This window comes from Mobula hypostoma, chromosome 5 (genome assembly GCF_963921235.1).
Source record: "Mobula hypostoma chromosome 5, sMobHyp1.1, whole genome shotgun sequence".
NCBI classification, from domain to species: domain Eukaryota; kingdom Metazoa; phylum Chordata; class Chondrichthyes; order Myliobatiformes; family Myliobatidae; genus Mobula; species Mobula hypostoma.
Genome location: NC_086101.1, coordinates 138,011,337 through 138,129,975, shown reverse-complemented (window position 1 = coordinate 138,129,975; position 118,639 = coordinate 138,011,337). Strand labels below are relative to the sequence as shown.

The 118,639-nt window shown below is 40.0% G+C and overlaps 2 protein-coding genes and 1 long non-coding RNA gene across 4 annotated transcripts; 1 reads left to right on the top strand and 2 right to left on the bottom strand.

The window, feature by feature from the left end:
• Window positions 1–12,386: 12,386 nt before the first annotated feature.
• elp1 (elongator acetyltransferase complex subunit 1) lies at window positions 12,387–110,330 on the top strand. Of its 2 annotated transcripts, none has more exons than XM_063049014.1 (37): window positions 12,387–12,441; window positions 13,654–13,811; window positions 16,541–16,693; window positions 19,081–19,162; window positions 34,719–34,799; window positions 35,731–35,816; window positions 46,164–46,263; window positions 49,920–50,010; window positions 52,697–52,820; window positions 55,467–55,569; window positions 57,517–57,738; window positions 60,750–60,920; window positions 62,372–62,471; window positions 64,274–64,450; window positions 65,016–65,122; window positions 66,104–66,213; window positions 66,872–66,925; window positions 67,021–67,126; window positions 69,172–69,287; window positions 69,465–69,538; window positions 73,220–73,298; window positions 75,434–75,513; window positions 76,847–76,978; window positions 77,872–77,957; window positions 78,895–79,043; window positions 79,705–79,828; window positions 87,056–87,153; window positions 88,871–89,072; window positions 89,723–89,784; window positions 92,800–92,862; window positions 93,477–93,537; window positions 94,348–94,461; window positions 94,562–94,673; window positions 96,364–96,491; window positions 102,592–102,746; window positions 105,427–105,505; window positions 108,492–110,329. In XM_063049014.1, the coding sequence occupies exons 2-37, from the start codon at window positions 13,662–13,664 to the stop codon at window positions 108,554–108,556; spliced, it is 3,996 nt and encodes a 1,331-aa protein (XP_062905084.1). In that variant the 5' UTR covers window positions 12,387–12,441; window positions 13,654–13,661; the 3' UTR covers window positions 108,557–110,329. The 2 variants fall into 2 exon arrangements, with proteins under 2 accessions (XP_062905084.1, XP_062905085.1); XM_063049015.1 differs by lacking the exon at window positions 12,387–12,441 and adding an exon at window positions 13,297–13,435 and having other exon boundaries at window positions 108,492–110,330.
• Window positions 29,022–35,692, bottom strand: LOC134347026 (uncharacterized). The gene is made up of 3 exons (XR_010018063.1): window positions 35,379–35,692; window positions 31,007–31,151; window positions 29,022–29,138 (listed from the first exon to the last, which is right to left on the bottom strand). It is a non-coding gene; the product is annotated as an uncharacterized LOC134347026 (long non-coding RNA).
• A 1,576-nt stretch (window positions 110,331–111,906) lies between the features above and the next one.
• Window positions 111,907–113,965, bottom strand: LOC134347024 (actin-3-like). The gene has a single exon (XM_063049013.1). The coding sequence runs from the start codon at window positions 113,698–113,700 to the stop codon at window positions 112,462–112,464; it is 1,239 nt and encodes a 412-aa protein (XP_062905083.1). The 5' UTR covers window positions 113,701–113,965; the 3' UTR covers window positions 111,907–112,461.
• Window positions 113,966–118,639: the final 4,674 nt, after the last annotated feature.

The following is a 118,639-nucleotide window of genomic DNA, read 5'->3' as shown; positions in this document are numbered from 1 at the left end:
ACAACCTCCGCCACCTTCAATAGGTTCCTATCACCAAAAGCATCTTTATCTCCCCCCCCTCAACACTCTCCACTTCGCTCCCTCCATGATTCCCTTGTCCATTTGTCCTTTCTGGCCCTTATCCATGCAAGTGCAAGTGGCAGATGTCATAAGGGGGGCACTTGTGGCAGACCCAAATGCAAGACACAGACACTGAAGTACAAGGAACAGGACTGGGATGAGAGTTAAGCAAGCAAGGGAAGTGGGGAAGAAAGGACACTGAACATTGACACAGGCCCTGGACGAGACTAGGATGCAGGGCCAGGGCTAGGACATGGACAAGAAGCACAGAGCCCGGACAAGTAACTAGGAACAAGGAGTCTGGACTAGTGACACGGAACTCCAGAACCAGAGCCTGGACAAGGACCTAGAACCTGGGTCTTGGTTGGGACTCGGAACCTGGGTCTTGACTCAGAACCAGAACCCGGGTCGAGGCTAGGACTCGGGACTAGGATCTTGGCAAGGACAGGACGTGGCTACAGAACAGGACATGGAACTCCTGGACAGGACTAGGTACATGGACAGGATGAGGCCTTGACTTGGACAGGACGAGGTTCTTGGACGTGGCTTGGACAGCACGAGGTACTCCTGGGCTGGGCGAGGCACAAGGACAGGATGAGATCCTGAAGTCTTGACTTGGTCTTGAGAGACAGGAACGCAGAACACAGAGCCTCGGTCTTGAGAGACAGGAACGCAGAACACAGAGCCTCGGTCTTGGGAGACAGGAACGCAGAACACAGAGCCTCGGTCTTGGGAGACAGGAACGCAGAACACAGAGCCGGGACCCCTCCTTGGGAACAGGACGTAGGGCCAGAACTCATACACAGAACACAGAGAGACAGTTCCCAACACAAGGTAGCGGCAAACAGCCAGACCTACCTAGCAAAGACATGGACACAGAGGCAGTTCTCAACACAAGGTAGCGGCAAACGGTCAGACCTACCTAGTGAAGGCATGGACACAGAGACAGTTCCAAACAATGATAGACAGTTCCTCACCTAGACACAGCAAGGCTCCGGTCTTGCTCCGGCAATAGAACTTGACAGCGATACAGGCAAGGACGCAGGCAAGGTTATGGGCAAGGCTTCAGGAGGAAGGAGCAGGGAACAGTCCAGCAAATGAAGCTGAACCCAGGAGCTATGTATGTAGCCAGCCCAAAATCAGAATCATGTGCCTCAATTAAGGCACACAACAGGACAAGGGAAAACCAGGAAACCTGGAATACGGATTGATGGACCGGACTATGAAGTGGAATGCGAACTTCACGGACCAGACCATGACAGCAGAAGTGCTACACTGGCTCGTTTACCTCCTCATTCACCTCAATTCAGAGCCCCAAACATTTCTTCTAGATGAGGCAACACTTCATCAGCAAGTCTGTTGGGGTAGTCGACTGTATCTGGAGCCTACATCCTCTACATTGGTAACATATGACATAGATCGGGGACCACTTTGTCGAGCATCTTCACTCCATCTGCCAAAATCAGAATTTCCCGGTGGCCAACCAAGCAATTCCCATCCCCATTCCTGTTCCGGCATATCAGTCCATGGCCTCCTCTTCTGCCATGAGGATGCCACTCTCAGTTTGGAGGAGCAACACCTCTTATTTTGTCTAAGAAGCCTCCAACCTGATGGCATGAACATGGATTTCTGCAACTTACAGTAATTTTCTCCTCGCCCCCTTCCCCTTCCCTTTACTTCAAATCCCCACTCTGGCCTCTTACCTCTTTTCGTCACCTGCCTATCACCGGCCCCTGTACCCCCTCCCACTTCCCTTTCTGCCATAGTGCACTCTCCTCTACAATGAGATTCCTTCTTCTCCACCCTTTGCTTTTTCCACCCATCACCTCCCAGCTTCTTACTTCATCTTCCCCCCCCCCCACACACACCTGGCTTCAACAATCACCTTCTAGCTTGTCCTCCTTCCCCTCCCCCACATTGTTATTCTGGCATCTCCACTCCCCCCTCCCAGTCCTGATGAACCTGAAACATTGTTTATTCATTTCCGTAAATGCTGCCTGACCCGCTGAGTTCCTCCAGCATTTTGTGTGTGTTGCTCTGGTTTAAATGATCCCTTAACACTATTTCAAAGGAGATCAGTGGAATTTTTCCTGAAAACCTGTTGAACATTTACCACTTAGTAATACTAAGGTGCAGAAAATCAGAATTATTTTTATATTTCTATTTGTGGGATCTCGCTATGCTCAAATTAGCTGCCACATTTCCTACAGCAGTAACTTCAAACGTGGTTCATTAACCTAAGATACGGTACTTAGTTGCAGAACTACAAAGTTTTTTGATGGTGTAGTTGTAATGTTTGCATGAGATATAAGACAAAAAGTGTTTGTGCAAAGTACAATTGACCAAATAGGATTGCAGTTTGCATGAACAGTGTAATTTAATTTAATGTGATTTAAGGCACAACACACAGCTAAATGTTAATCTAAGGAAACACTATTCTACCAGCAGAGGAAATGCTCTTCTATTTTTTTTAAGCAATGAAACCCTTTTTTACTGGGCGTCTCTAGAGATGCGGCTTGTTAGCCCCTCGCTAACAGCCACTGGACTCAGCGGTGAGAAAATCACCTTTCTCAAACTCCGTACATCTAGGGTCGATATGACTTGTGTCCCACCAAACCCTAGAGGTGCGATGTCTCGCCTACCCAAACCCCGATCTGTGTGAATACTGTGTAACTTACTGTCCCCATGCAAGTACCCGTCAGCAAGAACTAACAGACCGTACACTGCATACAACTAGAAAGAAAGCATATTTACAAAAGTCGGCTTTATCGAACGGTTAGTAGGAAAAAGAAAAGGGAAAAAAAGGGCCCATTACAGTTAACCCAGTCCAAATGTACACATAAGTTGGAGCTCATCTTGAAGCTGTCGTTAACTTACGCGATGGACTCATAATCTGCGTGAAAGGACACACCACCGTCCGAAGGTCGCTCAAAATCCACTGGAACAAACGGCTCCCCTCACGGGAGTATTGGTCCTTCCTCCTTGAAGCCATTCATCTGCACAAAGCACCTTGTACAACAGGAATGGCAGCCTCAGCCATTGTCCCTCCTCCTGCCAAAAAAGACCTCTAACCACACCAGCCTCTGTCACCTAAAACCTCTTTGCCCCACGTTCTCTCAACCCTTCTCCCAATTCCACTATCCTCATTGGCTGACAAAACATTCCTAAATTGAACAGCATAGCTCCTTTCCTTTAGCTCAAACCCAAGCAGTTTGAAAACAAGAGACTGCTCTTACAGGACATTCCAGAGTGGGAGGGTGAACAGCCAGTGGTCGTGGTGCACATAGGTACCAACGATATAGGTAAAAAATGGGATGAGGTCCTACAAGGTGAATTTAGGGAGTTAGCAGATAAACTAAAAAGTAGGACCACAAAGGTAATAATCTATGGATTACTACCAGTGCTAGTCAGAGTAGAAGTAGGAGGATATTTCAGATGAATACGTGGCTTGAAAAATGGTGCAAGGGGGAGGGATTCAAATTTCCGGGGCATTGGAACCAGTTCTGGAGGAGGTGGGACCGGTACAAACAGGACGGTCTGCACCTGGGCTAGACTGGAACCAATGTTTGCGTTTGCTACTGTTGTTCAGGAGGATTTAAACTAATGTGGCAGGGGGATGGGAACAAGTGCAGAGAGACAGAGGGGTGTAAAATGAGGGTAGAAGCAAAAAGTAGTAAGGTGAAAAGTAAAAGTGGCAGGCCGGCAAATCTAGGGCAAAAATCAGAAAGGGCCACTTTTCAACATAATTGTATAAGGGCTAAGAGTTTTGTAAAAGCAAGCCTGAAGGCTTTGTGTGTCAATGCAAGGAGCATTCATAACAAGGTGGATGAATTGAATGTGCAGATAGCTATTAATGAATATGATATAGTTGGGATCGCAGAGACATGGCTCCGAGGTGACCAAGGATGGGAGCTCAACATTCAGGAATATTCAATATTCAGGAGGGATAGACATGAAAGAAAAGGAGGTGGGGTGGCATTGCTGGTTAGAGAGGAGATTAATGCAATAGAAAGGAAGGACATTAGCCACGAGGATGTGGAATTGATATGGGTAGAGCTGCATAACACTAAGGGGCAGAAAATGCTGGTGGGAGTTGTGTACAGGCCACCTAACAGTAGTAGTGAGGTTGGGGATGGCATTAAACAGGAAATTAGAAATGCGTGCAATAAAGGAACAGCAGTTATAATGGGTGACTTCAATCTACATATAGATTGGGTGAACCAAATTGGTAAGGGTGCTGAGGAAGAGGATTTCTTGGAATGTATGCAAGATAGTTTTCTGAACCAACATGTCGAGGAACCAACTAGACAGCAGGCCATTCTAGACTGGGTATTGAGCAATGAGGAAGGGATAGTTAGCAATCTTGTTGTGCAAGGCCCCTTGGGTAAGAGTGACCATAATGTGGTGGAATTCTTCATTAAGATGGAGAGTGATATAGTTAATTCAGTAACAAAGGTTCTGAACTTAAAGAAGGGTAACTTTGAAGGTATAAAATGTGAATTAGCTAAGATAGACTGGCAAAAGATACTTAAAGGGTTGACGGTGGATATGCAATGGCAAGCATTTAAAGATCGCATGGATGAACTACAACAGTTGTTCATCCCAGTTTGGCAAAAGAATAAACCAGGGAAGGTAGTGCACCCATGGCTGACAAGGGAAATTAGGGATAGTATCAATTCCAAAGAAGAAACATACAAATTAGCCAGAAAAAGCAGCACACCTGAGGACTGGGAGAAATTCAGAGTCCAGCAGAGGAGGACAAAGGGCTTAATTAGGAAAGGGAAAAAAGATTATGAGAGAAAGCTGGCAGGGAACATAAAAACTGACTGTAAAAGCTTTTACAGATATGTGAAAAGAAAAAGATTGGTTAAGACAAATGTAGGTCCCTTACAGTCAGAAACAGGTGAATTGATCATGGGGAACAAGGACATGGCAGACCAATTGAATAACTACTTTGCAACACACATAAAAGTTGCTGGTGAACGCAGCAGGCCAGGCAGCATCTGTAGGAAGAGGTGCAGTCGACGTTTCAGGCCGAGACCCTTCATCTGCAGAATTCCTGTTGTTTGCGAATAACTACTTTGGTTCTGTCTTCACTAAGGAGGACATAAACAATCTTCCGGAAATAGTAGGGGACCGAGAGTCTAGTGAGATGGAGGAACTGAGGGAAATACATGTTAGTAGGGAAGTGGTGTTAGGTAAATTGAAGGGATTAAAGGCAGATAGATCCCCAGGGCCAGATGGTCTGCATCCCAGAGTGCTTAAGGAAGTAGCCCAAGAAATAGTGGCTGCAGTAGTGATAATTTTTCAAAACTCTTTAGATTCTGGACTAGTTCCTGAGGATTGGAGGGTGGCGAATGTAACCCCGCTTTTTAAAAAAGGAGGGAGAGAGAAACTGGGGAATTATAGACCGGTTAGCCTGACATCGGTGGTGGGGAAAATGCTAGAGTCAGTTATCAAAGATGTGATAACAGCACATTTGGAAAGCAGTGAAATCATCGGACAAAGTCAGCATGGATTCGTGAAAGGAAAATCATGTCTGACGAATCTCATAGAATTTTTTGTAACTAGTAGAGTGGTTCGGGGAGAACCAGTGGATGTAGTATATTTGCATTTTCAAAAGGCTTTTGACAAGGTCCCACACAGGAGATTAGTGTGCAAACTTAAAGCACACGGTATTGGGGGTATGGTATTGATGTGGATAGGGAATTGGTTGGCAGACAGGAAGCAAAGAGTGGGAATAAACGGGACCTTTTCAGAATGGCAAGCAGTGACTAGTGGGGTACCGCAAGGCTCAGTGTTGGGACCCCAGTTGTTTACAATATATATTAATGACTTAGACGAGGGAATTAAATGCAGCATCTCCAAGTTTGCGGATAACACGAAGCTGGGCGGCAGTGTTAGCTGTGAGGAGGATGCTAGGAGGATGCAGGGTGACTTGGATAGGTTAGGTGAGTGGGCAAATTCATGGCAGATGTAACTTAATGTGGATAAATGTGAGGTTATCCACTTTGGTGGCAAGAACAGGAAAACAGATTATTATCTGAATGGTGACCGATTAGGAAAAGGGGAGGTGCAACGAGACCTGGGTGTCATTGTACACCAGTCATTGAAAGTGGGCATGCAGGTACAGCAGGCAGTGAAAAAGGCAAATGGTATGCTGGCATTCATAGCAAGAGGATTCGAGTACAGGAGCAGGGAGGTACTACTGCAGTTGTACAAGGCCTTGGTGAGACCACACCTGGAGTATTGTGTGCAGTTTTGGTCCCCTAATCTGAGGAAAGACATCCTTGCCATAGAGGGAGTACGAAGAAGGTTCACCAGATTGATTCCTGGGATGGCAGGACTTTCATATGAAGAAAGACAGGATCGACTAGGCTTATACTCTCTGGAATTTAGAAGATTGAGGGGGGATCTGATTGAAACGTATAAAATTCTAAAGGGATTGGACAGGCTAGATGCAGGAAGATTGTTCCTGATGTTGGGGAAGTCCAGAACGAGGGGTCACAGTTTGAGGATAAAAGGGAAGCCTTTTAGGACCGAGATGAGGAAAAACTTCTTCACACAGAGAGTGGTGAATTTGTGGAATTCTCTGCCACAGGAAACAGTTGAGGCCAGTTCATTGGCTATATTTAAGAGGGAGTTAGATATGGCCCTTGTGGCTAAAAGGATCAGGGGGTACAGAGAGAAGGCAGGTACAGGGTTCTGAGTTGGATGATCAGCCATGATAGTACTGAATGGCGGTGCAGGCTCGAAGGGCCGAATAGCCTACTCCTGCACCTATTTTCTATGTTTCTATGTTTCTAATTGCCAAAATGAAATACCTACAGCATAGCGGCAAAAATCTTAACCAGGGCGTTACACAAGTTTTACTGTAATCCTCAAAGAATAATGATGTCATTTTTACATTGCACTAATGCAACTAGGACTCACAAGAATGGCTGTTGCATTTTTGTTTTCACCATAAGTGTAAAATAATTGAAACTGGACCCTTGAAAATCCACTCTGTTTATAAATACAGTGGATTACCATTAATTGGGACACATAGGGACCAGTACATTTTGGATCCAATTAAGCAGCTGACCAAATTAGCCGAAGACCCATGGAAATAGATAAAAAGGTATGAAAAAGACAAACTGAGTAAGCATTTATGTACTTAAATGAAATACGGAATAAATTAGAACACTATCAAAAGTAGAGTGCTATAAAACTGTGTACTTGTTCCTAATAGTTACCAACAAAGAATTCATCCAGTGTATGTAAGGAACAAAATCAGTGCAGACACGGGTGCAGATAATGAACTGCCTTCATAAATGCTATAGACAATTGCATCTTCCAAATCATCATTTACATTGTAACAGTCAATATGACTGTCAAGATCTTCACATTCTTCGTGGTTCCTAACTCGTTGAAGTAGTGAAATCGTTTCACTTTGAATCTCAGCTGTTTCTGGCATCTCCAAGCTTGAATGCTTGGAGCTCCTGTGAGCTAAACAGTTCTGAATTGTCTTACTGCTTATTTCTCATCAACTATCATTGACAAAATCACTGCTTTTTGAACATATACGTACACAAATATTGCTATTTAAAACTGTTCGCTCTAAGCAGGGTGTAGCGTCTAATAGCCACACAAGTGCACGTGACTGATGCTAGTTAGAAATTGTTGGGCAAGTCTCCTGGTCCAATTAAGCGACATAGTGTACCAAATAAATGAAGGGAATCCTGGCAATTTTCCCGATTAGCTTTTGGCTGCCCTGACTGATCAATTAAATGGAATCCACCCACGTGGCTTCATCTATCACTTTCCAGCTAGCCACCTTCTCCTCTCCCCATTGTTTTGTATGGTGTCGTCCCCATTCCTTCCTAGTCCCGAAGAAGGGAGGGTCTCAGCCTGAAACGTTGGCTGTTTATTCCTTTCTATACATGCTGCCTGACCTGCTGAGCTCCTCCAGCTTTTTGTGTGTGCTGCTTTGGATTTCCGCTGTATTGTCTTCCTGCTGTTCGTAAATACCCAGCAGTTTTAATTTAGCATGTAGTCAGCTACGCACGAACTGAAAGTGGAACACTTGAAAAAAACATCAACAGTTCCTAACGTAGAAGCCTCAGGCACCTTAATAATAATGCTGTGCTTTATTGTTAAAAAGAAACATAACTATATCCTGCAACTATGGAGAAAAAAACATATAAGAATATAAGGAAATAGAAGCAGGAGTAAGCAACCTGGGCCTTTCTCTCCCTTTCTCTTCACCATTTACACCTCGGACTTCAACTACTGCACAGAGTCTTGTCATCTTCAGAAGTTTTCGGATGACTCTGCCATAGTTGGATGCATCAGCAAGGGAGATGAGGCTGAGTTCAGGGCTACGGTAGGAAACTTTGTCACATGGTGTGAGCAGAATTATCTGCAGCTTAATGTGAAAAAGACTAAAGAGCTGGTGGTAGACCTGAGGAGAGCTAAGGTACCGGTGACCCCTGTTTCCATCCAAGGGGTCAGTGTGGACATGGTGGAGGATTACAAATACCTGGGGATACGAATTGACAATAAACTGGACTGGTAAAAGAACACTGAGGCTGTCTACAAGAAGGGTCAGAGCCGCCTCTATTTCCTGAGGAGACTGAGGTCCTTTAATATCTGCCAGACGATGCTGAGGATTTTCCACGAGTCTGTGGGGGCCAGTGCGATCATGTTTGCCGTTGTGTGCTGGGGCAGCAGGCTGAGGGTAGCAGACACCAACAGAATCAACGAACTCATTCGTAAGGCCAGTGATGTTGTGGGGATGGAACTGGACTCTCTCACGGTGGTGTCTGAAAAGAGGATGCTGTCCAAGTTGCATGCCATCTTGGACAATGTCTCCCATCCACTACATAATGTACTGGTTGGGCACAGGAGTACATTCAGCCAGAGACTTATTCCACCGAGATGCAACACAGAGCGTCATAGGAAGTCATTCCAGCCTGTGGCCATCAAACTTTACAACTCCTCCCTTGGAGGGTCAGACACCCTGAGCCAATAGGCTGGTCCTGGACTTATTTCCTGGCATAATTTACATATTACTATTTAATTATTTATGGTGCAACTGTAATGAAAACCAATTTCCCCCGGGATCAATAAAGTATGACTATGACTATGACTATTTAAGCCATTCAACATGATTATGGCTGATCAATGCTCTCCTCAAGTCCTGTTCTGTGCTCGTTTCCCATAACTATCAAATCCTCAATCTTTAAAATATTTATTTATATCCACCTTAAATACAGTACACCTAATGATCTGCCTCTACCATCTTTGGAGGCAGAGGTACCGTTGCAGTATACCGTTTTAGACTATTTAAGGAAGAATATACAGTACTTGGATTGCAGGCAGTGCAAAGAAGGTTCACAGGCCTTATCTCGATGGTGAAGAATTTGAGGTATGGAGAAAGATTAAGCGCTCTGGTCTTCCACTCAGTGGAATTTATATAAAAATGAGAGGCAGTATTATTGAAACATACAAGAATCTGCAGAGGATTGATGAGGTGGATGGCAAAAGGAAGAGTGTACAGTGAGTAAAACTGCTTTCTCACGGTAAGTCTAACCCCGAGTGCTCTCCGAGTGGATTCATGTGTTATCCCTGTAACTGCGAGGGTTTTCTTCAGCTGCTCCAGTTTCTCCCACATCCCGGCTGGTAAACCAAGTGGCTGCTGCAAATTTCGACAAACATGTGGACAAGCAGCAAAATCTGCAGAGAAGGTGGGGACAATAAGATGAAGGCAGGATTAGTATAAATGTGTACTTGGTTCTCAGTACAGATTTCATGGGCCGAAAGGGCTATCAAAGTTCAAAGTAAATTTTATTACCAAAGTGCATATATGTCACCATATACAACCCTAAGATTCATTTTCTTGTGGGCACACTCAACAAATCTATAGAATAGTAGCTAAAACAGAATTAATGAACGCCCACTCAGCTAGGGCCTTCAACCAGAGCGCAGGAGACAACAAATTGTGCAAATGCAAAAAGAAGAAACAATATTATAAATAAATAAGCAATAAATATCGAGAACATGAGATGAGGAGTCCTTGAAAGTGAGTCCATTGGTTGTGGGAACATTTCAATGATGGGGCAATGGAAGTTAAGTGAAGTTTTCCCCTTCGTCCAAGAGCCTGATGGTTGAGGGGTGGTAGCTTTTCCTAAACCTGGTGGGTTGAGTCCTAAGGCTCTTGTACCTTCTTCCTAATGGCAACATGTTGTATTACTCAATAACTATGATGTTTCCGCTGCTTGGCACAGCTTCAGAATAAGGACTTGTTCCAAGAAAAGGGATTTGACTCTTCAAAGGTGGAATCGTTTAATAAATTAAATGCAATCATTTAATTGTATTTAATAAATCGTTTAAAAAATCATCCAGGTGATTTTTATAAATGACCTGGATGAGGAAGTGGAGGGATGGATTAGTAAGTTTGCTGATGACACAAAGATTGGGGGTCTTGTGGATAGTGTGGAGGGCTGTCAGAGGTTACAGCGGGACATTGATAGGATGGAAAACTGGGCTGAGAAGTGGCAGATGGAGTTCAACCCAGATAAGTGTGAAGTGGTTCATTTTGGGAGGTCAAATATGATGGCAGAATATAGTATTAATGGTAAGACTCTTGGCAGTGTGGAGGTCAGAGGGATCTTGGGGTCCGAGTCCATAGGACGCTCAAAGCAGCTGAGCAGGTTGACTCTGTGGTTAAGAAGGCGTACAGTGTATTGGCCTTCATCAATCGTGGAATGGAATTTAGGAGCCGAGAGGTAATGTTGCAGCTATATAGGACCCTGGTCACACCCCACTTGCTCCATTCTGGTCGCCTCACTACAGGAAGGATGTGGAAGCCATAGAAAGGGTGCAGAGGAGATTTACAAGGATGTTGCCTGGATTGGGGAGCATGCCTTATGAGAATAGGTTGAGTGAACTCGGCCTTTTCTCCTTGGAGCGACGGAGGATGAGAGGTAACCTGATTGAGGTGTATAAGATGATGAGAGGCATTGATCGTGTGGATAGTTAGAGGCTTTATCCCAGGGCTGAAATGATTGCCACAAGAGGACACAGGTTTAAGCTGCTGGGGAGTAGGTACAGAGGAGATGTCAGGGGTAAGTTTTTTTACTCAGAGAGTGGCGAGTGCGTGGAATGGACTGCCGGCAATGGTGGTGGAGGCGGAAACCACAGGATTTTTTAAGAGACATTTAGATAGGTACATGGAGCTTAGTTAAATAGAGGGCTATAGGTAATTAATGGCTCCGTCTGTCTAAGTAGACAATGGATGTGCCCTTTGGGGCACAGAGTTGGGTGATGAATTTGGAGATCCTGGGCTACCCAGACATCAAGCTCCCCCTCTCGGCCTCGCGGATGTGGGCCAAAGGAATACGAAGTAGTACATTTGGCATCAGCTTCGCCGCAGGTGCTGCCGGGACGTGACATGATACATCACCCAACCGCCTTAGGGCCTCCACTCCGGATTTGTGTAGGGTTTACTCCTTAGCCTTCTGTTCTCCCTAAGATACCCACAAGGCAGTGGGATCTGTAACCCTGGATAGGGGCCCAAACCGGCTACTGTCAGCCGGAGCCAACTGAGCCCAGGACTCATGTAAGGCAGGGTCATCATGCCCTGTAGTAGAGACATATGGAGCCACTACCCACTACCCTTAGGTATAGGTAAGCCTAGTAATTTCTAAGGTAGGGACATGTTCGGCACAACTTTGTGGGCCGAAGGGCCTGTATTGTGCTGTAGGTTTTCTATGTTTTTTAAGGTGAAGACTGTCAAATATTTGACTATATAGAAGTCAAGAGGTATGAGGACAGAACAACAAAGTGTTGTTGATTGGGTAGACTCAGCTGTGAACCACCACCAGTTTCATCCTGCTGTTATAATTCTCTTGAATGGAACTCCTAGTCTATAAAGATGAACTCTTGATCTCCCAATCCACCTAGTAATTGCTCTTGCACTTTACTTGCTTACCTACACAGAATTCCCTCTGCAATTCTCTCTGTTACTATTTTCCCTTGGTTCTACCCCCATGTTCGGCATGGACTAGAAGGGCCGAAGGACCTGTTTCTGTGCTGTGCTGTACTTTACTATGACTATGTATTGCTGTATGGATGGCATGACGTGCAAAACCTTTTCACAGAATATCAGAATAGGTGACAATATTAAACCAATTATCAAACAACGATCCTCAAGCAACCGCGGCCCCACCTGCGTTGGCTTCCTAGACCGGGTCAGCGCCTACAGCGGACAGGGACTGACTGCCCGAGAGGAATGAGGCGCCGGGTCCTCCGGGCGCCAGGGGGCGCCGGACGGCCGCTCAGCGGTCAGAGGTCACGCCGATTCACGTGTGGCTGAGGGCCGGTGGCCGATCGGACGAGGTGTGCGTAGATGGCTGTTGTTGGCAGCGGGAGGACGGGAGGGATGGGATGGCTGAGGGGAGAGCTGTCGATCGGTTGTCTTTGCATGTCGGTGCCGTCTGGTTTGTGGGCCTGGAACCGTGTGCGGTGGGTGGACAGCAGACCTCCGGTCCTGGATCTCCTCCTCTGGCCCTGGATGCCACTTCGCCCCCCACCAACGGCCCTGGTTCTTCCCCTCCCTTCCGGCCGTGGATCTCCTCCACTGTCCCCCTCTCCCCGCTTTCTAGCCCTAAAAACCCCCCTTCTGTAGTTCCATCCACACAGCTCTACTCGTCCTCCGTATAACTATTTGTGTTCCTCTATCCAGTCAGCCTGCTTCTGCAACACTGGCTGTCCTTGTCGCGGTTCTGTTCCTCCAAGTACCAAAGCGCGGTTCCAGTCATTTGAGCCCCCCCCCCTCCCCAATATAATCATCCTCCTCCCTCTCCGGCAACAAGCCGCATCAGCATCATTCCATCATTCCCTGATACCCAGGCCAACCTGGGGACAGTTCGTTCAGGGAAGTTGGTGGAGCAGTTTAAAATTGTGCTGCTGATTTAGGGCAGGAGTTATAGAAGCAGCACCAAGTCATCTTGCACAAACTTAAGCTCTTGAATCGGCCTATATGTTTCATTTCACTCTCATCTGCCCAAGGTGTTGCCTTCCGTGTCCCTAATATTGCTGGAGTCCCTTTAAAAGTTTCAGCAGACAAGTTGGTTATCAAGTGGCCCATTACATCAGTGAGATATAAGACCACACCTGCAGCAAGAAGGAGGCTCCTCTTCCTTAACATGTTTTATCTACCAAGTATATATTCCTTTTGACAAGCACGAGCCCATGAATTGGATGTGGCAAGATCCTAAACTACACGGTCCATGAGAGTTGAGTCAGATTCATTGGGAAATTCTCATTCAGAAATTGGATAAATACTTGAAGAGGAAGTTTGCTGTGCTGTGGGGAAATGGGATACGCTTTGGTCAGTTTTTCTTAAGAGACAGAAAACACGCAATTCTGTGCTTCAGAATTCTTTAAAGAAAATTTAGTTAAAGTTGGCCATTTATTCTATAATGCCTGTGCTGCCTCTTTAATAGTTGTGCTGCTTGCTTAGATATGATTCTGGTTTGTTTGCTCACTGGATAGTGATTGCATTGATCAATTAACATTTTCCCTGTTTGTTTTGTGATGCCTTCATAGCATCTGCTATGCGTAATCTGAAATTACTGCAAAGCCTGCACTGCAGCAAATGGCAGGGCTTGGGAATTCCTCAGTGTCTGACCATTCGTACGGATACAGGAATAGTGCTGGTGGGATCGAACTTGGGAATCACAGAACTTGACCCACACACAGAACAGGTATAAATTAGTTTTAATGCTTATAGATTCTAGTTCAGCAATTCGCTCCCTTTTAGTACCCATTCTTAACAGAAAAAATGCATTTAGGATGCTGTATTGATGGTGATAACTGTTTCTCAGATCCAGACATACCTTCAATAGGTACAAGTTAATGAACTGATGTTAATTTAGTTATTTATAAGTCCAGCAAGTTAATGATAAGCAATGTTAACAATAATAAGGAAATCTAAAACCTGCTTTGTATGGTCTTGCATTTATAAACTGCATTTCATAATCTCAAGCTTTTTAAACCATGATTATGGCTGAACTATGGTCACTGTTGTAACATGGGTAACACAATAACCGGCTTCCATAGTAATTGCTCCCAAACAGCTGCAAGATATAGAACCAGACTGTCTGTTTTCCAGTGATGTTTACATGATAAATTTTTGTCACAATGAGTCATTCTTTGAAGTGTACACTAATCTTTAACACTGGTCTGAGAGGGTGTTAATTAGTTTAATGTTTCGCCTAAAATATTAGTTCCAACAATGCAACATCCATTGGTACAGAATTGGATTAAATGTTAAGGTTTGAAATGGGAGTCAAAACCACCCCCCCCCCCAAGTTAAGGTGTTACTTCTGAACCAGATCTGAATGAACTTAGAAGGTGTTTTCTTATTATTGGACACATCCAAAAAAAGATCATTGTCTCAGCTATGGTTCAATGGTTGTACTCTTACATGAATCAATGAATTTCAGGTTCCAGTCCTATTTTAGAGCCTTACTGACCATCTCTCCCACAATCTCGGTTGATAATCTAATACTAAAGTATTGGAGGTGCCACATTCATGTGAAATTTAATTTTAATGAGATATTTTTCCTGCTTTCCTAACCTAGCTTAGTTTTTGCTAAATATGGAGTTTCCAATAAAAAAGAAATAAACTGCATTATGATTTCTTAGCACTACTTTGAAGAAGTTCTCCCTGATGTCTTGAGAATATTTATCCCTCATTAGCACTGTGGAAAAAAAACTTCTAGCAGTTATCACGTTGCTTATTGTGGAATCTTGATCTGTACTTATTGATTATGATGTTTCCAATAGTACAGTTTTTAAGTACAGTGGATTCTGGTTAATTGGCCTATCAGTTAATTGAGGCAGCTGCTTATTTGGGCCAAATCTTAAAGAACAAAAATGAAATGAGAAAATAGCCAGGATTCCCTTCATATTTGGGACTCTTTGCCACTCAATTAGGGCAGGAGAGTGTTGCCAAACAGTTTCTAAGTAACATCAGACACGTGAACTTTGTGGTCAATTAGACACTGCACCGTGCTTGGAGTGAACAGTGTTTAAATAGCATCAGTTGCATGTGTTTGTGTTAAAAATGAGTGATTTTTGTCACTGATATAGGGCAAGAAATAAGCAGCAAAACAAGTCAGAACTGTTTTGCTCACTGCAGTTTCAAGCATTCAGGCTTGGCGATGCCAGAAATGACTGCGATTGAAAATGAAATTATTTCACTACTTCAACAAGTTCAGAACTATGAAGAATGTGCAATTATCAACAGTCATCTTGAATGTTACAGTGAAAGTGAAGATTTGAAGGATGAAATCATCAAATGGATTGTTTGAGGCTGCCTCATGAAGCAGGCATGAGATGCCAGCTCTAGGTGTCTGTTGATTTTGTTTAGTTACAGCCAATCAAATGCACATGGCAGCACAATTGCTTCATTGATGATTATTAGGAAGTATTACACAGTTTTATGGTACTGTAGTAGTATTGATAGGGTTCTAATTTATTCTGTATTTTGTTTAAATACATAACTTGTTACTCAGTTTGCCTTTTTTAAATGCCTTTTTAACTATTTCCATGACATTCTCTAATTGGGACAGCTGCTTAATTCGGCCAAAATGTACTAGTCCCCATGTGTCCCAACTAATGGGAATCCACTGTATTTATAAAGTGTAATATGAGCAAAAAAAAGGCACGTGGAGTTTAAATTGGCCAAATGTGAGATGTACGTTGGGAGATCAGACGTGATGGGATAGTACATTGTTAATGGCAAGACCGTCAACATTGTTGATTCTTAGAGGGATCTTAGGGTCCAAGTCCATAGCTCCCTGAAAGTGGCTGCACAAATTGATACAGTTGTAAAGAAAATGTATGACATGCTTCTCGTTATTACTCAAGGTACTGAGTTCAAGAATCTGTAAGTTAATTTTGCAACTTTAAAAAAACTCTAGTTCAACCTCATCTGGAATATAGCATTCAATTATTGTTGCTACATTTATTGAAAGGAAGCAGAGAGAGAGCAGAAGAGGTTTATCAAGATGCTGCCTGAATTCGTTCAAAGTAAATTTATTATCTAAGTACAACTCTGAGACTCATTTTCTTGCAGGCATACTCAGTAAGTCCAAGAATCATACGATAGTTAATGAAAGACTATTACACGTGCTGGCAGGTATACTCTAGAAAATAAATATTAGTATTTCTCGCTTCTGGAACTATAGGGGTTTCTCTGCTGTGGCACGGAGCTTCATATTCTTCTGATTTATTTTATATTAAATCATACATAGCACTACCTTTTGATAAATAAGGACTCCTGCAAAAGAGGAACATCTGCTGCCCTCCTAGTGTCCAATTTATAGATTTCAGTGCATGGTGTTTGGCTCTCAGTAACTGAACCATTTTAATCCAGTTTGTCTTTGATAAGGTTATTCACAGATTGTTGTATGATGTTCTTTTCCAGGTGGTCAATAAGGTGTCTTTGGTTGAAGAAGCATATCTCCCTGAAGATGGCTCTGGGTGTGTTGTTGGTATTGAGGATCTGCCAGATCAGGAATTGGTGTGTGTTGCCACTGCATCTGGAGATGTTATACTTTATAATTCAAGCACAAATCAGGTAAAACATGAAGTATGATATTTTTGTTTTAAGTGGAGGGAGTAGTAGTTTTCCCTTGGCATGTACTGTACTTACTAAATGCACTTTTTGCATGCACTCAGAAATCTCATTCTCATTAGTTGATTACATCCTCTGAGGTATTGTAATTGGGGGCAAAAACTGCTTCCTCAGCAGGAAACAGCTAACACAGGATACAGGTTTCCCCCGCCATCTGAAGGCAGAGTGTTCCTATGAAATGGTTCGTAAGCCGAAATGTTGTAAAGCGAAGAAGCAATTACTATTTATTTATATGGGAAATTTTTGTGAGCGTTCGCAGACCCAAAAGTAACCTACCAAATCATGCCAAATAACACATAAAACCTAAAATAACAGTAACATATAGTAAAAGCAGGAATGATATGATAAATACACAGCCTATATAAAGTAGAAATACTTTTCCACAATCATTACTGCACTGTTCTCCATAGCGAAAATCTCACGCAAGCGCCGTCGGCAGAAAATCTTACGCCAGCACTGTTGGCAAAATCACGGCGCAATCGCTCTCCAGTAACCTTTAAGCTATGAAGCTGCCAAATCATACCAAATAACACGTAAAAATACACAGCCGATATAAAGTAGAAATAATGTATGTACAGTGTAGTTTTACTTACTGGAATTGGAACAGCGCCGAGCACACTGATGATGGTGTGTTAGACTGAGTCGTCGCAGGTTGAGGCAGTGTAGTGGCCCCCACCCTCCGGGCCGCCAACCGATACCGATCCGCGAAGCATGTAAGGGTGCAGCGGTAGCCGGGAGGCATACAGCACATCTTTAGGAAAAAAGCCGAAACAAACATGCTAATTAATTAGGTGCTGCCTGGCACGTAATTGTCGGCCCAGATCAGTGCCGACTTCCAATCACGTCATCCCTGATCTGGGCCGACAATTACGTGTCGGGCGGCACCTAATTAATTAGCATGTCTATTTCGGCTTTTTTTTAAAGATGTGCTGTGTGCCTCCCAGCTACCGCTGCATTCTCTGCGAATCGGTATCTGTCTGTGGCCTGGGGGTTGGGGTGGTGGGACACTGGGGTGTCATCTTGTCATCGTCTGTTTCCATTAGGGCAGGCAGGTCATCTTCTATCTCTGCCCGCCTCGATGTCAAAGGTCAAAGTTTGTCATCTGCTGCGGCTGATGTGGAAGGCTTGCTTGACTGCTGAGCCTCGCGCATTTTTCTATCACACAGTTCTTTGTAAGGATTCAAACCATCTTGCAAATATCCCCTAAACCTACGTACCCTTTCAAAATTAAAGTCATACTTTATCATTGCAGCGAAAATCTCATGCAGTTGCTTCATGTTCATTTCGCTACTGCATTGGGTTTCGATTGTTATCCTTTTTTCTTCCAATTGCATCAGCTCTTCATCTATCAGATCTTGGTCATGGGATGCCAAAACCTCTTCAACATCATGTTCGTCAGCTTCCACAAGCCAAACTCACTTTGTCCTTACTTCATTCACCACGATCGAAACAGTTAATTATGTCTAGTTTTACGCTAAGTGTAAAACACTTACGAGCTCTTTTAGGCTTTTCCGATACCATAGAACTTATCTTGCAAACGAACGACTGCTCACAGGCATGTGTTAAAGCAATGCCGTCGAGATTGCAGTTCCGAATCTGGGAAGAGCGGCTGCTCGGGGCGCGCGCTGCCTTTTATCGTGCGCTGCTTTTTTTCGTAACAGTGAAAACACCTTCTGAAAGTGAAAACAGGGTACTAATGTAGGTCTTTCGTAACAGGTTTCGTAAAGCGAACGTTTGAAAAGCAGGGGACACCTTTAATGCCTTGCATTTTATACGCGTTTTCAATGTACAACTTGCTTCAACCAAGCAGTACCAGACAAAATTTGACACTGAACCAAAGTAAAATTAGTAAGGGAGCATTAGAATGGTTAATGGTTTTAAATAGTACCCCAGAGGAGGAGGAAAGAATGAAAAGAACTGTTGAGTGAAATAGATTTCATTTTAAGGAGTGGATGTTGCATCTGCTATTAGTGGATGAAAATGTAAGATGCTTGCGAAGCCAGAATTAGCAGATGTAAACATACCAGAGGATAATAGTTTGAGGAGATTAGAAACATGAGAACAGGCAAGTGGGTATATAGTGTGGGTGTATTCTAAGATGAGAGTAGCACACAAAATGATAATGGAAGTCTGTGAACTTCAGGAAATTGGAAGAGAATAACAAGCTTTGAGCTCATAAAGAGTCCAGTAACAAGAAGTTAGCTTGTGATGCTCCTGATTTTGGATTAGTGTGGATCTTAAAGAGGAGAAACATAAGGAATACAGATGTGGCTTGCATGTATTAACAAAACTGTTTTTCCTTAATTTTGAGTTTCTGTAAATTTTTCTAGCTGGAATGCGTTGGCAGTGTCGACAGCGGACTAAGTGGGATGAGCTGGAGTCCAGACCAGGAATTGGTTGTACTTACCACACGTACGTGCAGGTCAATTTTTTAAAAATTTAACATTTAATAAAGAGCAGGCAATCTCACTGACTATCCTGCTAGGTCAATATATGTGTCTTGTGTTTCTGTGATATCATACTGGAGGAACATTGTATCATTTCTTAATGCATGCATTACTAAGTGACAATAAAAGAGGACTGCGTGTCCCCATAATCTAATCTAATCTATTATGTCTTCAAAAGCCTGTTTGTAGAACCTAAGCAATGCAATAACTTTGTAGAATATAGCAAAATTTTCTATTAAACAACAAGAGATAATTAAGCAAAATTTGATTTTCAATTATGTTTTCTATTAGGACATGTGTCCCAAAGCTTAGTCAAAGCAATAGTTTTTAGCAGTGATGGTAGAGTACTGAGAATTAGAAATGAGTGAGAGGCCACCATTGGAACAGTATGGGCATCTTAGACATTGCAAGGCTGTGAAAGGAATGTGACAGGATCAAAGTCAGTCAAATTTATTGTTTAAGTGCACAAGTATATGTATGCAAAGGGTCAAAGAAAACTACTTGCAGCAGCTTTACAGGCACATGGCATCATATATGCATCTTTCATAAACAACATATAAATTTATCATCAGTTTTCACCAGAAAACACAATTGGAACAAAAAAGCATTAGGGTATAATGGTCATAGTGTTGCTAAACTATAGCAATTAGCAATATGTTAATTTGTTTAAACATTGAATTGTTGAAGGGAATTGTTCTTAAACTTGATGGTATGGGACTTCAGGCATCTGTACTTCCAGCCACGTGCCGTGGGAATTATGCAGTGAACACACAGACACAAAAGGCTTCACCTGTCCTGATTTAGTGGCATGGAGTAGTGGCAAAGTTTGGAGATTTTAATTTCTCAAAGAAGATGCATAAATGATAGAATATACCAATTCATTTGTTTTCTTTTATGAGTTGTTTTGGTAGTTAACAATCCTTATTAAAAAAACAACGCTATATTGGATAAGCTAATGAAATTAAGGACGGGAACCAGAACCCAGTGGCCAATGTTCAACAGTTTTAATGGAAGTGGTTGCAGTGATTATAGGCACATAATGCTATTACAGTGCCAGCAACCCATGTTTGATTCCACCACTTTCTATAAGGAGTCTGTATGTTCTGTCCGTGACCACGTGTTTCCTCCAAGGGCTCCAGCTTCCTTCAACGTTCCAAAGACATATGGCTTTGTAGGTTAGTTGGTCACCTGAGTGTAATTGAGCAACATGGTTTGTTCACCCAGAAGACCCTGTTACAGAGTTGTATCTATAAAAAAAAACATAATTGGTTGTAGTTTTCAGAGCTCACCAAATTGCAGGAAAGTTCCAATAGATTGGAAAATGACAAGCATGAAACCCTTATTCAAGACGGGGGAGTAAAAAGGTGGGAAGCTGCAGGCAGTTATCTTAACATCTCCACAACTTCCACCATCTTCAACGGGATCCCTCCCCACTCATCTCCTTCCTGGCACTTGCCCTGGAGGTGGGACAAGTGCTACACCTGCTGGTTCACTTCCTCCCTCACCTCCATTCGCTCTGTCTGCAACAAGCAGTATTTCCTGGAGGTCAATTATTTTAATTCCTTTCCCCATTCCTGTTCTGACCTGTTAGTCCATGGCCTCCTGTTCTGCCGTGATGATGACATTCTTAGGTTGGAGGAGCAACACCTTATATTCCAAACGAGAAAATCTGCAGATGCTAGAAATCCAAGCAACACATATAAAACGCTGGAGGAACTCAGCACGTCAGGCAGCATCTATGGAAAAGAGTACAGTTGATGTTTTGGACTGAGACCCTTCATTAGAAACTCGTACTCCATCTGGGTAGCCTCTAGCCCGATGTCATGAACACTGATTTCTCTAACTTCCGTTAATTTCCATTCCTTCTCCCCTGTTCCCTCTTCCATTCTCCATTCTAGCTTCCTTCTCACCTCTTCTCCTCACCTGTCAATCACCTCCCCCAATAACCCCTCCTTCCCTTTTCTCCCATGGTCCATTCTCCTATCAAATTACTTCTTCAGCCCTTTACCTCTTCCACCTATTACCTCCCCGCTTCCCACTTCAGTCCCCCACCCCACCCACCTACCTTTCTATTCACCTAGTTTCACCTATCACTCTCTTTGTTCTCCTTCCTCTCCCCCCCCCCACCATTTTACTATTCTGTCTTCTTCTCCCTTCCTTTCCAGTCCTGATAAAGGGTCTTAGCTCAAAACATCAGCTGTTTCTTCCTTTCCATAGGTGATGCCTGACCTACTGAGTTCCTCCAGCATTTTATATGTGTTATCTTAACATCTGTTGTTGAGAAAATGCTTGGTTCTACAATCAAAGAAGAAATAGCTAGTCATTGAGAAAAGCTCAATGCAAGCAAACCAAGTCTGTGGTTTTTTTGACAAAATTGATGAATGACTTTGAGGATATAACATGCAGAGTTATACAAGTCAGGTTATCATATAAAAGGCAGTCAGAATAAATTGAACAGTTTCAATCTGGAAGGACACTTGTCACAAGATCAGTCCTTGGCAGTCAGTTATTTTAATGACTTGGAGGAGGGGCCAGCATGCGAGGTATCTAAGTTTGTTGATGCCATTAAAAATAGATGGGAAAACTCTGATGAGAAGGTTTAGACTTTGCAACAGGATATAGGTAGGTCAGGTGTTTGAGGGAAAACATATTTAATGTTGGTAAAGGTCATGCAATGTACTCGGTAGAATCAAGGGGGAGACCATTTCTAAATGAAGGAACACTGCATCTAGGTGAAATGCTTTTTTTTTCATTTAAAAAAAAAACAAATTTGACCTGTAGATGCAACAAGTTATTAAAGTAAATGGCATATTTGTTTTTTCTTGGTAGTTAGAGTTTAAAAATCAAATATTTTTGCAGTTGAACAGAATGTTGGTGAAATCAAGCACCTGGGATGAGAGGATTGTCCTATCGCAAAAACCTAAAATATTACTATTGTTCCGTTTGGCATATAGAATAAAACATAGAATGATACAGCACAGTTCAGGCCCTTGTTCTGCTGATCTTTTAACCTACTCAAAGATCAGTGTAGCCCAGTGTTTCCCAAACTTTTTTTAGGATACTGGCCTCTTGGTTCCTAGATCACATCCCCAGCACCTCCTCTCTCTTTCCAGCAATTGGATAAAAACTATACAAATGTTTGATTTACAAGCACACTGAAAAAATAGGAATTGCAAATTCAATGACAAATTTGCAGTGACAAATAATTGCAAAAATTATTGAAATATATATAAAGTTACAAATAAATTAAATTTATTTTTTTATTTAATTACAGTAAAAACTACTTTCATGAACAACTTTAGACCATATGTACATTGGTTCATCTGTTATGTGTTGTGTTGTACGTTGTGGGCGATCATGGTCTTTCCATGACCATGATTGTTCTTGGCAATTTTTTCTATAGACGTGGTATGCCATTGCCTTCTTCTGGACAGGGTCTTTACTAGGTGGGTGACCCCAACCATTATCAGTACTTGTTAGAGATTGTCTCCTTGGCATCAGTGGTCACATAACCAGGACTTGTGATTATACACCAGCTGCTCATACAACCATCCACCACCTGCTCTCATGGCTTCACGTGACCCTGATCGGGAGTGGGCAGGGTAAGCATCTGCTACATCTTGCCCAAGGCCCTGATGGTGGAGTTTGTTATAGAAATGTCCGTTATAACCGACACTTGTACCCGGCTGGAACTCGAGAAGAGTTTATTCATTACTTCATTGCTTCTTCACCTTTCAATGAGATGAATGGGCTTGGTGCAGTGATATCAGCTTCTCAACATCAGGCTGAATGTCATTCAGGAGTCTCAGATCCCACATTCAGTAATTTACAGTCTGTTGCTTTGAAAGAAGTTGGGTGACTGAACTGAAACTGCAGTTCACTAAATACGTATGATGATGGAAAGGACATTTTGAACTTTTTCCACAGTGCAGAATAGCATTCAGAGGCTTCTTTCTGCAACCAGAAGTCTTGATGTGATTTTTTTTTTGAAACATTAGATTCAACTCGAAGTCATTTTGTAGCAAAATCAGTTCGTCCTTCATCCTTCCTGTTAATTTCTCATTATAAGTGTTCAGGAATGGATTTATTACCCAATCTGAGATTTGGAGTGAGAGAAGATCCTGAAATCACTCTTTACATTTCTTTTTGCAGCTCTTCCAGGTATTTCATCTAGTATTTTTTCTTTCTCTTCCAACTCAGGCTTGGAAATTGGAAAAGATCGAAACAGCCAATGTTGCACTTAAATAGGGTTAACTTGGACAGAAAAATACGGAGATGACTGATTTGATTTTGATAAAATTCACTTCATTTCCTTGCAATTGAAGATTTGTTTCATTAAACTTTGCAAATAATTCTGACAAAGAAGCAGTGTCATGCCTAATATTCTTGAGTTGACTACTAAATGAAGTATTTGAGTCTTCAAAGAATATGATCACAGTTTCTCGGGCAATTTCCTTTTAAGAGCCATCTGACTTCTGTGTGCAAAAGCAAGCATTCAAACTTCATCATTCTCAATACAAAACTCTTGAAAAAGCTGAGAATTGAGGATTGTGGAACTTGATTTTATTTACACTGTGATACAGTAATGATTTGTACAAAGATCATTTTGACTTATTGCAACAAGATGTTATCTGTGGATTACACAGTGAATGGTTAATATGTTAGGTACAGCTTTGTCAAGAAAGTATTAAACCCATATTGGCATCCTGTCATTAATAGTGCCCCATCTGTTGGTGAGTGGAATGTCCTTCTTTTTGAAAATCGCTCAACATCCTGAAATATTGACTTCCCCTCTGTACCTTTTTCTAGTCTCCCTGCAAATATCAACTCTTCAACTGTGCTTTTATCTTTTATGAAATGAATATAACCAAGAAGCAAAGATTTGTTGACTGGCAAAGTTGACTTATCCAACTTTAGAGCAAGTTCTGTTGTCCTAAGTATGTTGCACAGTGTGTCTTCCACATTCTCAAGATATTTCATTGATTTGTCTTTGAACAGAGTTGTAGCTGAGTGAAATCACTTTAATTATTTGGTGTAGTGAGTTGTGCAAAACTGTACTTAGAACTTCCCTTGCCACTGGCAGAATCAGTCCTTCTCCAATTGTATGGGGCTTTCCAGATTTGGCAATGAGCAATGAAGCATGCAAATTATCACTGTTTTGTGAAATGCTGACAAATATGCTTTGAAGTGTTTTCTGTTTCTGAAAGTTTTCATGAAGTGACTGAAAGTAAGCCTAATTCTTATTTGTCTTATCAGAGTGTATTCTCCTCAAATGTTCAAGGAGCTTGTATGGTTTTATTGCCTCATTTGCGGGGAAAAATTTCACACAACAGACATATTGGTTGCTTGGTGCTGATATAATTCCATATTTCAGATACTCCAGAGACTCCATTTTGCAGCGAATGGAGTGAGATGTGTTTTTCACCGTGACTCTACTTTTTATATCTTACATTCCACTGACAGATCCTTTTTAAGTTGAAGATTCACTATTTTTGTTGAAGGATTTATGATTTAACTACGATGGCAGGAAGTTGATCCGGTATTGAATTGAGAGACGGCAAGATCCTTCCCGAAACGGAACAATGGGAACAAACAAGGAAATCGGAGGAACTTTCTACTTTAGAAAGAATATTCTCTTCAATACAAGATAGGAAACTTGAATTTGGATTGCTTAATACTAAGATTGATAAACTGATGGATGCTGATGGAAAGCTTGAAAAATCCATCTTTACTGTTCAAGAATCTTTGAAGAATTTGGATTTTCAATTTCAGACGCTTGAACAGACTGCTCATCAAATTGAGAGGGAACAGAAGTCATTCAGGCAAACTATTAACGAGCAGGAATTGAAGATGTCATCTGTGGAAAAGAAACTTAATGAAGTTACTTTGGAATTATCAAGAACGAAGGAAAAAAACGATTGATTTAGATAGCAGAATGCGCAGGAGGAACTTGTGTATATTGGGCTTGCCTGAAAATACTGAAACCGGTGACCTGTTAAAGTTCTTTTCGGATATGCTGTATTCACTTTTTAATGAGATTCTTGAAGCGAACCCTGTACTCGATACAGCTTTTCGAATCCCACGATCTAAGCCCTCACCCGAGCTACGTCCACGACCACTGGTACTAACCCTGCATTATTTTACAACCAAAGAAGCTATACTCCGAGAGGCAAGAAAAAGGGGTAAGCTAATCTACAATTCAACAGAAATTCGTATAGTGGAGGATTTTGCCCCGGAAATCTTTGCCAAAAGACGGAAATACCGGGGACTGATGGCTGAATTATATAAAATGAAATGTCGTCCGTTGCTTCGTTATCTGGCACATTTGATAATTTTTCCGCCTGACTCTCAGCCACAAAAGATTAACTCTCCAGAAGAAGGTTGGGAATTTATCAAGGGGCTTAAGTCTATGTTGAATGCAACTTAAATAGACAATTCTGAGCTGGGAGATGTTCATAGATGCCTTGAGGAAAGTCTGTTCTACGTTTTATGGATGTCCGTACAGGATTTGGCTGATTTTATTTTATTTTATTATTTGTTAACAGTTAGTATATATCTATAGTTGCTTTGAAGAAAGTCTGTTTCATATTTGATGGATGTCCGCACAGGACCAGGTTGATTTAATTTTTTTTCTTGTTTGCCTTAATATAGCTCTGGGTTTGAGATTTTTTTGTGATTTGTAAGTTTTTTTTAAAAACTTCAGTTGTAATATATTATTTGCTTGGATTTATCCTTTTCTGAATACCTGATTAATATACTTTGGATGAATTTAAGACAGCCATCGCCAACTACTTTTTAACTATTGTTAGACATAACATTACAATATTTGAAATTTGTTCATTTCTTTTATTATGTCTACAATCGGTGGAGTAAACATATAACTTTGTTAATATAGCTGCAAAATGGAGATTGGGGTTAGGGTCATAAGTCAGCATGCGATCTTACTATTGGATCGCTTATCGGGCTTTGGGGAGAGGGGTGGGGCTATTAGAGTAGTTTTTTTCTCGTCTGGGCAGTTCTGAGAGGTTACATCTTGTATCAATCATGTCGTCACTTCTGGTCAAGTCAGTGCTTTTTTTTCTTTTGGATCTAGTTTGCGCTTGCGCAATAGCTTTCTTTATAAAATTTTTAATTAAATCTTAAACATGGATGTTAATAAAATTAATATAATTTCTTGGAATTTGAATGGCATGAATCATCCTATTAAGCGCAAAAAGATTTTTAAGAAATTAAAAACACTTCATGCGGATGTTATTTTCACGCAAGAAACTCGTATAGAGACAGGATGAAAGTCGCTTTTTTAAATTCTGGAAGGGACCTTTATATCATTCTTTATCAATAAATAAATCTAGAGGAGTATCTTTTTAACTCTTTAAAATCCCTTTTGTACATTTTAATACTGATTTGATTGGAAGATATTTAATCGTCACTGGTTTGCTATGTGGTCAAAAGGTGGATTTGGTGTGTGTTTACGCACCCAATTCAAACAGTCCTGAATTTTTTAAGAAACTTATTTTCCGCGCTCTCAAATCTACATGAATGTAAGTTGGTTATGGGTGGTGACTTCAACTGTTGTCTCAACCCGTCGATTGACAGGTCATCAACCAATCCATTGCTTCCTAATAAAGCGGCGACTTGTGTTAATTCTTTTCTATTAGAATATGGCTTGGTCGATATTTGGAGATATAGGAAGCCTAATGAGAAAGATTTTTCTTTTTTTTTTCACATGTACATCATAAATATTCAAGAATTGATTATTTTTTTCTAGATACATGATTGTTGTATTCCGTTGCCGACTGTGCGTATGACGTCATTGCATTGTCGGACCACGCACCCATGAAATTAACTTTGAGGCTTTCTGATAATATTTTGAAAATGTCACAGTGGAGACTGAATCCCATATTGTTACAAGACCCAACTTTTGTTAGTTTTATCAAGGGGCAAATTTCTTTATTTTTTGAACTTAATACAACAGAAGGTATGTCAAATTTGGTTATATGGGATACGATGAAGTCTTAGGGACAGATAATTTCATATTCAGCAAGTTTAAGAAGAAAAACCATATTCAGCAAGTTTAAGAAGAAAAACCAAAGCGGAACTTTTAGTGATTACTAATAAAATTAAAGAGATAGATAAAGCGTATTCAGTAAGACCTAGTGAAGATCTACATAAGGAAAGGGTTGAACTCCAAACACAGCATGATCTGCTTTTGACCTTCCCCATTGAGCAGCAACTTTTAAAATCCAGAAGTCAATTTTATATACATGGTGATAAATCAGGTAAATTGCTGGCTGGTCAGCTGAAGGCAAATATGGTCAGAAGACAGATTTTGAAAATATGTAGACCAGATAGAACTGAAACATTAGACCCTCATGAAATTAATAAGATATTTGTGGATTTCTATTCTAATCTTTATAAATCTGAATTTTCTGATAATACTATCTTTATGAATAGATATTTGCAAAAATTAAATATACCTAAAATTTCTATTCACGATATTAACACATTAGATGCACCTATTAAACAAGAGGATATAGTTAGGGCTATATCCTCTATGCAACTAGGGAAAGCTCCGGGACCATATGGATATACAGTGGAATTTTATAAGACTTTTACTGAAATGCTTACATCACATCTATGTCAAACTTTCACTGATTCTATATCCTCTGGGAACCTCCTAAAAACTTTTTATGAGGCATCAATCTTATTGATCCGTAAAAAAGGGAAATATCTATCTGAATGTGCCTCCTATAGACCAATTTCTTTATTGAATGTGGACTTTAAAATTCTCTCTAAGATTCTGGCTAATAGGCTTGAGAATATTTTACCTACTGTTATTTCAAATGATCAAACTGGATTTATTAAAAGGTACTCACATTTTAATATTCGAAGATTGTTAAATATTGTTTATTCTCCCTCAGTTAAACAATCTGAATGTATTGTCTCTCTCGATGCAGAGAAAGCCTTTGATAGGGTGGAATGGCGCTATTTATTTCAGGTTTTGGAGAGATTTAATTTTGGTCCGGAATTTATCTCCTGGATCTATTTGATCTATCAAGCCCCAATGGCTGCGGTTATAACTAACAACCAAAAATCTCCTTATTTTAGGTTGTATAGAGGAACCCGTCAGGGTTGTCTTCTTAAGTTTATTATTTTTATTTGGCTTTAGAACCGCTTGCAATTGCTCTTAGGGATTCCAACTCTGTTTAGGGTATTAAGAGAGGGGATAAAGTACAAAAGGTTTCGTTGTATGCAGATGATATATTAGTTTACATTTCAGGCCCTAGGAAATCTATCCCTTCTATGTTATCCATATTTACTGAATTTAGTACTTTCTCTGCATGTAAGTTAACTTTACATAAAAGTGAATTATTTCCTATTAATAACTATTTGGATCAATATGATCTAATACCTTTTAATATTGCTAAAAATTATCTTACCTATCTTGGTATTAAAATTACTAAAAATTTTAAAGATTTATATATCTATATCTATCTATATATATATATAATTTTCTTCCTTTAATTGAATATACACAACAAATGCTTTCCAAATGGTCGCCTATGACGTTGTCATTAATTAGTCGAATAAATGCGATAAAAATGACAATTTTATCGAAATTCTTATACACGTTTCAAGCTGTTCCATTCTTTGTCCCAAAAACGTTTTTGATAGAATAAATTCTATGATCTTATCATATATCTGAAATAATAAAAGCTCCAGAGTGAGAAAACCTTTATTGCAAAAATTTAAAAAAGCTGGTGACTTGGCCTTACCAAACTTTAGACCCTATTACTGGGCAAGCAATATTGGTTATATTACTTCTTGGATTCACTGTATAGATAACCAGGGCTGTCCTTCATGGGTGGACTTGGAGGAGAACTCGGTAAAGGGGTTCTCCTGAGCTTCTTTGCTGGGAGCTCCTCTTCTCTTTTTGTTTTCTAAGATTGGTAGAAAAGATCTTAGTCCCATGTTAGACATACATTAAAAATTTAGTTTCAGTTTCGCAGATCTTTTGACTTAAATAACTTTGTTCTTTCTAGTAGTATCCATTTTAATTATTTTTTTAAACCATCAATTTTAGACGAGGCCTTTTTAACATGGAAAACTAAGGGAATAATAACTTCTCTAGATTTGTTTTTAGTGGATTGTTTAATGTCTTTTTCTCAGCAATGGACAAATATGATTTATCTAATGCACAATTTTTTAAGATATTTACAAGTTAGGAATTTTTTTACGTGATTTGTTACCGAATTACCCGTTTGCTCATTTACTGAATATAATAGATGTTATCTTTCAGCTTAAACCATTCCAAAAAGGATTGATAGCCATCGTATATAAACGGCTATTGAATTTACGAATGATGTCTAATAATAAGGTTAAACATGCTTGGGAATTGGAACTTCAAGAACCATTTTCAGATAATCAATGGAATAAAATTTGTCATTCAGTTAATAATTCATCTATTTATGCCCATCACCCCTTGATTCACTTCAAGGTAGTGCACAGGGTGCATATGTCAAAAGATAAACTAGCACATATTTTTTCTAATATAAATCCGACTTGTGATAGATGCAACACTGAGGTGGCCACTTTAACTCACATGTTTTGGTCCTGCATAAAGTTAAATAACTTTTGGAGAGATGTTTTTAGAACGTTATCAAAAGTCATAGGTCTAGACCTACAGCCTAATTCACTTACGGCAATCTTTAGGGTTATTCCAATGGAAGCAGGAAACGTTCCTGCTTCCGCTCAACGCATGATAGCTTTCTCAACTTTATTGGCTAGGAGAGCTATTATACTGGAAGGATCCCAACCCACCTGCTGTATTTTTTTTGGCTCTCCTCCACTATGTCTTGTTTAAGTTTGGAGAAAATAGGAAGTCGGATGTTTGATACATCTTTTAAATTTGAGCAAACTGGGCGACCTTTTATTCAATATTTTCATATCTAATTCTTATTACTTTTATAGTTAATTATTCTTCTTTTCTCCACGAATTTTGAGATTTGATCAGAAAGATTTTCCCTTTTTTTTAAACTGTATCCTCAAAATGGACTGCCCAGTCCTCTTTTTTTTGTTTTAGGTTAGCTTAGTGGGTTTTTTTTTACCTCTCTCAATAATAGAAAACTTTGAATTTTTTTTTCCATGAACTGTTAAGAGGCGAGGTGGTCCTCTTCTTTTTAAATTAGCTTAATACTATACATGATTTTGACAGCGTATACTCCTTTGTATTATTATTGAAATATGTATTTGAGATAACCTCTCTGATTTGTATTTACCCTTATTCTTTTAAATCAATAAAAAAGATTGAAAGTCAGATACTCCACACTATACTGTCTACACAAACAAGAGAAAATCTACAGATGCTGGAAATCAAAACTACAGACACAAAATGCTGGAGAAACTCAGCAGGCCAGTCAGCATATATGGAAAAGAGTAAACAGTCGACGATTTGGGCCGAAACCCTTCATCAAAACTTGATACTGTCTACATTTTTTCATTTGGTCTGCTTCTGCCAATTTGATTGTCTATTAACGGCCACAGTCAATAACCTGTTATTTAAGTTCAACCTCAAGTGCTGTAGTCAATAAAAGGGAAAGTTATGATGTCAGCATTGCTCAGGCAAAACCTGATTGTCTGCCTGAAGGGGCATAAAGTGGGACAGTGATATTTTGATTGAGCTGTGCAGTAGAGAAATGCAGTCAAGACCATTTGCAAGGGCAGCCTCTGAACTTTACCACATTTAATGCCCTATTCTAATTCACAGGAGTTACATCACTACGTGATTAGAGTATGGGAATTGTATTACCTGACATTGTACCACTGCGAATGTCAATAATGCGAGGGCAGGGCCTGGAAATAATGTAATTTCTTCAATCCAGATTTCTCATGATACGCCAAATACAGAAGTTCCATATTGCTTTTCAACAATTATAATGCACTTCGAGCAAAATCTAAAAGGAAGGTGGGTTAGCAAGAGATGAGGTGATTACATGATCATTGTAATCAATTACGTGGCACTGAAGATCAAATGCTTTGAATAAGTAATTAAGCATGTAAGCCCTCAGCTGCTTCCTTTGCAACCGAGTGACCCCCACTGCCCTCTTTATCTTCATTTCCTCCCTTCCCCCACCCCCAAAACTCCCACTGCCCCCAGCCAATGATCTCTTCCACTTTGGGAACCACTGATCTAACCCTTTCCTCCACATCATCCTCCATTTTTTTTCAACATGTGCATATCTTAGAGTCATTAAAAATATCGCTAATATATCTTCCTCTACCACCATACCTGGTAGTGCATTCCAACCTCTTACTACTCTTTGTGGTTTAAAAAAAAGACCTGTCACATCCTCCCCCCTATATTTTCATCCCGTTACCTTAAAGACATTAGGCATTGTCGCCCTGGTTAAAAGGTGCTAGCTGTTCACTGTTTATACCTCTTATCATCTTATGCACCTCTATCAAGTCTCTTCTTATTCTCTTTTCCAAAGTGTAAAGCCTTAGATCACTCATCCTATCCTCATATGACATACTCTATAATCCAGGCAGCATTCTTTGCACTCACTTGAAAGCCTCCACGTCCTTCCTATAACGAGGCAACCACAACCGAACACAATATTCCAAGTGTGATCTAACCAGAATTTTATAGAGCTGCAACAATACCTCACTGCTCTTGAACTGAATCCCCCGACTAATAAAGGCCAACGCATCACACGCCTTCTTAACAACCCTATCAATTTGTGTGTAAATTATGAGGAATCTATGGACTCGTACCCCAAGATTCCAGTTCTTCTACACTTTTGAGAGTCCTACCATTAACTTTGTATTCTGCCAACAAGTTCGATTGTCTGAAGTTTTTCACTTAACATTTTTCCAGATTGAACTAGATATGCCACTTCTCAGCCCAGTTCTGCATCCTATCAACCTGGGACAAACTTCTACTCTATCCACAACACTACCAACCTTCATGTCATTTACAAATTTACTAATCCACCCTGTCACTTCCTCATCTAAGTCACTTATAAAAATTGCAAAGAGCAGGGCCCCAAGAGCAGATCCATGCGGAACACACCTAGTTATGGGCCTCCAGGTAGAATGTGCTCCATCTGCTACCACCCACTGCCTTCTGTGAGCACGCAGCCAAGTTTCCTGGATCCCATGCTTCCTGACTTTATGAATGAGCATGCAATGGAGATCCTTGTCTGATACCTCACTAAAATCCAGATTCGCCATGTGTCTACCTTCATCAATTTGTTTTATCACTTCTTGAAAACATCATTCAGGCTCTTAGCTGCGACTCACAAGCCATACAGACTATCTCTATATAGACTTCTCCAAATGTTCATAAAGCCTGTCCAAATATCCTCTCCAATATTTTGTCCACCACTGACACTCAGTAAGGAATGATTCTGAACTGTTCTGCTGAACATTAGATTATGAGGACACTCAGTCCTCAATTATTGTCATTTAGAAATGCAGGAACATTCTGGGTATGCTGTGTGTGCGCCAGAATGTGAGGCGACACTCGTGCGCTGCCCCCAGCACGTGCTCAGCTTGTGTTGGTGTTAACACAAATGATGCTTGTTTTGATATACATCTGATATAGGAATCTGAATCTGAACTAGTGCCACCAACCTTGTGCTCATTCCCAGTGTTTGGATTACACATAGCAAAGCTGCAGATGCACTAGCTACAATCATTGACTTTATCCTACTTAGGGCCAGGATTAACACCATTTCAGGGATGTTATCAGTCCCATGATCTTTCATCTGAAAAGTGAGAGTGAGCACATTGACTGAAGATACAACTGGTCTTGGTTACATGCCTCCCACCCTCTGTGGAAAGAGAAATAGTTTAAGTTAAATGACTGTCTGAACTTTTAATCAGTATGTTACTACCACATTTAGCTGTATGCACTACAACAATGAGGGCGCCAAAGGAACAGGGATTGGAATCTTACTCCTGCGTGGAGAGCACAGGAGGGAGAGAATTATGAGGATGAATCTTATTTGATATATAGATGCTAATGTTTTTTTAAACTAACAGAAAATACAATGCAAATGAAACATTAAGTTTGTTTCTCTCTTGGGTAACACTGACCTGCTAGAAATTCTAGCATTTTAGACCATAAGACATGGGCGCAGAATTAGACCATTCGGCTGATCGAGTCTGCTCCACATCATGGTTGATTTATTATCCCTCTCAACCCCATTCTACTTCCTTCTCTCCATAACCTTTGACATCCTTACTAATGAAGAACGTGTCAATCTCCACTTAAATATACTCAGTGACTTGGTCTCCACAGGATGTGGCAATGAATTCCACAGATTCACTACCCTCTGGATAGTGATTTTTATTTATTACAGATTCTATGGTATTCAGCTTTTATACTAACTCAGCAAAACAAAGCATCATTTGGCACTATAATTATCAATACTTTTAAGTTCAAAAGTTCAAAGTAATAATTATTATAAGAGTACATACTTGGCACTACATTCAACCCTGAGATTCTTTTTCTGCAGGCATACTTAGCAAAGTCATAGAACAGTAACTGTAAACAGAGTCAATGGACAACGGACTGTGCAAATGCAGATATAAATAAATAGCAGTAAATAACAAGCATGAAAAAACAAGATAAACGAGTCCGTAAATAAGTGTAGTTATCTCATTTTGTTCAAGGGCCGGATGGTTGACAGGTAGTAAGTGATCTTGAAGCTGAGGCTCTTGTACCTTCTACCTGATGGCAGCAGCAAGAAAAGAGCATGTCTTCTGGGATAGTGACACCCAGGAATGTGAAGTTTCTGACCCTCTCCACCTCTGATCCTCTGATGATTACTGGGTCATGGACCTCTGGTTTCCCTCTTCTGAAGTGTAAACTCAGTCATTGGTTGTATTGACATTGAGTGAGAGGTGGTTGTTATTATGGCGTTCAGCCAAATTTCCAATCTCCCTCCGGTATGCTGATTCATCATCCATCGTTGATGCTGCCCACAACAGTGGTGTCATCAGCAAACTTGTATATGGTGTTGGAGCTGTACTTACCCATGCAGTCATAGGTGTAAAGCAGGTAGAACAGGGGGCGAAGTACACACCCCTGTGGTGCTCCTCTGCTGATTGAGATTGTGGAGGAAATGCTTTTAACATAATTAGCAGTGCTTTTCAGTTGAAGTACCACTATATGTATTGTGATGGCAGTTATAATGTGTTCCACCATGAATTCAATGGTAGCAGACATTCCAAGAGCATTTGGCAGAATTTGGTCAAAGCTAAAATTTAACCTTAAATGTAATTGATTGTATATTTTTGCTATGAAACAACAAACCAATTTGCATTTGAGAGCAACATGCTGATTAAAATTTAGGTTATCAATCTGAAATTTCAGCAGTTTTCTAGGGTTGCTCAGACCTTTTGAAAACTGCCAGTATTTTCTGTTTTTTGTGAAACTGGATCAGCATTTTAACTATTCTGCTATCTTCTTTTACTAAAAGGCATACTGAATGACGTAAAATATTGCTTTGCAGGACAAGAGACAATTATAATGATGACTAAGGATTTTGAGCCAGTCACTGAAGTCAAAATTCACCAGGATGAGTTTGGTGAAGGTCAGTGATTTTTAAAAATAAATTTGAATAACACTTTTCACTGTCCTTGTATAGACTGTCAGCTATTTGTGAATACTCTTCTAACCTTTAATAAAGAGTGAACCATAGCATAGTTCTTTCAGAATAATATAAAACTACTTTGTTTAGAAGATGGTTTCAATCAACTTGTCCAGAATATAATTATTTTCTATGAGAAACCTACTCTAAATTATAAAATATTCTCACATCATTAATTTGGAGTTGCATGCACACACGATGGTATTACATTATAAAATTTTCTCTATATTCAGTTCCTAATCTCCCTGTTATATACTCTGAGTGGACAAATGTTATTAGGACAATAACAATCAGCAGCCCATGTATCACTACTTAGTGGACCATCCTCATACCGATTCCTTAGCTCTTCCTCCCTAACCTCATAGATTTCTCTGTGTTATACATACAGTCCCAATTCTTCTTGACCCTAATACTTAAAAACAATTTACCTATTTGTGTTTTCTAAATGCCCTTAATTTTAAAGAAATGAATCACATCCTTTAAGTCTGATACTCCGTCAAATCAACTGGAGAACACTTGTACCTTCTTAGTGTTGCCAATATGAACATGATGATCTGAATGGTCATTTTCTTTTCTGTTTCCATGATATTTCAGTGAACTTGTGTCTGGAATTCCCCCGTTCCACTTCTTCATATCTCTTCGACAGTCAAAAACCACCTAAACATTGTCAAAACTACATGTGGTACTTGGTAATGTCATTCCATACTCTCCCTTCTACAAAATATGCTCCCTGGAAAAAGATGCCAAAAGAAGATAATAGACTGAGAGTTTTAATTACTTTGCAAATATATTTTACAAAAGGAAGAATAAAGTTATTTACTTGCAGCAAGCTGTTTGTTGTGTTGTACACTTGTCACTTCCTTACTTGCTTCAGGAAAATTCATCACTGTTGGTTGGGGGAGAAAGGAGACCCAATTCCATGGAACTGAAGGTAAAGAAGCAGCTCGTCGTAAGTTAGTGGTGAGTATTATGACAAAGAATTCACCATTGTTTATCCTTCTTCTGTTGCTTGTTCATTGATGATGTTTCAAAGGTACATTTAATATCTGAGAAATGTATACAATATACATCCTGAAATGCTTTTTCTTCACAACCATCCATGAAAAACAGAGGAGTGCCCCCAAAGAATGAATGACAGTTAAATGTTAGAACCCCAAAGTCCCTCCCCCCAGCTCCCCCCCTGCGCATAAGTGGCAGCAAGCAACGATCCTCCCCCCCCCCCCACCAGCAAAAAAGGCATTGGCACCCACCACTGAGCACTCAAGTGCGGGCAAAACAACAGCAAGGACACAGACTTGCAGTACTCCAAAGACTGCTTGTTCACTCGGTGTTCGACATACCACAGGCTCTCTCTCTCCCTAATAAGAGAGAAAGAAATGTCTCCATTTCACAGCGAGAGGGGGGACATAACAAACAACTTGCTGGTTTACAATGTTTAAAGTCTGTTGCATCGCTTTTTCTGAGTTTTGTGCCCAAAGATCTCGGGTCTCTGGGCACACAGCCTTAGTCTTTCATCTCCCACGACACACCGATCTACACGGGCACCGACCTTCAATCCACCCGTCTCCAGAGCCACAACATCTCGGCCCTCCAAAGGCGAGCTGAGCTCTTAGGCTGCACCCTTAGCATGCCAAATAACGGCCATCCGTGAAACCCTGAGAGCGGATCCCATTCCTGCAAGAAACTGTAGTCAGCATGTAACACCAAGTCATGGTCTTCAAAAGAACACTGAAAGGGAAAAATGGAGATATTAACGATTGAAATACACCTGTTTCCGAAGATGCAAGCGAAGGAGTTGTCGTTAGGCGCCATTAATCCTCCTAAGCTCCTCAGGATGTGAGCTATTTCTTTTACGTTGTCTAGATCTAAATTGGTTTCACTGTATGGACAAGTTCTTTCCTTTTTAAATCTTTTTATTGAATAAGTATACAAAAAAGGTAAGCCATATAAACATTAATACAATGTTAAAGTATAATAAAATTCCAAGAGGTATCAATACCAAAAAAAAACTACAAACAATGTAATTTAAACATAAGAAACCAAGATAACATAATAGTATACTAAATTTTATATATATCAATGGAAAAAAAAGAAAAAAAACCCCCCAAAAAAAACCCACCGTGCAACTAACTAAAAGCAAAGCAAAGCAATGGGCTAACTTGAAACCAAACAGAGTTAAACTTAAAATCACGTCCTCAATCCCGACCTCCATTAAAAACAGTGAAAAAAAACAAGAAGGGTAAATATTACATTAAATGAAAATATCGAATAAAAGGTCCCCAAATCTGTTCAAATTTAAATGAAGAATCATAAAGGTTACTTCTAATTTTCTCCAAATTCAAACATAAAATCGTCTGAGAAAACCAAAAAAAGGTAGTTGGAGCATTAAGCTCTTTCCAATGTTGTAAAATACATCCTTTCGCCATTAAAGTAAGAAATACAATCATTCCACGGGCTGAAGGGGAAAGATTACTAGAAATTTTAGGTAGTCCAAAGATAGCAGTAATAGGGTGAGGAGATATATCTATATTTAATACCTTAGAAATAATATTAAAAATATCTCTCCAAAAAGTTTCCAAAGTAGGGCAAGACCAAAACATATGAGTTAAAGAGGCTATCTGCCCCGAACATCTATCACAGAAAGGATTAATATGCGAGTAAAAACGCGCTAACTTATCTTTGGACATATGTGCTCTATGAACCACTTTAAATTGAATTAGGGAATGTTTAGCACAAATAGAGGAAGTATTAACTAATTGTAAAATCTGCCCCCAATCATCCACAGAAATGGTAAGCCCCAATTCCTGTTCCCAATCTACCCTAATCTTATCAAATGGAGCTTTCCTAAGTTTCATAATAATATTATAAATCATAGCCGATGCACCTTTCTGACATGGATTGAGGTTAATTATCGAATCTAAAATATATGTAGGAGGAAGCATTGGAAAGGAAGAAAGTATAGTACTTAGGAAATTTCTAACTTGTAAATATCTAAAAATATGTATTCTTGATAAGTTATATTTATTAGATAATTGTTCAAAAGACATAAGGGAACCATCTAAAAATAAATCCAAAAACCGTAAAATACCCTTAGTCTTCCAAGTTTGAAAAGCGCGATCCGTAAAAGAGGGAGGAAAAAATATGTTACCTAAAATAGGAATCGCTAACCCGAATTGATTAAGATCAAAAAATTTTCTGAATTGAAACCAAATGCGCAAAGCATATTTAACTATCGGGTTAGAGACCTGCTTAAGGCGTTTCGAATCAAAAGGGAGAGAGGAGCCTAAAATAGAGCCAAGTGTATAACCCTGAACAGATTGTAGTTCCAATGCTACCCATTTAGGAATAGATAGTATGTCCTGATCAAGTAACCAAAATTTCATATGTCGAATATTAATAGCCCAATAATAGAATCTAAAGTTAGGTAATGCTAAACCTCCATCTCTCTTAGCTTTCTGTAAATGTATTTTACCCAGTCTCGGATTCTTATTCTGCCAAATAAATGAAGAAATTTTAGAGTCAACTTTATCAAAGAAAGATTTTGGAACGAAAATTGGTAATGCCTGAAACACATATAAAAATTTTGGCAAAAAAAACATCTTAACTGCATTAATACGACCAATCAAAGTTAAATATAAGGGAAACCATTTAGATGAAAGTTGAGTAATATGGTCTATTAATGGTAAAAAGTTAGTCTTAAATAAATCTTTGTATTTACAAGTAATTTTAATCCCAAGATATGAAAAATAATTATTAATCAATTTAAATGGAAATTTATAATATAAGGGAAGATGTTTATTAATCGGAAAAAGTTCACTCTTACTAAGATTTAATTTATAACCTGAAAAAAAACCAAATTGTGCTAATAACTCTAAAACAGCAGGAATGGATTTCTCAGGATTAGAAATATATAAAAGTAAATCATCAGCATAGAGTGATAATTTATGGGACTTTAATCCCCGAGTTATCCCAGTAATATTTGAAGATTCTCGAATAGCAATTGCAAGAGGTTCTAATGCAATATCAAATAATAGGGGACTAAGAGGACAGCCTTGTCGAGTACCTCGAAAGAGAGGAAAAAAGGTGAGTTTAAAGAGTTAGTACGAACCGAGGCTACAGGGGAATGATATAACAGTTTAATCCAGGATATAAATTTCAAGCTAAAATTAAACATTTCAAGCACCTTAAATAAATAAGGCCATTCTACTCTATCAAACGCTTTCTCGGCATCTAAAGAAATAACACACTCAGGAACATTTTGTGAGGGAGTATAAACGATATTTAACAATGTACGAATATTATAAAAAGAGTAACGACCTTTAATAAAACCCGTTTGGTCTTCCGAAATAATAGAAGGAAGTACTTTTTCTAGTCTATTTGCTAATAACTTAGAAAAAACTTTAGAATCAACATTTAATAAAGATATTGGTCTATAAGATGCACATTGAGCAGGGTCTTTATCCTTCTTTAGTATTAGAGAAATTGATGCTCTATTAAAAGATTCAGGAAGTTTACCAAGTTTCAGAGAAGCCTCAAAAACCCTACAGAGCCAAGGGATCAATAAAGAGGCAAAACATTTATAAAATTCAACGGTAAACCCATCCGGGCCAGGAGCTTTCCCCAGATTCATAGAAAAAATAACATTCTTAATCTCATCCATTGTAATGGAAGTATCTAATAAAGAAGACATATCCTGTGAAATCTGAGGGAAGTCTAACTTATCTAAAAAATCATTCATATATTTAGAATCTCGAGGAGACTCTGATTGATATAAAGAAGAATAAAAATCACAAAAGGTTTGATTAATCCCCACATGATCCAGTATCAATCGATCATTTTGGTTATAAATCTGATTGATTTGAAATTTAACATAATTAGATTTCAATTGATTAGCCAGCAGCTTGCCAATTTTGTCACTGTGAACATAAAAGTCACTTCTTGTTTTCTTTAATTGGTTTACAATCGAGGACGAGAGTAGTAAACTGTGTTCCATTTGAAGTTCAGTTCTTTGTTTGTATAACTCCTCGGAAGGAGCCATAACATATTTCTTATCAATTTCTTTAATCTTGTCCACAATTGCCATCTCCTCCTGCTTCTGTTTCTTCCTCAAAGCAGCAGAATACGAAATAATCTGACCCCGAATATAGGCTTTAAAAGTGTCCCAAAGAGTGTTAACCGAAATATCCTCTGTATGGTTAATTGTAAAAAAAAGCTCAATCTGTTCACTCATAAAGTTAACAAAGTCCGAGTCCTGAAGCAACAGCGAATTAAAACGCCATTGTCTATTATTTGGTATATTGGCCATAATTTTAATAGAAAGCTTAAGTGGAGCATGATCCGAAATGGTTATAGAATCATAATCACATTTAATCACTGAAGGAATAAGACGAGAATCAATAAAAAAAATAATCAATTCTTGAATAGGAATGATGAACATGTGAAAAGAAGGAAAAATCTTTTTCCTGAGGATGCAGAAAACGCCAAATGTCCGTCGACCCAGAATCAGAAAGGAAAAAATTAATCAAATTTGCAGATTTATTAGGTAAGGTCCGTAAAGGAGCCGAACGGTCCAAAGCTGGAGACAAACAGGTATTAAGATCTCCGCCCCAGATCAATGAAAACTCGTTCAAATTCGGAAACTGATTAAACAATGATTTATAAAATTCCGGACAATCCATATTAGGAGCATAAACATTAACCAAAACTACTTTTTTATTAAATAGTAAACCACTAACCAATAAAAATCTACCATTCGGATCAGAAATAATATCCTGTTGTATAAAAGTAACTGAGGAATCTATAAAAATAGAGACGCCTCGAATCTTAGCATTGGAGTTCGAATGAAATTGTTGCCCCTTCCAGAATTTAAAAAAACGTAGTCTGTCCCCCCTCCGTACATGGGTCTCTTGTAAAAATAAAATTTGTGCTTTAAGTCTCCGGAACACTTTAAAAACTTTTTTCCTTTTAATAGGATGATTAAGACCGTTAGTATTCCAGGAGACAAAATTAATAATAGACTCCATAGATCCTAAAGTCAACCCACAACAAGGAGGATTGACAATAGGCTCGACCCACGAACCCGGAGAGGAAACAGAACATACGAAAGATACCGGGAAAAAGGACGCAACCAGTACTTCAATAATGTATATAGCCCAAAGAGAAAAAAACTAAAACGTGAAGCCCCTCCCACCACCCCCCGCCCCAAGACCCCAAGGCAAAATCTAAAGCAGACCCGCCCGAAAGAAGCAAGCACTAAAACTACCCCCATGACTTCCGGTATACGCTCCCTAAAAAAAAAGGTATAAATATGAAAAAGATCAGCTAATTGTAAAACAGTAAAAAAGTAAAAAAAAGGTAACTCAATTAAAATACACACACAACAGAACAAAAGCCAGAAAATATATATTAAAAAAAAACCACAATAAACCCCAAACCCATGAATAAACACAACAAGAAAAAATAAGATTATTGACATAAAGTGGTTATAAAAAGCAAAACAGAATAAAATTTTAAAAAAACTACAAAATTTAAGGCCACACAGGAAATACGTAAGATGACAAAAAGGAAGTAACCACCCAGAATCCCCTGGGAAAAGAAAGAAATGACGCAGTTGAAAAGAAAGTTTAGCAACCATATTAAGAAATCAAAAATAAACTTTTCTGCCCAAATAGGGCACGAAAAAGTTAAAACCAGCCAATTCACAGCCTCCGATCAACGGAGATAATTAAAAAAATAGCAATTAAGATGTTGAAGGTGAAAGTTGATCCAGATAACTCTGGGCATCCGATGGAGAATCAAAAAAACGAAGGACTCCATTTGACATGCGAATCCTTAGACGTGCAGGGTACAGCAACGCTGGTCTTAAATCCATCTTATAGAATTCCGACATCACAGATCTGTAGCGAACCCGTTGGTCCCGGATTGGTTTACTGAAATCTTCCACAAATCGGAACCTAAGATCCGAAAAATCAATGAAACCTTTAGATCGAGCGAATCGAAACAGTCTCTCCTCGTCTTGAAAGTAATGAAAACGTAAGATAACATGCCTAGGTCTATCTGACCTAGACGAGTATGATGGGATTCTGTGAACACGATCCAGTAGCGGTGGTTGGTCAGGAAATACAGTAGGGAATGCATCTTTTAAAAGTTGAGAAAAATACTTCATGGGGTTGTTAGATTCCACAGCTTCACGCACCCCAATCATTCGTAAATTCTGCCGTCGCATTCTAGATTCCAAGTCAGAGTTTTTAAAAGTCAGAAAGTCAAGTTTCTTCTTCATTACATTAATTGTTTCTTCGATTTTCCCCATCTTAAGCTCACTTTGTTGCGCGAATTTTTGAAGATCAGATATAGCCGACTGATGTTCCGCAATAAATGTTTGCATCTTATCAATTGAATCGGCAATTTTCTGGAGATTAATTGAGATTTCCGTATGAATCAGGTCTTTAACAGAGTCTGCAATTTCCGTACGAATCATCTCCCTAACAGAGGTTGAAATTTCCCTCTGAATTAACTCCAATATAGCTTTCAAAGTCACCGGTGATTCAGTCGGGGGGAGATCCATACCTTTCGGTTTAACCAGAGGTTTACCATCCTTGCCGTTTTTCCCGTTCTTAGACATAGCAGATCTAAGTTCCATCCAGTTGTCGGAGAATTCAGTTTAATTCAAAGTATTGTAAGAGTTGATGCCTTAATGGTTAATTAAAGTATAGCTGACCATAGAGAAAAAAAACTCAGAGGTAATGGAGCGAGTCAAGAACGCGACTTCACTCCATGAGCGCTACCGGAAGTCCCTGGACAAGTTCTGAAGGGAATCTAATTTTGGTCTTTGAGTCAGATTGATTCCAAATATTAGCCATTTTCCTATGTCCCTTAATAAATTGGCCTAATAAAATCTTTTAATCTTCTATATAAAATCAACACTAGATCTACTCTCAAGTACCTTCTATGAAACAAGTTCTAAACTTTTAATACCTAATTCCACTCACTTTTAAACTGGAACCATTATTGTATTGTACTCTACTTGCTGCATTTTCCATTTTAACTGAAACAAATATCAAGGCTGGGAAATGTAGAGATTTTCATATGATTTAGTAATTCAGAATGTAAAGCAGTTTTCATTCCTTGGCTTTTGTCCAGAATTCTGCTGTGTAAATGCCATAGTTCAACATGGGCAAGGCTTGGTGGTGGTGGTGGTGGTGGTGGATGTGTGTGTGTGTGTGTGTGTGTGTGTGTGTGTGTGTAGAGTTTGGTTATGTTCCCATGTCACAGACGCTGTAAATATGAATTCAGTATGTTGAGTTTTTTGAGTTGCATAAATTGCAGGTAGAGATCTATAGTGATGATTTAAAGATTTGGGTTAAAATTACAGTGAAACTCTGGTGGTTTTGGAAAGGAACCATTGAGCACATCTACAAGGAACACTGCCACAAGAAAGTAGCAACCATCATCAAGGTCCTCCACCATCCGGGCCATGCTGTCTTCTGTCATTGGGAAGGAGGCTGAGGAGCTTTAGGTCCCATATCACCAAGTTCAGGAACAGTTATTACCCTTTGACCATTAGGCTTCTGAATCAGGGTGAATAACTTCAGTCAGCTCAAATAACTTCTCTCACCTCAACACCAAACTTATCACTGAACACAACCAATAGGCTCACTTTTCAAAGACTCTACAGCTCTTGTTCTCAGTATGATTTATACATTTATTTATTTATTTATGATTTAGGTTTTATTTTTGTATTTGCACTGTTTGTCTTTTACATATTGGTTGCTTGTCAGTTTTTGTGTGTATTTTTTCATTGATTCTATTGTGTTTTCTTTGTTCTACTGTAATTGTCTGAAGAAAATGAATCTCAGGGTAGTATATGGTGACATAATAAATTTACTTTGAACCTTGAGGTGGATATGCAGAAGCATACACTTGCGATGTCCAAATTGGGATCTAAAGCTGAATTCAGGAGCACTTCATTTAGAAAGTGGGAATATTGTGGCACTTGCTGTGCCTGAAGTGATACCTTTTCTGGAGCAGCTAAATTAGTAAATGAGGGAGAAAGGAATAGGACAATATTAAAATCAAGAAGCTTGGTGTTTCACTGGCATTTTTCATGATGTCTCAGTTCACTTTACTGCTGATTAAATACAAGAACGATGATATACAGATTTGCTTGGATGAAGCAGAAGAAAAGTGGCTTAACACTGCCACAAATCATTGGGCTAAATGGTCTTTTTCTTTGTAATACATGATATGTAAGGTAATCCTTCCATTTTTAAGAGCCATGTTTGAATCCAGTGAAACTTATTTTTTACATCTTATGTGAAATAAACTGAGAATGTGTTTGAGAGCTTAACTTAGCAATTACTCAAAAAGGATCAAAACTTTTTAGGATGAAAGTTAATTCAATATCATTTAGTTGCTTTTGACAATACAGTGGATCCTGTTTAATTGGGCCACTGATTAATTAGGGCAGCCATTTATTTGGGACAACTGTTAAACAAGAATAATTGAGAAAATAGCTGGGATTCCCTTCATTTATTTGGACACTATGCCACTTAATTGGGACAGGAGACTGTTGCTGAACAGTTTGTAACTAGTGTCAGTAATGTGCAGTTGTGTGGCCATTAGATATTATGCCATGCTTAGAGCAAGCAGATTTTAAATAGCATCAATTGCATGTATTTGAAGTGAAAATGAAATAATTTCACTACTGCAACAATTTAGGAACCATGAAAAATTGATAACCATCTTGAATGATACAATGAAAATGAAGATTTGGAGGACATAATCATTGAAAACATTGTATGTAGGCAGTCCATTATCTGCACTAGGTGTCTGCGCTTATTTTGTTCATTTAGAGTCAATCAAAAGAACACGACAGGGTACAGTAGATGAATTCTTCCATTGATAACTATTAGCAGCTGCTTAAATGGGCCAAGATGTACTAATCCCGATGTGTCCCAACTAAACTGAATCCATTGTATAAGTAGCAAAGCTGACTGGACAGCTCTTCAGTCGGTAGACATGCCAATGTTATTGGCCCAATCTGAGTTCTGCATGACACAAATTCCTAACCATGATGAGAAACTGTACTGAACTCCTTGTCTGTGTTCCCATTTTACTAATTTAATTCTGTACCCCTTAATATTTCACCTTTTTCCTGTATTCTGCCTTGTCAAAATATTTCTGAATATTCTATCAACTAAATTTGGCCTATCAATACCAGCGGATCTGCCAACTTCGTTACAAGCCATCATCTTTTCTGAAGGAACCTCTTCATATGATGCTGTTCAACTAATCTGCTCATTTTTATTAAAATATAAGGATCAAATGTTTTCCCCACCACAGATATTTTACAGTAGATAGCTAGAGCCTGAGGAGAATTAATGTACAGAGTGATTTTGGAGTGCAAGTCCATAGCTCCCTGAAAGTGGCAACACAAACAGAGTGGTAAAGAAGCTGTAGAGCATGCTTGCCTTCATTGGTCAGTGCAGTGTGCATAAAAATCAGAATACCTATGCGGTTCTTTGCTAGGCCACATTTGGTGCAGAGTGTTTAGTTCTGGTCATCACATTGTAGGAAGAATGTTGAGATTTTGGCGTTATTGGAAGGTGCAGGAGAGGTTCACCTGGATATTGCCTGGATTAGAGAACATTAGCCATAAGGAGAGATTCAGCAAACTTGGATTGTTTCTCTGGGGCATCGAATACTGAGAGAAGATTTGACATTCGAATATAAAATGATGAGACTTAAAGATTGGGTAGATATTCATTGTCTTTTTTCCCCAGAGTGGAAATAGCAAAATCTAGAGCGTGCAGGTGTAAGATGAGAGGGTGAAAATGTAAATGAGATTTGTGAAGCACTTACTTTATACTTTATTGTCGCCAAACAATTGATACTAGAACGTACAATCATCACAGCGATATTTGATTTTGTGCTTCGCGTTCCCTGGAGTACAAATCGATAGTAAATATTAAAAATTTAAATTATACATCATAAATAGAAAATAGAAAAGGGAAAGTAAAGTAGTGCAAAAAAAAGAACCAAGAGGCAGGTCCGGATATTTGGACAGTACGGCCCAGATCCGGGTTAGGATCTGTTCGGCAGTCTTATCACAGTTGGAAAGAAGCTGTTCCTAAATCTGGCTGTACGAGTCTTCAAGCTCCTGAGCCTTCTCCCGGAGGGAAGAGGGACGAAAAGTGTGTTGGCTGGGTGGGTCGTGTCCTTGATTATCCTGGCAGCACTGCCGTGATCAAAAGAAGGAAAATGCAGCCAGGTTGCCTGATCTAACACATTTCTTAATTGGTACGATAGGAAGTTGAGCCAGCCCTTCCATGGGATGATCATAAGTTCCGTGTGACTTGGCGAGGTGATGGACAGCTGTTTGCAGTGAGTGCCATTTGTCCATTGACAGGTATGTATCTGATATCTACTTTAATAGATAAATATTTTTCTAAAGGCTAGTTTTACCTATATTTTTATGGCTAAAAATCAATTTTGCACGCTATTACGGTTTAGCACTTGGATATATCTCTTTCTGTTACTTGTTTATGGAGCAGTAATTAATGCTACTGTTTATCAGTTCCATCATTCAGTCTTGACCTCAGGTGCTGTTTGTGTTGCGATTACAAATTGTTCCAGTGACAATTTGTGCCAGCTCTGATTTTGTTCTCTGGCCCAAAGACAATCAGCCACTTAATTTACCTCTTAGTGTAGGTAAGTGGCAACAAAATCAAAGGAGTGAAAGGCAGGGATTTATTGATGGACGTATGAGAGGGAAGTGAAGGTAGGAGAATCGACTGATGGGATTTCTCTATTGAGAACTTCCATAAATCCAATAGACCTGATAGCCTTCTTTATCATAATAATGTTTATTTTCTACAGTAGATGGGCTATTTTCCAGGGATTTTGTGAGATTCAGGATCAACTCTGAGGTAGATTATTTTAATCAATTCATGGTATGTAGACAGTGTTGGCATGCAGTATAATTACCTATCCCCAGTTGTCCTTGAGAAGGTAATGGCGTGTCACCACCTCGAACTTGTGTGGTGAAGGAGGCCCCACTGTGCCCTTAGATGGAGTTCCAGGATTTAGATGAAACAGGAATAAAATGGCAGTGTATTTCCAAGTCAACAAGATTTACTGTAATGCTGATTGGAGTGTGGTGGTGTTAATATGCTGTTGCTGCTCTTGTCCTGTGTGGCAGAGGTTATAGGTTTGGAGGTGAATTGAAGCAACTTTAAGAAGTTCCTATGGTGTATATTTACAAATGGTTTAAAAGTGTTGGAAAAAGGAGCAACTAGTTAAGGTGATAATTGGACAACTAATGAATCAGATTTATTTACTGAAAGGGGCAGTGACTGCAAGTAGAGTTCCCTGGGGGGCCTAAAGTGGGTGTTCCGATCAAAATCCCTTTCATGGGAAACTAAATTATTACATTAATGAGCCGGTCCATGGCAATGAACTGGAATATCCAGAACATCAGGAATCCTGTTGTCATGCAGTATTCCATTATTGACCTTCCTACAGTGCTGAAAGAATTCATCTGTAAATAATGAAACTGACACCCACGTGGATATCTGGCTAGTGTAATCTAAACATTTGACAGATACTCCTACATGTATTGCTATTGTGCATCTGAAATAAAACCATCATGCAGTGCGATGTAATGCCATGTTGTGACAGTGTGCATACATTTAACGGAGACTTTCACAGGTGAGAAACTTCTGATAACTGCTATTCATTTAGTGTGGTCTCAAACCTTCAATGGGGGCACACTTTTGCCTATCCTGCCTTTGATGAATTGGATGCAAGAATGTGCAATTGATGTTGGAAGTTTGGAATAAAATCGACACAGTTTAGCAGATGTGTTGATCCAAACACTGATGCAGGAAGGTGGGCAATGCCTTTCATAATTTGCTGGCTGGTCTGACTTACTGATGGATGCTAAGAGTGTCAGTCTATTACTGACGGCTGGAATTTTGCTCCTTGCAGATCTAGATTATTCAATACAAACTGTATTGGATGCAATGCTCTTTAATTCAGCTGTGAGCTAATTTGTTTAAACACTTATTCACCCACTAGAGAATGGGTAAAGGTAGTGCAAAGGCAAACAGTTCAAGCTACCACCACACAACTCCAGAAATGCTTTGTTTGATCCTGTCCTTGCATGCTGTCGGTGTGAAACTTACACTTTCTTCCTGTTAGCACATGGTGATTCAGTTTCCAACCACAGACATACTGGTAGGTTAAGTGGCTTCTATAAATAAGTGTATGTGGATGATAGGAGAAGCTGAAGTTGAAGGCCGTGAGCAAGTAGTGTACTGTGAAATAAGTGAGGGAATAGGATTGATGGGAATACTCTGCGAGCCAAGATGTACTCATTGGGTTAAATGTTACAAGAAATGTGTATCTTAGCCAACCCATGTTAAAGCATTTTGAAAATGGGAGAGGACAGATTCAGTAATGGCTAAGTGGAAAGCTTGCAGTAAGCAATTTAAATTGATTAACATGATTGATTTCTTTGGTTGAGTTATTCTCTGGTCTTGGCAATTTCCTTGCAAATGTTTTGTCACCACGTGAGGAGACAATCATCGATGTGCTGTTGATTGTGGTGTGTCCTCTGAAAACTTGGCCTTTATTGAACATCATTTTGGAAATTCATTTGTGATGTGGGAAGGAAATCTCGTCGCTGATTGCTTGTGTGGCAAACTTCGTGCTTTGTGGTCTGGAATTTGGCCTGCAACATCATAAATAGGATCAAGGTCAACATATTTGTTTACAGAATTGTTCATGGAAAACTACGCTTCTAGGAATTCCCTTGCGTGTTGTGTGTTCACTTGCACCATGACGTTCATTGATGCCCAGTCAAATTTGTGCCCCCCTCAATCTTCATGGGGAGAGACTAGAGAGTTGGTCATGGTGCCGCTTTACAGCCAATTGATGTTCATGGATCCTTGTGGATAGTTTTCTTCCATTTGGCTATTGTAATATTTGCTGCTGTCCCTGCTTTGGATTTTGTACACCACAAGCATTCACAGGACACACCACAGTCAACAGCATACTGATATTGTCTCCTCGCATGGTGACAAAACGTTTGCAAGTAAATTGCCAAGACTGGAGAACAACTCAACCCAACCATCAACCACCTGAGCTACACATCTTCCAAACTGTTTCCATGATTGACTCTGTGTAAACAGGGCATTTTTCTCAAACAAAATTTAACATTTGAAAGTGGTTTCTATAACAGAGTAGCTAATAATTTGCACTGTGCAATTCAGTGCACTTATTTAGTAGTCATTACCCCCAAATTTCATAGAGTCACTTTGTAGAAGTAATTGTGGTGAAACTGAACAAACTTATTTATGCTGTTTTTATAAGGAGATAGGGGAAAATTAATTTTAAATGAACCTATTTAAGTTTTTATTATGCTGTGTTTCGCTCTGAAACTCAGTGCCTAAAACTATAAGGGATGAAGATTCATTGATACTTTTAAAAGCCAGATGAAAACCTATTTATTTAATCTGGCTTTTAACTAAATCTTTTTGTCTTTTATTTTCACGATTGTTCTTTATCCTATTGAAAAGCACTTTGAACTACATCATTTGCATGAAACATACTCTATAAATACTTTATTAATATTATTAGTCCATTGTCCTTCTGAATGCTGACAGCAAAGCTATTTTGCATTGGACATCTTTCATCTTTTAATAATTTTGTCACCCATTGGTCTTGGTATTTTTGGAATTTAAACATAGTTTTGTCCAATTTAAACTGTAATTCATTACACAGGAGCAGCACATGAAGGCACTGGAGGAACTCTGGGTCAGGCAGTATCTATTGAGAGAAATGAACAGTCAATGTTTTGGATTGATATCCTTCATCAGGACTGCTTTGACAAGGATTCCCCAACCACCACTAAGCAGTATTAATGAAGGTCTTAACCCAAATCATCATCTTTCCATTTTGCTTCATAGATCATGCCTCACCTGCTGAGTTCCTCCAGTTCCTTTATGTGTTGCTGCAGTTTTTCAGTATCTGTAGTCTCTTGTATCTCCATCCTTTTCTCAGGATCTAGAAAGCTGAGGATATGGAATAGAGAATGTGTGCTCCAATCAACCAGTGAACTTGTTAATGGTCTTGAGTCTGCCCTGTGCTGGAAGTGAGTAATATAAATTAAATCATATCCTTCTGTGTTCTTTGGAAATTTGCATAGTAGTTGAGAGGGTAACTTACCATCAAAATTGACATTTTAGAGGAGGTTTTTCTCTTTTCATATGGTGCTGCTGGTTTTAAATTGACAAGCATATTATCAATGTTCACAATTGTATGTGTGCTTTAAGAGGTACTGTATATATTTCCATATTTTTACTTCTGTCGCATTTGGTGTCATTAACTATTGTCCTTGATTTGGAAATGTTTTGGTAACAGGCAGATAGAGAATGTGCAAAATAAAATCTTGAGTCATTTGACTTCCCTTTTTCTTCTCTTCTCCCATTCACCATCATCCTAAAATCTGGTTAAACATGCATACTCACCTGATACTTTATTGTCAACTACGGTTCAAGTAATATGGAGGCCCCATGTGTAACATTAATTATATCCAACTGTAATTTTGTAAATGAAAAGCAGTTGAATGTTAAGTTGAAGCCAAATTTTATTTGCTGAAACTTGATTTCTCAAAAAGCTTAAAAAAGATTATCTCAATGAAATATTAAAGAGAGTTGCAATTTGAAGGGCCTGTGAATTAAAATAACCATCAGGGATTATTCATTTCAAATCTTCCAATTTTATAAATCAAATTGGTTGTAATGATAAAAACTTAACCACAAAAATCAAGGCCAGTGCTTCGAGTTTAGCCCAGAGGAAATTCTGCTTTGTCAGTTGAGCTTATGTATGAGATGTTTTCTTCATTCTGATGTAGAAAATAACATTACTACTGTTTTTGGAAAAATAGTTCTCCCCATTATGCTGATCAATAGTTAGTCCTCAACCAACATCATTAAAGCAAGTAATCTGATCATTATCCCTTCATAGTTTAGGAGACCATGATATAGTGAAACTTAGAAGTGCCTATTTCTTAGTTATAAAAATACTTCCTTTTTTAGTGGTAAAGCACTTACCGTGCTGGGGTTAAGAAAAGTAGCCCATGAGGAGAGTAACTAGCCTTTTGCAAAGATAGCCTTACAATTAAGTCAAGTCAAATCAAGTTTATTGTTACGTGCATAAGTACAAAGAGGTATAGTACTTCATTGTACATATGCACATGACAGTAACTTTGATTTGGTTGTTAATCAAAATCAAGAAAATGAAAAATTGTTAAAGTGAAAATATTGCTTGCAGCAGCATCACAGGTACCTAGGTTAAGGCAACACAGCATTTAACACGCCATTCAGCCATTTGGATTCATACCAAGTCCAAAGAGAGTAATCTGATCAATCCCATTCCTCCCTGTTCATTATCCTATAATTCTGCAACTTGTTCTTTCTCGTGCATGCCAGTCAACTCCTCTTTGACTCTATTTTGCCATTAGAGTTAATGTACTATAATGAACCAACCAGCAAATCTTTAGGATGTGGGAAGAAACTAGAACATTCTTGAAGAGATTCACATTGTCACAGAGAAAATCTGCAAATTCATACAGACCTGAGGTCAAGATTGCACCTGGGTCCCTGCAGCTGTAGGGTAGCAGTACCAGCTGTGTTACCACCGTACCAACCCTCAAGATTGTTTCATGTCTTTTTCAGCACACAAGGATAAAGAAAAACAAAGTAGTTGTTACTCAAGATCTGATGCAGCATACAAAAAACAAATAATAGTAAGAAAAACACAATAATGAGAAAAAGATTAATACATAAGATAGCTTAGATACCTAGATTGATTGTGTTACATAAAGTGACGCTAGGTGCAGGAGTGTCTCTTCATAAAGTGACTCTGCCAGGAAATGATAAAGTAGTTGTGGTGGGGTGGGTTAGTGGGTAGAAGTGTTAATCAGCCTTACTGTTTGGGGAAAGTAACTGTTTTTGAGTCTGTTGGCCCTGGTAGTCTCCTCCCTGATAGGAGTGGGATAGACCGTCCATGAACAAAGTGAGTGGGATCCTTCATTATATTGCTGGCCTATTTCTGATACCTTTCTGTACATATGTCCTTGGTAACGGGTAGGCTGATAATGTGATGTGTTGGGCAGTTTTGGCTACCCTTTGATAAAACCTTCCTATCCGCCACATTGCAGTTTCCATACCATGCAGTGATGCAGCATGTTAGGATGCTTGCTACTGCGCATCTGTAGAAGGCCATGAGTATTGATTTGCATGGTCTCGCTCTCTTCAGCCTCCTTAGAAAGTGGAGGCATTGATGAGCTTTCTTTGGATTGAGTAAGATGTCTTCTGGGACCGTGAGAGGATTGCGAGGTGTGCACTCCTGTGGAGTTTTAATAAATTGACTGCAACCTACCTCTAGCCACAGTGACTCCAGAGCACTGCACCATCATTGTACTTCGCAATGCTTTTGTTCAGTTTTGAAGTGAAATATGTATGCTACTGTTGAATTACATACAAAGTTTTGCCATTCTCACTTACAGGTATGACTCTGGCTGACCAGTGGCAGTCGGATGCTTCTGGTGTGGTATTATAAACATTAGTTTCTTGTCGTCATTTAGCTGTTGACCCGAATCACATAGGCTTTGTACTTGACGCTGCACCATAATAACATAGTTTAGATTGTTTATTCATACTATGAATAGAAATGAATTTTGACTATGTGTAATATGCCCTTTTTATGGTTATGACATTAAAACAGAATATGTGAGGTACCATTGTAATCTTTTTTGCATTACGCTTCTTCCCTAGACCATCGGGCAGTTTAATTGCATCTACACAGCGAAAGCCTAATAAGCATAATGTTGTATTCTTCGAACAGAATGGTTTACTGCATGGGGAATTTTCACTTCCTTTTGACAAAGACCAAGTTAAGGCAAGTACAAGATGGTATTTCATTCTCTTCCCACCAACCCCCACTTCTGCTTCCAGTTACAAGACCACATTCTTGTTCTTTATATTTGACCCCTGACAGCATGAGTGAAGCGAAAGCTGTATTTGCCTGCATTGTGAGAGTGAGTACTATTAAGTGAATACTAATCAATGTTTCATTCTTTAATCCAGAGACACTAATCCCATTGTTTACTTATTCAGGTTAGCTAATTAACTATAAAATGCTTGTTGATATCACTACACCATTTAATATGCAGGAGGCAACCAGGACTTGCAGCAAACAGAATCTTATTTATACAATGGACCACAACAAATAGAGTGTGGGGTCTAACTTCTTTAACAAAAAAGTCTCCACAAGTTATAGCAAGTATAACTAGTCAGAACTATAGCAGCATTTCCTACTAAGAGTAGTGTTTCTTTATCAAAATGAGTGGTGAACAATTAAATTGATCCACATAAAATAAATCCCTGCAATTTACAGCAGTGAAGTCATGCAGATAATTGACTGGAGAATTATCCAATAATCTCTGCTCTGGACAAGAGCTGAACATGCAGCTAACCAAGCGTAGGTAACAACTGAACATGTCACCACACAGTGGAATTGTACACAGCCCCATGCCTGTGTTTTGATCTGCTTTGAATTCAGAGCACTTCAGATACCCTGTATGATTTATAACATTCAAAGATTTGAGACACCAAATCGTCAATGGTTAATTAATTCACAAGCCTGTTCGAACAAATTTCAAATTATTGTTCCATTTGATACATTATTTGTGATTTTTTTAAAGTTCTTTGAGAAAAAAGGATTTTGAAAATAAAATATAGCTTAAATTTAATTTTCAACTGTTTTTCATTTACACAGTTGTAGTTGGTATGTAATTTATGTTTTTCACATGAGCGATACAGTGATAAGGGATTAGAGGGGCAGAATTTAAGTGTTTTCTCTGAAAAAGTTTTCTCAAGCAATGCATTGTGTAGATTGCCCTACTAGAAAGGAGGTCATGCCTAACCTTTTCTTGGGAAAAATGAGGCTGGGGAAGTGACTGAAGTGACAGTCAGGGAGCACTTTGGGACCAGTGACCACAATTTGATAATTTTGAAATAGTAGTAGAAAAATTAGGATAGGTCCAAGTTAAAATTCGAAATTGGGTAAGGCTAATTTTTATGGCATTAAGAGGAACTTGCAAAGGTTGATTGGCAGAAGGTTTTCAGTGGTGAGATAAGAAGCTATTAGGTGTAACATGTTCCTGTTTGCGTGAAGGGCAAGATTAGAAAGAATTGGGAAACCCTGCCTGCTGAGGAATTTTGAGGCTCTGGTATAGGCAGCTGGGATAAAGCAAATCCCTTAAGTAAAAGGGACATAGTACACTTAAGAAGGAAATCAGGGGGGTGAAAAGTGGACTTGAGGTATATCCTGGGTAGACAAGCTACAGCAGAATCTTAATAGAGACTATCCAGTTGGTTAATGATTTGTTCAAGATTTTTAGAACATCTAGACAGATCTAAGGAAGCAAACTTAATAATCATTAAATATACGCCAGTTAACTAATCTGTAATGAGTATAAGGCAGTCCTGCTCATGTCTAGAACTCGAAAAAGTAAGGTTGTTTTTGATCTATATAGAACTATAGTTAGGCAACAAATTGTTCTGTGCACAATTCGCATTTCCACGTTGTAAGGGGGATTTTAGCAGCCCTGGAAAACATACAAAAGGATTTGTAAGATTCTTGCAGAATTATCAGGGGAGACTGGAGCAAATTGAGCTCTTTTCTCTCGAGAGGTGTGAACTGAGAGAGGAACTCTTTAAAGTAATGAAGGGATTTGAAATGTGGTAAGAATAAAAACAAAATTATTGGGAATACTCGGCAGGCAGAAGACTTCTTTGGAGAGAGGAGCAGAGTTAACTTTTGAGGTTGGCACCCTGTCATCAGGATTTAGTAAAATTTTTAAAAATTGCTTTGTGATTCTCATTGAAAGCTATTGCCGTGAAATATTGACTCTTTCCAGCATTTTCTGCTCTTATTTCAGATTTCCACTATATTTCAGCTTTTAGTTTCTTGACATAGTAAAGACATTTCCTTTTGCAAGCAAATTCAGAATTAAGTATCATAACTTCATATTAGGCATCAATATTAGTCAGCAGCTGGTGAGATTGTGGAACCTATCTGGCTTAACTACTTCCTGAAATATGTTTATGGGGAAGCTGATTCTTGAGGAAGAAGACAATAGAAGCTAGTGTGAAAACAAAGAAAATAAAGAGGGTTCATTGAAAATATAATGGGTCTGTCGCTGTGCTGCAGATTCTGTATAACGTTCAGCCACTGAATCTTAAAAAGAAATGTTTAGATATTTTATTTGAAATATTTGATCTATCTTAGCCTTAGCTTATGTATGGAGATGACTATACAATGAAGAAACAGCATGTAGAATGATCTTTGTATGAAAGATTGTTTTGCTAACAGTTGGCATATTTATCCAACCTGTCTTTGGTTTCCAATGGGATCGAATCATGTACTTAGTGCTGTATTGAAAGTATAGGTCTTTGCAAGCTGATAACTTCATACATTATGTTTAATGTGTGTTGTCTATAGTATTCAGTACTTTGTTAACTGTGTGGGTGTTGATTATAGGTAAATGAGCTGCTCTGGAACAGTGAATCTACTGTACTGGCAGTTTGGCTGGAGGATTTAAAATCCGATAAAGAAGACTATGAAGGCCAAAGGAATACATACGGTAATAAGTTATCTCTATATCATTTTTTTTTTGTTTTCTTCCCAAATTATGAAAATCATGTGGCCAAAAAAACTAGCCCAACTTTAATGTTTTTATTTGCACTTATAAATGATACTGAGTTTCAACCAGTTCGTAAAGTGAAGGGATTTCAACCCAAGATATTAACTGTTTCTATGTTTCAACAGATTCTGCTGATCTGCCAACTGTTTCAGCATTTTCTGCGTTTGTTTCATTTCCCAGCATCTGTAATTTTTGATTGCTCGGACTGTGGAGCTTGTGCATAAAATAGAAATGTGGTTTAGAATCTCATTATGTGGGAAGAGATCATTCAGCTTGCATTTTGTAAGGTATATCCAAATAATGTCAACACCCCCACCCCCCACTTGCTTTCTCTATAGCCCCACATAATTACTTTCTTCTCTTGAATGTTACTATTAGGTCTGTTTCCAAGAAGGGATGTAAAGAATGAAATAAGAAAGAGAAAGTGGGAACATGAGAAAAGGCTGGTAGCAGACAAAAGGGGAGAAGAGTCTGTATTATACATAGATCAAAAAGGAATCTGTGCAGAGGGCATAACTGAGGAATTAGTTGAGTATTTTAAATCATTCTTTACCAAAAATGCTATTGGCTTTAATCTCAGTAAAGGAGGATGTGGTTGAAATGCTTAATGGGTTAAAATGGGTAATGTACTAGAGAGCCTAGCTGTACTTGGTAGATAAATTTCCTACTCCTGATGTGATGTAACCCAGAGTGCTGAGGAAAGTGAGGGAGGAAATTATATAGGCCCTGGCTATAATCTGCCAACTGTCTCATTGAACTAGTTTTTAGCTGAAGTAACAGGCAAGGTTTCCCAGGAATCTGGTTAATATGGTATACGACCTTCCAGAAAAAAATTGATAAGGCTGTGGTATAATCAATTTCTGATTGGCTAGGTTGCTCAAACATTAACCCAGCACTTCAATCAATTGCAGAGCTCTGAAATGCAGATGATTTGTAGGAGGCTAGTCGGTAGGTACGCAAGTGATTTAGAGTGTTAACAGAACACTATCATTTGTTGGTAGAGAGGTTATGCTTCAGTTATATCAGAGCATTCATCTTTATTGTTGTGTACAGTATTTTAAAAAAGGAGGTTGATGTGTTGGCACTCTTCAGACAAGGTTTAGTAGACCACCTAGAATTGATAGGTTGTCCATAAGGAACGGTTGGATAGGTTAAGATTTTATCACTGGAGAATGGAGGAATAATAGTGGGGCTTGAATAAAATACACATGGAGAAAATGACTCCTCTTGTGGAAAATCTAGAACTGGGGACACTAAGTAAAACATCTGTACATGTTTTAAGACTTAAATGAAGCAAAAAAAATAATATTGAAGCATCATGAGTCTTTGGAAAGCTTTTTCTCAAGGCATATTGGAAGTACAGTCTGAATACTTTTTTTTAAAAACAGATCTAAAGGGGCAAAGGGATGAAAGTTTACTGATAATAGCAGAGGATGCAGAACTGATGATGCAGTCATGTCAGCCATGAATATATCAAATTCAAAGACCCTAGAGTGTACTTTCACTCCCACTTACGCACATAGAGCTGGCCTCCGTCCCTGATGTAACAATTCAGCAATTCTGCTTCTTATTACCCTTTCAGGCAGTCCATCCTGGATCACAAAAAATTGCTGCACTTAAAAACCAAACGCTTCTCTCTTCAATTATAAGTAACTGTTGAAATATGTACTCTAGTTATCCCTGTTGTTTACTCCACCTGACTTGTGAGACTGTATTTGATACAATATCACTGTATTCTTTTCAGCTCCCTGTCTTTAGAGTACTGTGTTGCTAAGGCATCACTGAAGGACTTGAGACCGGTGTCACACTTTCTGAATGGAAATGACTATACTTATCGCCATGATCACAGCAGTTAAAAATATTTTCTGGTTTTTTTTAATCTTATAGTTCAGTTGTGGACTGTAGAAAACTACCATTGGTACCTGAAGCAGAGTCTACATTTTGGTTGTGAATGCATTGTGTCCCTAATGTGGGATCCCGAGAGCGCCTATCAACTCCATGTTCTCTGCAGTGGGTGGTGTTACTACTCCTATAACTGGCATTGGACCACAGATAGAAGCAAAGGCGATGACAGCAATGATTTTGCTAACGTAGCTGTGATTAATGGAGGTAAAATATTTTGTTTGTATTTGAGGCTTGATGGTTTACGTTGTTTCATTTTTATTAGTTTTTCATGTTTTATAGAGTCATAGTGAAATACAATACAGACACAGGCCCTTTAGCCCAACGAATACTTAACACCATCTGCATGAAGAAGTTGCCCCTCAGGTCTCTTTTAAATTTTTTCTCTCTCACTCTAAATCTATGTCCCTTGGTTTTGGACTTCCATACCCTGGGTGGGGGGAAACTCTTACAATCCACCATATTTATGCCCCTCATAACTTTAAACATTTCAATAAGGACACCCTTCATTCTCCTATATTCCAGCAAATAAAGAACTCACCTGGCCAACCTTTCCTTTTAAGTCAGACCCTCTAGTCCTGGCAAAATCCTGAAATCCTTGTAAATCCTTTATGCACTCTTTTTTATAACTTGGTAACCAGAACAGTGCACAGTACTCCCTAGTGCAGTCTTATGCAACTGCAGTATAATGTCCCAAACGCTTATTCAGTGCCCTGACTGATGAAGACCAGCGTGCTAAACACTTTTTTCACCACCTTGTCTACTTGTGATGCAGTTTCCAACCCACTGTGTTTTTGTAAGAGCTCTCCAATTAGTCCCACTTTCCTTGAAGGACCACAATTGTTTATCCAACTGCTCTTGTACCACATTATCTAATCAGTTTGTTTCCTACTTTAAGGCCTTGTGTTATAGATGATAAAAGCCTACTGCATAAATTAATTTATCTTTCATTCCTACTAGTTGGTTTCCAAAAATGATTCTTTGATGAGAATCCAGGTTTACTCTTCTGTGTTACAGAATGAGTTCTGATCTGTGTAAAAGCATCATTTGCCTCCACTGAAAAACAGAAAATGCTGGGAAGTCTTAACTCCAGGCTTGATATGACAGAGACAGAAACTGGGGTGATGAATGGAATGAATACAGAAAGCATAGAGAGAGGTGCTGATGTCTTTATAATGTCTTACTTCCTTTAACAAGGCTTCCCCTGTACTTCCTTTAATGGTGCTCTCAATCTTTCTCCTCCCAACCAGGGTAGTGTTTGCATTGGCCTGACCGCCACCTGGTGTGATGGAATCTCCATTCAACAAATCACCCACAGCAATTCCTGCCTCCTTCAATGAGATTCCACCACTAGTCATATCTTTCCTTTCAACATTCTGAAGGGATGATCCTTCTGTGACTACCTTAATCAACAGCTCCCCTTTTCATTTTCCATTCAACCACAGGAGATGCACCATCTATCCTTTTACCTCTTACCATCCAGAAACACAAGCAGTCCCTGTCGGTGAAACAGCCATTCAGTTGCATACCTTTCATATGTGAAACGTCTTTCAATTTCACATATTACATTGATGCTCTTGATGTTGCAGTCAGTGCATTGGGGAAAACAAATACAGATCGTTTGCGATCACTTCGTAGAACATGGCAACCCTGAGCTTCTTGTCATCTGTTCCTTTAGTTCCCTGTCTTCTGCTCCCAGCATTTCGCTAGCAGTCCCCAGTATTAGCTCAGGGCAGCATCTCTTCATACATCTGGATGTGATGTAGTCCTCAAGGCTTAATTTAACAGTTTGGGGTAACAATCCCACCTCTCTGTGCATAGATATAGCTGTACACTTTTAGTTTCTATTTCTCTTCTGATTTATAAATTATTATTGCCTTGATGGTTTTGTTCTGCACCTTATCACATATATTCCCTTTAATCTCCACCCTTCCTTTCTCTGTAGCTTAACACCTACTCCAATTATGATGAAGAGTTGGTATTCAGAAATGTGACTCTGTGTATCTCAGCACTGGTGCTATTGGACTTGCTGACTGTTTCCAGTTTTTTTGGTTTTTGTTAAGAATTTACAGCATCTGCAGTTTTTTTTCTCTCCAGTTACTACTTGTCTCCTGGACCAGGAAAAAATTAAATCTGGGCATGTTTCCACCTTCTCTTTGGTCACCAGTAAAAGTTTACAACAAAGATGAAAGTCGTCTGGAGCATCGCAAGCACAATACATTGCACTTACAAATTGTCAGAACAAACACAAGCTGATTCTCAAGCAAAGCTAAAGTTACACGAATTAATGCAGCGAATGTTATGCAAGCAGCATGTGCTAGGCTTCATGTTCTGCTGAGAATGTTATCCGCACCACCTTTCTTCTCCAGCTTCTATGTTCTGAATTCTGAAATGACCTGCTCTACTTTCTTCTTTTCCTGCTGGCCAAGCCTCTGAACACTGTTTAAGATCAGACAGAAATTTACTTGAACTTCTTACAATGTATTGTATTTCACTTAATTCTCACGATGTGGTTTCCTCCACATAGGAAGATCAAGCAAAGGCTAGGTAATCTGCAGAACGTCTAGAGAGTTCTGAAGAGGTGACCCCAAGTTTCCAGTTGCCTGTCACTTTAATTCTCCATTCCACTTCTACTCTAGCAGCTGTGTCTTCAGTTCCCTATAATGTTTTGGTGAGCCAGTACATAGTGAATAGCATCTCATTTTCTGATTGGATTCATTTTACATTTGAGTTGGCAAGATATATTCAATGGTTTCATATAAAATCATATTTTCAGAATGCAGAGTAATTTTACCACCTTTCTGGTAATTTGAGATTTTTTTATTCTTGCTGGATTTATACCTTCTCCATATCCACTTCCTTTTACTATCACTCCAGCCATTTCCACTGCCACATTTGTTATTTGTAGTCACTTGGTCTGTACCCTATCACAGAACTTTCATGTTGGTCTTTATACAACCCCACCCAAATACTCACTGCAATTTAAAACTTTTTTTTATTTTTCCTAATTTGTTTGAAAAATTATTTTTCTGAGACATCAGTTCTGATTTTTCTCTCCACAGATTCAGCTTGACCTGAGTATTTCCAGCATTTTCTGTTTTCAGATTTGGTTTCAGTTCAAATTGAAGTTAATTTTTCTGTTCAACAAAATTTTAAAATCTAGTACTTTTTATTACATTTTTTGACTTGAGTACGATCTGTGTTTTTGTCAATGACAGATAAGGTAGATGTCACGCCGTTTCGCCAGGCAATCATTCCGCCTCCAATGTGCGCTTATCAATTGCAGTTATCCTGCCCAGTTAATCAGATTATCTTCTCCTCGGATCCACAAAGGAGCAATGATTTAGCCGTCTTAACAGCTGATAACCGGGTTTCAATCTACCAATCTGGTGAGTGTGTGCTTGGTGATTCAATGTCTGATTAAAATAATTTTTAAGAGTGAAAAGCATGTTGAGGTTTTATGCTGAAATCCTATTGTGTATAAAAACACACCTGTTACTCATTGAAGTACTGTAATGTACATCTTCATCTTGGACCATGATAGATTCTGAGGAATAGTTCTCCTATTTTTGACATATTTTCATGAACCACTGCATATGATGTCAGATTCCCACTCTCAGTGCTTTCTGGTTATGACATTCCTTCTGTAAGTTTCAAGTGGTTTATATTTATAGACTGTAGTGTTCTCGTGCAGTGTGTTGAAACTCTGACTAAACACCAAGTTAAACCGGAGCCAATGAAGACAGAGTTGTAGTAAGGTTAACCATTTACTATTCACTCTTCCACATTAACATCGTGTGGTGAAAACTGTATACAAACATATACAGCGTCTGTTTCATTCTGGAGACCACGCGCGGTCTCTTTTAGCGAGTGGCTCCAAGCCGCCCCGAGTAGCGGGCGAGGGGTCCTGTCAAACCACCACTGGGCCCGAGCCCACTCCGCGTTTGAAATTGAAAAGCCGACACGTGCACCACCCCAACCGCTGCTTCCTTAACAGAAACCGCGTTAAAATTTTTACTTCAAATACATTCTTGTGAAGTTACGGCATTGCTTCTATAATGTTTCTTTGTGGGTAGAAACGGAGCTCTTCACGATCATTCTGCACGCATGGCACCCACCTTTACACCTTCTCTGAACTGGAAGCTATGCATAACATGCGGCAAAACCAGAGGTGACGTCATCACATGCCACGATATACCATAGACAATGAATTTACCTTTGTTAACTGTAACATAATTATCAACCTTTAACTTTAACTAGAGGATAGTTACAAATAAATCATCTAAAGTGTAGACCCAACAAAGTCAAATAAATGCCTTAAGGGCAACACATAGACGTTAGTTTTAATTTCCACTGAAAAGAGAAACTGCATCTGCGCATCTGTCCTATCAAACTGATCCATAATTTCTTCACAATTTTAAATATGCTCTCTGTCTAATAAATAGAACTCTTGCCTATATACTCTAAATGGTCTAAGCTATACTCCTATTGCAGAAATGTGTGCGCATTGTTGGTGGTAGTGTCCTTTTAGTTGAGATGTAAGACCAAGAGTTGCTGCTCATGTAGAAATCACAAATTTCCATGGCGTTTCTCAAAGAAGTGCAAGGAGATTCATCTGTCTGTCTTGGTTATCATTCTTCTGACTATCAGTAAAATCGATCATCTGGTCATATTCATATTCCTGCGCATAAATCGCCTTTTTGGGCTTCCTCTGCTTCCGTGTGATGGAATTCAGAAATACCTCATTAGCTGAAAGTGGTTTGATGCATTCTGAAGCTGTACTGATTTAATTGTGAGAGATTATTAGAAAATTAACTATGTATTTTCACATCCTGGACAGATGATGGTGCAAATCAAGATTGCCCCACTAATACAGAAGCTGTTGGAGGAAGAGGAATGATAAAGCACTTGACAACTCCCAAACTGGTCAAAATATGCAGGTTAGCTTATTTTACCTACTCTTTTATGAAATCCTCACATCATACTTAATGCATGCTGTCTCCACAGTGCTGAATCTGCGATTGGACATGGGCCCAAACCGAAGGGTACAAGTGCCATGAAAATTACCTTTTGCGGCAGCAGTAGCACAGTACGAGGACAAACATAAATTAACAGAAAACTCAGATTAACATAAATTATGTATAACTCACACGTGCAGAAATAAATAACATAAACAGAATGACACTAGTGCAAGATTAAAGATAAGCTTTACATGGAAACTTTGAGATAGACAGTGAAAATCGTCATTTGCGTCAACAACCGACATAGTCCGAGGCTGTGCTGGAGGCAGCCTGCAAGTGTTGCCATGCTTCTTGATCCAACATAGCTTGCCCATAGCTTACTAATCCTAACCGGTCCGTCATTGGAATGTGGGAGGAAACCAGAGCACCCGGAGGAAACCCATGCATTTGTGGAGAGAACATACTTTACATACTCCTTACAGGCCGTGGTGAGAATTGAATCATATCACTGGCACTGTAAAGCATCACTCTAACCACTACGCTTCTGCCTCGAGAGAGGGAGAAAAGCAATATAGCCTGAAGTAGTGTTAGAGTTTTTCAGACCAGTTCAAGAACCTGATGGCATTGAAGAAGAAGCTGTTCTTGACATTCAGGCTCCTGTACCTACTGTCTGGCTACAGCATCAAAAAGAAAACTAACCCAGATGGTGGCAGTCCGTGATGTTGGATATTGCCTTCCTGAGACATTGCCCCTTGGAGATGTTCCCAATGGTGAGGAGAGCTGTACCAGTAGCAAAACTGGCTTAGCCCACCATTCTCTGTTGCCTCTAAGGTTTCAGTATATTGGAGTTTCCACAGCAGGCCATGATGCAGTACACTTTCCACTGTACATCTGTAGAAGTTTGTCAGAGTCTTCAATGACTTGCTGAATCTCCTTTAAGTTTTTTTTTAGAAAGTGATGATAATTGTACACCTTTGTAGTTATGTGTGTATGTGTGCTGGGCCCAGGATTGGTTCTCCAAGATGATGACACTCAAGAACTTGAGCTCCTCATTCTTTCCACTGCTGGCCCTTCAATGAGGACTGGTGTATGTTCGTCTGACTTCCCCTTCCTAAAGTCCACAATCAGTTCCTTGGTCTTGCTGACATTGAAAGCAAAGTTGTTGTTAAGATACCACTCAACAAGCTGATCAACCTCAATCCTATACAACTTCTCATCACCTTCTCCGCTACTAACAAGAATAGTGGTGTGATCGGTAAATTTGAGCGGTGCTTAGTCACATCCAGGCTTGTATTCCAATGATTATTGGTGATTGAGGAGTAAGCAAGATGACATACTTAGGACAATCGAAGGAATTATTTAACTATACCAACATATCCACTGATTTGTCCTTTGATGGTCCACAATCCAAGCTAGAGGCAAGAATTAGTCAGTTTCTTTTGTCACATTGAAATATGTGCACTGAAAATTGCATGGTCTGGAAACAGTGTATTTTTTTAATAGAAACTGAAAGGAATTGATGTTCAAAGGAATCTGCATAGCTTTCTACATACCACAGAAAGAGTAAGTGAATTAGACGTTGGCCTTTATTACCTAAAGATTTGAGTATAAAAGTAAATTTGTCTTGCAACAATTGAAAAATGCTCCGGTGAGCTCCACGTACTCTGAGCCTTACAAACTCAAAATATGAAGTTCATATTGATTGCTTTGTTAAATTATTACATTAAGCTATATTTGTCCTACCTTTGTTCTTCCTTTCTGTTTTATTTTGGAAATGTCAGAATTAATTTTGAAGAAGAACATAGTGACTGTCTGAGGCCTTTGAAGTTACGCTTTATAACCTGGATAAGCAAAAATAAGTTTCTAAGTGTGTTTCAAGGTCTGACCACGTCCCAGTCTGTTGTGTGTCAGTTGGTAACTTCATCAGAGGATAATCAAGAGGGAACACTATGGATCAGGTAAGACCTCATAACTCTGCAAATAAAAAGAATGAAAATTCAAATCGTCATCATAATTATACTAGAATTGTCCCTGCTTAGAGCTCATACTCTTACACCATATTATGCACATAGCTCATTTTTTAATTCATCCATGTAAACATCCTTTGAAAGATGATGGTCAGTTATGACTTGACAAAGTATATTTCATGGAAAGGATAAAGATTTTAATAGAAGTTTCAGCCTCGGTGTTTGGAACAATGCAACTATTTTTATAAGCATTAATGATTATTATTAAAATAAAGTATACATAAATATAAGAGCATTATAATTGCTTAGACTCCATTGTTCTGCTGACTTTCTACATAGATCTTTTCCTAGTAAGTCAATGTACTTTAAATCTATAATGTGTCAATTATATGGCTGACAAATCTCCACAGTTTATATCTACACTGGTATTAACAAGCCTGTGTTTTATGTTTGTGCAGTGTTATATTGTGCAGATTTCTAGTTTCTAATCTTGAGCTTGATGATGCCTTTGCATTATGTTATTGCTTTACTATTTTGGGGTTCATACTTATTTCAGGACTCCCATATCTGTTGATGGGCAGATTATCAACCTCTGCTACAACCATAAGACACAGACTGTGGCCTTGGAGCTCTCTAATGGACAGATCCTAAGATACATGTGGGGTTAGTATATTTCTATTCAAGTATTTGAATGGAACTTTGCTAGTGCTTTATTATTCTGCAGCAAATTCTTTAGAACGTGGGGTTCTGGCAGGGAATCATCTCTTCTGAGGAGTATATGTGAGGAAGTTGTGGCTTTGCTCCATGTCAGTTTCCACAATTCTCACAGAGAGATCAGCCACAAATTTCCTAATGTGGGTTTCTACAGGGTGAGACAGTCCACCATTAGTAGAGAAATTTCAAGAGTTAGCTTGTCAGGAAATACTGAGGACCTTGGGCCTCTTTTGTCATGAAAAGAGAAGGCCTGAAGATGATTTTTGTTGTAGACCTTTAAACAAGGAGGGTTTGTGAGAATACGCAGAGAGAAAATGCTTTCACTAGTGGGGAAGAATACAACCAGAGCCTGTCAATCTAAAAGAATTGCCAACAAATTCAGAAGAACCTTGAGTGGTGAGAATGCAGAAAGCAGTGTGGGGTTGAGTTACATAATATAGAGGTTTGAAAGGAAAGGCTAAATAAGTATATGATGGGGGAGGGGTTTAGAGAATTTTGCCGATGAGTGTTTGGACATAAAAGAAGCATTAAACTAAGTGGTAAATGCATTAAAATAAGAGTCTCCAGTAACTATATTAATTAGTTGTTGAGTTATTGAAGTAATGAGCAATTCATGATACATGCTTTTTCATGAATTGCAGAACTGAAGGTTTAGGAGGAAAGTAAGTGATGCTAAAAACCTACAGCTATGTAGTGAGTGAAAAGGAGGTTTGCTGTGTATAACTGATGGCAACTTTGCCCCAAGGCATAGATTTTTCTGCCTTCTCTTTTCTATTTAAGATGTCTTTTAAAATTTGCATTTTTTAACCAGAATGCTTTTAGTTACTTTCTTAACATTTGATTGCATAATTTGGGATGCTTTACTAGTTAAAGGTGCTAGAAAAATTCAGGTTTTAGTTGTTTGAAAAAAATCCAGTGTTCCTGTTTCAGCTACTGAGTCCTCTGAGCCATGTGTCAAACCGTGGAGGTCAGCTGATGGATGTCTGGTGCGATTTTCTCAGCCTTGTGTACAGACAGCTCTATGTAAAATTGAAGGGGAGGTTAGTAAATCGATCCTCTTCCTCTATTTTTCTCTTCCCATCCTCCTTCAAACAGTATCTCTCTCCGGGAGTGCATTTCATTAGCACTAGATACAAGGTATAGTCTTGTGCTGAAAGTCATTCATTATGCCTGGATACTGAGAGTCAGGTCTGATCTCTGTCTACTATTACATATGCTTTTAGTCAGGACTATTGAACGACTTCGGTAGAGTTGAACATTGGCCAGATTACATTTCTTTTAGACTAGAGGAGTCATACAGTATGGAAACAGGCTCTTCAGCTTACTCAGTCTGTGCCAACCAATACTCACAGTATTCCTGCACTAATCCTATTTCTTCACCCCACATTCCAATCAATATCCCCACCCAGATTTCACCACTCACCAGCACAACAGGGACAATTTTCAGTGACCATTTAACCTTCCGACCCACTTAACTTTGGCATGTGGAGTGAACCAGAGCACCCAGAGGAAACCTACTTGATCATATGGAAACTCCATTCTTCTGCCCACATGGAGTGCTCCACTTGCTATTGTTCATCAAGGAATGAGTCAACAAACTTTGTTTTTATAACTATCTACTGATTTTACTAACCAGTGGAGGCATTGGGTGGGTTAGTTTGATCATTTAAAAATTTTCACTTTTTCTGTTTCCTCCAGGAAGTGGTATTGGGTCTGACAGAAAAATCTCGTTTTTTTGTTAATGTGTCAGAGGTAAGCATTCCATTATATTTTAAGGTAATTTTTTTTGACACATTGATATCAGTGAATGTTGTTAATTTTATTGTGGCTGTTTCTGTTCTGTACAGATAGCGTCCAATGTTAATTCATTTATAGTACACGATGAGTTCCTGCTATTCACCACCCATTCTCACACTTGTCGCTGTCTCAATCTTAGGACTACTTCATTAAAAGGTGAGTTTATAAACTGTACACTATAACTTGTGTAACCTGGATTTGGATATTCAAAGTTCAATATTTTTACACATAGTCCTTGAAGCCATGGTATCTGTTACAAGAAGGAAAAATGAAACAAACTCAACTAATTCTTCCTCTCCCAAAGTTTATTCTGAGACCTTTCTTTGGATTTGGCAGATCTGTGCAAAGAGTGCTTGAGTTTACGTGATGTTTTTTGGGCAACACACACAAAGTGCTGGAGGCACTCAACATGCCTGCATTGTGTGTGTGTGTGTGTGTTGCTTGGATTTCCAGCATCTGCAGATTTTCTGTTGTTTATGATGCCTTTTGGCACTGGTGGGGGGGAAAAACAAATTGATTAATTGGGGAAAAGAAAAGTCAGCATTGAGTGTCAGATTGAACCAAAATGGGTCCATAGGGTGAGTTTTGAGGAGATTTTTAAAGGAGAAGGATGTGCTAAGGTTTAAACAGCGAATAATGACCTCTGTTAGGTAGAGAACGTGCAAGATACTTGGTCTGTTTTCAAGGGTTATAGGGCTGAAAGAATTTTAAAAAGGTAAAACTAGAAATAAGTTTAGAATCAGAATCGGGTTTATTATCACTAACATATAGCATAAAATTAGTTTTGCTGCAGCAGTACAGTGCAAGTTGTAGAAATTGCTATAAGCAACAAAAAAGGTATAAAAGAGAAATAGCGAGGTAGTATTCATGGCCCTTTCAGAAATCTTATGGTGGAGGGGAAGAAGCTGTCTCTAAAACATTAATTGTGGGTCTTCAGACTCCTAAACCTGCTTCTCAATGGTAGTAATGGGAAAGGGTATGTCCCAGATGGTGAGGGTCCTTAATGATGAATGCAGCCGCCATGAGGCGCCACCTTGTGAAGAAGTCTTCAATGTTGGGGAGGGTTGTGCTCACGTTGGAGCTGGCTAAGTCTACAGCCCTCTGCGGCCTCTTTCAGTCCTTCACATTGGAGCCTGCATACCAGGTCGTGATACAACCGGTCAGTTTGCTCTTCACCGTATATCTATAGAAATTTGCTTGTCTTTGGTGACGTACCAAGTCTCCACAAATTAAATACAGCCAGTGGTATGGCTTTTTCATGATCGCGTCAACTCCTAAAAGAGGAATCATTCATACTTTTAAAAGAAAACCCACAAAAGATAAAATTGAAAGCAACAACCTGGGAGGGTGATGCATGATTTTAAAATCAGATAGACAATGAAAATGAAGTCTTGGGAGACCAGGAGCCAATATAAGTGAGTGATAATAAATATGAGCATGATTGGAGCTGAGCTTTACCAGTACTGAAGCTTTTGTGCCCATCCAGCAGAATATTGAGACTAGAAGTGACAGGGAACATTGAAGGATTTAATCAGCTAATGAACTGAGGAAGAAGTGAAAATATGTGATCTCTACACTTCAGAGTAGATGGTCACTATATTGGGGTAGAGCTATTGTCAAAAATAATCTAGTAGGCCGTATGATTCTTTCAGAGACAATAGCAAGGAATGATATGGTAAAGTTTAAAACGGAGATGCCGAGAAATTTCTTCAGCCAGAGGGTGGTGAATTTGTGACCATAGACAGCTGTGGAGGCCAGGTCATTGGGTGTATTTAAGGCAGAGATTGATAGGTTCTTGATTGGACATGGCATCAAAGGCTACGGGGAGAAGGCTGGGAAATGGGGTTGAGGAGGTGGGGGAGAAGGATCTGCCACGACTGAATGGCAGAGCAGACTCGATGGGCCAAATGGCCTAATTCTGTTCCTATGTCTTATGGTTTTGTGGTTTATTAAGAATGAGCAGATGTAGTCGTCTCACTGTACACATTTTAAAACAGTGGCTGTAGAGTAGTCATGCGCTTCTTGACCATAAATATATTTAAAACTGCATGAGAAAAATTCAACAAGCACCTTATCCAACACAAATGCTAAGCGGCCCTTATTCTTAACCATGAATTTATAGATTTCTGTCGTATGGTTTATTTAATTGTAGTTTAACTGTCATACAATCTACTGATTGACTTTATTTCCTTCATAAACAGCTTTGCTGCATCTTTCAATCAGCGATTCCCAGCCAAATGATGAAACAGTTCGCAGAGTGGAAAGGGGATCTCATATAGTGACTGTGGTACTTCACGATGCCAAACTCATTTTACAGGTTAGAAATGGGATTACTAAAATGAGAAGTAAGGGATCTGCAGAAACTATAAGCCCAATCTGCAGAAGGAACAGTACCATTAGTAGTAAAATAAAAATTGTTAAGGGGTTAGAATTGAAAGTGCAGAGATTTTGGAGCATTGTTTGGAATGAATTATGTGTTTTCCATTCACTGCAGATGCCACGAGGAAATCTGGAAGTTATTCATCACAGAGCGTTAATACTTGCCCAGCTCAGAAAATACCTGGACAGGTTTGTGCACTAACAAAACTCATTACAGATTTGAAAGCTACTTTTGTATGCTACTGCTGCTATTTATAGACCTTTCTTACAAGCTGGAATTGTCCCATTTAGAGCCCAGAAGATTGAGTTTTAATAGAGGTGATCAACACTTTTTTTTAGATTATGAAGACATGCAGCCCTCTTTTATTGTCATTTAGTAATGCATGCATTAAGAAATGATACAATATTTCCTCCGGTGTAATATCGCAAAACACAAGACAGAAAAAACTTAACAAAACCACATAATTATAACATATAGTTACAACAGTGCAACAATACCATAACTTGATGAAGAAGTCCATGAGCACAGTAAAAAGTTCAAAGTCTGTCAAATATCCCACATCTCACGCAGACGGGAGAAGGAAGAAAAACTCTCCCTGCTATGCCGGACCACAGTCCGACTCTGAGTCATCTGAAAACTTCGAGCCTCCGATCAGCTCTCCGACACCGAGTATTGAGCGCCATCTTTATCCGAACGATTCGACCTCAATCTTGGTCGCCAACTGCAGGCAAAGCCGGGGATTTTGAGGCCTTCCCTCCGAAAGATTCCTGATCGCGCAGTAACAACAGCAGCGTACTGGCATTTCAGAAATTTCTCCAGATGTTCCTCTGTGCTTTCACGTCTACCTCCATCAAATCAGAATTGTCCACGGCCCCTATTTAACGGATACAATATCATTTTTCACCCGAGGGCTGCGCACGCGGGGCGCACTGCTCTCTCTCCTCCCACTTTTAAGCATTTGATAGAGCAAATTAGGATGTTTGCACTGCCGAAAGGTGTTGTCCACACAATATAGACAAGTGACAGTTCTGGACTAAACTTGAATCAATGAAGGATGCTCGACAGTTGTGGCAGGGCTTGAACACTATCATCTCTTACGTAGAAAAATCAAGTGACATAGGCGACAATGTTCCACATGAACCCAATGCCTTCTATGCCCGCTTTGACTGTCAAAAAATGGAGATACCATTACAAACTCCTACAGCCCTGAAGACCCCGTGTTTTCGGTCTCTGAGGCCAATGTATGAGCAGGTTTCAGAAGGATGATCCCACGAAAAGTATCCAGCCCAGATGGGGTGCCCGGCCAAGTACTAAAGACCTGTGCTGATCAGTTGGCTGGAGTGTTCACTGAGACCTTTAACCTCTCGCTTTGGCAGTCTGAGTTACCCACTTGCTTCAAGCAGGCTTCAATTATGTCAGAGTCTAAGAAGAACGTAGTAACTTCTCTCATTGACTATCGGCTAGTAACACTTACATCCACAGTGGTGAAGTGTTTTTGAGAGGTTGGTGGTGAAAATATGAACTCCTACTTGGATCTCCTCCTATTTGCCAACCAGTGCAAGAGGTCTTCAGCGGATGCCATCTCATTGGCTCTTCACTCAACCCTGGAACGTGTGAACAGCGAGGATACATACATCAGAATGCTCTTTTATCAACCACAGCACAGCATTCAATACCATTGTCCCCTCATTTGCAGACCTCAACATCACCTCCACAATTTCCGTCAGCACAGGTGCACCACAAGACTCTGCTTAGTCCCCTGCTCTACTTGCTTTATACTTATGACTGTGTGGCTTAGCATTCTCAAATGCCATATTCAAGTTTGCTGACGACACCACTGTCATTGGCCAAATCAAAGGTGGTGATGAATCAGCATATAGAAGGGAGATTAAAAATCTGGCTGGGTGCTGCCACAATAACAGCCTCTTACTCAATAGCAAGACTAAGGAACTGATTATTGGCTGCAGGAGGAAGAAATCAGAGGTCCATGAGTGGATCCTCATTGGAGGATCAGAGATAGAGAGGGTCAGCAACTTTAAATTCCTTTGCGTTATCATTTCAGAGGACCCATCCTGGGCCCAGCACATAAATGCAATTACGAAGAAAGCACGGCAGCGCCACTACTTCCTTGGGAGCTTGCGAAGATTTGGCATGACGTCTAAAACTTCGACAAACTTCTATAGATGTGTAGTGGAGAGTATATTGACTGGCTGCTTCACAGTCTGATATGGAAATACCAATACCTTCAACAGGAAATCCCACAAGAAGTAGCGAATATTGCACAGTTCATCACAGGTAAAGCCCTCCGCACCACTGAGCACATCTACACAGAACGTTATCGCAGAAAGGCAGTATCCGTCATCAAAGGCCCCTCGTGCTCTCTTCTCGCTGCTGCCATCAAGATGAAGCTACTCACACCACCAGGATCAGGAACAGTTATTACTTCTCAACCATCAGGCTCTTAAACCAAAGGGAATAACTTCACTTGCCCCATCACTGAAATGTTCCCACAACCAGTGGGCTCACTTTAAAGCACTCTTCGTCTCACGTTCTCGATACTTATTGCCTACTTATTGTTATTATTATTATTATTATTTCTTTTGCATTTGTGCAGTTTGTTGTCTTTTGTACACTGGTTCAGCGCCCCAGCTAGTGCGGTCTTTCATCTATTCTGTTATGGATTTATTGAGTATGCCTGCAAAAAGTGAATCTCAGGGTTGTATGTGGTGACGTAAATTTACATTGAACTTCGAATATGAATTTAAGATCATTGACTGAGGATACTAACAGAGATGAGATTTTTGTGATCTGGAATAAATGGGTTAGAAGAAACAGATAACTACTTTGCAAAGAATTGATCTTTATCTGAATAGGAAAGCTTACGGCGCTATGCAGAAAGAGCAGTAGAGTTGAAGGCTCTTTCACAAGTGCTACAGGCATGATAGACTGGATAGGCTTGTATTGATCTATGATTACAATAATAAGTGATCGAGTAAAGGGTCATTGCTGAGTGTTGAAGGTCTTCATTGTGGAATCATTTGTAAGAAAGTTGGAAATACCAGAGAGTATTTAAAAATCCTAAGATTTGCAATATCTTCTTAATCTATTACTGTATTACAAGAGTAAACAAACTAGAGAGAGAGAGAGCAAGAGTCACTGAAAGCATCTTCTCCTGGATTGAATGCCAGTAACAAGCAACCTGGAATAATTTCATGGGGACAGGGTCTCTATAACACATTGAATGGAAAATTAAGCAGCTGATATAGTGAAACATGTCAATTGCAAATACTAGACACTGATGTCAACAGTTTGTTTTAGTTTTGGAGGTGTTCTTATTTTAAAAGTGGTTGTCTTTTGCACTGCAGGAAAAAAAAAATCTGGTCTTCTTATCCAGCATTCATAAGTTCAGACAAACTTGCTATAGGATTGGGAAAAAAGCGAAAAGAGGCTTGTGAGTAACGAGGTCCCCACTGCAGAAGTTTTTCTTTTCTACAAAGCCCATTCCTACCTTCATTAATTGGCATACACTGTCCTTGAAGCTTGGGATGGAAATGTACCAGTTTCCAAGAATAGCCAGTTAAACTGACTTTGTTAAAAGTTCTAACTATCCCTGCCTTTGCTGCTTGCTGTTCTAAATGTTAAAAGAACCTTGGTTGTTGAAAGCGGTTCATAGTTTGTATCTTGGAATTGTCCAGAAATTGAATGCCTCAAGTATTCCGTTACCATTTGCATATTTCAATATAATTCGTTCTTTACAGGTGACTTGGCTTTCGGACTACATAGGTTTCACTGTATTTATGCAGGACAAACAATAGAGATTTTCTTGGACCAGTGATTCCATTGTCAATCTTCTCGTTCCTTCTGTGTAGGCTAAAGTTCAAGGAGGCCTTTGAATGTATGAGAAAACTGAGAATAAACCTTAATCTTATCTACGATCACAATCCAAAGGTGAGAACTTCTGACAGATCTTTATAAATATCTGAATTTCTATCCTGTTTACCTTAATCTCATATCTTCCACTGATCTTTTATCAAGATCAGACTGTCCATCTTGTTTATATTAATCCTATGTCTTCTACTTTCAACATACTAGTTTTTACAAAGTAACTGGTTAAAATTGAAGTTCACTTCTTTATTCAACTTCTTGCCTTCAGAAGGCAATTTGTCTCATGAAAATTAATCTGAATAAATGCTCTAGCATGGTAACTCCTCATTGAAATTAACATATGGAAAGAGGATACTGGGGGGTATGTACAAAACAAAAGCTACTTTGTGATCACAAACAACTTGGATGGTGATTGAAGTTTAGAACAAAATGGCAGTAGAGCTGATAGAGTTCAGGTTTGTGAAGGCATCATCCAGTTTGATCCCTAGGGTTGGAATTGGGGGACAGGGGTCAAATTGACCTCTGAGGAGATGGTATGCCGACTGTGCTGCACTTTGAGTTTAGAAGAATGATATCTGATCACGTTGAAACATTTTCTTACGTTGCTTGATATAGTGGATGAAGTTTCCCCATCTGAGTTGTTTAGAACTATGGTCACAATCTCAACTGTTATACTTTGCACTGGACTCAGCTAAAAAGTGAAAGTAAATTTCTTCACTCAGAGTAGTGAATCTTCTAAATTCTTCACACAAGAAGTTTTTGGAGGCTGTGTATATACAAAGTGGAGACAGATAAATTTCTTCGAATATTTCGGGTGTCAAGGGATGTGATGAGTATGGGAGAACATTGTGAAGTTGAAGATCTGCCATGGTCCTAGTGATCTGTAGAGTTGTAGCTTATTCATGCTTTTATTCTTTTAAATAATAAAAAATAACTACAGTTGCTGACAAGTCACTAACCTAGGGACATAGATCTCAAATTATTAATAACGATGGAATCTCATTCAAGTGGGCTGCTTTGTCCTGGGTGGTGCTAAAGCCTCTCGGATATTATTGGAGCTCTGTCCTTTCAGGTAGTGGAAAATATGCTATCACATGCCTGACGTGATTTCTGGATGGTGTAAAAGGTTTGAGATGGAGAAAGGAATGTTTTTCTACAGAATATATAGCCTGCATTATTTGTGCTTGATCTAAGGATACAGATGGTCAGCAGTTCAGAGATGATGACTCCAGTAAATGTGAAGAAGTGGTTAGCATTTTTTCATACTGCTGGTGGTCTTTTCTGCTGCTTCGCAGCCCATATCTGAAAGTTGTCCATATTTTGCTATGTGTTGATACAGACTCTTTTTGATTAGCTGTGATTGCAGGTAAATTGTGTCAATTAATTAACAACAGACCCAAGTTCAGAAACCTTTGAGGGGAAAGTCTTTTATGGTGCAACTACATCAGAACTGATGGAGGGTCAGCAATTAAAGACATAGAACAGCACAGTATAGGCCCCTTTCAACCTACTCCAAGATTAACCCTTCCCTCCCACATAGCCCTCCATTTTTCTTTCATCTATGTGCCTTTGTAAGAGTCTCTTAAATGTCCCTAGTGTATCTACTTCTGCCACCACCCCTAGCAGTGTGCTCCACACACTTACCACACTCTGTGTAAAAAAAAAACCTATCTCTGACCTTTATTGGCCATTAATCACACTGTACTCCAGTCCTGCTCCCCTCCATCTAACAATTTGGCAAGATGTCTTACTTCCTTAAATATCACCCTGATGCTATCCCATATTCCGTAATTCGTACCTTCAGTGTTCTCTCTCTACAGATATTACCAAACTTAAGAACTCTAAACATCTTTAAATTTGGTATTTCAAGCATTTCCAACATTTAGATAAATATGAAGATGACGATGTTATCCACATAACTGTTGCAGTTGATCAATGATTGGTTGAAGACCTGGTGTTGTCAGCCACAATAAACCATCTTCATAATGTGAAAATAGAGTCCAGATGACTGAATGTCAGTTCATTATTGAGAAAAATTCAATTGATCCAGGGTCTGGTTTAAGTGTCTGACCTAGAACTGATTTACATAAAGCTAAAGATGAAATGTTGTAAATGGTGTACATTGTTTGAGAGTTAGATTAGGATTTCATCTATTTGTTGCCCAAGTATAATTTTACAAATATATCTATTTATTTCAGGTCTTTTTAGAAAATCTGGAGAACTTCTTGCAACAGATCACTTCCATAAGTTACATCAACTTGTTTCTGACTGAACTGAAGTAAGTGGTCTTCGTGGTAAAAACAAATAAAGAATCTTCCTTGGTATTGAAATTTGACAACTTTCAGTGTATCTGAAACATAATCATGTAGGCAATGTAATATCCATACAAAAGGAAGTGTGATAAACACAGAAGATTCTGAAATGTGATCGATCAAATTAATTTTGTTAGTGATTTTACAGAAAAAGCATTGGCCTAGAACACTGGAGAAAACTGTGCCCTCCTTTGAAAAACTATAATAGATAGTTCATTGCCTTATTTAACTTACGATTGCCTTCACTACTTCCACTTTGCTGCTGAATAGGCTTACTGAGACTTCTTCCCTCCTCTCACAGTTCGAGGAATATCAACACAGATTTTATGCTTAGGTATAATGTACAATGCCTCTGCCGTCAAATAATGTTGTCAGAAGCATTACTCTCCTAAATTTCAGACTTGAAACATGTGCTTGTCAAAAGTAGCAGAGCTTAATCAAGGGTATTTGTAAAACCGGTCTGACAATGTGGGCTTTTGTTGACCATTACTTGTACTGTACTCCAGCCCTGCTTCTCTCCACACCTTTAATGTCTCCTCTTTCCTCAGAAATTTATAAGGATGTTGCTGTGACTTGAGGACCTAAGTTATAGGGAAAGGTTGGGTGGGTTAGGACTTTATTCTTTGGAGCATAGGAGAATGAGTTGAGATTTGTTAGAGGTATATAAAATTATAAGTGGTATAGACAAGGTAAATGTAAGCAGGCTTTTTCCACTGTGGTTCAGTGAGACTAGAGTTAGAGGTCATGGGTTAAGGGTGCAAGGTGAAATGTTTAAGCGGAACATGAGGGGATCTTCACTCGGATGATACTGAGAGTGTGGAATGAGCTACCAGCAGGTAGCTGCAGGTTTGATTTCAGCACTTAAGAGAAACTTGGTTCACTACATGGATGGGAGGGGTATGGAGAGCTTATAGTACAGGTGCAGGTCGATGAGGCTAGAAAGAATAATAGTTCAGCATGGACTAGATGGACTGAATGGGCTGTGTCTGAGCTGTAGTGCTCTGATGCTATGACTCGCTATCTCCCTGATCTTATCCCCATATATTCCAACCCTGAATGCTCTCCCCAGCCAAAACACATTTTCCCTAGGACAAATTCTGTCCTGAGATGTCAAGCATTCCCTGATATCACAAGAGGACATACTTCAAGTAGATCTCTTTCTGAACGATTTTATTTGTTCCTGACTATAAATTGTTTAAGTGTAAACTAATATCTTATAACTTTTTTTCAACATCTAAATCAAACTCAGGTTATCTTTAAATCTGATGATGGTTTATTGATGTACGTGCTCTTTTCCAGAGAGGAAGATGTCACAAAAACGATGTACCCATATGTCTCAAACTCATCTACTTCTGCACCTGAGAGTGGGAGTAAAGTGGACACAATCTGTGATGCATTGCGAACTGCAATGGAGAGAATAAACCCTCACAAGTGAGCAAGCATTTTGTGGCATCTTTTCAAATCGCTGGACATGCTCCTCCCACTGTCGAAAGGTTTACTGGTTGATAGGTTAATTGGTCATTGTAAATTGTCCCACGATTAGTCTAGGATTAAATTGGGAGATTGCTGGGTGGTGTGGCTCGAAGGGCTAGAAGGGCTTATTCCACACTGTATCTCAATAAATAAATAAAGCACTTAGGATAAATGAAATTCCTGAAGTACTTGCGCCATGGTAATGTAGCATTAAATTTATGTACAACAAAGTCCAACCAATTCCTTTTTTCTTACTATTTTCATTGAGGGATTAGATTTGGCCTAGACACATTGAAGAACTTTGCTGCTGTCATGTCCACTTCTGAAGTGGGTAGCATGCACAGGATAAGAACTGGGTTATTTAGGGAGTGAATCTTGATTTACTGAATACTCACTGCTTTCTAGAAGACTCAGTGGTGAGTCTTTAACAAAGTGATGAAACAACAGTCTAAATTGTGTGTGTGTTTGTCTCATAAATCTATGACCTTACTCCTGAGTGGAAACTTCCACCTGTGAGCCATTGGAATATTCAGCAGGTCAGGGAGCACTCTCAAAAAGAGAAACAGCTAACATTTCATGGACCCTCCATTAACACAGCCGGTTTTGATGCTGTCTGACCTGCTAAGTATTTACACCATTTTCTGTTTTTATATTAGATTTTAGCATCTGTTTGCCTTTCAAATTTGTCTGTTGAGCTGCAGCAGACATTGGAATGATAAAAGCCATTAGCTGATACATTTTAATTTCCACAGGTTATCCACATTTCCATGTTCTTACATACTTCAGAGTCACCTCTTCTTCAAAAAGAATTCCTATCTAAATTTACTTTCACTTTCTATTATTTTGTACAGGTACTGTTTGCCTATACTGACCTGCCATGTACGAAAGAGTGCTCCAGAACTGGAAACTGCTCTCCAGAAAGTCCATGAGCTCAGGGGTAATATATATGTCCTTCACTGAAATTGATAATCTCACTGTGTTGGAAGATGTCAACCACAACAGAAGGACCATTGTTTTTTCACATAGGAATAGGCTCAAGAGGCTAACTGACTTGCTTCCTTTTCTCTTTCTTCTCAACTCTTGTTACTTTGTAAAGAACATGCCCTTGAAGTGTGAAGAAATATAATATGACCGACCCGAGCTGCAGCAAAAAAATTCTTAGAGTAAAATCTGGATAATATATGCAGAGAAATGTAATTAATGAAAGATAGTTGCATAATTAGTTAAGGGCATACTGTCAGTCAGTGAGCTAAACCAGATTATCAGTCAATTACGCTCTCCCTCATTCAGAAAACACACTGTAACCTCGGAACCTGTGCTGATAACATATACACTTGTTCTTCCCAAATAATAAGCCAAAACTGGGAGTTACCCTAGCGGAAAGTGTCTCTGATTTGCTAACAAAATAATATTAACACTTGTTATTCTTAATTTCCACAATAAAAACAGATGTTTAGAGCTGACTATTCCATTTAAATGTGTCGTCCTTCAACCCTTGTACAAATCCAACTTCCCCCTAAATATTAGTCCAGGTTAATCAGCTGAACAGTGTTACAGAGTTTCACATAATGACTATTCTTTGGGTTAAAATGTTTTCCCTGCAGTCCCATTGGTTTGTTAATTCCATATTATATTGGTAGCCAAGTTGATGCTACGATAACATCACAAGCATTCCACTTTCTCTTTGTTGAGGGGGACGTTCTCTCATGCTATTACTATTAATACCAGAACAAAAGCCGTATCATTCTTCAGTAAGTGCACAGCATCTCTTGACAAATAGCAGGATACACCAAAGAGAACTCACTGTTAAATTAAAATGAAGATGCTCTTTTGTTCTTGCTGTAAGCATTGTTTTTAATTTTTATACATTGCAGTGAATCCTCCAAGTGACCCTGAGGCAGTCAGTACTGAGGAAGCCCTGAAATATCTCCTCTTCCTAGTAGATGTTAATGAACTATATGACCATGCACTGGGTACTTATGACTTCGAACTGGTGATGATGGTAGCAGAAAAATCACAAAAGGTTTGCAATTTTCTCCCATTTTTGTGCAGAATTTAATTTTTTAACTAAGCTTTGCCAGTTGCTGTAGAGCAAAGTACAACCATAGTCAATGAAACAGAAAGTAAAGCAAAACTGAATGAAATAATATTTTTAAATAAAGCTAAAATTGGAAAATCTGTAGATTGGAGATTTTATTGTGAAGTGGGAAGAATGGTCGAAATCCATAAAAAGATTCACTGGAGTCAAGTAGTTGGATGGTTTTTGATAAAGACCCAGTTCTTTAGTGGAATTTTGCGGACATGGTTATTTCTCTGCTTCCTCAAAGTGGAGAATCGTTGATGTCAGCTGATTCCTCAACTTGAAACAGAGAGAGTACCACTGAAGGAATGGCTCTTTTATTTTCCTGACTTTGCTGAAGACTGGGCAGTAGCAACTTCAGCATTATTATTATTGGATAAGTGAGCCTGGTGGCTCAGGAGAAGAGAGTGGTTGGATGGATAAAGGAATGTGGCAACTTGGGGAAAGGGCAAGAGGAGAAGTAAAGAAATGAGGTGACTAGGAGAAAGTGGGCTAGAAGATGGCTGGTTTTAAAAAAAAATGTTACATTAGCATCAGATTGGATTAGATTTTGAAATTGATTTTACATGTTCATCATTGTGCACTTGTTACTTTATTGTTTTAGGATCCAAAGGAATATCTACCATTTTTGAACAAATTAAAGAAAATGGAGGCTAATTACCAGCGATATACCATTGATAAATGTTTGAAGCGTTACAAAAAAGCTGTCAAGCACCTAAGTAAATGTGGTAAGTTTGGTTCCAGAAGTGCTTTGAGATTTGAGGGGAAGGCCATTCATTCCAGAAGTTATACATCCAAAGGACAAAAGGTGCATGTTATACAGGCTTGTGTGCAAGGAATTTATCAATGTGTATTATTTGTGCTTGTGTCCATGCTTATGTATGTAATGCAGGTGGAAGAGATGACTGATTTGCAAAACCTCCAGGTTTTCTGTTCCATGGGAATTTTTAAAATTTTTTTTAGGGACTCCTTTGGAAATGTGATCTCAGCACTCCTCCAGTTCTGACATGTTGCATCTCTAGACAAAATCATTCTTAACAACTCATAGCTTGCTTTTTGTTCACCAAAATATTGTAACTATTTTCTTAATTTCAATAAGGTACAAGGTTGCATGTTTGCAGTATTGTGAATCACTGTCAGGCCAGTTAATGTATTGTGTTGTGTGCAGTTATCTTGGTAACTGGCACTGACTTACATTCTTTATTGTTCAGTCGTGGTAATTTGCATTTAATGTCCCCCTTTAATGAGTGGAATGTCCCAAAAAGTTCCGCATTTTCATTTCAAGTCATGCAAGGAGATATTAGGATAAGGTCAGAGTAAGGATACGTCCACACTATGCCGGATAATTTTGAAAACGAAGCTTTTTCTCTTCGTTTTGACCTTCTGTCCACACTGAAATGGCGTTTTCATCCCCCGAAAACGGAGATTTTCAGAAACGGTCTCCAGAGTGAATAAATGTGAAAATGCCTAATATCCGTTGTAGTGTATACGGGGTAAACGGAGAGATTTTAAAACGCTGTCATGACAACACCAGGACAACAATGCTTTTTCTGCTTCTGCTTGGTACTGCGCAAGCTGTTATAACGCGCAGTCGGTGTGAACGGTGTGAGAGTTAAATTGTAAAGTGAGCTTTTTTGACTATTCAAAAACGCTGTCATGACGTGCCGGAACAGATGTTCATTGTTTTCTTGAATGCAACCACCTAACAATTTCAGAACCGATGGCAACGAGACTGAAGCCAGAAGGGGTAGAAATGTACTCACCAAATACTTTGACCCATAGCTTACTGAATAAATAAGTATACTCACTTTGCCCTGTTTTCTGTCCTTGCTTGTATGAAGGTGGTTCACCTACTTTTGCAGGTACTTCTCTGACAATAGATGTGTAACAGCCTAATGTAACATTGTATGGAAATACAAGATAACACTGATGCAGACGTTTTATACATTTAACAAGGTGCTTTATTAATGCAACAGAGTTAGTCAGTTTTTCAATGTTCGTCGTCAGCTGGGTCATACTGTCTGTGAACTCCCTGTCGGTTGCCTCCATACGCTCCAGTATTTGGTTTTTTTTAGTTTTAAGTCCTCCTGCGCGAGAGCCAAGAGCAATTCCTTTGAAGTTTTTCTAGTCTGTAACTGGACAAACATGCACCAAGTATACCGTTTCCTCTTCGCTTGTTTTCTGTGTGTCCTGCGCATGCCCAGTAGGAGGAGATTCGCCCAAATATCCGTCTATTGTGGACAGAGATATTTTGAAAAACACTTAGTGTGGACGTCTGTCGTTTTTACTCGAAACCGGCGTTTTCGGAATTATCCGGCGTGGTGTGAACGTAGCCTAATGCGTGTCATGAAAGCCATAGTTTTAATGAGCATCATAAGTCATAAATTGACTGAGACATTGGGGGGGAACTCTCTAGCTCCAGTCCTTCATGGTTGAGGAGGTTTTAAGTGATGGAGTGATTTAAGTTTGAGATGAGCGAGAAGTCTCAGGGAACAGCACAGGCCTTGGCAGGTTTTTGAGCCAGGTGGTCACAGATATGGAGAAACTATTCTGACTTTGGAAGAAAATACAGAAGCCTCAGTACCCACACCATCAGGTTCAGGAACAATTTCTCCTTAACCATCAGGCTCTTAAACTAGAGGAGCTAACTTTACTCAACCCATCACTGAATTCTTCCCACAACCTATGGACTCACTTTCAAGGAATCTTTATCTCATGTCCTCAATATTTATTGTTTTTTTTCTCTTTTGTATTTGAAGTTTATTGTCCTTTGCACATTGGTTGTTTGTCTGTCCTGCTGGTTGCAGTCTTTCGTTTTCTTGCCTGCCTACACAGTAAACCCAAGAAACACAATATAATCAATGAATCTAGGATGACATATGTATATTGATAATACATTTTCTTTGAACCTTGAACTTTGAAATGATAAGAATTTTAGAATTGGCAAACAATGCTGTATGTAGGTCAGTGAGCTCAGGGGTATTGTTTGTAGAATTAGTGTCCATTACGATGCAGCCTAAAAAGTTTTGGATAAACTCAGGTTTATGGAGGTTGGGGAGGCTGGCCAACTGAGCAAAGATGTAGTCAAGTGTAGAGGCAACTAGAGATGAAGTGAGGGCATGGGGGGCGGCAGTGGGCAACACTACCAAGCTGGAAATTAGTGTTCTTTTGGTTGGGAAAATATGGGATCAGACACTACTGAATTTCACCCAGGATACCATGTTTAGAAACGGCCTGGTTGAGCATCAGGCAGTGCCTAGTGAGAGGGATGTTTTAACAGCTAGAGAAGAAAGTTTGTGCAGTGACCCTGAAGATACATTTTATCTTCTCAATATATGCTGAAAAAAGTTTCTGCTCTTGCCATACTGTAGTTCAGGAAATTAGAGATGGTGGGCCACCAGCAGAGATGAAAGTGGGATAGAATCAGGTTTTGCCAGGGCTCATGGAAAACCTGGCATTTCTGTGTGCTGTCCCTGAGGAAGAGAATATAAATGCTAAATAGAAGGGAAAGAAAATCATAGGACCATAAGACAAAGGAGCAGAAGTCGGCCATTCAGCCCATCGAGTCTGCTCCGCCATTTTATCATGAGCTGATCCATTCTCCCATTTAGTCCCACTCCCCCGCCTTCTCACCATAACCTTTGATGCCCTGGCTACTCAGATACCTATCAATCTCTGCCTTAAATACACCTAATGACTTGGCCTCCACTGCTGCCCATGGCAACAAATTCCATAGATTCACCACCCTCTGACTAAAAAAATTTCTTCGCATTTCTGTTCTGAATGGGCGCCCTTCAATCCTTAAGTCATGCCCTCTCCTACTAGACTCCCCCATCATGGGAAACAACTTTGCCACATCCACTTTGTCCATGCCTTTCAACATTCGAAATGTTTTTATGAGGTCTCCCCTCATTCTTCTAAACTCCAAGGAACACAGTCCAAGAGCAGACAAATGTTCCTCATATGTTAACCCTCTCATTCCCGGAATCATTCTAGTGAATCTTCTCTGTACCCTGTCCAACGTCAGCACATCCTTTCTTAAATAAGGAGACCAAAACTGCCCACAGTACTCCAAGTGAGGTCTCACCAGCGCCTTATAGAGCCTCAACATCACATCCCTGCTCCTATACTCTATTCCTCTAGAAATGAATGCCGACATTGCATTCGCCTTCTTCACTACTGACTCAACCTGGAGGTTAACGTTAGGGGTATCTTGTACGAGGACTCCCAAGTCCCGTTGCATCTCAGAATTTTGAATTCTCTCCCCATTCAAATAATAGTCTGCCCATTTATTTCTTCTGCCAAAGCGCATAACCATACACTTTCCAACATTGTATTTCATTTGCCACTTCTTTGCCCATTCTTCCAATCTATCCAAGTCTCTCTGCAGACTCTCCGTTTCCTCAGCACAACTGACCCCTCCACCTATCTTCGTATCGTCAGCAAACTTAGCCACAAAGCCATCTATTCCATAATCCAAATCGTTGATGTACAATGTAAAAAGAAGCAGCCCCAACACGGACCCCTGTGGAACACCACTAGTAACTGGCAGCCAACCAGAATGGGATCCCTTTATTCCCACTCTCTGTTTCCTGCCAATCAGCCAATGCTCTATCCACGTATGTAACTTCCCTGTAATTCCATGGGCTCTTATCTTGTTTAGCAGCCTCATGTGCAGCACCTTGTCAAAGGCCTTCTGAAAATCCAAATACACAACATCCACTGCATCTCCCTTGTCTAGCCAACTTGTAATTTCCTCCAAAAATTGTAATAGGATAGATCCCTGACTGTTAGTGTTGACTAGATGGGAATGGAAGGGTCTAGATCAGGGGTCCCCAAACCTTTTTGCACCACGGACAGGTTTAATATTGACAATATTCTTGCAGACCAGCCGGCAGGGGTGGGGGTGTTAATCACGACCGGAATATAGGTGATTAGTCAACTATAAGTCACTTATGAGTGGCTAATACACTCAGTTTCATTTCTAAAAGGGTTTATCTAACAAATTTAATATTAAACACACAGCGCATATTTTTCTCGCATGAATATAGCGATAAGTCAATTATTAGTCACTTATAAGTCGATAGCATCATATCATTTTAAGTAACATTTGGTTATTGAACACACCGCACATTTTCCTCATATGAACATATAAAATCATTAAAACACACCAATATCGCTGAATCAGTGGGAGCCCTGGGCTTGTTTCCCGGCAACAAGACGGTCCCATCGAGGGGTGATGGGAGACAGCGATACACGAAGGGCGTTCCTTATGTCCAGTCTATTCCGCAATTTAGTTTTCATTGCGTTCATTGCAGAAAACCCTGCTTCGCAGAGATAAGATGTTGGAAATGGAAGCAATGTTTTCAGTGCTTTTGTGGCTATCTCAGGATATTCAGCCTTGACTTTGATCCAGAATGCCAGCAGAGATATTATGTCAAACATACTTTTCAGCCCACCGTCACTTGCAAGCTTGAGGAGTTGATCTTCTTCCTGCGCTGACATGGATGATTCACCGGGGACATTCAGAAATGGGTCAGGGACCCATTCCCTTGCACGTCTTGGGTCATTTGTGGTTGGGAAGTAACGCTCAAATTCTGTCGGACAGCGAAGATAGGTGATCGCACACCAGCTGTAAGAAGGACGGTGCAGCCTCAGTCTCTCCCAAAATCCCAGCTAATGTTGGGAACATGTCAGATATGTCCCTGTCCACTCACCGTCCCCACAGTTCCAGTTTGGATTTGAAAGCAGACACTTTATCTGCCAACTTGAAGACAGTTGTTATTCTCTCCTGAAGTGACAAATTGAGTTCATTGAGCAGGTTGAAGACGTCACACAGATAAGTTTTGCTATCCACTCCTCGTCACTGAAGTGTGCTGCCAGTGGTGACTTTTTTCCTGAAAGAAATCTCTGTAGCTGCTCTCTTAACTCAAAAACCCTGGCCAGGGCTCTCCCCCTTGATAGCCACTGGACTTCGGTGCTTGGACTCAAGGTGCCGAAGCAGTTTTGAGGGCTTCATTGCCTCATTAGACAGCTTGTCTCCACATATCACACACGGGGGGCTTGGAACGTGTGAGTCACTGGTCACAATAAAACCATATTTTATGTACAACTCGTCGTATTTTCTGTTGAAGGAAGCTTTCTTTTTTTTTGCAGTTTCGGCCTCAGCTTTCTCTGCATTATCATCATCCTTAGGCTTTTTATGTCCCCTACCACCTCTTCCAAAGAAACTCTCAAGCGATGTTTGTTTTTTACTCATCGAGTAGTTGTAAGTTAATGACCAACTAATGACCTCGCGTGCGTTCAAGTTCAACAGTGGGCATGACAGGGAATGAGGAAAGGTGCAACTGACTCATATCGTTTTATATCGCCAAATTATATTTCCTCGCGGCCCGGTGGTTGGGGACCACTGGTCTAGATGATGAAGTTAATGGTGTAGGTGGTGTCATAACAATGGCTGCAGACAAGTTGAAGGGGTGGATAGGGTATTTTGGTTTTCTGGCAATCACGTGGAATGTTTAGATTTGTTGTGCTCTAATGGGAACAGAAACCTATTAGAGGGATTCAAAATGGAATAGTGCGAATTAGTATTCAGTGGGCTTTTAAACCATGTTATTAATAATGCTGTTGAAAAGGCCTACTAAATACTCTCCTGTATTAGTTGAGATGTAACAACAGAAGTTAAGCTAATATTGTAAACAAACTGAATACGTGTACAGGTTGGTCACCATGTTATGTAAAAGATGTAATTGTAGATTAATTAGTAAATTGTAGCTACAAGGAAGAGTTGGATTGGCTGGTGTTTTTTGGAACAGAGGAGGCAGGGTGGAGACTGAAATGTATAAGTAGTCACAGCGAGAACAGCGTGGAAACAGCCCCTTTAGCTTACTGTGTTCAAATTGATCATTTACACTAATCTTACATCAATCCCACATTTATTCTCCCCACATTCTCATCCACATTACCTCAATTCTACTATTCACTTAAAAGTAAGAGCCTAGGTAAAGTAAATAGAAAAGACACATTTTCCATAGCAGAGTGGTTTAAAAGAGGAAAAAAATCAAGCAACATAGAAATTTAGTAAAAAGATAAGGAACACTTTTTTCACCCCAGTTGTGGAGCTCACTCCTTGAAAGTGTTGTACAGGTAGAAACCCTGAGCACATTTAAGCTATACTTAAATGTGTACTAAAAGAACAGTGACCTGCAGGGTTGTGGACCAACTGTTTTGCTGAAAGGTGGGATTAGACTGGAGAGCTGTTGTTTACCAGCAGGGACATTGTCTGTGTGGTTAGAAAAATATCTGTTTTATTCAAACAATATGGAGATGAAAGATATTTGCTTTTGAGGGTGTAAAAAGGGGATGATTTTTATTATGTGTAATGGTCAGTTTGATGGAGATGGGAGTAATATGAGATTATTTTCTTTTGAATCAAGTAGCAACAGTTTTTTAGTATCTGGAATACTGAAATCAGACTTGAAATTTACATTGTTTATCACCCTCCATTTTAATATTTGGATCTGGGTTATTATAGCAGTTAGAGGGGAAATGTCTTTGGTTACTGGTTCCCGTTGGACCGGACGTTAACAGGACTGGAAGTGGAAGCAATGAGTAAAACCTAGTACCGTAACATACATTTAATGTAAAATTATGATGGAACAAATACAGTCGCTATACTGTGCATTTATTTGGAAATTCTAGATAAAAGTATGTTTAAATACTTTGAATGAGTAGGGGCTAAAGTTGGTAGAACTCGTGTGCTGTTGGATTTGACAAGGTAGGTGCATTTGTTTATCTGTCAGCCCTCATGGGAACACCTCTCATGCCTTTGAATTATTACATATGGAAGGAATACTATCAGTAACGTAACAACATTTTAATTCTCGAAGTATGCTTTGATGTGATGTGGGTGTAGCACTGTATTGCTCCATCAGTCTGATGTCAGTTTCTTTCAGGTCGTCAGCATTTCTCTGAGCTTCTAAACTTGGTAAAGGACCAAAAGATGTACAGTGATGCCTTAAAATTATTCCCGGCAAACAGCCAAGAATACAAGGTATATATTCAAGCTGGTGCCTATTTGCACTAATCAACCAAATCAGAATTCAGAATTAGAATCTGGTTTATTATCACTGACATATGTTATGAAGTTCGTTGTTTTGTGGCAGCAGTGCAATGTAATAGCCAAAAATTACTATAAGTTACAATAAGAAATATTTGTAAATAAATAGTGCAGAAGAGTGAGACAGTATTTATGGGTTCATGAACTGTTTAGAAATTTGACAGTGGAGGGGAAGATACTTTACCTAAAACATTAAGTGTGTCCAAGTTCCCGTACCACTTCCTTAATGGTAGTAATATGAAGAGTCTATGTCCTGGGTGGCAAGGGTCCTTCATGATGGATGCCACCTTCTTGAGGCATTGCCTTTTGAAGATGCCCTTGATGGGGAGGCTAGTGCCCATGATGGAGCTGGCTGAGTTTACAGCCCTCTGCAGTATTTTCAATCATGTGCTTTGGCACCTCCATATCAGACAGCGATTCAACCAGTTGCAGTACTCTCCTGTTACAGCTGTAGAAATTTGCTGGAGTCTTTGGTATCGCACCAAATCTCCTCAATCTCCTAAAGAAATATAGCTGTTGGCATGTATTCTTCATAATTTCATCAATACGTTGGGCCCAGGACAGACCTTCAGAGATGTTGACTTGCCGGTCCTGATCTCTCAGTGAGGACTGGTGTGGGTGTGTGTGTTCTCCTGACTCCTCCTTCCTGAAGTCCACAATTAATTCCTTGGTCTTACTGACATCAGTGCAAAGTTGTTGTTACAACACCTCTCAACCAGCTGATCTATCTCTCTCCTGCATGCCTCTCCATTACCATCTGATATCCTACCAGCAGCAGATGTATCATCAGTGAATTTATAGATGGCGTAGGAGCGGTGGCTCTATCATAAAAAGCATTTTTAAAATTTATGTTAATTATGTCTAAAAGGTTTGTTTTGTAGATAATGGTGAGAGTGCAGATAACAAATGTAAGAATAAATACCAATTAAGCATAGAGAATAGATTATGCTTTTTTTCACAACATGCCTTTCAAAATCAGTCCGAGAAATATCAAAGTATGTTTTATCTCTCAGTTTGGATTGAACGAGGCCTTTTATTCTTTTAGGAATAAGACCTAAAGATTAAAACAGGTTGACACTGTTGAACAGATTGATGCAGAAGGAATGAAGTCCCGCAAATGGGAAAATTCAAACTGAAGAGCTGTAAATGCAAAGCAGCTACTAATAATTGCAGTGAAGAAATCAGTGGTTCTGAGCTCGCCACCACACAAATAGCTATAAGAAGAAAATGAATTGAGAGAGGAAAAACATAGAAAAGACATCTGAAAAGGCTGAACTGAGGTGGATAGAGAAAGGAGAATTGTGTGAAGCATAAACACCATTCCAAAAAAGTTAATAATCAAACGCATCAATAACACAGAAAACACAAATGAAGCAGTGTAGGGGTTAAACAGGCAAAACAAATAACTAAAGTGTACTGCAGAGCCTAATTATATTTTGGTCTGTTCACTAATGTTTAACCTAGAGAAAGTGAAAATAAATTGTTCAGATTTTGAAAGGGTTTGTTAAAATACTATTAAAGTTTAGATAACAGTGAATGGCTTGCTTTGTGCTGTTTATTGTATGGGACACATTGGAAATGAATTGTAGTAAGCCAGCAGTAATCCATAATGTTATCCCTGATGCTGGTTTTTGTTGTTTTTTTATTTCAGGACATCAGTGTTGTGTTTGGCGAGTACCTCACCGAGAAGCAATACTTTGAGCAAGCAGGGCTGATCTTCACACGATCTGGGGAATGTGAAAAGGCTCTGAATGCTTTCCTGCAATGCTGCAATTGGCAGCAGGCTCTTTGCATGGCTGCTCAGCTCCACTATACTGATGACAAAATGATTAGCATAGCACGCACCATATCAGGTAAGGACTAGAAAATCTTCCATGAGGATTTTTTTTAAAGAGTATCATACTGATAAGACAGGTTTGCTTTTGAGCTGTTTCACCAGTTTAATCTTGCATGATTTCGTTTCCATTCATATGTTTTGCCCAACAAAGACTGACACAACATAATTTATTAAATTTTCGTCAGACCAGCAGCAGCATTGACGGTAGTTTTTTGGGGAGCGAGCTCCATATTTCCAGATGGTATGCAGCCACTTGTTGCTGTACTTTTTTTTATCCTGTATACAATTTACTCTATATCATACGAGCAAGGAATTTCATTGCACTCTGGTGTATATGACAATAAACTACTCTGAGTCTGAATCTGCTTTTGGGCATCACACGTGAATGACTTGGTTCCTAAGTTTCAGCCTCTTCCAATAAAAGCTTGGCTGCACCTTGCTACCAAACTAGCTGTTGTGTCAAAGTGTGTCGCTGTTACACCAGTGCAGTTCTGAGACTGAATTGAAGCCCATTATTTATCCACTGAGAGGCTTCTGCTCTGCAACTGACTAAATAAAATTACTACCAGCTATTTTAAAATGTGGAGAAATATTTCATCAAATATTACTGACATTCCTCACTCTGAAAAGTTGAAAGTTAGAGAAAAAAAATCTGGTGTTTTCTAGGGCGATTGAAGGAACAGCGGAGGTATTCTGAGGCAGCCTTAATTCTGGAACAGTATGCTCAGGTAAATGTACCTCTGATTTTCTAGCATGGTACTCAATTTCAGCAGCCCCCAGTGACTACTCTGCTTAAATATTATCGGACTGCAGAAATGATGACTTAAATGTTAAACTTACTATTGGACATCCTTCAGCTAATCTGAAGTTTAGTTATTCCCATTTTGTCCAGGTAATGTTTCCCAAATAAATATGGAAAGAAAATGACCAGGCATACTATACAAGAGTTTTAGTTTGATAGATATAATCTGTGTTATTGTAAGTCTTTAAGTATGGGGTCACAGATACCAGAGAGAGGTGGGTGAGCCTCTACATGTGTGCAATTGTTGACATTTTCAATCTGTTTTTCAGCAGGCATAATAGTTTACCTTGTGCATTATATTAGGCAGGGTTTGCACTTTATTTTTATAACTAGATATTATTTGAATTGTATTTTACATATATTGCATTTTTCCCAGTATATGTAACATTGTAACACATCTGCTTGTTTCAAGAACCACTATTTTTAGCTTTCATTTCTACTCAAATTTAATTGACTTTTTGCTGTAATAGAATTTTTTCAAAAGCCAAAATTTGCAGATATTTTGAAAGTTAATGTGCTTGAGAAAGGATTCTTTAATTTACTTAAGAGTGATAAGCTAATATAGTTTGATTAAAACAGTTAATATGTTTATCATAAAATAACCATGTTTGGGCAAATTATCTGAATCATGTCTGTGATTAACCTGATATTACATGTGTTACGTACCCCGTAACTGGGTTGCCAAAGCAGCAGAAATGGAACGCTTGTTGGAGTCTGTGATTACTAGGAACTAATAACGTTTTATTAAAGAAATAAGTAATACAGTACACTAATCGCAAGGATATAAATGTAACAGGTTAGCAATGATAAAACACACATATACACAGAGATAAAGTAATAGGAATCAACCAAGCTGTATCGCAGTCTAGGGGTAAAATGATCAGTCTTAAGTGAAGCAGAGTTCAGTTCAGTTTAGTGCAGTTCGAAGTAATCGCTGTTGTTGTACCATTGGGGAGAGAGAGAGAGAGAGAGAGAGAGATGCAGTTGGTTTCAGGCAAACCTTTCGATGCCTTCTGATCCCGCTGTGGTCACCGACTGTGACCTCTCCATTCCGGATACGATCGTTCTTCTGTGGTGAACCCGGCACCCAGGCAAGGGCGGACACACACCCCAAGTTCCCACCGATCGTACCTTTACACCCTGTGAGCCTCTAACCGATTTCCGTGAACCGGTCCTCCAAACTCCCACCAACTTGTGGGGGCATACTGCTCTTTCCAGGGTCTCGTGGCATGTCGTACCTTAGCAAACCTGCTCTTTTTATCCCCCTGCTGGGGTATCACATGTCCATCAAACTTCAAACAGTTCAGGTTCAAAGCAAACGGACTGTCAATATCTGAATTGTGTTTCTTTCTCGTTAATCTCTTTCTTCTCTCATATTAGCATTTTGAATGTTTCTCCATTGTCTTCCGTTATCTCTGTCATTAGCATCATCCGTCCGGTAGCTCTGCTTGGCGTCACACATGACACATGGCAGTAAATGACATTAAGATGCCAAACAGAACTTTGTATTGTAATTGTGTTAATATTCATTTTCAAAATAAATTTAAAATATTTTTGCTTAATTATATTCTTGGCCCAAGAGATCCACCTGAAATGTTACTCATGGTGAGTTAGTTACTTGTCTATTTCTAGGAATGATATTTTCTAAATTGATGCACGATTGTAAAATCTCTACTTCAGTAGGAGAGAATTGCTGCTTGACAATCTCTGATCAGTCTTCCTCATTGGCCAGTGTATGATCAATTGTATTGGAAGCAAAAGACAGCTAAACAGAAACACCTGGCCAAAATAAACCTAGCATATGTGATGCAACATGTATTAAATGAAAATACTGAAAACGAAAAATGTAAGAGATGAAATTTCTCTAAAATTGTGCAGGCTCAGTCAGGTTTTCCTAAGTTTAGAACGGAGATGGAGGACAGGACAGCTTTATTTATATTTTGGAAATTTTTGATTGATGAATGGTCTGGGATGCAGGCACATAACTAGGTTTTTATCTGAAGTCATTTGCTCATGTAAGCTGTGCTGAAACTGGTAGTAAACATGGGTTTGTGACTGGAACTTTGTGTGCTTTCCTATGTGCCTCTGAACTAATTACTGTGACTATGTAGGAAAGAGCAAACCAGCAGCTGACTACTGAAGCTTATTGTGATCTTTATCTGATTAGTGTTTGCAATACTCTTACCACAGTTTTCCACTGTAATAGAGCAAAAGCAGGCAGAGGGATGGGGAAGTTTGTCTTGCTCACACCAGCATGCTTGGATAGTTAAAATAAACAGATGGTGTTTTGGGTTTCATTTAGAAAGCTGATGATCATCCACTATGCTAGAAGTTTAGTAGAACATCTTTAGAGAACAGCAGTTAGACTGCAGCTTTGAAACATTGCTGGCATTTCTACGCACCACCTTTGGGAGCCTCTCAGGCCTTAGAAAAGATGTAGAGGTGATTTACTTGAATGGTACCTGGATGAAAGACATTGTTTGTACTGTGAGATTTATTTTACTTGGAGGAGAAGAAGCTCATGGAGAGGAATGATAGTGACCAAATATTATAAAGAGCTTTGATGGGCTACTTTGGGTAGTATGGTAGAATTAATTCAGTGATTCCATGCTGACTTTCACACTTGGAATAAGTCAAATCCGGATCCTGAAGAGTTTTCTCAGTTGGTTTCCAAAGATATAGGTGTGCTGGCATGTCAGTATTGAATGGAGAATGAGGGAAAACAATAGAGTTCATTTGTTTGTTTTAGACAAGTTTTTTGTAGCTGTTTAAAATATAAATAACACACATTTAGAAAATATCCTATTTCTGATCTGCGCTAATTTTTCACTGTTCTTTCCCAAAGGATGACAGTGTCCACTGCTTCATATGCTCATTGCAACCTTTAGAACTTTGTGTCTATTTAGATGTCCATGAGAACTTATGATATTTCTCACTGCAGGACTATGAAGAAGCCATTACATCATTTTTAGAAGGATGTGCCTGGGAAGAGTCATTAAGACTGGTAATGTTTTTAAATAATGTCAATTCATTCAAGTAGAGCTCACTAATTTATATTTTTGTTTACAATTTCCTCAATTAATTTGTTGTATCAACTTCTAGAAATAAGGATATATTACTTATAAAACCTCGTTCCCATTTTGTGTTCCCCTAATCACCCCAATGTGCTGGAATATGGCCGCACCCTATCCCCACCCCACCCCAGCTTGTTTGTTATTTGGTTAGTCAGCCAAAGCTTTTATAATTCTTCTGGAGTAAACTTAGTATTCCGCAGCCGCTCAATAACCATGGTCTTTGCAAATTTTACCAGCTGTATACAGTCTCTAATTTTTAACATCTGTGTGCAAATATTTTGCTCTAATTTTGTACTTTTGCTTCAGTGTTGTGTATAAAAACTAATGTTTAAATAACGCCTTTTGCACCCCTGGGAAATCCCAAGCCTATGAAGTATTTTTGAAGAGCAGGTGCTTTTATACTGTAGGAAATGGCCACAAATCTATGCCCAGCAGGCTCCCACAAAAAGCAAAGTTACAAAGTTTTTAATGATGTTGACTGAGCAACAAATACTACCACAACCATTAAAATATATAACAAAACAAATGTCTCCAATTTTCCTAGATTTATAAGTACAACAGGACTGATATTTTGGAAACAAACCTGAAACCTTCCATATTGGAAGGTAGGTGATATATTTTTCATCCTTTGCTGAATGCTTCGCTGGTGGTGTTTTCTGGTTCAGACTAACATTATCGTTTTTGAATGTCATTCCTCATGGGTACCACATCTCTCCGTTGATGACCAAGATGTTGTTAAATTTATGTATTTATATTTATAAGATAAATCAAGATTATATTTAAGGTATTTTTCTGCTTTTAATGTTTTGGTTCGGTCTTGGGGATATATTTTCAGTTTTTATTAGTGTTGAGTTAAAATAATTTATTTTGGCTATTAAAATAAAATTTCTGTCAGCCCCAGGACTCCTAGGCTCTTTGATTGCACATGCGTGGGAATTGGAGCAAGTCTAGCGCAGTATGTTGAAAGCAGATTTTAACACCAGAAGTGTTCCTGGCAGTCATAAATCATGAGCGAGAATGCTGATTTTGGTTTGCTTTACCTTCCAGTTAATTTGGAGGACTTGCAGAGATAGCATATGGTTTTTCTGCAGTGTCTCGAGGACCCTACAGTAGGTAGACAAGTGTCAGGGGCAGATAAGAAGACAAGGCTGCTTCATAGACTATGATTTTTGTACCTGGACTGAAGTTCGGATCTTCATCTAGTGTTTGAAGTTACTACTTATTGCCAACATAGATGGTGGGGTGATGGGAATATAATCTAGCAAGGCATTAAGGATGCTTTTTCACATCTTGTCGGTTAAAACCAAAACAAAATTCAAACTACATCAGATGTGTTGTAAGATAGCATCTAACTGAAATAAGGAGCCTCACAGTACAAATAATGAATGTTATTCTGCTTTTTATTCTCAATCTAGCCTATAATAACCAGGTGGCATTCCTCGATTCTCAAAAAACATTATTTATTCGTCATAAATCTCGCCTCAAAATTGTACGGGAAATGAAACTGAAAGCACAAGAAGGATTGTTAGGTAAATTTGCACCATCCACCTCAGGGTTGTTATTTTCAAGAATGATGCAGTATTGATGTTGCAGAATGATGCAGAAGAAATTTCTCTTAAATTTCCTTAGATGAGGAAATGGCTGATGGCCCAGATTCTGATCTGTATTCAGAAAGAAGCAGTTTGTGGTCAGCGGGTGGAATGAGCTCCAAATATTCACACAGTAACTCCAGGATATCAGCGTAAGTTGTTAGTTAACATTCCCATAAGATTCCATTCCTGTACCAGTTTGTCCCAACCTGGATACACAACTAAAGCTGCACAAGTTGGGGTTTTGGAATTTAAAACAAATTAGTTTTGTGACAAACCTCGCATTGTCTGTAGCCTAACATACTAAGTGAAAAGAGATGTTGGGTTTCTGCAAAGTGGTGATTTATCAGAGACTTGTGATTATGACCTTGCATTTCATTGGGCATTCCAACTACTTTGCAGCCTCAAGGCTGTCAAATTAAGCAGTATTGATTCAAGGAAAAGCATTGATCGTTTTTCAAACAATAATCCCATAAACAGCAATGTAGTAATAACCAATAATCTAGTATTTGCTTGGGGATAAACATTGGCCACTGGAGAAAACTCCCACTCCCTTCAACTAATGACAGTTGTGTATGAAGAACCTCTGAAGAATGGGACTCTTCAAGTACTGCACTGAAAGAGTTGGTCTGAATCTCAAAATGCTGTCTTGGAGGTGGGAATTGAATTTGTGACATTCTGATCAGAGGCAGGAGTCCATGATGGACACCTTGGTGTGGAAGTAAGGGGGTGAGGAAGAAGTACGAAATTACACCAGGTGTTGAACATCTGAAATATCAACTCTCCTCTTCCCTCCACTGATGCTGCCTGACCCAGTGAATTCCTCCAGCATCTTGTTTGTTGCTGCAGATTCCAGCATCTGTGGTCTCTAAACGAAAAGTTTCCTGTATTGTAAATTCTCATTTGCAGTTGCCTTCTGTTGAAGATGTATTGTCAAGTATCTGCTTGTATTTGGAGTCTTTTTGGTGACTAAAGATACTGCACATTCGACGTTCAAGACTGCAAAGTAACAATACCACATCAACCGTTTTTGTATGTCTGCATTACAAATTTAATCAAATTCTTAACCACAGCATAGTGATGACTATGAGTTGGTGGGTTTGACATAGCATTAGGTCCAACGTTTATAGATAGCTGCATTTGGTAATTTAATTGCCGCTTTTAAAGGCCTCTAAAAATGAAAAGGGTGTTTGCTTATTTAGTACACACAGACTTGAGATATGTAATACAAGCCATTTAGTGTATCAGCAGCAGTTTGCAAACCTGTAAGGTGGTTTGATAATTGAGCATGATTTGAAGGCTTCTGGATGTGGTTTAGTAAACCAAAAACTTGCAATTAACTGGCACTTTTCACAAGCTCGAGATGTTCCAAGGGTTTTGGGGCCAGTGACAGTGTTGTGAAGCGTTGTCATTATTGTAGCAATAACAACAGCCAATTTGAGCACTGCTCCCACGAACAGTGGTGTGATCATAACAAGAAACATAGTTTATTGAATGATGTTAGGTCAATGATAAATGTGAGCACTGAGGTTCATAATCTAATCCTCCTTGGAAAAGTGTCACAGTATTATTTACATCCACTTGAGAAAGTAGATAGGTCTAGCCTAAACTCCTTTTAAAGTCAACACACCCAGTGCAATAGTGTCCACTTGACAATTTACTAAAAACTGTTGTGCTGAAGCTTCAGGATCTGACAACAGTGAAAGGTACGTAGGTATATCTGTTGGTTTTTGCCATTATTTTAAAGGCTTTATTTAAGCTTATGAATCTCTAACCCAGTACTAGCTCCACAATAATAATCTATGTCGCTGTAAAACCACTTTAAACCTGTGAATTTTGTAGGCGGAGTTCAAAAAACCGTCGTAAAGCAGAACGTAAAAAGCACAGTTTGAAGGAGGGGAGTGCTATGGAAGACATAGCACTGCTGGAAGCATTGAAAGAAATAATATCTACAGTGGACAAACTGACAGGTATTTCCGAACTCTAACTTATTTTTTGTTTAAAAAAAGTAAGACTGTAGTTTCTTCTTGTTCCTTAAAACTGACGGAGCATTTTAATCAAAAATAATATTTATATTCTTGAAAACCAAAGACTTCTTTGAATGACACATGGGAATTAGGAGCTGGAGTAATCCACTTGCTCCCTCGATGATAGCTGATCTGAGCACGGTGGTTTCTAGTGCATAACCTCAAACCTTTTTTGCCATGTAGACATGATTATCTTTTATCCCTTTGTATGTGCATCCTTGCCTTAATGTTCAAAGACTCTTCTCTACCAACTTCCAAGGAAGAAAGTTCCAAAAAAAATTGTGTTCCCATCATCCCTGCATCTAAGAAGAACAAGGTAATGCGCCTTAATGACTACCATCCAGTAGCTCTGACATCCACGATCATGAAGTGCTTCAAAAGGCTGGTCATGGTGTACATTAACTCCAGCCTCTGAGACAACCTCAGCCCACTGCAATTTTCCTAACACTAAAACGGGTAGACATAATCTCCATGGCCCTACACTTATCTCTGGAGCATCTGGACAGTAAAGGCATTCGATTTTTTTTACATACTTTCTGCCTTCAGCACTATAATTCTGAGCAAGCTCATCACTGAACTCCTAAACCTGGCAGTCAACACATCCTTCTACAAATGGATCCTCGACTTCCTGACCAACAGACTGCAATCAGTAAGGATATGCTGCAACATGTCTGCTACGATTATTCCAAACACTGGTGCTCAGCCCCCTCCTCTACTCCCTGTACAGTAATGACTACTCAACCACCTGCTCATGGACTGTTTGTCCCACTCCCAACAGAGAGGAGGCTACTTACCATCCATGTCAGAACCACCAGACTCTGACAATTACTTTCCTCAAGCCGTCAGGGTGATCAACACCTCCACCCAATAACCCACCCCTTTGTGCCTCCAACCACCGCTACTCATTTCCTGTTAGAGTCACCTTATATACAGTCACTCCTGTGTCTAGCATCATTTTATGGATATACAATCAATCTACATATACGTATAAACTATCTTATGTATTTATATTTTTTGTAATATTTTTTATTATTGTGTTCTTTATCTTATTGTCTTATTTTATGTGTTGCATTGGGTCCAGAGTATCAATTATTTCAGTCTCCTTTACACTGGTGTGCTGGAAATAACATTAAACAATCTAGAATCTTGAATCCTGAAACTCAACTGTGTGGCCGGATTTGCTCTAATTCCACCCACAACTTTGCAGATGATATGACTGTAGTGGGCATATCTCAAATAACGATAAATCAGAGTACAAAAAGAAAATGGGCAGCTTAGTAACATACTGTTATGACAAGAACCTTTCCATCAATGTCAGCAAAACAACAAAAGAGCTGATCATTGACTTCAGGAAGGGGAGCAATGTACATGTTCCTGTCTACAGTACCTGCTGAAATTGAGAGGGTTGAGATCTCGACATTTGTAGGAGTGAACATTGCCTGTCCTAGTCCAACTAGACACAACAGCCAAGAAAGCTCATTAATGCCTCTTCTTCCTCGGGAGACTAAAACATTTGCATGTCCCCATTGATCCTTAGCAATTTTATCAATGCAGCACAGAAAGCATCCTATTGAAATGCTTCAGGGTTTGGTATGGCAACTGCAAGAAACTGCAGAGAGCTTAACACATCACAAAAACCGGCCTCCCCTCCATGCGCTCTGTCTCTATTTCCTGCTGATTCAGTAAAGCAGCCAACGTAATCAAAGACCCCACATTCTTGCTTCTCCCCTCTCACATTGGGCAGTAGAAGCAGAAGCCTGAAAGCACATACCACAGGGCTCAGGGACAGCTTCTACCCCACTGTTATAAGACTATTGAATGTTTCCCTGGGATACAGTGGGCTCTTGACCTCATTCTATCTTGTTATGGTTGTGCACCTTATTGTCTGCCTGCTGTTACACATTATTCTGCATTCTATTATTGTTTTACCTTGTACCAACTCAATTGCATTGTGTAATGATTTGATCTGTATGAACAGTATGTAGGACCGGCTTTTCACTTTACTTCAGTGCCTGTGACAATTAAAAAAAATCAATTCCATTTCCTCTGTTTAAAACTTCCTAGTTATAAACAGGACCTTTTGTCTAGATTCTCCCAGAAGAGGAGCCACCCTCTCCACATCTACCCTTTCAAGACATTTCAGGATCATGTAGGGTTCAGTCAACTTGAGCCTGGTTCTTCTAACCTCCAACAGAAACAAGTTAACCAGCACTGATAGCAAATACATTCAGTGCTATTATCAATCAGTTAATTAAATTGTGAAATGTTCGGGCTCCAGCACTGATCCACGTGATTTGCCAGTCAATACATTTTTCCAGCCAGCAAAAGACTAAAGTGCTTATGCTCTGTTTCCCATCAGCCAGCCAATCTTCTTTTAATGACATTATGTTACCTTCCACCGTCAGCCAGCCAATCTTCATTTAATGACATTATGTTACCATCTACCGTGAGCTTTATGTTCACAATATCCTTTGAAGAGGCACCTTATCAAGTGCCTTCTGGAAATCTTAACTACAGTATATCCGTTGAATCCCCTTTATCCACAACTTATGTTCAACGAACTTTAATTAGTTAAAATGACTTCCCTTTCACAAAATCATTGTGACTTTGTCTGATTAACATGAATTATCTCTTAAGTGTCCTCCTATTACCTCTTTAGTAATAGTAATAGTACTATATTAATTAATATTTTCACTTAGGAAACAGGAAGCTGACTTGAAGATTTGAATCTTAGCTAATTTCTAAGATTATTAACAGCAGAAAATCAGTTATGAATGATCATTCATTTAAACTCCATTGTTCCTAAGTCAGTAGTGAAGATACATTTTGGTCAGGAATAATATTTAATTACTTATTCTGCTGGCAGCTCCTGTTTAGAGACTGAACTTGTTTTGACTGGAATTATATTCTTTATTAGATGTTGATCATAGGGGTTTCAATATTAGCCAACATTTTCTCTATCTTAGAGTCTCAGAACAGAACAGCACAAAAACAGGCCCTTTGGCTATCTACTCTATGCCAAGTTATTATGCTGTCAAGTCCCATTGACCTGCATCCAGACCATAGCCATCCATCTCCCTTTGATTCATGTAGCTATCCAAATTTCTTTAAAATATTGAAATCAAATCCTCATCCATCACATCTGCTGGCAGCTCATTCCACACTCTCGCTAACCTCTAAGTGAGTAACCTCCCCCTAATATTCCCTTAAACATATCACCCTTCACCCTTAGCCTAGTCTTGCCCAACCTCAATGGAAAAAGCCTGCTTGCATTTAACCTGTCTATACCCCTCATAATTTTGTATACCTTTATCAGATCTCCTGCATTCTCCCCACTAGAACACTGGTCCTGCAGGTAGGTGACCAGAACCCACACAATGCTCCAAATTAGACCTCACCAAAATCTTCTACAACTTCGACATAACTTCCCAACTGCTGCACTCAGTGCTTTGATTTATGATGGCCAATTTGCCAAAAGCTCTCTCTATGACCCTCTCTACCTATGATGCCACTTTCAATGAATTATCGATCTGTATTCCGAGATCCTTCTGTTCTGCCACGTTCCTCATTGTCCTACCACTCACTGTGTAAAGTCCAACCTTGCTTTGTCCTCCCAAAGGACAATAACTCACACTTGTCTGCATTAAATTCCATATGCCATTTTTCAACCCATTTGCCAGCTGTTACAGATGCATCTGCAAGCTATAGTAATCTTCCTTCTTCCTCGCGGTCCACTACTTCCCCAGGTTTGCGGTCATCCACAAATTTGCTGATCATTGGGGTGTCCTCCAGGGAAGGTGGGACCTGGGTAGGTGGGACCTGAATTGCAGGAGGACTAATCTCCCACAAGCCCCTCCCCGCAACCCCCCCCCTGCCAGTGCGGCACTAGCAAACCTTCCCGCAAGGATATTAGTATCCCTCCTGTCCATGTGCAAACTGTTCCACCTGTCCAGATCCCACCTTCCCTGGAAGAGGGCCCAATGATCCAAAAATTTGAAGCCCTCCCTCATGCACTACCTCCGTAGCCACATGTTAAACTACATGATCGTCCTATTTGTGGCCTCACTAGCATGCAGTATGATTGCAATCCTGAGATCACAGCTCCGGAGGTCCTGTCCTTTAACTTAGCACCTAACTGCTTGAACTCACTTTGCAGGACCTCCTACACATATCATTTGTACCAATGTGGACTACAACCTCTGGGCTGCTCACTGTCCCACTTAACAATGCTATGGACTTGATCCGAGTTGTCCCTGACTCTGGCTGCTGGACGCAACGTACCATCTGGGAATCTCATTCTTGTCCACATAACTTCGTGTCTGTTCCCTTAACTATTGGATCTCCAATTACTATAGCTCACTTTTTTTCCCCTCCTTCCCTTCTGAAGCACAGAGCCCTGACCACGGTGACTTTTCTCTGCTATGTCATCCCACCAACAGTATATCTGTTGTTGAGGGAAACGGCCAGAGGAGTACCCTGCATTGGCTGCTTAACCCCTTTTCATCCCTCTTTATGGTCACCCAGTTACCCGTGTGTCTTGCACCTTAGGTGTAACTACCTCCCTGTATCACCTGTCAATCAAGCCCTCAACCTCCCAAATGATCCAGAGTTCTTACAAACCAAATTGCCCCAGCTCCAATTCCTTAACATGATTTGTAAGAAGTTGCAGCTGGATGCACTTCTTGCAGAGATAGTTGTCAGGGACATTGAAAGTCTCCCTGCCTTTCCACATCTCATAAGAGGAGCCTTCCACTATCATATCTAGCATTCTCACTGCTCTAACTATGTAATAAGAAAGGGAGAAAGAAAAAAAGAGTCTCAGTCCCCCACTTTAACACTCGCCCAATCCAACAATGGATTTGTTATCAGTTTGGGGGTTTCTGAGGCTTTAGGACAAAGTGATTAGAATTCTCTGAAAGGGGTGGTTTGGATTTGTAGCTTTGATCATTAGCTTTGTTGTTTCTTCTTTTGCCCATTGCATTTAGGGAAAAAAAGAATGTCCTCCATCTCTGGTGACGTTCATGGCTTCCTTCATCATGTCAGTAGCTCCTCTCAGGTTACTGTCAGTCACGCAAGTTCCGGCTGGAGACATGGGAATACTGTTGCACACAGATGTAGAAGGATTATTCATTGCTGTTTCCATAACTGTTTGGTTCAGCCCTGAGCTGAACCCGGAACCTGAAGGACCGGTGGACCAGTCTTAGTTTGGACTCTAGCCTTTGACCTATTTAATATGGATGACCCTCCCAAGAGCCTGACTCCAGCCAGCACAGCTCTCTGGGTCACTGAGGCACGCAAGCCTCCAAACTACAGCAAAGTTGTGGTGCTCTTGGAGGAGCTTTGTTGTTAATTTCCCTTTATTGGTTAAAGTATGAACAGTTTTCTCTCACCTGTTTCAAACTCAACTTGAATTGTTAATTTAAGAGGCAAAGTGTAAGTTTGGCTTTCTTTGGCTTCTTCCATAACTTTACTGTCAATGAAATACTTTGGATGTATGTACTACTGTAATGTAGGAAACATGGTGGGCAATTTGTGCTCTCCAAGCGTGAAGAGCAGTATTGAGATACAGTGTTAAAATAAACGTTTGTTATTTGTTATTTAATGATTTTGATGATAGATGGATGGTGGTAGGGCACTATACATTTCCATAGGCTAGCTTACTAGTATCGGGGAGGCAATTGACTTCCATGAAAAGCTAGCACCTTAGACACTGCAATTCCCCTCAGTTACTGCATTAGAGTGCCAGCTTTGGGCTTGTATTCAGCTTTCTGACGTGGAACTTGAAATGTAGCATCTAATTCAAAGGCAGAAGCAAGTAATAACTGAGCTCATCCTGTTGTTTCCCGATCTTTGTATTTAACCATTTTTAAATTTAACTTTAACTTTTACAAATCTAATATTTTGAAGCTTGGCTAATTCATGTCTGAATTCCTTATTTTCAGCTTATTTTGTTGCTTATGATTTTTAAAAATTTATTTACATGAATTTTAAATCTTAAGCCTGTTTTCTGAGGTTGCTGTTTTCTGTGTTTTTTTTTGTCCAGGTGAAGTTCACAGCTTACTGAAAGTTTTGGTCCTTTTTGGCTTTGACGATCAGGCTTCAGAGCTGCAAAAAGTTCTTGAAGGCATCCTACAACTAATGGAAAAGTCAGTTGCAGACATCTGGCACTCTGATGTGAAGAAATCCACTCTCTGTCCAGTAGGTGAAGCAATAATGATACCAATAAATAATGCAATGATGCACTTCTTACTCATGACCAGGAATAACATCTGCAATTTACCATCTCACATAAAATATCATTTCATGTACTGGAAGTCAACAACTCTTCTTAAGCAAATAACCTGCCATAATGACTTACTTAAGATCAGGTTGTTTCCTGTATGCTTTGTAAAAGCAGTGAAGGGAACTGTACACCTTGACTACAGACTGGGAATTCATGGCGGCTACTTTCAGGCCAGCAAACATTTTCTGTCGTTATTTTTAGTTAAGTTAAGTGTGATCACATCAGTCAATGACATTCTGTGTTTTCAGTTAATTGTATCCCCAAGCCTGATTGAGAATTATTGTTTATCCTTATGAACAATGACAGGACACAAAATTGCCTCTGGTTGATCTGTCAGTGCCACACAATTTGAATACATACATTTAAGAGTATTTCAGTTGAGCACATACTACACCTCCTGAAACCTTGGGAGAGGCAAATGTGACATTAAATCACGGAGAAATGCGGGTGCTGGAGCAATTCATTAGGTGGAGCAGCACGTGTGGAGGCAAAGCAACAGTCAACGCTTTGGGTTGACCCTGCATCTGATACAAACTTTCAACTACCTTCTTGCCTCCACAGATGCTGCATGGCCCACTGAGTTCTTCTAGCAGTTTGTTTGAAAAGCAAGGTCCATTTTGGGAAATAGTATTTGAGGATTCACCACCCCCCCCCCCCACCCATGACCCCTTGTGTGATCATAATTAATCCAGGATCTTGCTTTTTGCCTGGATTGCACCAAAATTTGGGGGTAGAGCACATGCTCCCATAAATGGCAATGGTGCTGCTAAAATTAAGCAATTGAATGACATACAAGGGCTTTGGTGATCTTTCTGTGCAACATTACTGTAAAGCACATTGGTTTTGCAGTTGTCAAACACCATGCAGTGCAGATTACCGGGTATGAAATGTGGTTATATGCAAGAATCGGTTATCTGCACCATTAAGTTTCCTTGGGTAAAGATAGTACAAATCTTAAAAAAAATGCAAAGCCAGAGGAAGTTGTGCTACTAAAATTGAAGTAATGGATTCCTGTCACAAACATCCTTTAAGAAAAAGAGGAATCAATTCAGCCCCTTCAGGCTGTTCCAGCATTCAGTTAGATGATGGGATCTGTATATCAGCCTGCTGGTTCTTTAACTCTTCATATTTCAAACAAAATTCTCAATCTTGAGTTTGAAACTTTCATTTGACCCCAGCTTCATGGCTTGTTGGGGAAAAGTTCAAGATTTCCTATAGCCCTCTATGTGAAGAAGTACTTTTGTGTCACTTGAAGACTATAGCTTGAACGTTAATCCTGGTAGTGTCCATCCATTCCACTGATATATTCAATCAACTGAAATACCAACATTAGATCATCTCCCCAATCCAAGTTCTAATTCAATGGAATTTTTGAGTTGTAGTTTGAAATTAAATTATGGATAGTCAACAAATGTCACTAAACCAAAATCTTTCAGGATTTAGATGTCACTTGCAAGGCCAGCAGTCACTACCCATGAGAAAATGGTGATGAACTATCACCTTGAACTGCTACAGTCCTTCCACAGTACTGAAAACTGAAAAAGCTGCAGATGCTGGAAATCTATAATAAAAACAGAAAATGCTGGAAATATTTAGTATCTTTTGAAAGAGAAAACAGCTTCCAGTCTGTTTTCATTTTCAGCATTTTGCTTTGCTCTCATGGTACAGTTACGGTCAGGTTTATCCAGAATTCAAATCCAGCTATGATGAAAGGAGCAACACACATCAAGGTTGCTGGTGAACGCAGCAGGCCAGGCAGCATCTCTAGGAAGAGCTAGTAAGAGATTTGAAAGTGGAAGGGGGAAGGGGAGATCCAAAATGATAGGAGAAGACAGGAGGGGGAGGGATGGAGCCAAGAGCTGGGCAGTTGATTGGCAAAAGGAGATATGACAGGATCATGGGACAGGAGGCCCAGGGAGAAGGAAAAGGGGGAGGAGGGGGAAAACCCAGAGGATGGGCAAGGGGTAGTCAGAGGGACAGAGGAAGAAAAAGGAGAGAGAGAAAAAGAATGTGTGTATATAAATAAATAACAGATGGGGTACGAGGGGGAGGTGGGGCATTAGCGGAAGTTTGAGAAGTCAATGTTCATGCCATCAGGTTGGAGGCTACCCAGATGGAATATAAGGTGTTGTTTCCTCCAACATGAGTGTGGCTTCATCTTTACAGTAGAGGAGGCCGTGGATAGACATGTCAGAATGGGAATGGGATGTGGAATTAAAATGTGTGGCCACTGGGAGATCCTGCTGGCAGGATCTTAATTTTAATTCCACGTCCAGTAATCAAGTAATTATTCCCACCTAGTGCTGGAGAATTCCCCAGTGATGATTACAGAGATTGAAAGATCCTCAGGTTTCACAGGTTAGTTGAAGGGTAGCAATCATGAGCCAAGTGAATGCCAGAATTGGGTTAAGCAGGTGAATAGGCTGCTGTGTTCCTTGCTTGTCAAAAATGAAAAGAGAAAGAAAATATATGCAAACCTGTTATTTCATTTTATTCAGATGTGGCATTTTGTATATTTCAGATAATGAAATTCCAAGTTTGAGATATTTGCCACTTGTATCAATTTTCTTCTGCTTATTTTACAAACATTTGTAGGTTCTTGGACCAGATTCGACGGTGAATAGTATTACCAGCTCCCTCCAATGGCCAAGAAGTGGAACAACAGCTCACCAAGGTCAGTTGTGTAAGCGATGGTAGAGTCAAAGTGGTACCGCACAGAAACAGGCCCTTCAGGCCATCTAGTATGTGCAGATCTGTTATTCTACTTAGTCCCTGTGTCTCCCCACTCACCCTTAGTGGAAAAATGTAACTCTTCCTGTTATCAGGCTAGTGTTAAATAGGTGGCTTGCTGGGTGGTATGGCTCATTGGGTCAGAAGGGCTTGTTCTGCACAGTATCCTGAATGAATGAATAAATAAATAAATATTAAATAAACAAACAAGTAAGTAAATAAAAGGCCAGCTTGCATTTAGCCTATCTATACTCTTAATTTTATATACCTCCATCAAATCTACCCTCATTCTCCCATGCTTCAGGTAATAAAGTCCTATTCACCTTTCACTGTAACTCGGGTCTAAAAGTCCTGGCAGCATCCTTGTAATGGACCCCTTGTATCCTATCCCAATCAACCCCCACTAGATCTCTTCTGAGCCCATCAGAATTGGCCTCTGTCCAATTCAGAATCTCAACCCGAAGAAGCATGTGTAAGGGAATAGTTTGGATCGAGTGATCATAATTCTGTAAGTTTAAAGATAATTATGGAGAAGGAACTAATGGAATTATGATCACTAGATCCAGAGTGTTCCCTTGCACACGCTTACTTGTTAGAGCAAAGTTCAGAGTTAAAATTCCATGTACAGCTATTCAGAGATAAGTAGCATAACCTTGAAAACAGCAATGATTTTTACTTAAGGTCAGGACGCCCACACTTTGAGATTGCTTTATTGTAAGAAAAAGAATGACGAATACAGGACATCTCCAACAACTCTACAATAAATTAAGTAATTAAGTAATTTTGAAGTGCGGTAACTGTTGCTGATTTTATGCAAGTGAGCTCTACATTAAAATTCCAACTAGGTCTTTGATGGATAAGCAGTGACCAAGATAAGGGAGAAAACTCCTCGGCTGTCTTCGCCAAAGTACACCCTCTCGATCCTTCTGTGGGGGAATAGGGCTAGAGTTTTCAATCAAGCAGAAAACTCAGTAATATCTAGAATCAGTAATAATAAAGAAACCAATGTGCGACCTAGATTTAAATTTTAGAGCATTTAGGAAGTGGTTTTATGTAGATGTCAATAGAAAATATTCTGTCTTGCAAAAGCTAAAGTGCTTATTATTGAAGCACTAGATGCTAACTACAATGAAGAAACAGGCTGGCAGAGCTAATGAACCTGACCACATAAGAGAACTAAATGAATGCAGAGTGTTAAAATGATACAATTATTGAGAGTTAAAGGTGGCTCCTTTGCTATTGTTAATTTAGCAATGAAACAACTCCACTCTGATAAGTTCCACTAAACTATTAACATCTCATCCATCAGTGTACAAAAATTACGGGAATTAATCAAAATAGGGCCATACATAGCAAGTTACCACAACTGACAGAAGTGGTTTTAAAAACTTAAAACAGCTCAATTTATTGGGGAGGACAATTGTGAACTTGTTTACAAAAAAGAATTGTTTCAGTAGTGAATTGTACAGATATGATTCATCTGTGGTAAATGGGACTTGGCTGAGAAAATCGATAAGGCTGTGTGCTGAGCCCTCTTCTGTACTCCCTTTACACCTATGACTGCATTCCTGTACATGGTTCTAACTCCATAATCAAGTTCGCAGACGACACCATGCTGGTTGGCCTGATCAGAGGGGATGACGAGACGGCCTACAGGGGTGAGGTCCAGCACCTGGCCGCATGGTGTGCCGACAACAACCTGGCCCTTAATACCCAGAAGACCAAGGAGATCACTATGGATTTCAGGCATGCTAGGAGCCACTCTCACGTCCCCATCTACATCAACGGAACTGTAGTAGAGCATGTATCAAGCTTCAAATTCCTTGGTGTCCACATTTCCGAGGATCTCACCTGGTCCCTGAACTCCTCCATCCTGATCAAAAAGGTACAACAGCGCCTTTACTTCCCGCAGAGCATGAAGAAAGCTCACTTCTGTCCCAGGATACTGACGGACTTTTACCACTGTACCATTGAGAGCATACTCACCAACTGCATCTCAGTGTGGTATGGCAATTGTTCCGTATCGGACCACAAAGCACTCCAGCGTGCGGTGAAAACTGCCCAGCGGATTATCGGCACCCAATTGCCCACCGTTGAGAACATCTACCATAAACGCTGCCTGGGCAGGGCAAAAAACATTATCAAGGATGCATCTCACCCTAACCATGGACTTTTTACTCCCCTCCCATCCGGTAGGCGCTACAGGAGCCTCCGCTCCGACACCAGCAGGCACAGGAAGAGCTTCTTCCCTGGGGCTGTGACCCTGCTGAACCTCACATCACAGTGCTAAGCAGTATTGCACCCATATTGGACTGTCTCAGTACTTTTATATTTGTGTGCTGTAGCACTTACTTTTTATTCGCAGTTATTTTGTAAATAACACTATTCTTTGCATTTCTGGTTAGTTGCTAACTGCATTTCATTGGCTTTGTATCTGTACTTGGCACAATGACAATAAAGTTGAGTCTAATCTATTATCCATGCCTAACAATGCTGACAAATTGAGAATGAGCCACTTTCTAAACAACTAACACGTGTGCTGGCTGCCTCCTCAAGGCGAAGAAAGTCAACTCCAGTGTATCTGGAACCACATCCAAACCTGGGCTAGAACAGATTTCCTGAGCCTTCTCCCGGAAGGAAGAGGGACGAAAAGTGTGTTGGCTGGGTGGGTCGTGTCCTTGATTATCCTGGCAGCACTGCTCCGACAGCATGCGGTGTAAAGTGAGTTCACGGACAGAAGATTGGTTTGTGTGATGTGCTGTGCCGTGTTCACGATCTTCTGCAGCTTCTTTCGGTCTTGGACGGGACAACTGCCATACCAGGTTGTGATGCACCCTAGAAGAATGCCTTCTACAGTGCATCTATAAAAATTAGTGAGGGTTTTAGGGTTTTATTTGGTATTGTCTGATCAAATGTATTTCATTTTTCAGATGAAGAGATCTTTGTTCCACCCAAGCTCAATAAGAACATGAAGTGGAAACTGAATATTCTATGAATCAACTCCAGTCAGCCATATCACCGTCTGTTCTGTGTATGATGCAGTCAGCCTGAAGCAATATGAATACATAACTAGCTTGTGAAAATGATTAGCGGTGGTGGATGCACAACAGGAATATGGATGCTTTCTGCAGACACAAAGGATGACCATGACATTATGACAATCATAATCACAGTAATATTAACCATCAGTTCAAAATCTTGGTCGGCTCTTGTTATATCCTTGTAAGATAAAAATCTGTATTTTATTTTCTTTTACAAATGGTTCCATCGCTATCAAAATCATTGTGGTACAAGATAAGAATGGGTGAAGAAAGCCATTTATCACAGAAGCTGGTGTGAAATCAGCACTTGGGCAGCAGGAACAGATCCCTAAGTGAGTGCAGAATCTACCAATGTTAGATGTTTGATGCTTGCTGTGATAGGAAAACCATCAGTGACAAAACCAAAAATAGCTGAGAGGTACCAGTGAGGTCCGCTGTGAGAGCTGAATTTAGGTGAAGACTTCTTGCAAATGGAAAAAAAGCTGTTGTATATGGTTTTATTTATGGGTGCTTTGAAACTTTTTTAAGACTACAGCAGAAATTCAGATGTCAGTCGTTCAGTCTGTATGATAGTTGTCAATTCATATTTTATTCTGTTTATAGATAGTATGTTGCTAATTTGGTTGCAAAAGTTGAGTAAGCAAAGTACCTAAACAATAAATTGCAAAGGTGATGGAACGTATAAACTACTGCTGCTTTAACAAATGTGGGTAAGAGGTTCATTATTTCACATCAAAATGTTCACAATTCCCCAAACACTTTCTACCATCTCAAGGCACGACAGAAGTGCGTTACGGTATTTTCCACTTGGCTGGATTGGTGCAGGTTCACCAAAACTCCAGAAGTTCAATATCATGGACAAAATGGACATCTCTTCACTACCTTGACCTTTCATCAGTAGTGCACCGTAACCGCACTGTGTACCGTCTACAAAGCACACTGCAAAGCTTCAGCAAACTGAAATGTTAACTGCTGTCTCATGCTGATGCTGCATACACTGGAATATTTGCAGTATCACCATTTTATTTTATGTTCTCAGTAGTTTATCCCACCTGCTACTTCTGCCTTCATAGGTTTTATGTGCCTTTTGGTTGGGTATATATTAGGAGGCCATGCATGCTCTCAATTTATAAAACTAGAACCAGCTACCCCAAGGAAAATCCTCCAGATAATTTTCATATGTATTTAAAAAATAAGCTCCATGTATCTTTGCTGTGCAACAGAATGGTGCAAAATTTATCCGTAGTTATAAAGTTTAATGCCTTTTTACATGGTTGTATATCAGAGCAATTATTATTTACAGATATTTAAATACATTGCATTACCAGCATATGAAATCAATATGGGCATGGTTTACTCGAGATCACATGGAGCATAATGAAACTTCAGGACAATTCAAAACCTACAAATTAACACCAAGTTTTCTCTGATGTGTTTTGCATTCTGTACGTGGAATGTATATTTACTCAACGGTGGAACAGGTAGATGAAGTTACTTCGAACTCAACGGCTGTGAAGGCGGATGAAGGCTGCAACAAATCCATCAGCTCCAATCGTCGTGGTTTCCATGCCATTGGAATCAGTCGGTTGATTTGTGAAGTATCGTATGCTTCTTGGAGTGCAACGTCAAATACACGCACAGGTGTCTTCGCTCTGTGGGCTACCTCTTCAGAACGAAGACCATCATCCTCGACCTTGAGGGATAGCCACAACGATCTATTCAAAATTTTTACTGCTTTTCTTTTTAGCACTTTATTTATTAAAGCACTGTGATTGATTCGAACTGATATTATAGACATAGAAACATAGAAAGTAGGTGCAGGAGTAGGCCATTCGGCCCTTCGAGCCTGCACCGCCATTTATTATGATAATGGCTGATCATCCAACTCAGAACCCCGCCCCAGCCTTCCCTCCATACTCCCTGATCCCCGTAGCCACAAGGGCCATATCTAACTCCCTCTTAAATATAGCCAATGAACTGGCCTCAACTGTTTGCTGTGGCAGAGAATTCCACAGATTCACCACTCTCTGTGTGAAGAAGTTTTTCCTAATCTCGGTCCTAAAAGGCTTCCCCTTTATCCTCAAACTGTGACCCCTTGTTCTGGACTTCCCCAACATCGGGAACAATCTTCCTGCATCTAGCCTGTCCAATCCCTTTAGGATTTTATACGTTTCAATCAGATCCCCCCTCAATCTTCTAAATTCCAACGAGTACAAACCCAGTTCATCCAGTCTTTCTTCATATGAAAGTCCAGGAATCAATCTGGTGAACCTTCTTTGTTCTCCCTCTATGGCAAGGATGTCTTTCCTCAGATTAGGGGACCAAAACTGCACACAATACTCCAGGTGTGGTCTCACCAAGGCCTTGTACAACTGCAGTAGTACCTCCCTGCTCCTGTACTCGAATCCTCTCGCTATAAATGCCAGCATACCATTCGCCTTTTTCACTGCCTGCTGTACCTGCATGCCCACTTTCAATGACTGGTGTATAATGACACCCAGGTCTCGTTATAGCTCAACACAAGTGGCTCACGAATGCTCTCTCCAGGTTCAATAAGTAGTGTAAAACCTCAATGAAAAGACCAAACTTGAGACTAATCTACTATTCTGGACACTAACATTTTTGATACCAGTGTGGCATGGTATCAGTTTACAAAGTATCTGCTTAGCTCCAGAATTACTGAGTCCTATTTATATTAATCAAATTATCTTTAAATAAATCTAAGGTGCTTTTTTATTACTCTTATATAGCAGGGTACTGTGTGAAGGTCTTCTTGACGTCAGTTCTAAATATGCCCTTTTATTAGGCATGTGAGCTTAAGTTCCCCTTAAGAACTCCTGTTTCCTATTCAAACTTAATGTCCTGTGAACGCACTGCCCTCCACTCTGCACTAATCCCAACCTCACCATCAACCTGCAGACAAGGGGCTTGCTGTGTAGTCTGGCAGACTGGCCTCTACTTGCTGAGGCAGGTGATGACACTCAGACACCTCTTACATAGCCCTTGAAAAGGACCTCACTAAGGAGCATCAGGCCATTGTCTCCTGCACCATCACCAACCTCGACTCTAAAGATCTGCCAACCACTGAGACCGACATCAAACCGCACGCAGCTCGTTTCTGCCTACTAACCAAGATCCGCAAGGCTTACTGACCGGGTAGGCCCATTGCTCCTGCCCACCAAATTCACGTGCGCTTACCTCAACTCCATTTTGCCCTCCTTGGTTCACTCCCTTCCCCCCTTTATCCGTGACACTTCACATGTTCTTGATTTCTTCAACAACTTTCAGTTCCCTGGCCCTGATCGCCTCATTTTCAGTCCCTATACATCTCTCCACCATCCGGAGAGCCTTAAGCGCTCCTCTCGAGATAAAATCAACAGTGTCCTGACACTAAACTCATCTCTCCCCCACCCCCGCTTTCCGCGAGGATCGCTCCCTTGGCCACTCGACACCAACCTCCACCCCAAACGGATCTTCCTCTAGGCACTTACAAGTGCTACACCTGCCTCTCACCACCATATGGAAAGACGTGAACATGATTCCGGGGAATAAAGAGCAACAAGTTATCTGCTAGAGTGGCCTGTATTGCAGGATTTCCTTTTCCTCCACAGGTGCTATTCCTCCCGCTAAATTCCAGCAGATTGTTTGTTGCTCCTAGATCTCTTGTGTCTTCAGTATAATAAATGCCTCTTGACCCACTGGCATCAAATGGGCCACACACATACTGAGAAATACTTTATTATGTTAAGACATAATAAAAGAAGTAGCGTTGAGATTCGGTGGAAACCGTGATAAATGAGACAATGTGCTTGGATATCAGCCAAGCATTAAATTGCAGTAAAGTTTTCAGCAGATAGGTTCAGAAACACTTGCGGTAAATGACGAATGGGCCCCTCTCTTCATATTCCCTCTTGCGCACCCAGAGTTGCTGGAAACTCTTGAGGGAAGACATGATGGATCCTCCAAGCCAGACCGAGTACTTCCTGTCGGGGATGCAGTGCACGGTGGGGTTCATGCCTTTCTCCATTTTGATTATCTCCTTCTGCAGGCGGTCGGCGAAGCCCTCGAACATTGTGGAGCCGCCGCACAGGAAAATGTTGCTGTACATGTCGCACTGGAGTTTGCTGTCGCACAGGTCTAGGCTGTGCATGGCCAGGGAGTGAATGCCGGGCTCCTTGGAGCCCATTAGGGAAGGGTTGAAGAGGGCCTCAGGGCAGCGGGTTCTCTCCTTGCCGACGGTGATAACGTGGCCGTCTGGGAGTTCGTACTCCAATACTTTCTCGTTGGCTTCCTGGTTTAACTCCTCGAAGTTGACGGCAGTGTAGCAGCATTTCTTTTTGATGTCCTCCACAATGTGCAATCCCTTCTCGGTGAACCTGCTGCCCGCCTCGTTAAGCAGTCTGAGCAGATAGTCGTTAAGGTCAGCGCCGCCGTAGTCGGCCCTACCCGTTTCATACGGCATGTTGTAGCCTTCGTGGACGGGCACCGCATGGGTGACGCCGTGGCCGCACTCCACCACCAGGCCGGTGGTGCGGCCGTAGGAATACAGGGAGAGGATTGACTGGTAGGCGATGTGCATGGCCGGGATGCCGAAGTTCTCGAAGAGGATCTCGGCCATCTTCTCCCTATTGGTGACGGGGCTGAGGGGAGTGTCGGTCACCATTACGGCGTGATCCTCGGGAGGGATCTTCATAGCCTTGTAGAAGATGTACGCCCAGATGGCCTCCACCCCGTCCCAGTCCACCACGATACCGCGGCTCACGGGATTGACCACCCTCAGCTTGGGCATCGACTTGGTCAACTCTTCGCCGACAAAGTTCTCCTGGCGGTTATCGCCCGTCTTTGCACTCATCTGCACCGGTCTGCCCACCACCGAGGATAGCACCACCGAGGGCCGGGACTGCCCGGTGTAGCCCGCCTTACAATAGCCCGTGCCCAGGTCAATCATCACCGATCTGATCTCCTTCAGCACCCTCCCAGGCTTCACTGCCGTCGACTTGACGTTCTTGGACAGGCTGGAGGTCAATTTCTGGGCTCCGGATGGTGGCGGCGGTGTGCCCGCCTTCGTGGGCGTGCGCACTGCTGGATTGGTCACCATCCTCTACCGAAACCCCACTCGTAAATCTCAATGTACTGCAGTCTCCAAAGGGCGAGACACTAAATGTGTTTCCCCCGGGTTCACCTCAGTCCTGTTGTAGGGTTTGACCGGTGTCTCCAAGGAGACGGGCCACATGCCATTGCCGGGTCATCTTATCCACAACCTGCTCTTTCAGTGACGACTCAATGTCCGATGACGTCTGTGATCCCCCTCACTACAAATCTGTCCTCCTCAAACCTCTGCTCATGTACAAATTTGTGCCAGATTGAAAAGTGGGGTGAAGTTAATGAAAGAAACAACTGGAAGGGTGTATTTCTGTCTGGTTCCTATCCTTGGACCCCTTTCTTTTACCTTCAGCTTCTTTTTGTAAAATACTCCCTTTTCACGACTACTACTTGCACTAGAAAGAGTGAATTATCTAACCACTTTAATATGTCATATGTAATGTGGAAGGGGGAAAGTCAATGTTGAAGTTATAAATTATATAGTAGTGTTGGACCTACTTTGCATGGCATCGCTTGTCAAGAAGTGTAAGGCTCTATAGCCATCCTCATCAGAGATGGCAACGCTCTGTGCAAGGTTAAGCCACCTGCAGGTCAAGTTTACTTGTAGCAGCATCACAGGTACATAGGTAGAGACATCACACAATATAAATTGTACAAATCAGTGCAGAGAGTTGGAGAGAGAAAAAAATAGACTACGAAACAAGACCTTAGTCCAAAAAAAACAGTCCGAGACATGTCCATTGCAGTGAAAGAAGAGGTTCCAGTGCTAAGGCAGGCTTGAGACTGTGCAATTCAATTTGAGAACCTGATGGTTGTGGGAAGTAGGTGTTCTGGAAATCATTGGTGTAGAAAGAGAACATTGCAGCTCTGCACTACACCTTGAGCTGGGGGTTTTATTCACCAAGCTGCTGACAGGACAACCAGCTCGGCTTCATCCATGGAGAGAAGTTATCAATTGAGGGGAAAGGCCTTTTATCAGATCTGAGACAACTTAAAAATGAAACAAGCTCTAAGCGAGGAGGGGAAGGTTCTTGGATAGGACGGAAGAATGCAAAGATTAAATAATAAAATGGAAATAGAACAGTTTTGAACCGAGTAAAAAGTCAAAAGATGAGACTAGGGAACTGAAATGGGAATGATAGAATCATTAAATGAAATTGTTTAATTGTTGGGTGCAAAGACTATAAGAAGCATAGTCAGAAAATGAGGTGCTGTTTATAAGAGTATAATTTAGAGAAAGGACAAGGAGAGTGAATTCAGAGAGGAACAGAAAATTAAAATAACATGCTGCTGTAGGTTTTTCCACAAAACAGCCACTCATTCTGTTGTTGTTCGCCAGCATTCTTCCCCAGCCCTTGCAGAGGGTCTGTAATTTGAGCTGAGAATTTAGTGCACTAAATTGAAAGCAGAAATGCTGCTGAATCTGGAAAGAACCCTGTACCCTATTTGAAAGTTGAGAATGGAGGAAGTACAAGGGCAGTGGTATAGGAAGATATTGTGAAAAGTGCTGAGGTTTTCAATGACTGAACTATGAATTAGAGTGGCAGAGGGAATAGTCCATTTGGAAGGGAAAGACTGCAGTGAGAAACAGTAAATGGTGATCAGTTGAATGTGAAAACTACTATGGATTGAAGGTGAAGGTCTCCTTACTGTGGTTCTAGGAGCGAGGTCATAGGAGAAGTGCAGCAAATGGAATGGAAACATTTGAGGTTGCTAATGCCAGAAATTCATGATCATCCTGGCAAAACCCCTGCATTTCTACAAATTTTATGATTAAATGTTGTCTTTTCACCTTTACAATTGTTATGCTGATTAATTCCTACCCCAAGATTTCCTTCTTGCTACCTCTAATTCAATTAGAACATACCTTTGATCAAGATTTTGGTGACATATGTCTCCTTGCATCAAATTTTGTTTGAGGATTGTGCCTGTGAAGCAACCTGAGGCATTTTGCTCTGTTAAATGTCCTTATGTATACAAGTTCTTATTAATAGATCCTGGAGAATATTATAATGGAGTCAACTAGCCATGAAATGGGATTAGCCACCTCCTGTGTTTCTCTTATATAGGCAGCCTGCAATTCTGTTTATTGTTTAAATGAGTAAAACGTATTTTCCACATTGGGAATTTACTAAAGGTCTGTTTGATTCCTGCTTTGTGTTGAGTCTGTCGAGACTCTTCGACTTCATGTCCTAATGAGTCACAGGAAAGTTATCCATTTCTGCAACAGAGGGTTTTGGCTAGGGTTGGCTGGATTTATCACAAAATATTTTGTTTGCTGGAGAAATGGGATCAGATGATGGTGGAAGAAACTTAATGAACTGAGTAATTTCTATCCATGGCAAATAATTTTGAAAATATTACACAACTTTTGGTATTTGTGTACATCAAGGTCCCATATTCAGCATGTGATTTTTTTTAAGTCATGTTGAAATATTGACCAGGAAACAGGAGAGAATTTCGCAGTTCCTTCTTTGGAATATTTCTTTGAGATTTTCAAAGAGCTCTGAGTCTGAAAGCAGCAGCTTCGACACTAAGATCTGCCTAGATATAAAACCATTACCTCATTCAACATGGCCAATCTGCATACACCTCAGGCACACTACTAGTTTATTCCAGACCTGGTGTGCTCCAATTATTACATTAAATAATTAAAGATAATAAGCTTAACCTTATTAGTAGAATGAAGATAATCATCCTGATCTGGATAAAACACTGAGTTATGCCAATGTGGCATGTTCCAACTCGACTCCAACTAAAAGCTTTAGAGTGTATGCTCAGGTCAGTTTTAGCCAACATTTTAATGATCTGTTATATGTGGCTTGTACTGTATGTGACTATTGGTACTATGTTTTGCACCTTCCCCAAGTAACGTTCTTTCGTTTGACTGTTTTCATGATACTCGTGTGGTTGAATGACAATCAAGCTTGAACATGAACGCTCAGTCGTGTCCTGTTGAGCTTAGGTTAGGCCCAAAGGTGCAGCATGAAGAAGGAAGGGGCTGCTGCTCTTTCTGCCTCATGCAGCTCCTTGGTACAGATATCCAATTAGTTCCTTTCTCTTGCTCATTTCCATAAAATGATTTGCTCTATATTCATCCAGTGGAACGTTACTATTGAATCTTGTATTTCTTACTTGCATTAAAAAATCATTCGTGTCCACTGTGGAGTCTTGACCTGAAACATCCTTTCGCCTCCTCACTGGCCGAGAGGCCTGAGCTCCCCTAGCAGTTTGTTGTTTGATCTAGATTCCAACATTTGCAGTCTCTTGTGTGTCTCTAGCCCATCTTTGTAGCTATGCTTTGAGGGTGGTAGAGGGTAAGGTGGTTCACCGACCACACTCGCCAATGTATTTTCGGAGAAGATCCGGTTCAGTGACTCGCGGTCGCCGGATAGGTTTTGGATGGGCTTCAGTTTAGTGATCCACCACGGTCAGCCGGTTTCTCCACCAGAGATGGAGCCTACCCCCACCCATGTCTTTACTGCCCGACATCATTATACTTGTTACCATAATTCTCAAGGTGGCAAGTGGTTGCCTGATGGTGTTGTGCTGACTGGAAGTTGATTCATGTTACGATAAGTGAGATGTGTTTTCCGCCCTTTGTTGGCGAGGTAAGTGAAGAATTTGATTAAACAGATCTTTTCTGTATAGCTAAGGTTCGGTAAGCAAATGCATTTTACCTGATAATTAAGTCTGCTGTGGTTGGGTGGAGGGCTGAGCCAGGGTGGATTCGGGTCAAGACAAACCTTACCCTTTCAGGTCTAAGCAGAGACCAGGCAGTACAGTTAGAGAGTGCAGTACCACGGTGGCTGAAGCAGCTGCAGCAAGAATTTGCTGGATGAAGTTGAGCAGCATCTTGGGGCTGGGGGTGGGGGTGGGGAAATTGTCAAAGTTTAAAGACCTGATGTGGGGCCATTTCAGCCCTGGGAAAAATCCTCTGACTATCCACATGATGAATGCCTCTAATTATCTTGTACACACCTGTCAGGTCACCTCTCATCCCCCATCACTCCATGGCGAAAAGGCTGAGTACATTTAACCTATTCTCATAAGGCATGTTCAGGCAACATCCTTGTAAATCTCCTCTGCACCCTTTCTATGGTTTCCACATCCTTCCTGTAGTGAGGCGACCAGAATTGAACACAGTACTCCAGGTGGGGTCTGACAAGGGTCCTATATAGCTGCAAAGTTACCTCTCGACTCTTAAACTCAATCCCACGATTCATGAAGGCCAAGCAACATACACAAAAAATGCTGGTGAACGCTGATGCCTGGCAGCATCTATCGGAAGAGGTACAGTCGACGTTTCGGGCCGAGAACCTTCGTCAGGATTGATGGAGGCCAATGCTCTGTTTGCCTTCTTAACCACAGAGTCAACCTGCGTAGCAGCTTTGAGTGTCCTATGCACTCGGACCCCGAGATCCCTCTGATCCTCCACACTACCAAGAGTCTGCCATTAATGCTATATTCTGCCATCATATTTGACCTACCAAAATGAACCACTTCACACTTATCTGGGTTGAACTCCATCTGCCATATCTCAGCCCAGTTTTGCATCCTATCAATGTCCCACTGTAACCTCTGACAGCCCTCCACACTATCCACAACACCCCAAACCTTTGTGTCATCAGCAAATTTACTAGCCTATCCCTCCACTTCCTCATCCAGGTCATTTATTTAAAAAATTACAGAGTAGGGGTTCCAGAACAGATTCCTGAGGCACACCATTGGTCACCGACCTCCATGCAGAATATGACCCATCTACAACCATTCTTTGCCTTCTGTGGGCAAGCCAGTTCTGGATCCACAAAGCAATGTCCCCTTGGATCCCATGCTTCCTTACTTTCTCAATAAGCCTTGCATGGGGTACCTTATCAAATGTCTTGCTAAAATCCGTATACACTACATCTACGGCTCCACCTTCATCAATGTGT

What these genes read in the sequence shown, in the direction of transcription:
- elp1 (XM_063049015.1), top strand. Translation starts at nt 13,662, where the DNA reads ATGCGTAATCTGAAATTACTGCAAAGCCTGCACTGCAGCAAATGGCAG. An exon ending in CTCAGAAAATACCTGGACAG is followed by an intron (nt 69,539 to 73,219) that starts GTTTGTGCACTA and finishes CCTTCTGTGTAG; the next exon opens with GCTAAAGTTCAAGGAGGCCT. An exon ending in CAAACAGCCAAGAATACAAG is followed by an intron (nt 87,154 to 88,870) that starts GTATATATTCAA and finishes TTTTTATTTCAG; the next exon opens with GACATCAGTGTTGTGTTTGG.
- LOC134347024 (XM_063049013.1), bottom strand. Translation starts at nt 113,700, where the DNA reads ATGGTGACCAATCCAGCAGTGCGCACGCCCACGAAGGCGGGCACACCG.